Source organism: Leptidea sinapis, chromosome Z (assembly GCF_905404315.1).
Source record: "Leptidea sinapis chromosome Z, ilLepSina1.1, whole genome shotgun sequence".
Classification (NCBI taxonomy): Eukaryota; Metazoa; Arthropoda; class Insecta; order Lepidoptera; family Pieridae; genus Leptidea; species Leptidea sinapis.
In genome coordinates this window covers 30,235,132-30,379,310 of record NC_066312.1, presented here as the reverse complement: position 1 = coordinate 30,379,310, position 144,179 = coordinate 30,235,132, and the positions used below count along the sequence as shown (strand labels likewise).

The 144,179-nt window shown below is 35.6% G+C and overlaps 3 protein-coding genes and 4 long non-coding RNA genes across 12 annotated transcripts; 2 read left to right on the top strand and 5 right to left on the bottom strand.

Annotated features, from left to right (window-relative positions):
• Positions 1-34,620: 34,620 nt before the first annotated feature.
• Positions 34,621-36,796, top strand: LOC126978651 (uncharacterized). The gene is made up of 2 exons (XR_007732658.1): positions 34,621-34,756; positions 36,683-36,796. It is a non-coding gene; the product is annotated as an uncharacterized LOC126978651 (long non-coding RNA).
• A 27,200-nt stretch (positions 36,797-63,996) lies between these two features.
• Positions 63,997-65,626, bottom strand: LOC126978645 (uncharacterized). Its single transcript, XR_007732650.1, has 2 exons — positions 64,561-65,626; positions 63,997-64,217 (listed from the first exon to the last, which is right to left on the bottom strand). It is a non-coding gene; the product is annotated as an uncharacterized LOC126978645 (long non-coding RNA).
• A 2,353-nt stretch (positions 65,627-67,979) lies between these two features.
• Positions 67,980-69,788, bottom strand: LOC126978650 (uncharacterized). Its single transcript, XR_007732657.1, has 2 exons — positions 69,398-69,788; positions 67,980-68,885 (listed from the first exon to the last, which is right to left on the bottom strand). It is a non-coding gene; the product is annotated as an uncharacterized LOC126978650 (long non-coding RNA).
• A 4,495-nt stretch (positions 69,789-74,283) lies between these two features.
• On the bottom strand, positions 74,284-86,623 carry LOC126978632 (luc7-like protein 3). The gene is made up of 9 exons (XM_050827619.1): positions 86,346-86,623; positions 81,474-81,669; positions 81,283-81,380; positions 80,142-80,293; positions 79,005-79,142; positions 77,085-77,273; positions 76,279-76,619; positions 75,764-75,845; positions 74,284-74,625 (listed from the first exon to the last, which is right to left on the bottom strand). Exons 1-8 carry the CDS (start codon positions 86,448-86,450, stop codon positions 75,799-75,801), a joined length of 1,266 nt encoding a protein of 421 aa, XP_050683576.1. The 5' UTR covers positions 86,451-86,623; the 3' UTR covers positions 74,284-74,625; positions 75,764-75,798.
• Positions 86,624-89,769: 3,146 nt separating this feature from the next.
• Positions 89,770-91,219, top strand: LOC126978642 (charged multivesicular body protein 6-A). Its single transcript, XM_050827634.1, has 2 exons — positions 89,770-90,187; positions 90,259-91,219. The coding sequence occupies exons 1-2, from the start codon at positions 89,882-89,884 to the stop codon at positions 90,571-90,573; spliced, it is 621 nt and encodes a 206-aa protein (XP_050683591.1). The 5' UTR covers positions 89,770-89,881; the 3' UTR covers positions 90,574-91,219.
• Positions 91,220-92,738: 1,519 nt separating this feature from the next.
• Positions 92,739-94,137, bottom strand: LOC126978653 (uncharacterized). The gene is made up of 2 exons (XR_007732660.1): positions 94,057-94,137; positions 92,739-93,612 (listed from the first exon to the last, which is right to left on the bottom strand). It is a non-coding gene; the product is annotated as an uncharacterized LOC126978653 (long non-coding RNA).
• Positions 94,138-102,281: 8,144 nt separating this feature from the next.
• LOC126978627 (zinc finger protein 271-like) lies at positions 102,282-143,844 on the bottom strand. 6 transcript variants are annotated; one of them, XM_050827606.1, is made up of 22 exons: positions 143,463-143,844; positions 143,160-143,366; positions 142,743-142,896; positions 142,182-142,321; positions 141,027-141,101; positions 138,756-138,911; positions 136,874-137,077; positions 134,447-134,647; positions 133,903-134,045; positions 133,174-133,271; positions 128,858-128,996; positions 127,062-127,213; positions 124,359-124,526; positions 121,305-121,532; positions 120,086-120,266; positions 118,303-118,473; positions 115,326-115,493; positions 112,363-112,530; positions 110,373-110,527; positions 109,950-110,091; positions 108,972-109,050; positions 102,282-107,200 (listed from the first exon to the last, which is right to left on the bottom strand). In XM_050827606.1, exons 1-22 carry the CDS (start codon positions 143,520-143,522, stop codon positions 107,084-107,086), a joined length of 3,306 nt encoding a protein of 1,101 aa, XP_050683563.1. In that variant the 5' UTR covers positions 143,523-143,844; the 3' UTR covers positions 102,282-107,083. The 6 variants fall into 6 exon arrangements, with proteins under 6 accessions (XP_050683563.1, XP_050683564.1, XP_050683566.1 ...); XM_050827607.1 differs by having other exon boundaries at positions 133,903-134,042; XM_050827609.1 differs by lacking the exon at positions 115,326-115,493.
• Between the last annotated feature and the right edge of the window lie 335 nt (positions 143,845-144,179).

Here is a 144,179-nt window from a genome sequence, read left to right as displayed (position 1 = left end):
AAAAGGAAATACTGACCGACATTTTTGCGACGCCTGTTGTCATCGACAGCAGTAGTAGGACCCCCAAATTAACTGAATCGGACATGGGATCGAGTTTGATTATCGGCGCAGGTCGCGTCCCACACCAACACCATTTTCTGCATCCAAGGCACTAGAGTCATAACATCAGAACGCTTGCAATCGCGAAGGGCAACACCATTTGGCTCTTGCCTTATAAATTAAGTACCCCGTGCTTGCTCGTTGCATGAATTGTCACATGTAATGAAATGTCATAGAACGAATTATTTATATTGCAAACCAATTTGCAAACATATAGGCATTTTTAGGTCAACACATATAGGTTCCAGATAAAAAATCAGCTACACACATATACTAAAACCTTTTCCGATACACGCTGCATTATAGTATAAGAATTATTCCGATCGGAAAAAACTGGCTCTCAACTTATTACTATGAATATCATCCAAAAACCACATCCACAGTAAACTTTTTAAAACAAGTCGCTGAGTTTTATTTGACTGATGCCAAAACATTTGGACTTTTTTCACGAAAGCGTAAACACAACGAAAACAACGTAAAGTAATCGCGGGGCTTGTAAGAAACAATTAAATTATTTAGGTCAAAGGCCGGTCGCGACGGCTCCAGTCAGTCGCTGTAAAAATAACGCGAATTTAAATGATTTTACACGATTTGGATTGTACTGGAGCAAATCTACGTTTACTATGTTCTTCACGAAGCAATTCTTTCTTCAATAGTTTCTTTTATTTCACTAAGTTGGTCTATTAGTCAATAAAATGAGCTCTGGATTTGCTACAAAAATATGTCAGAAAACTGAATTTCTTAGTTAAGAGCCAGCACGCCTACTATTAAAAGTTCAATAAATATAGTCATGTATACTTTTTCAGAATTAAAAGTCATAAAAGGCATTTAATTTCTCAAAATTGATTCCTTTAGAATTCTTTTTGATGTCATTTCTAGTATACTAGACACTACTACCGCTTCGGAAACAAATGGCGCTCTGAGAGAGAAGAAGCAAGAAACTCTCCCAGCATTCTTTTTTTTGTGCTCTTTTCAATAAAAATATTCAATACTGTACAGTCATTTTTATCGCTATAAATAATCACAATCTAGTCCCAGGCTATCCGATCACTCAGATATTCAGCTGTGGAGTAATAGGATTTACAACAGAGCCATTTTTTAACAAAACATTTAAATTCATTTATAGATAATGCCTGAACAGTGGCTGGTACTTTATTATAAAAGTGTATTTACCTTTACCCTTACATTTACCCTTAAAACTACTTTACACTTTTTTGGTAACAGGATCATACTGCCACTACTACTACCCGTTCAGGCCCTCGCCTTCGCCTCACTCGACCATTTTTTAGGGGACGGATCATGGGAGGGGAATGACCCGTCTGACGTCGCCGCCACAAGCGCAAGAGTGACGAAGCCTGTCACGAGAGAATACAATATAATTTTGTTATGTTATACGAGTAATATATTACTTATTTTTGTTATTTTGCACCAATTACATTTCAATGTCGAGGGGCAGTTGAAATATAGTTTTCTTGACAAACCAACATCAAATCAAAATCATCAAATTTGTCATTGCGTGGCGTTGTATTCAAAGCACGGTACTTTATTATAAAAGTGTATTTACCTTTACCCTTAAAACTACTTTAAACTATGTATCTTATGAAGCCTACTAGAATTAGTTACAAGCAATCCCTTATTTCTAGTGTTATATTAGTCAATGTTTAGTTTGTTTTCAATACCAACGAAGAAATGATGGCTCAGATCAAATTAAATAATTTACGAAAAAATTAACGGGTCGTTTTATAATGTTATCAATTATTTATACAGTCACTACATATTATAAGACAAAGTCCTCTGCCGCGTCTGTCTGTCTGTCTGTTCGCGATAAACTCAAAAACTATTGCATGCGTGGTTCTTTTGTTCATTTGTTAAATTCAAATTCAAATATTTTTATTCAAAACAGCATGTGATATCACTTATTGAAAGTCAAAAAAAACATTCCACCCATTCCAAAATGTATGCCTCAGGCCTCAGAGGAACGGGCGCAACAAACTCAGCGAGCTTATTTTTTCATCAAAAAATATGTTTACAAAGTAACATGGTACAATTAAACTTATTATTTAATAGCCTGAGGGCGGTTGCTCCATTCCCAATTTGTGGTATCATTAAGAAAGTCATTTATGTTATAATAACCTTTACCACACAAACCTTTTTTAACAATTCAAAAGAAATTCAAAAGAATAACGTAATGCTTTTGTTTTGAACATTTTCTGGGATCTTGTTGTAAAGGATATACTCGTACATCGCCCCACAAAAGACTTACTAACTCGACTTAGCGGAGTAGTAGGCGTTAAGTTTTTGTATAGATTTTGTTTTGGAAAAAAGTTTGCCGTCTGGGAGCTTTCAACGAAAACGCTGTCTAAAGTCTCTAAACCCTTTGAGATGTTATAACAAATCAATGTATGGTGGAATAGTGTATCTTATATAGATCTACAGAATATTCCGCGATGACATATGTATGTCTTCATGGCATCTTAATACTTTAAAAAACGATAGTTTAAGGGTATGATCATTCAGATATCCGTTTTTGTTTCATTTTTAACTAATTAAATTTGATTATGTATTAGTAGTCTAATTTAATCGAAAACCGAAAGAGGAGGAAATATGTATCCCTCGTTGATGGATACATATTTGTTCCCTTTGGGGTGGAGACGATGGGTCCTTGGGGTTCATCGGCTCAAAAACTCATAAAAGAGTTATCCAGGCGTCTAAGCTATTTAACAGGACGACCCAAGATCTGGTACGTACCTCTGTACAGGAAAAGTTTGGCCATACAAAGAGGTAACGTTGCCAGCTTCATGGGCACCTTACCTGCCGACAGCGTTCTTAATGATATAAACTATTTGTAATTAATTAATTTTATTATAATCATATTTAAATAATTTGTCATATATAAATAATTTGAAATAAATATATGAATAAATTAATTAAATTATGCGGCATAAAAAAAATTAGATTACATATTTCCGATGGCTAGCTACATTATTTCTGAATACATATTTTTTTTCTTTTAACAGAACAGCGTCTGTCGGGTCAGAAAGTGATTTATAAAATTTACGATCATTTTTGTTAATAACAAAATCTCAATATTATATTTTCGATCATTTTCTTTACGTTTATAAGTACATTAACGGATTTGCTAGAAACTGCGACAATCATAATGTTATATAGATCAAAGATTGAGGATTGATCTCTGCTTCGCTCCAACTAGATACCGCACTATCTGAGAACAATAGCTTTTTTATTACGGCAACTATTAGATGCTTGTGTGCATGACATTTGGCACTCAATGGCATCTTTCAAATTTTGTAACACACGCTTCGTAATATTTTACATTGAAATTAATAAAATACAAAATGCTTACTGATGATATATGATTCCAGTGTCTCTCTTATTTGTTGTAGTATTATTTTTACAAAGTTTTACTACGAAACCCGGCATTTTAGTTTCAATTACTAACAAAGCTTAACAGAACTTGTTGCACGTCAACGTCACACATTGGTCGAGACTGGCACGAGTAAGCCCACTTGGGCATAGTATTAGTTGTCGCACTTTGCGACTACGCCTGCGGTATCTAGTTGGAGCGCAGCAATCCTTAGTATAAGTTTCCATACTAAAATTCTATTTAACTTCTATGTAACTTTTGACATTCATAACTATCTTTTCCTTGACCTACATGAACAATCTGATTTAATTTATAAACCAATTTTTAATACCAGTTTAACAAACTATAAAATATACACCAAACGATTCAAACATTAATATTCAATTAAAGTGACTATCGCTAAATGTTGGTAAAGCATATTAGGGAGAGATACCCAAGAGAAATCAAAGCCAAATCAATGTTTAATTAATGGATTCCCCTAACAGAATTTTACACATAGGCAGCGAAATGGTATTTTAGATAACTAAAAGAAAAGATCTTTTCATATTTATCACCACTTCGGAAAAGGGAGATTTTATGAGAAGAAGTAACAAGAAACTCATTGCCACTTTTTAAATCAACATTTACAATTTCATCGTTTTACAAATTATTTTAATTACAATGTAAATATAAAGTGATACAAAAAAATACTCAATTCCTTACACGATCATTTAAAAAAAAAACATTAAATGTAAATTACTAAGTAAAACAAGAAGAGTTATTGAATACAGTAGATGTATCAATCACACACCGTTAATAAAGAAAGCTGTATTTATTATGCGAACATTTTATAAGTGAAAAAAAAAAATAACTGAAATTTTCAAAATATGAACCAGAGTTTTTGGTAACCGTTCAGGCCCTCGCCTTCGCCTCACTCGACCATTTTTTAGGGGACGGATCATGGGAGGGGAATGACCCGTCTGACGTCGCCGCCACAAGCGCGAGAGTGACGAAGCCTGTCACGAGAGAATACAATATAATTTTGTTATGTTATACGAGTAATATATTACTTATTTTTGTTATTTTGCACCAATTACATTTCAATGTCGAGGGGCAGTTGAAATATAGTTTTCTTGACAAACCAACATCAAATCAAAATCATCAAATTTGTCATTGCGTGGCGTTGTATTCAAAGCACGGTCGAAACACAGTTGAACGAAAACTCTGCGTAAAAGACGCGTAGGCTTGCTTGCTTCGGACAATTTATGAGCGCGATTGTGAGCGTGAGTTATTTACTGTACGACATTGATAAAATACATCCTATGTAGAATGATTATTTAAAAAGAATTGGAACGAATGTCAGAGGAGAGTTAGTCATGTGGTAGATCTATGATTTGTAATAATTTTAAATCCAACATCACATCTTATTGGCTCCGAACAAGTATGTTCATAAAGATTAAATGTTAAGTCTATATTTTATATATTAGATATGATAACAACATTTCTTTCTTAAGAGATAGTACAGCATAAATCGACAATAATTTAGAAGGTGCTGCCAGGTTGATCAGTTATAGTTAATAAATCGTTGTATTTGTTGGATACAATTACTAATTGTGAGTTTATATTATTTAAACACGACTCATATATTGGATGCAGCACCTAACAAACTTATTTGTTATGTATATTACAGCCGTGTAAAATACTCTAATTGATTGAAAAGAGTGGCCGTTGAGTTTTTTATATATTCTTCTCGCGAGCTCAACTTTTTACGAACATATGTTAAACTCAGTAATTTAAATAAAATATTTCCAGTGACGATTCAAAAGCGCTTAGTTTGAGCACAATTGAATGAAGTTTTTTTGACTTTGAAAAGTTTAAAAAAAAGCAAAGATGTGACATAGTCTAAAAGTAATTATCGTCTTGTAATTTATAACGAAGGAACGGGATATATTTCACTGCTTCACGATGTCAATCAGTCTCCTTACCGCTTACAAGCTGAGCTCAAGTTATAACTGGAAAATGTTCCTCGGGAGGTAATGCTGATGTTTACGAACACACACTGAGGAAACATTACGTTGTTTAACAAGGTACTAATTTGTATTTCGTGTAGCTTGGGAGTAATATTGTTTTGCAGGCGGATATACTCCTCAAGTTTACTTTAGGGATGCGTATGTTTACTTTGTTTTATATTTATTATAATAATTAATTTGTTTTCGTAAGACAAAGTTACGTATTATACAAAATAAACAGCAAATACATTTAGAAAAAGGAAAGTGGGCTCAACTTATGCCGATTGAAATATTATTTTGAGCTGTTCTTCAGCCAGCACCATGTCCCTAAGGGAAAGGCAAAGAGAGGGCAAACTTATGGCTATTACATAAATAAAAATACCGTTCCAACCTCTGTATTATTATTATAAGAATGTAAGTTCTTTTAATTCCCTTTAAAGGTAGCTAATTATCGAAAGAAGGTGTCTTACCCTACGCCGGCCGTCACCGCTGCCACGTCAAATAGATTACGTTGCATGGCGAACTGGCAACGCCGCTTTTGGATGTTCAAATATTCAAATGTTCAAGTGACCCAATTCTGTAGCGCGTAAATAATTGCTCAAAAAGTAAAATCTACTTTTTGATAAAATTAAGCCACTGATTTCATTAATTTTTTTTTCGAGAGGAGTAATATACATTTACGTATTTAGGCCCCGAAACGGGGCGTAATGTGTCGGACTCGAGTGTCTGCCCAGGCGGACACCCCGTACCGACTTAAAACCTCCTCTATGCTGTGAGCCCTGAAGGCTTTTACAGCGACAAAGGACGTGGGCCGTGGAGGCCGCAAAGACGACGCAACAATAGTCGCGGGGCGTCTCCTAAGGAAACTCGAACCTCGGACCGGCTGTGAGAGAATCAAAATGGAGATATAATAATAATAATAATAATAATAATATAATAATATTGACACACATTTACACAAATTATCTTGCCCCAAGTTAAGCATATATAGCCTGTGTTATGGGTTACAAGACAATGATATATTTAATACAATATACTTACTTAAACATACATAAATTCATATAAACATACATAAAAAGAAGAAAGAAGAGAAATGAAGATGAAAGATGAAAAACACTCGCCGGCGAGTGTGGTGATATGTATATAAGTGTGTATGTATGTGTTTATGAATGTATTTTTGTATGTATTTAAGTAGTGTAAATGTTCGTGTGCATGTATGTTTGTGTTGGTGTCTGTTTGTGGAGTGTGTTTGTGATTGTGTAAATGGTGTATGTCAGTCCGTCAGTCAGTCGGTGTGTGAGTGTGAGTAGAGTGAAAAGATTACAGGACGAGGACTCACGTCTCGTCGGGTATCAAAACAATGTGTATAGTTGCGGATCCCAGGCCATCGTCAGAGTGACGAGTGCCAGCGGTTTGCGGCGGTTGACCGCGCCTACGCCTGCAATGGTGGTGTGTGCGCGTCTGTGTCGGTGTTTGTGTGGGTGTCGCGTTCGCGATGGTGATGTCGTCATCAGGGTCTACCGTCACGTGCCGGGGACGTCTTAATGGGTTGAGACTATAGTAAAGCGGGGTGTACACACATGCCTTCCTAACCAAGATGTTGGGATTGTTAGGCGCCTTGTCAAAGAAGCGTCACGATATCTCTTTAAAGTGTTTAGCTATCGTCGGAAGCTCAAGAGCGCGGTGAAGGTGCACGTTTCGGATGAACCACGGGGCTCCGGTTGCCGTCATTCATTATTATTCATTAGTTGCATGTATATATGAAGTATGTAATGTATACTGTATTCTTTAAAGCATTGGTGTGTGCATTAACAAATACTAGTCTAATAAATATGTATTACAACTCAAACTAATCTGAAATCAGAAATAATCTTCAGTATTGAGAAGTGGCACAAGATATCGGAGCTCATATCTCGGTTCGGCTTGTATTGATCGGGTTATGGGCCGGATGGGAAGTAACGGCGATAAAACTCATATAGTCATAACTACAATATCATTATATGTAGGAATTTTAAAAGCTATTCAGTTTTACTTTGCTGTAGAGAATTAGAGTAAAAAATAGGGGTGAGGTTACAAAAATTCCCACTTAATAGAAAATTGGTAGCGAGTTGAATACACCATTATAAAGGAAATGTGAAAAGTCCTCATCGATCCGGCACGTGCATAAAAAAATTACTCGGGGTCAAAGGTCACAAAAACGGGCGATTTTCAGCGAAACGCTAAGTTTTATCATCAGATTAGTTCTGATAAAAATTGTAGATTAGATAATTATCTATAAAAGTGTTAACATACTTTTTTCCTAAGACCGTTTTTGAGTAAAAACGATTCAAAAAGTTGAAAGTGTTGTAATCGTCATAATATAATGTATTTGGTATTTGATAATAAAAATGTATATAAATCTGTTGGTTTTCTTTATCCGCGACGTGTTTTTATAAAAATTCAATGTAACTTACTCTGAATTCTTAAATAAACGCCATTTAATACCAAAGTACTGACAAGCCGATATGATCATCCATTTAACAATCTATGGTTTCGATTTCAATATAAGAATTAGGTGTCGTCCGTTTTTTTTTTTGTTGAAGAGGAGGCAAACCTATAACCTAATGTTTAGTCAGTATCCATGCCATATTGTTCAGGAAACACTGCTCAAAACAATTGAAAGCAGTGCTGCGGAGTATCACCACACAGAAGGGATATTGAAATCCAATTATTATGTTCAGAAATTTTTAAAGAACGTTTACGTGTTAAAGGTTACTATAACGTAAATGACTTTCTTAATGATACCACAGATGGGGAAAGAAGCAAACATCCTCAGGCTATTTTAATTTATTTAAAAAAAAAAGCGCACTGAGTTTTTCGTGCCCGTTCTTCTCAGGTCTGCGGCGTATATTTTCGAATGGGAGGTACGTTTGATACTCATTAATAATAATCATAATAAGTTTTTATTAAAGGCAAAATACCCAGTATACATATGAAACAAAAACTATCTGGAAAGGTAAAAAAATCTAAAGTCTTGGTCAAGGCACCTTCTTTTATTTCCTATTATTGTTTTGATGCACACATAGCAAATATGAAAAAATATTGCTAGGCATCCCGTCATAAGCCGTTTAGGAGAATGCTGTTCTGAGATTTGCGAAGTCTATCCCAGAAGGAAGCAACTCTTTGCACCCTCGATTCAACATACCCGATAGTTGTTTTAAAACATTTTCAGAATTGGATTTGTGGCGTGTCATAACAAGGTCATTTCAGGTATCAGCTCAATGAGCTCTTAGCTTGATTGTACTGTCAGCACTCAACAGATTACTGTTTCAGTTTGAGAGAACTAATACACTGTGATCGATCTTAATATTCCTCCTGTTTCTTACTATCATAATGTATTGTTCCATTGCACAAATTGTACAGTGCTTTTGTTAACTTTAATGATAAAACTGAACACGTAAAAGACAAATTCAAATATTATTAAATAATATGATATCAATCTAAATAGAATATGATATCACTTATTGAAAGTCAAAAACTATCACCCATTCTAAAAAATAAGCCTCAGACCGGAGAAGAAGGGGCGCAATAAACTCAGCGAGATTCTTTTTTTTTTAAACTTATTATTAGCCTAAGGGCGGTCGCTCTATTCCCAATCTGTGGTTTCATTAAGAAAGTTATTTATGAAAAAGACTAAACTAAAAGACAGTAAGTTTAATGGAGGAAGAAAATTGTTTCTTCAAGTTCAGCTAACCTGTTGAGCAAACAATTTTCCTACTACGTGTGTTGTATCAACAAATATACGGTTATGTGTAACTTGAGCTCACAATAAAATGCTTTGTAATAACAGCTTTTACGATAAGCTATGTTCATTGATAATTCATACGATTATCCCTATGATGTAATGATCCCTACGATGTGAGTATATAGCCCAGTGGTTAGCGACCCTGTCTACTGAGCTAGAGGTCCCGCGTTCGAATCCGGGTAGGTGCAATCATTTATATGATGACTATAGATGTTTGTTTCCGAGTCATGGATGTTTATTTGTATTTATGTATATTTAAATAAGTATATTGTATTAAATATATCATTGTCTTGCACCCAGAGTACAGGCTATGCCTAGTTTGAGGCAAGACAATTTGAGTAAAGGTGTGTCAATATTATTATTACTTTTATTAATTCAAGTATTCATATACATTAAATGATACCTCTAAACTATTAAATTAAACATTTAAAAGTAGATTATTAAGTTGTATCTCATTTGGAAGAACAAGACAAATGTACGGGTCACCTCAGAGGAATCATAAAAGCATTGCTGGGCGGAGATATCCTGTTAAAAAATATTTTCACATTATTCTATGTCTGCGTCTGAATTTTAATAGGCGCTCAAATTACCTGAATGTGTCGAACCCCAAAAACATAAATATGCTTTCACAAGTATTACCTTAAATTAGAGTCCATGTATGTATTGTTATTTCGTTCATGCACAAATCGTTTAGTAAATAGGTTCAAAGTGGTAAAAATAATGAATGAAAATATTTTATTTACAAAATCCTAACTACATCATATCATTAGACCCTGATTCATTTAAATAAATTAATTAATAGGGACTTGAGTCATCGAGCTCTACGAATGTGAAGACTTCCACTGCTGGACAAAGGCCTCCCCCAAAGATCTCCACGACGGTCGGTCCTGCGCTGCCCTCATCCAACGTATTCCCGTGATCTTGACACGACTTGAACACTGCGTCTTCTGATACGTGATTGCCGTTCGAGGATTTTTCTGCCCCACCCGCCATCTGTCATATCAAACTAAATTCGTGTTTTCCGGAGTTGAGGCATATCTAAATCGATTTTGCCACCTAGCAGACCCATAAACTATAAACTTTGTATATTAAATTTCATACAAATCGTTAATACTTAAAATTATAATACCTGTTGATACAATAATTACTCTAACATAATATAGATTCATACATTTATAGCGTTACTAAGATTATCCAAAAACATTTACGGCCTTACAAATAAACTTGGTATAAAGTTATGACAAATAAAATGCAAAATGCGACCAAGATCGCTGGAATATGTTGGATTTATATTAGAGCATTGCAGGACCAATCGTCGTGGACATCGTTGGGGGAGACATTTGTCCAGCAGTGGACGTTTTCCGGCTGAAATGATGATACGATATACACATATTAAGATATTATGTAACTCATAGTGGCTGTTGACAATAATAAATAATTAGAAAGTCAACGTAAAACGTTACAAAAGAGCATGGGACTGCGGAGATAACATACCATCAGTTGACGCCAATGGAACGCTCATTGAAAGAAGCCTTCTATGAAAAATACACTTAAACTGCTGTATATATGTCCATGTCTCAGTTATCACTTAAAGCTCAACTAGATATTATCCATAATCCCGAAAGCTTTTATAAGTTTCAAAAGTAAGAAATCCACTTATCCGACTTGTGGAGCCACTTTTCGCGGATTACGTGCCACAGAGCATTTATCAAATCGCACTTCTCAAAATTTATAGCTGGAAAATGTGTCTGAAAGTTATACTCTTCGAAGCATTATTAAATTTACTTCTATATCCTGAAAGTTTGAGGTTGTCCAAAATATTAAAATTAACTGATAATGTAACCGTAGTAAATAGTTATTTATAAATTATTAATAAGTACAAATGTAATCTATATATATATAGGAGATTTTCACGTATATAGTCACTCATCACGATATATCTGGAACCATAAGGCGTAGAGACTTGAAATTTGGTAGGAATACTCCCTTCGTCGAGTAGAGGTCAGCTAAGAACGGATTTTACGATAATCCACTCACAGGATTTTTTTTTATTATGAACAGAACAACGTCTGTCGGGTCAGCTAAGTAGCTAATAAAAATAGCATTATTAAATCATACATTTTAAACTTGTTAGTGCATACCCGATTTTTCAATTGTGCTTATTTTTTAACATGTATAAGCTTCTAAATGTAATGAGTAACCTAAAGCCTTAATTCTGCAAAGATTAGTTAGTCTACATAGACAACGAAGAAGTCTGTTTCAGCCAATTCAACACGTGTTTCGCCTCTATACGAGGCATGTATGTGTGCATTGTGGAATGAGAGTTCTGGAACACTTTCGCGTCGGGCAGAGTTCAGCCGGAACATAGGACGAATATAACCCCTAAGTATAAGCCATGCGGTTAGGCTTTAGGTTTTTTTTTAATGAAAATAAGGAAGCAGGACGTTCAGTTGATGGTAATTTATACGCCCTACCCATTAGAATGCAGTGCCACTCAGGATTCTTAAAAAACCAAAAATTCTGAGCGGCACTACAATTGCGCTCGTCACCTTGAGACATACGATGTTAACTCTCATTTGCCCAGTAATTTCACTAGCTACGGTGCCCTTCAGACTAAAACACAGTAATATTTACACATTACTGCTTCACAGCAGAAAAATGCGCCGTTGTGATACCCATAATCTAGCCGGCTTCCTGTGCAAAGAAGCCTGGTAGGTGGTAGGTGCATTGTACATTAAGAATAACCTTAACGGAATCAATACTTAAAATAACTCATATCTCTTTCCGCAAAATAACACCTTCTTCAATAAATTTTCATGTACTTATATAAGCTTTCCTGGTTTTCAATATTTTGTAAGAAATCTATTATGTAGCTGTGCGGAACCGAAAATCAATGTTGGTATGCTGGAACGTACGTTTGTTTTGAATATGATATACAGTGTTTATATCTTTATTACATTTTTATCCTGAAAATTGAAGATTGTTCAATATTTACTTATATAAATAAATAAATCTAAACGAATCAAACCTAACTTACAGGTGTCCCTTATTATGCTTTTTTATAGAAATCTCTCGTAAATTCAATTGTACTACATGGCCCGTTATCTCTTTACCTCAATGGAACGCGAAGCCCCCTCCCGTTCACCTTTCACCCCCTCGCGCTCGTCCTGATACGTCACTACGGTTTGCAGTTTCATTCATGTTTGGTACATGTCGTGATATTTTCGTGCTATTGTTTTTGAAATTTTCAATGTTGCGTTTTGACTTTTGTTGTTCTTTAGTATCTGTTGTTCAGTGTTGTTTTAATAGTTCTAACAGAAAAAATGCTCTTTTTTTACTTAACCCAGATTATTTTATTGATCTTTCATCAGTTTAATAGTAATAATAATAATAACTAGTATCACAACACAACACCTTTATATCAATCTATAATAAAAGAACAACAACAACGAACATAATATCGCGCACTCGGTTGTTTATCGTCATCGTCATAACTCAAACATACGTACACACATACATTTACACTACTAACATATATACACACTTACATATATACACACTTACATAAATTACACAATACATCACCGCACTCGCCGGCGAGTGTGTTCTTCTCATTATTTCACATTTCATCATAATTTCATGATTCACTACATCCTCATCCTCTCTCCTTCCAACAACCACACAGCAGGTCCGAGGTTAGAGTCTCCCTAGGAGACGCCTCGCGACTGTTGTTGCGTAGTCTTTGCGGCCTCCACGGCCCACGTCCTATGTCGCTGTTAAATCGTTCAGGGCTGACAGCATAGAGGAGGTTTTTAGTCGGTAGGGGGTGTCACCCGAGTCTGAGATATGGGCTACGCTTCGGGGTCTTCAATACATTAATATATTTTCCTCATCTCAAAAAAAAATCGTCATAACTATCAATGATGTTATGATGTCGTGTCAAAGACAAAAATTATCTATTTTAAATACCAGATTCGATAAAACCAATTGTTTGATATAAGGATCAATTTCTTACCACCAAATGTGCGTAAGAATGAAATAAATAATTTTTATTGTATTAATGGTTCACTATTTTTGCAAAAATGGCTTTCACATATAAGATAGATAATATATGCGGTAGCGGGCTTTTTTGGAGGACTTTTTTAGATAAACATTTTCATTATACCTTATATTATGTATATTTGTAACTCCTGCGGTTTTTAAAAGCTCGCAGATGGCAGATTGTTTTCCTACTTACTTAACACATATCATAATATTTTGGATAATTCATACTACTTATATCTTTATAAATTCTAGCCTATATTACTGTAAAGTTTCATTAAAATCCATTCAGTAGTTTTTGCGTAAAGAGTACCTAGCAAACATACGTCCATACTTTTTAAAAACTTTCGCGTTTATAATATAATAAGATTTTTACGCAGAGCTTTTACGCATTGCTACACGTCACAGGCAGATATACCACACAAACAGTAGTTAGTAAGTTTCTTTCTTAGATAATTTATACATCTAGATATATCCTCTTGCTGCCAGACAACCGATGAAAACAGGCCTGGTTTAATACTTTAGTGTGCATTACCAAGCTACGTTTAAGCTTACACTCGCGATTTTTAAGTGACTTTGTGCTAGTGTGCGTGCATTTCTCAAAATAGTGGTTATCCGTCAGCCTCAATTTTTTTTGTCGTTTACAGAGCTGTCACAGTCTATTTAGAAGGACAATTGATCTAAGGTTTCATTATCATTAATTGCTCTGTGCAGTCAATCTAGTTGCATCAATACTCTTCAAACATGACCACTTCAATTCCAACAATAATTTAAAACGTTCAATGATAAATAAATAGGACGGCAATATAAATATTGATATTTAAGCCGATAGAAAGCTGTCTGCATTTCCTGCAGGTAATTGGCGGTATTACGCCCGCAGCTCTGGATTTGTGAAAATTGAAAATGTCTATTTGCAGCACCGATAAAATATTATTTCTGCTATAATTTCCTTTGTTTGTATATTTTGTGACAATTCGACAGTGATTGTTTATCAAAACAAATTAATTAATATACCAAGATTTAAGAACCATACGTCACTTGAACGGTTGGTTCAGTTAAAAGAGCGCTCATATGGAACCGAAGAGGTTGTTCGAGACGTCATACATCTTTCATAAATTTTGGTTACAGATTTAATTAAAAAAAAACCTCAAGGGAACAATACAAATATAAAACTATGATTTAATTAATTCTATTAAAATGACAAATAAGTTATAATCTAGAATCTAGCAATGTGCTGTGGACCCACAAATTATTTATAATTATAACAAAATATTTTATTACAAACAAATTATGTATAAAACCTTGTTCAGATAAGCGCAGCTTAAACACGATGTGATAAAATCACATAGCGACATCGCGACAATCAATGGAATAATGAGAAATCATGCTTACGCTAACATCGTGCTAGCAGTATACTATCATCATCGTCGCGTAACCGTTCCGTCATCTTCTCGTTAACGTTCCACCATCGTCCCGTTGCTGTTCCGTCTTCGTCGCGTTGCCGCCTATCATCGCCCCGTTGCCGTCCCGTCATCGTCTAGTTGCCGTCCCGTCATCGTCTCGTTGCCATCCCACCATCGTCCAGATGCCGTCCCGTCATCGTCCCGTTATCATCTCATCATCGTCGTGTTGCCGTCGCGTCATCGTGGCATTGCCGTCCCGTCGTCATCACGTTGCCGTTCAGTCATCGTCGCGTTGCCGTAGCAGTTGACCTGTAGGTATGTGATGAACCTTCAGTTGGAGACTAGCAATAGGGAATAAGTCCGGTCATCGACCCGTTGCCGTCCTGTCTTCATCCCGTCATTGTCCCGTTGCCGTCCCATCATCGTCGCATTGCCGTCCCATCATCGTCGCATTGCCGTCCCATCATCGTCGCATTGCCATCCCGTCGTCGTCGCGTTGCCGTCCCATCATCGTCCCGTTGCCGTTCAGTCATAGTCGCGTTGCTGTAGCAGTTGACCTATGACGATATGATGAACCTTCAGTTTGGATGATTTTCCTACACAAATATCTATTTAATTCTGTTTTTACTGCAAAATATGACTATATAGTCAATAGTTTGATCTCATTTCCAGAGTCGAATACCTAAATTGTTTTGCGTACAAAATTTAATTATTTTCGTTCGAAATAATAAGCCGATTAGCATTTAACTAATAGATGAGGTATTAAGCATTATATTTATGTAAATAAAGTTGTGGAAAACACATTTTGATATTACGTTCTGTTTAATTATTTACCTGCTGATTTTGTTTAACAAAATATTTGGTTTTAAATTATTAATGAACAATTTCATTGATAATAAATCTATCACTTCGAAAAATTTGTTATTTTTTTTTTTCAAAATTCATTTAGGTACAATTATCAATCTCTTTAAAAAAGATTCAGTTTCATTATCAATAGTAAAACGCAAATCATGGTTTATGAGGTTTCCTGGTAGGTATAAATTTCAACCCAGCTAAGTAACGATACTGTTATAGTTGTATTTTGCTCTCTATTTCTAAACACACTTTACGTATTATAGAATGTAACCAGAAATTCGAATATGATTTTCACCCACTTTAAAATTATGGATTCAATTGAAACTTCGCACATTCATCAAGGACTGATGACAAAACAGGTGCTTATGTAATGGATACTGTGAACCTGATTTTCGTACGCACAGAAAACATTAGAATAGTTTTGATACTTTGATTGGCCAATTTAATGATTTTGTAATTTTTAAATATTTATTTGATGTCTGATACCTGGTAATGTCTTTGTGCCAGACTATGGTGGGTGCTAATTTGTTACTACGACATAATCATCGTTTTAAGAAGAATAAAATATAGTAGTTAAAAAACTAAAAAACACGCTTTTCACAGAAAACCGAACTAAAAACAGGAAAATTTATTTTGAAATTTAAAATTACCGTCTTTTCCTGCCTATTACTAACTAACAAACAAAAATCTTATTTTGCAAATTAAAAAATGGAATATTTACATGAAATTAATGAAACGAAATTAATTCATCGGTCCTCGATCGGTCGTCAAAATCGCGCTCAAATAAATCAATTGCAAACAAACATACATACATGTGAGGCTAATAAAAAGCGTATATAAAAGCAAAAACAAATAATAGTATATCGCGTGCGCGGTGCTATCGTGTATTATCGTTAGCTGATTATACGATATACATCGGACTGAATACATTGGAAATAATAACAGAAATAATACTTTATCGATACACAATATTTTCAATTTTCACAAAGCCAGCGCTGTAGGCGTAATACCGCCAATTACCTACAGGAGACACAGACCGCTTGCCACCGCATCGGCTTAAATATCAATATTTAACTTGTCTCTCAATTTATTTACGATTGAACATTTTAAATTATTGCTGCCATATTTACAATCTATTTTTAAATTTTGTAGTGCAGGGCCCTTTATCGATAGAAGTATTTAACAAAAAGTGAGTTTATTTCAATTGTTAACTTCGTTTTGAACTGTTTCCAACCTTATGAATATAGTTGTTAATATTATTATTTTGCATTATATTATTTATTTTACTATTATTGTTCTTAATATACCAGCTATATTTGAGCCAGATAGTAACCCACCGCGATGACAAGCGTCCTGATGGAATGACCCTGGTGGCTTGGGCACGGGAGAGGGTGCTTGGTGTGATACGCGACTTGCGTCGACACCCGGACTCCTTTTCATGTCCAAGTTACTTCAGTTGGTGCTGAGGCTGCTACTTCGAGTGTCCAAGGCATTTAACGTCGCAAATATGTCGGTGTCAGTGAGTGTGCCTTTTGGTGTCGAGACAATTGGCCCGTAGCGCCCAGAGGTGCGGAGAATGTGCAAATATTACTTGTATACGGGCTTCAATAGGGCTACTGGAAACCGAAACTCTGGGTCAGTAAATCGATCAGCCTAGCGTACACTTTCTCTCAATGATAGTTTTAATTAAATGTACTCATAGTATTGTAAATACAATTATAAGCATTGTTTTTTTTTGAACAGAGAGACATTATTGAGTTCCTTGCTTACTATTCTCAACATAACCAGTCAGTAGTGTAAAAAATACTATTCTATTGTCAAGTCTGAATAAGTATAAACTAAGCATTTTTGGAACGTCATTATAAATATTTAATTAAAATTATTTATCATATGTTCGGAAAAAGTAGAGCTGGTGAGAAGAAGCTGCAAGACACTCAACCGCCACCCGTTCAAGTCATTGAATATTTTTCAATAACACTAATATTTTTAACTTATAAACTAATTTGCTATATTAGTGCTGCATCCATTATATCAATGATGTTCAAAGTTATAAAGCGTTGTAAATAGCAAATATATTTATTTTATTTTATGGAATAGGAGAACAAACGAGCGTACGGGTCACCTGGTGTTAAGTGATCACCGCCGCCCACAATCTCTTGCAACACCAGAGGAATCACAGTAGCGTTGCCGGCCTTCAAGGAACGAGTAGGCGGTTTTTTTTGAAGGTACTCATGTCGTATCGTCCCGGAAACATCGCACAAGGAAGCTCATTCCACAGCTTTGTAGTACGTGGAAGAAAGCTCCTTGAAAACCGCACTGTGGAGGACCGCCACACACCCAGATGGTGGGGATGATATCCTAACTTGTGGCGTGACGTGCGAAGGTGGAATCAGGAATCAGGCTAAACAATAAGTATTAAATGCGTATATATGGCCAGGGTGCATAATATAGCCTCATCATCAGCCGGAAGACGTCCGCTGATGGACAAAGGCCTACCCCAAAGATCTCCACGACGATGGGTCGTAGGAAATTACCCGCGGAATTAGTGACAATCGGGGGTGGAAATGTCCTTCTTATCTCCCGTGGTGCGTATACGATTTTTTTCTATGAAAAGCTCTCTTTTAGTCCCCGGTATGAGGGACAAAAAGTCGTCTAACCAGGAGAGATTCGGCGACTTTTGTCCCTCATACCAGGGACACAAAGACAGCTTTTCATCGAGGTCTGAAAAAAATATTTATTTACTGTTTGCATTCACAACTCATCTACGTTACAACATAAGTATCACTAGTTTTACCACTGGACCTATTTTCTAAAATGCAAAGCTCAATATTAGGTTCCGGGTAGGATATTAAAAACCGGGAAAGCTTATAACATATTCATTGCTTGAACTGCACAATTTTGGTTACAGTAACTAAGAAACTAAATTAAAATTTCATATGGATTTATGAGGACTATACATTCAAATACTGCTTATAAAGAAGAATTAATAAGAGTTGGCTTTCAATGAATAATAAATACAGTGGACTTCATTTCTTACGACCTTGTAATGACCATTAAGCTATCATCATCATCATCATCCGGAAGACGTCGTCCACTGCTGGACAAAGGCCTCCCCCAAAGGTCTCCACGACGATCAGTCCTGCGCTGCGATCTTGACCAGATCGTCGGTATATCTTGTCTCATCGGCCTACCAACACTTCGTCTTCCGGTACTTGGTCGCCATTGGAGGATTTTACTGCCCCACCAGCCATCTGTTGGTTTAACTAAGTGCCTGCCCATTGCCATTTTAGTTTCCGGATCATTTGGGCTATGTCAGTGACTTTATCACATTTCTCATACGATCTCGCAGGGAAACTCCGAGCATAGCACTCTCCATTGCCCTCTGAGTGACCATCTGTCCGTAAAGCTATGTGCCCTTCCCACTGCCACTTCAGTTTCGCAATCATTTGAGCTATGTCGGTGACATTGATTCTGATACAAATTTCCTCATTTCTGATTCGATATATTATTATATATATATATTCCTAGCTATGTTAAATCTAAGTCCCTTGGATTTAAAGCATACTTTAGTACAAAATTCATAAGGCTATAGCAATTTTGAATGTAACGCCGAGTTAGGGTATAAGAACAATTTTTAATGAATCATTATTCGACCGACAAATCAATATTTCGACCGGAGTCGGCCGTCAAAAACACAAAGAGTTTTCTTAACTTTTGTTTACAATCACAATGATGGTCGGCAAATGTTTAATCAAAAGATCTTTAAGGAGAACGACCAATAGAAGCTTGATAATATGGAGCTTGAGCGCCATACAAATATATTTGTGTCTCGATGAATCTTAGCTTAAAATAAAGCTTGTTAATTCAATTTTCATTTGCAAAAGTATTTTTCTTGTTGGAAACCCAGATTCAGAGAAAAATAATTATAAAGAATGCTAGGTTATTTTGGCCAGAAGTTAGCGCTCGTTTGCATCAACATATCTGCCTATTGCCTATGGCAAGTACATACCTACATAGTTATTTTGAACCATCATGTCCAATCGTGATTTAAAGAATGGTGTTTTTTTTTCGTTGGAGAGGAGGAAAATACTTTTACGTTTGAACACATAGTCGGTATACTAAAAACCTCCTCTATATTGTCAGCCTTGAAGGCTTTTATAGCGACATAGTACGGGGGCCGTGGTGGCCGCAAAGACTACGCAATAACAGTCGCGGCCACGTCTCTTAAGGAGACTCGATCCTCGGACCGGCTGTGTGGTTGTGGAAAGGAGAAAAGGTGATGATGAAGATGAAATGAAATGATGATGAAATGGAAGAAGAACCGGCGAGTGCGGTGATAATTTGTGTAATATCTGTCAGTGTGTATGTGTGTGTGTATGAATGTATGTAGGTCTGCGACCTGTTAAAAGTTTCATAAAAATATTCGATATTAACTTGTTAGCCTAAGATGCCACTGCTCCATTCTGAGGTTTGTGTTTTTAAACTTAGTTTATTTACACTAACTAACACCATTTCGCCATTTTTTTACTGGCAACCATGATTAATCGTAATTACAAATCTTCAATTTTGTATTAAAATAAAAAAAAAACAAGTGACAGTAAATAATCAACAATAATAGGTATACCTGGCATCTGGCAATGGTTGCCAGATGCACAGAGGTGCGGCTGTAAAATTAATTAAAAAAAAAAACATATAGTTTCAATTTATATCTGAAAATTTATTATACTTACTAATTTCTGGCAACCCATAGCTAATTAATACATTGCATAATCCCTAAATGTTCATTTAATATTAGTTTTATCAAAAAAACATAGACCTGCAGTATCGAGCAGTGGGAGCTCGTAAAATCACTTTTAAACTTTAACTATGTCAAGTAATACGATTGTGCAACACATTCCTCAGTCTATGTTAACGTCAACATCACTTTTAACGTTATATATCACTTAAACCTTAACTATAACAACTAATATTATATAACCGAGCTTTAATATATATCGCTAAACAATATTTGCAGGCAGCAGTTATTAAGTAAATAAAATTGAATAAATATAAGGATAACTCTAGTCTCTCAGTCTAGTTAAAAAAGTGGGTGTGTCAGCTCCGACGCACGACTGGAGTTTATTCCTCAAGAACAATTTACTTTGAACAGGTACTAAACAAAATCAAGTCCAATGGAGTCGGTTACAAACAGACATACAGCAGAAGCGCATTAATTAAATAAGATCGACATCATATTATGTAAGGGTAAATAAACGCATTAATGAAAATTCTTAAAGTATATATATATATGTGTTTATATATATATATGTTTTATTTACGATTTTTACGACTATTCGGCGAAATATTTTATATTTCAATAGATCTTACATGATTACATCATTATATTTATATTATCGAATCATTTTAATTATCATTACTGAAACTACAAAAATAAATAATAGAAAATAAATCATAATAACTTTTAAAAAATTATAGATATTAAAAAAATTAAATAATAGATGAGGTTAAAAATTGTCTATTTGGCGTGAAATGCGCTATATATATATATATATACTCTCCATATTAAATTAAACATTTAATTATGTGCATAGCTCATATAAATTTGTATGAACTGTATGTATAATCAATATTTTATAAATACATTGCACACATGTTTATATATACTATACATATCATATTAATGTATGAATGGTAACTTTCTTAGTACCCGCGTGCTTATCAGATTTCCCGGCACTATTATTTACACCACTTTCTTCCATAATTTATAGAATTTTCACTTAACTTTATGAAAGAATAATAATAAATCAATTTCAATATTATAATAAAGCTCCAAAATCCATAAAAGTGAAAGCTGCGCGAAATGATGCGCACCAAAAACGTTACTATGCCATTTGATAAGTAGGTTTTACTCTCCATATTTTTCTCATACCGGGCGCCTTATATGAAAATCGATTCTTAAGGAATAAACTCCAAAAACATTGAGTTTAAAAGGTTGAGCAAAAATACAAATGTAAGATTATGAATGATTTACATAAATATGTATTAACCAAATAATCTATCGGTTTTCTTTTATCTGGTTTACTCAGCACTCGATTGAAAACAGACCTCACGGGACGTGCTGGCGGTACAGTTAATACAAATATTCACTAACCCCCTCATTCATAATAGTCTGCTAACTTAAAGCATTGCTAATTCTCACTCTGTCTTCTTCTATTGACCTAAGTCAGAATGAGAAAAAACACTCCTTAGCGGCTGTAAATCTGTAGAAATTGCGATTTAGTACATGGATCAGTAAAATATCAAAGCTGTGTGATGTTTTTAGTTTTACGCGGTCTGTCTAAACAAGAATCTGGTGATCTCATGAATGGAGTTTTTGGATTGGTTGTTGGTAGGTTGTGAATTGTTAATTAACTCAACTGTGTACCTTCTCATTTATTTATTAGAAATAAAACTGTTTACTTCAAAATTTACTCTGAATAATATTCTATAAACCTGTATAACCTGACGACCTGTATAGCCGAGTGGTTAGCGATCCTACCTACTAAGCTAGAGGTCCCGGGTTCCAATCCCGGCAGGTGCAAGCATTTATATGATGAATGTTTGTTTCCGAGTCATGGATGTTTAAATGTATTTATGTATGTTTAAGTAAGTATATTGTATTAAATATATCATTGTCTTGTAACCCATAACACAAGCTATATATGCTTAACTTGGGGCAAGATAATTTGTGTGAAAAGTGTGTCAATATTATTATTATTATTATTGTAAAAAAGTTAATTTGTAATATGCATAAGCATGCAGTGTTTATTTGTAAGTAATCACTAGTAAATTATGTTCCTTGTTCTTAGTTCCACTTTTATATTATATATATCAGATCATTGAACAATCAAGTCAATACTCGATAATCAAACATCAAATACGAGCGTCAAGAATCACAATTGAATTGTTCTTAACAATAAATACGTGACTCCACGACAATATTACATCTTTTCACTTTTGTATCACACTTCAACAAGCGTCCAATTTGAAGACAATGCCCGCAATGAGGCTTGCTTCGAGTACTCTCTGAAATCTACAGCAATCAGCTTCAACTATAGCTGACGTGAATGAACATTGTTCGACAAAAATGTTTAAAGGTTTTGTATTTTCTTTTTTTTTAATATCAATATGGGACGAGACGAACTGGACGTTCAGCTGATGGTATAGAAATTACAAGTAAAGCGAATATGAAAATCTTATTTTAATACCTTTATATTCAAGTAAACCACTTTATTTTTTCAGATATATTTATTACTTCATGAAGCTATATCGGTTCGTAAAGGAGCTTTGACATGGGGATAAGAACCGACAAGGAACTTCCAGCTCATCTTTTAAATATTACAAAATATACAGTATAATCTTTGTACAATATACAGTATCGAACAAGTTAAAATACTATACACACCGGCACAATTAGCGGAACACAAAAAAAGCAGGATTTTAAAATCTTTTACTTGAGGAACTGGCCAGTTATGAATTTTTTTTAATTTATTGTCAAATTTGAAAATAGAAAATTAGATGACATACACTTTTTTCATTCATTTGTTTTATTTTCCCGAACAATACGTTTTGTCAACTTGTTCGAGTAATAACTACGTAATTGTAATTTTTTTGAAAAATTGCACTTAATGGTTTTTTATAAATTTGTTATTCTATAGGCAATTTTGTTTATTAAAAGCTCTTTATTAGGCCTGACTTAACATCACTGGAAATCATTCATCACTGGAAATCATTAGGGCTGATGAAATGAGAAGAAATGGCCATACCTACAGATCGATTGCCTCAAGGCTTCGTCGACCAGTATCAACGATTCATCGCAGCATCCACCAGTACAGATCGTCTAATTCTCTTGTGAGGAGGAGGGGTCAAGGTAGAAAAAGATGTACATCGAGGCGAGATGACTTGGAGTTCGTAGGAATACGCGATTAACGGCTGTACAAGCTCGAAATGAACTGGAAGACGTTCGAGGAGTACGAGTAAGTGAGCGTACAGTTCACAGGAGATTTGAAGAAGTTGGTTTCGGGTCGTATATACCTGCCAAAGGCCCAAAACTTGAGAGACGTCACCGCGTAAACCGATTTAGCTATGCGCGAGAACATCGTCATTGGGATTTGAACGAATGGCAGCAGGTTCTCTTTACTGATGAGTGCAGAGTTCTTTTAAAACAGATCGATGGGAGACAGCGAATATGGAGACGCAAAGGAGAACGCCACATACAGTCTAATTTTGAACACACAGTGGCTTATGGTGGCGGCTCGATTATGGTTTGGGGAGGGATATGTTTGGGAGCTCGCACGGAGTTAGTGATAGTCACAGGAGGGACCATGACAGCAGATCGATACATCAGAGACATTTTAGAAGAACATGTTGTACCATTTGCCCCATTTATTGGTGACGACTTTATTCTAATGCAAGATAATGCTCGTGCTCATAGTGCACAATCGGTGCAGGCATATCTGAGCCACGTAGGTATACCGGTGATGCATTGGCCAGCAAATTCCCCCGATATGAATCGGATAGAGCATGTCTGGGACTTGCTAAAAAGAAGGGTTAAATCGAGAATGCCACCCCCCAAGAATCTGAATGAACTTGGAAACGCATTACTTGAGGAGTGGGAGCGGTTGCCTCAAGAAATCATCGATAACATAATCTGTAGCATGCCCAGACGAATGGAAACCGTAATCAGAGCAAGAGGGGGACACACTCGTTATTAATTTTGCTTTAATTTGATTGTTAAATCATTTAATGCTTACTTTTTTTTTTGTTGGAAAATAAATCCCCAAACGTATTCTGGAGGAATTTCCTCATACAGCACAATTTAGCAGAGCATGTTTTTTATACTGGTGGCGATGAATCTGACGCTGATAGAATACTTATTTCATCCTGTGCTTAGCCGGGGCGTAAAAACAAAAGAGGAGTCCCTGGCCCTAGAGTGCCGTAAGAGGCGACTAAGGGAGAAGAAGAAGAACTCTTAGAAGTGGGGGAGCCACGCTGCTGTCTTATGACGTCAGCACAATCGGGCCAGACTCGTCCGAGTTAATTACCACACTCGCACGGAACACTGGCTTGATGCCGCTATAGGACTGGAATACCCCTCCTCCATCAGAAAAAGTTCAAAAAAAATTTATTAGACTTGTTTAAACTTACTTATTATAACATATTATTTGTGTCAATTACAATTTATTGAAAGAGCTTGAGAGGTGAAACTTAAAAGTTTCTACATAGCTTAACGTCATTGTGAAAGTGTCCTAAGCAACTCTTGGAAGATAATTAATAATTATCTAAGCGACGCCGCCTATCCAATTCAGGCTCGTGAAACTTTTTAAATTAAAAGTCTTGCAGCGCTTTTTATATTCAAAATAACTAACAAAAGTGGACTATATCTACTAAACATAATCGTTATCTTATACTATAAAATTATTTTCAATACATATATATCATAAAAAGCTGGTTTTTTTATGGAAAAGGAGCACAAATGAGCGTGCGGGTCACCTGGTGTTAAGTGATCACCGCCGCATACATTATCTTGCAACACCAGAGGTATCACAGGAGCGTTGCAGTCATTTAAGGAAGGTGTACGCGCTTTTTTTGATGCCATTTACTAAACGTGGTTTTTTAAGGGCGTTAAACCGATATAACCACCTCTGGGAATATACAATATACATGATACGTTTTAGTTTTTACTCCCGTCGTCTTCCGCAAATATCTCTTTCCCTTCAATGGGAAGGGGGAAGCTTCAAATATTTCAAACAAACAGTAAATCTTTATGCAATCAAATAATCGAACTTTATGTTTCACTGAAAACAGCGCAAGACGAGACCACTTAATTTAAATACACCACCAGTTTTAAATAATAAATAGTTCGGTGAATAGTCCGTAGATAATAGAGGTCAATACTTTATATTCATTATTTTGTCTATCGTCCTTAGATAATAGAGACCGGTACTTTGTGTTCAGTACTTCGGTCTAGAATCCAAAGTCTTTACTTCAGTCTGTCATCAGAAGATACTATAGGTCGGTAGATTGTGATCAGTACTTCAGTCAATGACCAAACCAATGCACGCCATTGGTTTACCAGCGCGGTAGGCACTGTAAGCCTAACTAGTCGTAGTTACGATTAATATTTAAAAATTTAGTTCCTGTTATAAGGATAAATATAAGTTCACTTACCAACATTTTTCTGCCGTTCTGTCAGATTGATCGTGTTTTTAGCAAGATTTGTCAAATTATTCAAGTCACCGTAACCAATATCATCACACAGTGTTCGTTGTAGAAAATAAATAGCAGGTCAAGTAGAACGATAAATTGGAATGGCGGCATCCAGCTAGCCAAGTGTATTTTTCGTAATACTTGGTATTGAAATATCTCATAGTTTAACCTTTTTGTAGAGTTAAAATAATATTTGGTCCATTAAGATAAACAATTTTTATTTTATCTACGAACGAAAATTATGCAAAAGGTACCTAATTTCTGTAACCAAATAGTATTTTCGCCACAATCGCGACACTGGAATTTATTTTAATGCCTTTCTTGTTACCAATTTTAAACACAAAACACACAGCAACTTCTCTTTTTCCCAATAGAAACATTAAATATAATTAACAATAAACAAATCAACACAAAACAATAAACTAATGTAATTAGCTTGACAATTCACGACCCTGACATAAAGTACACGAATATACAACAACTAAAAAAATGGCGCTGTTATTGTTGATTACTAAACAATATATTTTTATTTCCGGAAATGTCATATTTTATATCTCACAATCATGAATCACGTCACGTGCGATGTCTAAACTCTTATGGGAGCGCAATAAGGTTGAAACTCGGACACTAAGCGAACGAGGTACGTCATAATAATTACTCATAAATCATAATGTCGGTATAATGTCTTTCGTTGGTTTAATCCGTGACAGCTATAGTTGTTAGTTTTAACTGTCATAAGCTTGCTACCCGAGAAGTGCCAAAGAAGTCAAATTGCGTTGATCATATTTAAGAACGATTTACATAGTCATTGTGTATTTTTTGCTGTGGTCGTATAACATTGGCAAATAAATTTTGTTATAGAAATTGAACGTATTACTAGGCTTGTGTAAGCATTATCGGAACTGCCTACATCTTATCGGAACGTATTTAGTATATCGTGTAGCGAAAAACTTACTGGTTACGTGTTCAATAGAAGTTTGATTATAGAATAAAAGAACTAAATTTATATGAATTAACTTGGAATCTAGTGTAGGTATATTATTTAGAATCTAAATATGGTAGGTAGGCTATGCCTATTGACATTTATGGAATGCATGCCGCTGAGTCTATCGTCCAAATACTTCGAATGCTATTTTGAACAAAAAAATTCATAAGATAAAAGTATAGTTTCAAAATACAACTGCCTTTATTCTATATGCATATATTGTATGGTAATGTAAAGGTGCTCCTGTTTCCGCAATTAAACCACTAGTCTATCTCGCTTCTTGAGCCAAGCTACATCTGGCTCCGGTATCCCGAGGACTATGCGCACCCTGCCACTTTCATCCGATTCTGGGAAGTGGTACAAACTTCAGGTTGTACCACCGATTCTGCCCGGTGAATTTGGTTTGCAGCATGTTGATATTTTCGTCCTTGGAAAACCTTGGGATGATCATGGTTGCCTTGACCTTTCTTGGAATATCAGCTTGGCGTCTGACCACTCGTCTGGTGTGAGGTAGTGGCGAAGTGATCTCGGAGACAGTCCGTTTAAGCCATTCCACGGTGTAGGTGTACTCGCACCAAAGCTTGTGGGTACCCTCGCCATGGTTGGCTCTGCGTCTAAAGCTGGGCAGCCTGAAAGGGCGTCTATCGCACCCTCTATTGCCGACTGTATCGCCTCGGCTTGCTCAGCTTTTATGTTCTTAAAGGGCTCTTTCATTATCGCGACTAGCAAATCGTTGGATTTGCAGATGTCTGCGTAATTAATGGAGCCCTTTTTGGGAGTAGACCGTGGGTTCGTTCGCGTACACTTGACGTCCTCGCGGGGTGACAAAGCGTCATCAGGACGAGCTATTTTGTTGCCCTTGGGTGGGTGTGAGCCTTGCCCAGAAACAGCACGGCCTTCCGCTCTCTCCTGAACACTTTTGCCGGCATGTTTCCCACGTGACCTTTTTTGGGCTTAGTACTGCCTTCTACTGGTGCGATTGGGGGCTGTCCTTAAGCTTTTATCGACAGTAGCGCTGCCTCCCTGTACCTCTTCAGTTTTAGGGGGGTTACTTTTGGCGACTTTTATCCTCGTTTTCTAGCCTCGGCTCGCACGCGATTTCGTGTGGTTCTGCTAGGTGCAGGTAGTAGGCTTGGCATCTCCCTTCCGGATAGGTAGCGTCCAGGCATCGTCATGGAAGCCATTCCATCAGGATGGAAAGATCCAGCGAGGATGACTCTTTCGGCGCTGTAGGCGCAGCCGTAGTCTGATTGGAGCGCTAAGCTCCCGAGGGAGCACCTGAATTTTTGTGGTCAATTTTTCTCTTATTGTCCATTGATTATTATTCATTTTCTTCAGTGCCCCACCCGCCTCAGAGCCTCAGTAGGCGACGCCATGCACCCTGATGTACATGCTCGCCAGGACTACTGCGAGGACCCCTCACCGTGAATACCTCATGACTGACGGCCGAGAAATGTAGAAGCCGCATACGGGAGGAAGAGAGCCTCCCGCGCTCACCTCAACATCCACGACCGGGCCATAGGCACCCACATGGATTTGGGTCACTCGCCAGCAGCCCCTGACGGGAAGCCACAGCCGATTAATCGAGAATAGCTAGTCCCCAACCGCCCGTTTGAGAGGAAGATCAGGGCCGAAGAGGTATGTTGCGTCAAGCAACTGATCGACCGCTATCCGGTCAACTACCATGATTCCTCACTCCCTCTTTACGGGTATCCACGCACGGCACAAACACATGGGTGATCGTATGTTTCTTACTCATTGATGTTAGTGAGCCCTCGAGCTCTCAACCACATGAGGTGAGGTGAAGGAGGAAGGGAGGGATTATGTGGGTAGGTTGGGCGAGAGCGGCCAGAGGTTTCTTTTCTGCCAATTGCCTTAATACTAATTATTTAATGACTCTACGAAGGCACTTGGCTTAAAAACGGGCGGCAACCTTGAGAAGGATAGTTGATTAGCCTTGTTTAGGGGGTAGATGTTTAGATGCTGGGATGTAGGGGTTGCGTCAATAAAAACCCGTAAGGGAAAATTTATGGACGATACCCCGCCCCATCTATATGCATATACTGATATAATAATGTTTACGTCGTGCAAATCTTTGGGGGCAGCATCCAGCAGTGGACGTCTTCCAGCTGATGGCCACTGCCCCAGAACAACATTGTACTTATATAGTAGCTATGCACTGTATCTAAAATTATACAATCATCTATGAACTAAAAAACTTATCCCAGAAACGATTTTCTAGATTTCGGTTAAAATCGTTGCTAAAATAAAAATTGCGGATTTTTTAAATTTTAGGTAAACTTTTTTGCATGGCGATTCTAACTAACCGAATACCACTATAAATTTAAGAACTAGAAATACTATATTCGACGCTAAATTCAGTTTCTAAATAGACTGTGACAGCTTCGAAAGCGTCGAAATAAATTTAGGTTGTCAGTTAACCTCTATTTTAAGCAATGCACGTACACTAACACGAAGTGACATATAAATCGCGAGTGTAAGACGTAGCTTGTCACGCAAGTCTAGCAGCAGGAAGCTCTATCTAGATGTAGGTATAAATAAATTATATAAGCGAATTTCATTCCCACAATAGACATGCCTGTCGAACGAAATAACAATTAATCCCATCTATTCTTAAATATAAATTATTAAATGAAGTATCGTTATCTCTAATGAATATCTAATAATATATTACTTATTATGATGAATTTCATTATTAATGTACATCTATACGTACGTTTCAACAACACGTTGAAACGTGACAATATTTCAGACGAAGCTAACATAAGCTTCATAGCATTATGTTATCCCCTGAGTAAAGCGCCGTCTATCTTCACAATTACGTCTAAATAATTTATAAGGCTTACAGTAATTAATGCGGTCGTATTTATATTGTACTTAAATGTTTACAATTATATTCCTAGCATGAAACTCAACAAACTGTTCAGATAATAATATTATTTATTATTTGACTATTCATACACACAATAAGCACACACAATGAGCTTCCTTGTGCGGTGTTTCCGGGACGATACGACATGGGTACCTTCAAAAAAGCGCGTACACCTTCCTAAAAGGCCGGCAACGCTCCTGTGATTCCTCTGGTGTTGCAAGAGATTGTGGGCGGCGGTGATCACTTAACAACAAGTGACCCGTACGCTCGTTTGTCCTCCTATTCCATAAAAAAAATATAAATTACATTGTAAATACTTAAGTGAAATTGTATTTACTCCTCAACAGATGATCATGAAATATTTTACAAACAGATAGATTTCAACAATATGGATATCGTATCCGAGGTTCTCGATGGTCAGAGAACGAATTTGGGATCATTTTTTTAAATCCATTATCATCAATCCATGATGCAAATGAGAAGAAAATAAAAGCCTTATAGCTTATATTATAGATAAATTAGAAGAAAAACTAGATATTGGACTCGACAATTGACATTACTTAGTCTGGCCATAAATACTGTTACAATTAAAAATAAACAAAATATTACGTTTGAATTTGGAATCTGTCAGTTTATATGATTGTTCACAGAGTTTTATCATTTTGGCGCGAATACATTGTACAATATTTTGCAATATTAAAACGGAGTGGGGTGATAAAGAGAACCGAATCGCTGTGATTACATTACACGAAGTAGGTATGGAACCAAATACAATTTTAATAATTCTCCATATGCTTGGTATTAGTAAAATGTTTGGGTACCTGGTATTAATAGGTACAATGAAACCTCCTCTGTTTGTGTCAGAAAAAGATTTGGCCGTCGACGTAGTGTTCGTACGGAAAAGGTGGTCAAAGCAGTAAGGGAAAGAATTCGAAGAAATCCTGTCAAGTGTCCCGAAAGATAGCACCTATAGCCGTCTCACGTATTTTAAAAGATGACTTAGGACTTGCAGCCTATAAGAGACGTACTGGTCATTTTTAACTGATTAATTAAAGAATAGGGTGGTAAAGCCGTACGCAATGGGAGGTCACAGAATAATTTTATTTACGGATGAAATTTTTTTTACAATTGAGCAACATTTTAACAAAGAAAATGACCTTATTTATGCTCAAATCTCTAAGGAAGTTTCCCAATTAGTTGACAGAGTGCAACGTGGGCACTATCCGACTTCAGTGACGGTTTGGTGGGGTATTAGCTATGAAGGAATGGCTGAGCCAAACCTTTGTGAAAAAGGTATCAAAACATCGGCACAAGTGTATCAAGCCCCTTAACATCACCATGTTCAATAACCAAAAATGGTCCTTCCACCATGACTCGGCGCCGGGTCATAAAGCTCGGCCTACACAGTCTTGGTTGGAAACGAACGTTTCGGAATTCATCAGAGCTGAAGACTAGCCGTCGTCTAGTCCCGATCTTAATCTACCCGATCCTATCTTAATTTATGGTCAGTTTTAGAGAGTATGGCTTGCTCTAAGCGACATGTTAATTTGGAGAAACAATCCGTGCGAATGGCAGTGAAGAATTTTCCCATGGAAAGAGTGCGTGCTTCTATTGATAACTGGACTCAACGTATAAAGATGGATAAAGTGGATAGAAAATTTTTTCTTCATGTGTCATCCTTGCAACAGGTACCGGGACTTCATATACAGTTTAGAGGTTCATGCACAATGCAGGTTTCACTTCTAACATGTGTACTTTGTCCGCACGCATTTTTTATTCTTTTCGGATATTATGCTGATATCAGACAATATGTCATTTTATGAAACAAAGTTTCACTTTCATAGTGGTTTCATAAAAACACATAATTGCTTTTTTAATTAAACATGCATTGGTTTGCGGATATTAAGTAAATATAGTAAATGAATGAACAAAAACATAATAGTGTTCCAGACAGGATATTAAAAACGAGTAGAGCGAATCATTTATTCAATAGCATCGTACTGCACCCTACATGTTGATCGAACTTAAAAGCACTAAATTAAAACTTCAATCGGATTTATGAGATTTATATTTCTATGGTAAGAGGTTTTAACATTCTTGAAGAATTAATGTGTGTCATTCGATAAAATAGGCAGAAAATAAAATGAAAATTGCTTTTTTAAGCGCTTCTATACTCGTTGTATCAAATTTGTTAACTACATAATCTGACCGGAAATTTCACCAATGGGAAGCTCTTTTCTGCCGTGAAGCAGTAATGTCTAAACATTAGTGTTTCGGTCTGAAGTGTGTTTTTTTTATATATCTACCGGTTTGAATCGGTCCGAATTGTATTCAAATTCTAAATTAGGTCAAGCCCTTTTGAATGGCGCCAACCGCGATGAAATCGGTCGAGCCATTCAAAAGCTATAAGAGCTTTACATATACGTTTACATATTCAAATTCAAATATTCCAAATTCAAATTTACTCCGCCCGATCGATGCCAATAACAACGTCTGAAAGCATTTTTAATAATAGAAATTTTATCTAATACTATCTGTCCCAGCAAACGTTGTATTGCCGATATTAAAATTGCGATACAAAAGATAGGTGAAAATTTAAAGTTGTGTATTTTTTAATGCTGACTCATAATCAAACAAATTTAAAAAAAAATAAACCCTTAACATTTAGGGGGATGAAAAATAGATGTCCGATTCTAATTCTCGTGTCATGGTGTTAAACATTGAACTCCTCCGAAACGACTTGACCGATTCTCATGAAATTTTGAATGCATATTACCCAATATTAAATTAAAAATTATTAAGTTCTGAGAATCGGACGATATCTATTTTACATCATCCTAAATGTTAAGGGTGGTCCACGCCAAAAATTTTTTTTTAATTTTTTTGACATCTTTTTTTTAATTTGTTTGATTATGAGTCAGCATTAAAAAATACATACAACCTCATATAACAATGGAAATTGCCGGCAATACCTACCTCGCATCAGTAACAATATCTGAAAGCATTTTTAATAATAGAATTTTTTTCTAATAATATATAAAATTCGCGTGTCCCGGTGTTTGTTACCAAACTCCTCCGAAACGGCTGAACCGATTTGTATAAAATTTTGTGTCCATATCGGGTAGGACTGAGAATTGGCCAACATCTATTTTTCATCCCCCTAAATGTTAAGGGTGGTCCACACCATTTTTTTTTTTAAATTTGTTTGATTGTGAGTCAGCATTAAAAATGTCAATGACAATGTCAAATGACAACTTCAAATTTTCACCCATCTACGATCAACAGTTACTTTTGTATCGCGATTTTAATATCGGCAATACAACGTTTGCTGGGTCAGCTAGTCTAATATAAAAAAAATTGTTTTTCACGAGAGTTTCGGAGGAGTTTGGTAACAAACAGCTGAACCGATTTGTATGAAATTTTGTGTGCATACCGGGTAGGTCTGAGAATTGGCCAACATCTATTTTTCATACCCCTAACATTGTGTTCACCCTTAACATTTTTTTTTTTAATTTTTGAACAACATTTTAATTTTAATTGTTTTATGATTGAGCATTGAAAAATACATACAACTTCAAATTTTCGCCCTTCTACGATATACAATTATTTTTGTATCGCGATTTTACATAATTCTGTTCCATCCACAAAACCGCTATAGGGTTGCAAGATGGCAATCGAATGAAATAATTGATGTACGATTTATTTGGTTAAGGTCTAAGAATCAGTTAAATCTATTTTTATACCCCATTTTTTTTTTACCTTATATGGCATAACAACGTTTTTTAGGTCAGCTAGTATAATTAATTAATAAGTGGAATGCTTATAATTTAATGACAGCCAATGCCTCAAGTCCATTTCGGTATCTGTTAAATGCTTACTACTTATATTAAGAATTAGCAATGCCCTGTGGTTTCACTCGTTTAGATACCGATTCTTACATTTTATTCTTGCAGCTGAACATAACATTAATTACTAGTACATATTTTAGTTGTACGGAATATAATAATATATAAAAAAGTTTGTTACTATTTAAGGTAAGGATATCTAGTTGATTTTCTATTTACTACTAATTTAGATATATTAAACAAAGGTAACGAGCCCACATTTGTGGGTAGGCGGTGCAAAACAATAATTGACTTGACACTGGCAACCCCCAGAGCCGCTGATCTAATAGCGGGCTGGCATGTCTCATCAGAGGCATCATGCTCCGATCACAGGTGGATTCGCTACGATTTAAAAATTACCAGTATCCCCGAACAACCTACAAGGTACCCGAGGAAGACTGACCAGAGGCTCTATAGATCTCTAATAGAACTAGAGCTGGGAAAACAGCCGCCTACCACTAGGTTAGACAGCATAGAAACAATTGATCAACAGGTAAGTAACTTAAACAGCACCTTAATAAACTGCTTCCATAAAGCCTGTCTGTCCTCTAGTAACACCGGTTACTGGGGTCATATCCAAGGGCTGGTGGGGCACAGAACTTAAAAAGCTACGAACAAAAGTAAGGAAAGCCTTCAACAGAGCAATGAATACAGGCGGTGATGTAGACTGGGATGCCTACAAGGAGAACAAATGTCTATATAAAAAACGCATTAGATTTTGGAAGTCTCACTCATGGAGAAAATTCTGTGAAGACATTAATTCCACTCCACAAGCAAACCGCATTAGGAAGGTACTGGCCAAACAGGGTCCTTGCGTTGTCGGAAATCTGAGGAAAGCCGATGGCACAATGACCCTGAGCCAGGAGGAGACTAATACGGTACTGCTAGAAACACACTTTCCAGACTGTAAAATAATACAATAACCAATTTGGACGATACCTAACAGCTTGGTTACAGAAAACTGCTGGCAAACCGCCTATGAGATTGTCACCTACAACAAGCTGAAATGGGCGGTGGACAGCTTCCAGCCTTTCAAGTCAGCGGGCACAGATGGCGTCTTTCCTGCACTGCTACAGTGGGAAGGAGGAAAGTTGATGTACATACTGACTTATGTCTATCAGGCCTGTCTGGCCTTTAAATACACTCCCCTTGCCTGGCGGGAAGTTAGGGTCATCTTCATACCCAAGCAAGGTAAGAGTAATTACACTAATCCTAAATCGTTTAGACCTATCAGTCTGTCGTCTTTTCTCCTCAAGACTTTAGAAAGAATATGCGACAGGCACCTGAGAGATAATGCGTAACGTAACACACCCATACACAGGCATCAGCATGCCTACTGCCAAGGCAGATCAACGGAATCCGCTCTTCACCAGGTAGTAGGAAAAATTGAACATGCCTTACAAAATAAACTAGTCTGTCTAGGTTGCTTCATACATATAGAGGGAGCCTTTGACAAGACCAACTTCACCAGTATCAACATAGCACTTCGCAGACACGGAGTACAGACCCTGCTTATTGACTGGATAATTAATATGTTAAGCAATAGAATTATAAGGGTAACAGGGGAAGACACGAAAGGCGCCCTTGTAGCCCGCGGTTGTCCGCAGGGAGGTGTTCTCTCTCCGCTTCTGTGGAACCTAGTAGTGAACGACCTGATCTCCAAACTGAACAACCAATACTTTTACACAATAGGGTATGCCGATGACATCACCATTTTAAACACAGGCAATAATGCCAGCACGGTATGTGATAGGTTACAAGCAGCTCTTCGACTCGAGGAATGGTGTAAAGACCATGAGGTCTCTGTAAACCCACAGAAAACACAGGTAGTACTCTTCTCTAACAAAAGATTGGTAGGGAACTACAAACCGCCCACTATCTTCAATACAAGACTTCAGTTATCAAAAGAGGTCAAATACCTAGGTGTGATTCTAGACAGCAAACTGAACTGGAGCAGCCACCTTGAATACAAAATCAACTCCGCGAGTATCACCTTATGGCAATGCCGCAAGATGATTGGCAAGAGATGGGGTCTCCAACCAAAGCTCACCTTATGGCTTTACACAGCAGTGGTGAGACCAATGCTCACTTATGGCTGTGTAGTGTGGTGGACCAGGACCAGACTTACAACTTGCATCGCCAAATTACAAAAATTTCAAAGGCAAGCATGCTGTGCGGTGACGGGATGCATGAGGACAACCCCTACTGCCGCCTTAGAAATAGCCCTGAGCATCCCTCCGCTACACTTATTCATATATCAAGAAGCGGCAATGGCTGCGCTAAGATTAAAACATCTGAAAACACAGAGAATTGGCAAAGTAAGCCATTTTAGCATACTTTCAGAAGCATGGTCAGCTATGCCACTTGTGGAAGCAGCTAGTGATAAAATAGAGCGGACTTTCATTTTTGACAAAAAATACAGAATAGAGCTCGAGGAAAGGAACGACAGTGTCCTTACACATTATGAGCTCGACCTCTACACAGATGGTTCGAAGACGTATTCAGGCACAGGTACGGGAGTCTTCTCGGAAGATCTAAATATCAGCATATCCGAGCCCTTGGGTAAGCTTAACACTGTATACCAGGCTGAATGCATGGGGATTTTGCTAGCTGCCAATGCTATCTTGGCCAGAGAGGTTCAAGATCACTCCATTAGAATACTCTCTGATAGCAAATCGGTATTACAATCCCTTCAAGGTAAGATAATCAATTCCAGCCTATTACTTGAATGCCACTCAGTATTAAATAAGGTGGCTGGTAAAAACAACAACCTAACACTTCAGTGGATCAAAGGTCACAGTGGGATCAGGGGCAACGAGGCGGCAGACCAACTAGCTAGAAGGGGTTCTGAGACCCAACCGGTTGGACCAGAGCCTTTCCTGCCACCACCACCACCACCACCACCACACCACATAGTTGGTTCAGGAACCACTTAAATTAAAAGATAAAAGCACTATATCAACAATACTGGGATAGCCTTGAGGAGTGCAGGCAAGCCAAAGCAGCCCGACTTGCGTTTTACCAGGGAAATCTTACAACTTAATCGGTGTCGACTAAGATTAATATTATGTGCGGCCACAGGTCACGGCAATTTTAACAGGCATATCTTTAATATAGGTGTCACGGACAGCCCTCTATGCAGAGGTTGCCTGGGGGCAGAGGAAACAGCCGCTCACGTTCTGCTGGAATGCAGTGAGGTGGCAAACTACAGGGCGAAGCACCTGGGGTCACCAGGCGCTCTTCGGGAAGTCTTCCGCGACGTTAAGAGGTTGGGTGACTTCTTGGAGGAGCTTGGCTGGTTGGAGTAGCCTCTACCACCCTCGCACGCAAAATAGGCGCATATGACGTCGAGTTGCGGAATTGCCCGTATGAAGAAGAAGAAGAAGAAGATGAAGAAGAAGGTAAGGAAATGAAAATATAAATGTATTTATTTGTTAAGGACATAGACAATTGGAATATTTTTTTTTATTGAATTTGGAACATTATATCATAGGCGTTCCAAAAAGTATGAATATTAGAAAAATAAGTTTTAACACAAGTTGTAGAGAATAAACTGATGTATTCATTGGATGGATTTTATTACTTCAATATTTTGAGAGTTATCGGCCGAGAAAGAAATAGTAGTCCATTAAATGGGCCATAAATCTTAAACGGTAAGTTTTGCAAAAAAATGACACGAAAATAAAGATGCAAAATTTTATTTTCTACAATAATGGTTTTTAAAAACTTTTGCCCTAAATTGCATAGTTTCCTAAATATCGGCATTTTTTTCAAGAGCTCTACTTGGATCTGGCAGCATTTTGTGATTTTATGCTCAGTAAGTGACCCTAAGAGTTACAAAAAAACAATAAACAAAATTTTTCTGTGACCTCCCTTTGCGTACCGCTGTAGTTGTTTCGATTTTACCACTCTATTCTTTTTTAAATTATCAGTTAAGAAATGAACAGTAGGTACGTCTCTTATAGGCTGCAAGTCCTAAGTCATCTTTTAAAATGCGTGACATGGTTCTACGTTGCTATCTTCATCTCCCGAGATAAAATCTTTTGCTCTCGGACCTTCAACACTACGTGGACGGCCAGATCTCTTTCTGTCACAAACAGAGGAGGTCTCATTGTACCTATTAATAGCCCGGTACACAAACATTTTACAAATACCAAGCGTATGGAGAGTTTTAAAAATTGCATTTGACTCCATACCTACTTTGTGTAATGCAATCACAACGATTCAGTTCTCTTTGTCACCCCACTGCATGACAATGACAGATTCCAAATTCAAATGTAAGATTGGGAGTCTAGTTGTATTCAGTTAAGTTTTGTTAAGTCAATCATTTTGTAAGATAAATTGAATATTCTATGTCTGTTTATCTCATAATACTATGTCTTCGTATAAGTGCTACAAACAAGCCATTTTATTGTGAGCTCAAGTTACACAGAAGATGTGTATATTTATTGAAACAACGCACGTAATAGGCAAATTGTTTGTTCAATAGGTAAGCAGATCCTCAACAAACAATATTCTTTAACAAGTACTCTGGTCTTTACACGTGTCATATTATTTTATTAGTCATGGAGCCATTAGATATTTTTTTTTATAATTGATATTTGATATTGACTTTGTATTATTTTAAGAAGACACTGTATATTTAAAATAAATAAATAAAATCTCATTTAACAATTACATTTATATAACTGCTGTTATTTATTACTGTGTTATGTTATTTACATATTTAATATAATTATCACTTCAGTTTAAAAATGGTTATAAATAGCTATAATAGCATATAATATTCAGATCTTTACTAAATTAACTTTAAGGCGACACTAAATGCCAGCGACCTTGAGCGATATGAGTTCACGGCTTCCGGCCCGCCATGTATGTAACAAAGCCAATATTTTCAAAATTCTTGTGTGGAAAACAGTTTATATGCTTACAATCCTCGTTATTCATTACTAATTTGAATAAATATACCTACACAAAAAAGTAAAGCTATAAGAATAACTTTTCTGAGAGTTATACTAAAATAATGCGTCATGCCATGCCAAAAAACTTGTTTAACTGCACGGAAAAGTGCTAGTTCAAAAAGGCTCTAGAGGGAAAACTATAACCAACAGCAAGCATTAGAAACCTACAAATAAGACTTTAGTATATGTGTAACAGGATTAAGTAGTGTTCATAGCTCGAAATGATATATTTTCACTAAAAAACTTGTCTAAAAACACCTTGTTTGCATGTTTTCTGCTTACTCTTCGCCTTAATTGGATGCAAGTAAGTTAGTTGGCACTTCTAACATTTGTAAGCATATTAACGCAGTTGTGCCCTATATAAGCTGGAGAGCAAAGTCGAGTATTCATTACTTATTTTTAGTTCTAAGTGGAACTGCGGGCTAAATACAGTGATTACAAGAATTGTGTAAATAAAAACACCTCATACATATCATCGTTCATTTTTAATCGACCTTAAAAAGGGGGAGGTTCTCAATTCGTCGGTATGTTTTTTTTATGTTTGTTTCCTCAGAACTTTCGACTGATTGAACTGATTTTGATGATTCTTGATATTTATTATTTAAAAGCTAATGCTTCCCATTGTAATTTGGTCCAGATCTGACAATGCTGTCCATGAGAAAACCATAAAAGTCTTAAATTTGCTTTGAGTATGTGCGCGAAACATTTACGAATAACTCAATATCGCGATAACCGAATTCGATGATACTTTTTTAATTGGAAAGGATATATTGCAAAGATAGTTCGGTGAGAGTTTGGTTAGGTTCTGATTATGGGATCCATGACAAAGTATCGGAACTCTTCAATTCTTAGGACAAAATTGACGACACTCGGCCGAATCTTGTTTATGCTATACGGATATGGTGGATCTGGTCAAGTAATTGTCGTTGTCAAATATGATGTCAATGGAAATTTTAACGGCTCACAGTAAGGGTGTGATCCGTGGCAGAAATTCTAACTGTCTATAATAAAATTGCAATGCATTACTACATTGCAAAATTTAGCAGATCCACACATATTTATATAAATTATAAGTAAGTGAAATTCAGATTCACTAAAAATAAAAGAATTAAAAATTTTAACAAAAAAATAACCGACTTCAAAAACACTATTCCAAAGCAATAGATATAATATGCACTAAAAAGTATAAAAATAATTGCGTATTGTTATACAATCTAATTAATTAATCTAGTTCTAGTTATTGTTATTTTTGAAGTCGGTCTCAACCGACTTCAAAAATAACAATAATAGTTAGGTTTGTAACTACATACATAGTTATACGTGAGATGTGCTTGAGTCGCACGCGCGTCGTGCGATGAGGAGGCGAGAGACGAAAGCGAAGCCGAGCCGGGAGGATACCGATTTCAAAAATAACAATAATCGTAACTAGTTAAAGATTAATTAATTAGATTGTAAAAAAATACTCAATTATTTTTATACTTTTTAGTGCATATTATATGTATTGTTTTGGAATAGTGTTTTTGAAGTCGGAAGACCATCAGCTGAAGCTCGTATCGTTCCTTATTGTCATAAAAAAATTGCACAAAGCGCTTATAGCGAAACTGCCATCCTATAGGCTTTCCGAGAGGTTATGCAAAAGGATTGCTAGCTTTGTGGCTGATCAGATCTTCAAGGATGTTATCGACGGTGCATGCTTGGACTTAGAACCTTTAATGCTGGTGTGCCCCAAGGCTGCGTGTTATACCCTACACTGTTCATCTGCATATCATATCATGACTTGCTCCAAATCAGCGGTATTCACTGCTATGCAGACGACACAGGGTATGCTTATTACACTAACAGTGCCAACATCTTTTGGGATAGAGTCGACGAGAACCGAAACAAACTTTTCTCCGAAATCTATCTATCTATCAGTCCCAGAAATATAACATTTTCAACAATGTTATTTTTCATTTAGCCTTACGTAGGTAAGTGCTAAGGGACCAACGTTAAGTTAAAGTTACACTTTATTCATAGCTAAGTTAGTGACTCGTAAATCAATTCCAAACAACTGTCATCCAATTCTACCTTCATTAAGGTAACGATAATTTACGAGGGAACTTAAGTGATTGGGAGTAAATCTAGTAAAATACATATTTTGAGCAAAGTTGAATTATGTAGTGTGCTTAAAGGCGAAAAATTGATTATAACAAATGGATAACTGAAAATTAATAAAAAATTTATTTAAACATAATATGATATCATCCTACGCTGCCTTTATCCAACGTATTCCGGCGACCTAGACCAGATCGTCGGTCCATGGCCTACCAAAACTGCGTCTTTCGGTACGTGGTTGCCAATCAAAGACTTTACTGCCCCACCAGCCTTCTGTCCGTCCAACTATGTGCCCTGCCCACTGCCACTTCAGTTTCGCAATTATTTGTGCATAGCCCAGTGACGTTGTTTTTTATAAATAATAGGATAGGATAGGGGTTCGGGTGGTCCGCACGCGGAGGTAATTCTGCGTGATAGGAAAACCACCCTTAATGTGTCGATTTTGGCACGTTGCTACTCCATTCTTATATTGGGTGGTCTTAAACAAATTCATACAGATGGTATCGCAAAATTATTTGATGCTAATTTCAACTTGATACGTTCAATGTATTTCTAACAAAAGCCTCTTAAAAAAGATATCACTAACGCGAAGTTGCATCATATTACCTGTTATAGTTAAGGTTGCAGTTAAATTAAACGTTAACAGTAACTTTAACATAGACTGCGGTATGTATTGCACCATCGTATTCCTTTGCATGTTAAAATTAAAAAGTGAAGCATCAAGTCGATATCCAATATTTATTTGAAACTTTTGACAAGTCGCTGTTAAGCTATTTAATATTGGGAGCACTTTCGCACTATAACCGATCAGAGGCCGATCAGCATCCTTGAAAACACACGGTCCGTAGTCATTGAACTATTTCTACGATTGAAGGGAATAATTTGGATGACGGAATCTGGATCTAGTGCGTAAACTGCTCTAACAATAGCTTTAACCGGCGAAGTGCAGACGGACGATAACTGCAGGTAACAGTTAAGGTTATGACGTCATCAAAAATTGGTGCAACACATTTTTTGCTTAAATGTTTGTTAATGCTAAAGTTAGTTGCTGCAACCTAGTCTATTTCTTTTAGAGCAAAAAAGTGGCAATACCAATTAATATTTTAATTAATTTGGCTTAAATAAGAATAAGAAGATATTATCAAATTAGATTTCCGGAAAATTTTCATGAAAATATATCCTCTTGCTTCGTCTCTAATGAAAATGGAATATACTGATACGAGTAGCATTAGCGTTAATAATTTATGTGAGTGTCATCTTTCAGATTATGTATTTCTGTGATGAAATCCAATGTTTAATTTTGTGATTGAAAACAATGACGTACATACAAAAGAACGTCATTGATTGAAAACAACAATAATGAATGATGCATGTTCACACTTCAAAAACTCTAATCCAAAACAATATATATAAAAAAAGCCTTTATTTCTACTACTCAAATTTTTTTTTACAAAAATTTCTTAAAATTAACTAAGATGTTAAGTTAACTATAAATTAAAAAATTAATTACAACTAAATTAACTATAATAAATAAATTTGATAGTAGTTGCCTGTACGGCTAAGGCCTCCCCTAGAACTTTCCAATACACTTTATCTCTGGCTCTTCTCATGCAGTCCGGTCCAACTCCTAGTAAAAATATCATCTTTGTCTCGAGCCCTCCCATGGTATCCATTCCGTAACTCTTGTCGTCCATGGGTTTTCAACGATGGCAAGACCACGTTTGATATTGATGATGTTGAAGTATTGAATAAAATGTAAATAAAACCACTATGATATAAATATAAATAATAAATATATTTGAACAGGAAGCCGGCTAGATTATGGGTACCACAACGGCGCCTATTTCTGAAGTGGAAGCAGTAATGTCTAAACATTACTGCGTTTTGGTATGAAGGGCGCCGTAGCTAGTGAAATTACTGGGCAAATGAAACTTAACATCTTATGTCTCAAGGTGACGAGCGCAATTGTAGCGCCGCTCAGAATTTTTGGGTTTTTCAAGAATCCTGAGCGGCACTGCATTGTAATAGGCATGGCGTATCAATTACCATCAGCTGAACGTCCAGCTCGTCTCGTCCCTTATTTTTATATAAAAAAAAGCCAGTTTGTACACATAATTACTAGAAACTTTTAGCCGGACCTTATTTGCTATCTATCCAGTAAATTTAATTTGATATACGCTTAAGGCTGAAGCTAATATATCTTTGAAGAGTAAACAAACTCCAGAGAGGGTCGGATTAAAAAGGACACAAACAAATATTGATTCGTAATTCCTATTCGTAAGTTGGAAAGCCTTTGTCAACTTTACTGAGGGTTCCATCTTCGAACACATACATACTATGATACTACGTGTTTTCGATATAATATCAGGGCTTAGAACATAATAATGTCTTATATAGAAGCAAACGTTGGTTTATTATTTACTGTTTATTTTCGAGTACTCTTAGAATAATTATGCAAAATTTCAATTATGCTACAATTAACTTTACTTACGTTGAGCTAAGATGAAAAATACTCGTTTTTGTAAACACCACGTGTTAAAAAGTTTTTCTAAAAAAGTCATTAATTATTTTCGGAAAAATCCAATGTATGTCATGGGTGAAGTAACAGCTGGGGATTTGTAATTAAAGTAGTATTCTGAAAAAACTTTATATTAACCGTCTTTTACAATTATTCTGCAATGATTAAATTGAGGAACAACCACCAAAGGGTTTCCTAGACTCCTAGCTCTTGACTCCATATTTTTTTCGCCCAGTTGGAAATTGCGCAGTTTAGCACAACATACGAACCAGTAAAAGCAACGCAAGGTAGATGAACTCGATTTTAGTATTACATTCATAATGAGTAACCAATTTTTTTATTTTTTATTTCTATTAAAAACATGGTTTACAGTAGATAGTGGCCGGAGTCACGTTTTATGCAAATAATGCCTGTACCATGTGTCTCAGCTCTTCCATTTCAGCAATGTGTTATGTTTAAATGTATTATTGACATGGTAGTGAAATAATAATAAAGTTATGAAATGAATAAAAATTTACAATTTAAATATTTGGAAAGTTATTTTTGAACACCTTAACAATACAGCGACATAGATTTACAATAATAATGAAAAAAGCGTTTTTTTAATTTACACTAATGATTGTAGAATTCATTAGTAAGCATCTGCTTTACTTAATTAATGAGAATATAACATTAAATCACATAACGACGTGCTTACATTGTCTTTAAGCACACTTTTGCCGTTCCATTATCAGAATGATATGTCCATATGTATAAAACATCATTGAGTTTACTACAAATTTCGTGCAATGAAATTCTTCCCACAAATTGTTTGTAAAATGTGGACGTAAGTGATCATTAAGCGGATAGGCATCAAAACCAGTGGAATCTATCACATAATATCTGGACAATGCTTATATTATGTGTATAAAATATTTGTTGTTTCAATTTTTTTTTTTTATGAAAATAAGGGACGAAATGAGCAGGACGTTCAGTTGATAAATACAGTGTCGCTCAGGATTCTTGAAAAACACAAAATTTCTGAGCGTAATTTCACTAGATATAAAAACTTATAAGATACTCAATGTAGTCGCTGTAAAAAGGCGCTTAAACTGAACTACAAATCTGAGTCTAATAGTTAGTTTAGAATTGGTTGCTTGATCTACTTTTCACTAGAAAAAGGCCAAGACAACCTGGACTAGGATTGTCCCGAAAGTCTCTGATTAGGGAACCATGGGTCAAAGGTCTTAATCGCACCATCCAACTAATTGTATCTATTCAGTTAAAAAATACATCATAAACTCATTGTTATTAGGTATTCTGGCAGTTGGATTATTATTTATCATTTTATGAAAATAAGGAACGAGACGAGCAGGAGGTTCAACTGGTGGTAATTGATACGCCATGCCCATTACAATGCAGTGCCGCTCAGGATTCTTGAAAACCCCAAAAATTCTGAGCGGCACTACAATTGCGCTCGTCACCTTGAGACATGAGATGTTAAGAGGAATTAGAGGAAACATTAACCTTTTTGTTATTTGAGAATTCTAAAAAACATAAAGTCGTGCTAACGAGGGTGAGATAATCATCAGTACTATAAGGACTAATGCAGCTAAAAAAACTCAAAAAAGAGTGTTTCGTTCTCGGTAATTTCCTCCTTCAAAAATTTTCAAAACTGCATGGAAAGGACATATTATTCTGTATTGAACTGTTTTAATTTACTTGCTGATTGTTGTGATTGATGATTAAGTCGGTTAAAGCACTTTTTGATGTACTACTCCTTACTTAAGAACTTACAAAAACAAATAAATAAAAAAAGAAAAACAGAAAAAAATAATGATGATTTATTGATATGATCTATACATATAAATAAAATTGGATTGTCTCTTTGAAATAATGAAATAACCGTTTTTTACAATTTTTGTCTGACTGTCTGTTTGTTCTCTCTTTGGCTAGTCTCTGAAATGGCTGGACCGATTTTGACGGGACTTTTATTGGCAGGTAGCTGATGTAATAAGAAGTAACTTAGGCTACGTTTATTTTAGAAAAACAAAGTAATGTTGCAATATCCAAGAAACGGTCTAACGCTAAAAATAATTTATATGGCAAAACAACGTTTGGCGGGTCAGCTAGTTTGAAAATAAATTTGTTCCAAGGTTAAAACCAAAGCGAAAATAGTTGAAAACGTTTGAATGGAAAAAAAGACCTCAAATCTTTCCTCTTACCAGTCAATACTATAATATCATTGTTACTATTAGTTTAAATGTGGATATGACCTATCCACCATTACATTACTTGATTCTTGCAAAATTATATTTAACTATACTACAGAAAATAGTAAGTACTAAAAATAATAACACCAATTTATTATATCCAGTAACAGCAGTCGTAAACTCAACAACTTTATAATTGACTTCACAATATTTCTTCCAACTTTCTCCTTGTAAATTTTTCATGTCTCTTTCAACATCACAAAATAAAAATTATATTGTAATATACTTGATCAATAACTGCTTTCGTGTGAAACGCTGAACGTATTACTTCCATTTTCTTTCCTAGTTACTTTAAAATTTTCAATTGGTTTGATGGGAATTGAAGTCACATGGTGCTATATATGACAATGACGGATTGCTCATAGACTATACCACAGACTTGTTAAACCTCATCTAAACGTAAATTCTGCTACAAATAAAATACTTTTACTGATTACATTTACGAGCTGACTCGACAGACACTGTCGTTGAATTAATTTGTACTGTAGCTAAGGATCGGAAATATCTAAAAAAAGTTATTGAGTTCAAAATGAAACAAAAACGTATTTATGAATGATTTTATAATATTTAAGTAGGAAATATAGTAATAAAACGATAAGGATTAATTAATATTATTTATATAGTATTTGTGTACATACAGCTTTTAGATGACCGCCTTATAATTGCCAATTATTTTGAAGTATTAAAATGGGTATAGTATGTTATCCTTAAGAGATAGACATATGTCACCACAGAATTTTTTGTAGAACTTTATAACCTATAAGAGGATGAAAATCGGTGCAGTAGTTTTTGAGTTTATCTCGAACAGACAGAGAGACGCGACGAAGACTTTGTTATCATGAAACTTATATGTACTGTACATGTATTTGTTTTGTTGAAGGATCAGCAATAAGTAGATTCGGAATTTTATTCGAATTAAGTGGCTTTAATGCAGGTCACTGTGTGTATACCTGTATATATACCACCGTTCAGGCTGTTCAATAAGTTTGACAGCAAATATCTGTGCCTATTTGAAGCGCCACTCGCGAGCGTCCAATTTTGACGTATAATACAAATGGCTGCGAAGGACTGTAAAATTATCTGAAGTATTTTTACATTTTGAATTAATTTCGTTTGCCGTGTTATTTATACTTCAAGGATCAACGTAATAAACTACACAAATTTGTTTGCTGAGGTTGACCACTAGTTTTAGTGCCGCAGACTCTCGCTACATGGCCAACAGCGCCAAAATGGCGAATTTCAAACAGGCACAAAAGCACTTTGACAGCCGCCAGTTCAGTGGTATATAGTAGAGGTTAGTGGGCTCAGTGCATAAGCAAGAGATTTTCAAACGACTAGATGTTGTCATGTAGTTAAGAGTACGTCATATCTTCTAAAACTGACTAACACTTCTAGTTCGAGCGGCTTAAATATCGCCTAGACGTGGGCAAGTATTTAGCTGTCAAGTGGGGAACGTATACTCCAGCCAGCTTAGGTAGTTCGTGCCTTGTAACTAGGTGTAGTCTTGCTGTAAGCCCCAAAATATATTTTATATAAGTGTATTACTAAGAACTTATACAACATATTTGAGACAATCTCTTGATGTATTTGGCTGTAGTTTTCGCTCATGTTTAAATTTCCATATACTTGAATGGATTTAATGAAAAGTTCAATGTGTTTATACTTTGCAAAGTTGAAATAGTGTTTTTATTTAATAAATATATTATTGAAAATAAGTTTTTGTTATAACTGCCATCATCCGGTAACGACTCGTAACAGTTCCATAGAGTTTAGTTAAATGGTTTGGGTTTTGGAGGCCATCGCCTCGACCAGCCCTTATTCTTGACTTGCTTTCTTTTTAGTCTTCTAATGGCTTGAGAGGACTCAAGCAGTTTAGTAGGCAAGGGATTTGGGTGAGACGCTAGGCGTTCGGCATAGCGTTTGGATTGTTTTTTTATTTCCTCCTCTATAGTAGGCATGTACAGATATTTATGTATCTCGTCACTACGAGCAAACCAGGGTGCATTTACTATTGTCCGCAAGATACTGTCACTGGCAGTTCCCCATAGTTGAATGCCATAGGTCCAAATAGGCTTGACGACTGCAAGTGATTTGTTTTCTAGGAAGAGAATTAAATTCGCCATTCCAATTAGCCACTACATATTCTTGAATTTAAGGTTTACTTCCTTTCGTTTATGTATTATATGGGACTTCCAAGTGAAGTAACAACTTGAAACGCATTTATAATGTTAAATCTTCGTTTTATTTTTATCTAACTTCGTTTATTTTCGCCATTACACATATTTTTGAAATGAAAACTTCTTTAGCGGCGTTGAGCAATTTTTTTGGTATGTGTATAAAATGTTAAACTCGCGTCATGGCACGTGACCTGATCGAAAATTTGTAAAACAGTCGCTGAAATTATGGATGAAACTTTATTTTTCTGAGTGATAAACTTGTTATTTTTAAAGTAATGAAGCGATTTGGCTCAGTTAGTAAGAGTGCTCGGCCGGATCTCTAGAGGTCGCGGGTTTGAGTACCGCATCGTTCATAAATTTAGGTACAAATTAAGTTTGTATCTTATCAAGGAGTTACAAAGCTTAATTTTTTGTGAAACATGAACGAAACGAAGACTACAGCCAAATACATATGGTGATTGTCTCAAATATGTTGTATAAGTTCTTAGTAATACACTTATATAAAATATATCCTGGGGCTTACAGCAAGACTATACCTAGTTTCAAGGCACGAACTACCTAAGCTGGCTGGAATATACGTTCCCCACTTGACAGCTAAATACTTGCCCTCGTCTAGGCGATATTTAAGCCGCTCGAACTAGAAGTGTTAGTCAGTTTTAGAAGATATGACGTGCTCTTAACTACATGACAACATCTAGTCGTTTGAAAATCTCTTGCTTATGCACTGAGCCCACTGACCTCTACTATATACCACTGAACTGGCGGCTGTCAAAGTGCTATTGTGCCTGTTTGATATTCGCCAGTTTGGCGCTGTTGGCCATGTAGCGAGAGTCTGCGGCACTAAAACTAATGGTCAACCTCAGCAAACATCGATAGATGGTAGGAAACTATTTACAAAAATTTGTGTACTTTATTACGTTGATTCTTGAAGTATAAATAACACGGCGAACGAAATTAATTCAAAATGTAAAAATACTTCAGATAATTTCACATTCCTTTGCAGTCATTTGTATTATACGGCTAAATTAGTTCTCTGGACGCTCGCGAGGGGCGATTCAAATAGGCACATCTATTTGCTGTCAAACTTATTGAACAGCCTGAACGGTGGTATTTATACAGGTATACACACAGTGACCTGTATTAAAGCCACTTAATTCGAATAAAATTCCGAATCTACTTATTGCTGATCCTTCAACAAAACAAATACATGTACAGTACATATAAGTTCATGATAACAAAGTCTTCCGTCGCGTCTCTCTGTCTGTTCGCGATAAACTCAAAAACTACTGCACCGATTTTCATCCTCTTATAGGTTATAAAGTTCTACAAAAAATTCTGTGGTGGCATATGTCTTAAGGATAACATACTATACCCATTTTAATACTTCAAAATAATTGGCAATTATAAGGCGGTCGTGTAAAAGCTGTATGTACACAAATACTATATAAATAATATTAATTAATCCTTATCATTTTATTACTATATTTCCTACTTACATATTATAAAATCATTCAGCAATACGTTTTTGTTTCATTTTGAACTCAATAACTTTTTTTAGATATTTCCGATCCTTAGCTACAGTACAAATTAATTCAACGACAGTTTCTGTAGGGTCAGCTAGTAAATGTAATCAGTAAATGTATTTTATTTGTAGCAGAATTTACGTTTACATGAGGTATAACAAGTCTGTGGTATAGTCTATGAGCAATCCGTCATTGTCATATATAGCACCATGGCTGTTAAACTAAGTTTAACCTCTTTTAATGGTAGAATCCGCGCTAAGTACTTCGCGTTTGAGATGATAACTCACAATATAAAAGGCTTGGTCCTTTATTATTACATTAGGGTTAACGCTTAACACTCTGTAAAAATATTTGACTTGAATTGTATCTATATGTAATGATAACGAAATCTTTCGGTCTCTTTAGAATTCTTTAGGGACTTTCAGGGCCAATAAAAGAGAGCCACAACTACAGCAACGGGATCATACCCCAGCCTACAAGATGGTAAAAAGTCATTGACCAAAATTCACATGTAAACTATTACTAAAGGTAAATCAACTGTGAAAAAAGGAGGCAGTTTTCAGAAATTTGACAACACATTTTCCCCAATTGTTACTTACCTACCTACCCTTAATAAGATTGTAAGTACTGACTACTAATTATTTTCAATTATTACTATCCGAAAACTGCAGGACCGCGCGATGCGCTTAGTAATTCTTTTTTGCAAGTTTATTCATGCCAAGGCACTAGGTACGTACTCTACTAAAAAAAAAACTTAAACTTCATGTATGAAAAATGTACATACAGTATGTAAAGAATGCATGTTAATTTTGAATAGAAAATTAAGTTTACATTTTGTTAGTTTTCGTAATTTAAATTAATCATACTATTCTAAACGTTAGTAGGAATGCCAGCGGTTAAGGCAAATGTCAAGAGCTGAAAAGGGTAAAACAGTAAAATCGTGGAGCAAAATTTCGTTCATCAACTTATGTACTTATAGAGCTATTCAAAGTGCCGTGGTCTCGAAACCTATTGTTTACACGAGGCTAATTAATTCGCAGCTTCTACAATGTTTGTTGGCACGAAGTTTACCGTCTGTATCTACACCTGTACAATTTTGGCATAGCTATCATTTAATCATTAAATTAAATATTATGTTTCTGATTTTTATGCTCTCATTGAAGTGAAAAGTTCTTTAGCCGTGTTGGGCTCTTTTTTAACCAACTTCGAAAAGGAGGAGGTTCTCAATTCTCAATTTTCGTCATTCTTCTTTAGTTCGATGCGGAATAATTGCCATTTGGTCCCATAAAGTCGATGCCAAGCCAAATGTAATAGTAGCTACCTACACTCGCCACTCGTGACTTTGAGCGGGATAGCTTCGTACAAATTGATAGGTTTTAAGTCGGTGCCAAGCAAAATGTAATACGACTTCAAAGCTATCAATATGTAGCACATATAAATAATAGTATTTTATTAATATTAAAGGTAAAGGTTTGCATAAGGCGTTGTATTAAATTAAATATTTAGTTATTTTATGCTATTCAGTTTTTTTAAACGTTGTTTTTTTTTGGTAGAGTAAAATCTTAGTTTGCGTCACCGACGTATTTTGCAACATTTAATGGATGGATCCATTTCAAGTCAAATATTTTTACAGAGTGTTAAGCGTTAACCCGAATTTAATAATAAAGGACCAAGCCTTTTATATTGTGAGTTATCATCTCAAACGCGAAGTACTTAGGGCGGATTCTACCATTAAAAGAGGCTAAACTTAGATTAACAGCTGCCAGAGCAGAGATGTCACTTGTCACATAGTAGACGAATAAAAGTAAACAATACCGAGATAACGTAAAGCAAGTACGCTGGAAAAAAAATATCCGCGTATAGCTATCGTGTTTGGTCGAATCCGTCCTTTGGTAAGAACCAAAGATGAAAATATTACGTATTTTTCAAGTTCGTTAACGAGACCAACGAAATGTTTATATAAGTTCTCGTCACATTCAGAACTTCTGATTTAAAATAATACACTACCGCACTTTAAATGTTAATGAGACTTTTTAATTGACTTATGCATTATTTATCTATACATTATGCGGCACACATAATTACTAAAACCCGAATGTTATAAAAGTAAAGAATGCACAATACTTTTAATCAAACGTAATCATCAATTACATCATTAAGATATTTTCGTTAGTGCTTTTTTACTTGTCACATCTGCCGGGTCCCCATCACGTGCCCATTGCCCAGCCACAATACAGTTCTTTAACTTCATACTAGAGCCCCCGAATCGACGCACGCACACACACGATTTACACGACTGCTAAGCAGTCTTGGGGAGACAAAACTATTTAGTGCCACGCCGTACGCCACCGAGACTAGTCGCTATCAGCGTCTTTTTATACGTACGTAGATAAATATGAATAATTGATATTACATCATACAGTTTCATCTGTGGCACATTTTCAATTTATTTTATAAGAATTCCTAAAATATTTTAGACACACACGGCTTAGAAATGTGATTGAACACCCTGCTGATTTGTTCTGTATTCAGAAATTTTGACATAATGCTTAATATCGCAAAATACCATTATTAATAAATATCAAAAAAATAGGTAGTTCATCAGTAAGGGAGGCAGTATTTTTACATAATGCTGGAAATCGAATCTGTACATGACAGGCGAATGCTCCTGGTGGGGGATAATCTTAGATATTACTACTATACGATATTGGATTGTACGATTAACAACTTTTTATATAGATATATTGTTCATGCATATATTTTTTGTTTTAGTTGCATAATTTCCTAGAAACTTATTTATTCTTTACCAAAACCGTAGTTTTTGCGAAATCCCTACATGTGATGCAATTTTGTCTTGGTTTCATACATTATAGGAATATTTAAAATACGAAATGTACCTTCTTAGGCTATACAATTTTACATAGAAACTGAAAAAACTACTAAATAAATACAACATAAATTAATAATCAGTTTTTATTGTCTCCTGAAAAGTTAGGTCTGTGTCAGATGTGGGGTTTTAGAAATCACCGATTCACTTGTCGACCAATAAATAAGTCGAATTAGAAAAATATCACACAAGTATATTTACTATTTGGGCGAATATAATAGAATATATTTATTTACCATAGGGAGTGACAATAAGATAACATATTGCAATGACGCTTGGTTGTCGATACATCAGTTCGTAAAGGGGCTATATCATGGGGAAAAGAACATATAAGAACCTCCCAGCTCATCATTGAAATCATATATCTCTTTTAATACTTATAATATTATACACATTTAGGTAACCTGCGTAGAACCAGACAAGTACCATACATCATTATCCTCTATGTAATATACCTAATATGGAACGCCTACTTTATTAAAGAAATTTTAATATATTTCTTGAATTTGTGCTCAGTAAGTCCTGTCTATTATACTGTCTAATACTTAATGTAAAATTATACCAAGATCTTTGAAGGAGCTCTTAACTCTAGGTAACTTATTTATGTTACTAGTAAAGTACATGGTTAAATCTACAAACAACGTCAGTAAAGCTCAAGAAACAAACAATAACATGTATAATTTATAAAACTTCAAGCCATCTTAACGAGCGCCCATTACGCAGATGAAGTCAAAGATATGGAAACGACAGTATTATAACGTCCTATTTCTCTCGAAGTTTTCCACATTTATACAGTTATTTATGTACTTTTATGTTTCAATCTTGCAATGCTAAATGAACTTGTATGTTATAGATTAAGACATATCTATCTTCTATATATTAGTACTTCTTAGATAGTGTTGGATTTGGCGTATATACGAGCTTGAGCAGCTTGCACCGAGTGGTATTAACATTTGACAGTAGACCATCATACACCAAATTATATAGGCAATTTATATTTTGCTATAATAGTTTTCCCGGATCGCCTCCAGCTATTGAGGCCTATTTAAAGAAGGCTAAATATTAAACAATGTAAATCTATACTTATAAATAAAGAGCCGTTTTTATCCTTCGGTTATACTGGGAAAACTAGTAAACCCATTGGAATAATATTTATACCAATTGATGCACCAAGTTTTGGAGGTTTTAGTATATATATATCTATTCCGGTGATTACTTATCCGAACGCATATTTTTGACTTAGAAATATCTATACATTCGCAATACAAATAATTCAGTCAGACATAATATGACAATTCACACAATGAGCGAATGCAAGGTAGGTACTTAATTTATTTGGCAAAACAACGTTTGGCGGGTCAGCACTTATAACTTATAATCGGCCACTTATGCCATTTCCTAGTTTCTCGTGTGTGCCGAAAAAAGAAACGACAATAATAAAATGCATGGACTTTACTGATTTGGCGTCCACATGAGTACCTACCTCTAAAGTCAGCAACACATGTCCCCAAGGACGTTGATGTTGTATATTATCCTGTTTTTTATGATTTAATTCCCGAATTTTTCAATGTGATAAACAATACCTTCTCTTTTGTTAAATTTCCCGATATATTTTCTTCAAAGCGCTGTGATACAAAAGGAATAAAATACCTAGCCTTATGCAGGACTCCAAAGAAAAAGAAAATCGCAAACATCGCCTCCGCCTTGGGATTCCAAGACATCCATTATTGTTCTAATTGCCTTTTTGTAATCTCCGCTACTGAATGCTTATATTGTTGAGTTTTTGTTAAAGCTATTTCATTTTAATGAATTCAGTACAGGCTACGGTATTGTGGAGATACGATGAACATGGTTGGTAATTATAGCAATTTTTTTTTATTTCATAAAATCTGCAGCACATGACATCACTTATTTGCCAAAGTATTGTTTAACAAAACATGGGCCAACAGATATTATTTAGGCAAGACAAAATTCTTAAGTAGCTTCCTAAAGATAAACTGAAACAAGAAAAAAAAAGTGAGTAAGTATAACATTCAGTTTACTTCCGTGTGTGTCTGGGGTATGTGTATATCTTATGTGGGGTTTTTGGGTATTACGATGAGGGTTTTATAGACGGAATGTAATCACAACATTAGTTATTTTGACAGTCGTAATTGTTTGATATTATATATTTCATTTTGGATGAATTTATTTTTGGTTAGATAGAAAATATCTACTTAATCCTGGAAATGATGAATTATAAAGTTATGGAACGCGGCACGTTGGACGATTTTGAGAATATGTCGAGTGTGGTATGAAAAACATGGGAGTATGGTTGGTGCGACGGGTTGGTGGTTGTAGCTTAAGAGTAACATTTATTAGTTCTGGGCTATCTAAGTTGCTGTTTCAGATGTCGTACAGTAAGGACATATCTGATAACATTCTCCTATCTTTAAGAGTAACTAATTTGTAATGCTTGCACGAATTTAGGTAGTCTATGGATTTGTACTTTGTGCGATATTCGGAGATATTATACTAGGTGATGTACAAGATTTTTATAAGCCTTGATTATTGAAGCATTGGTGTTGTACGTATGACTTATAAAGTATTAAAATTATGAGAGGCATTTAATGATTTTGAGAGCGAGATGACTTCTGCTGAGCAATGGGTTGTTGCGCATACGATTGCTGCGATCGATTCGTTCGATTTTATAATTTATTTACTTAATAACAAACCCTCATACTAACACCGGAACAATTATTAAATAGAACACCTACAGTTTCCTATATTTTAAACACTGTGTCATAAATTATTTTTCTACTGCTCTAGCATAGAATTTTACCGGTATTCTAAGTCATCTAGGTACTCTTATTGGTCATTTATACAGCCACGATATTAATGGTTCATAGAAATATTAGTCTGGCCAGCGAGTCGGCATAGTGGCCGTCGAAATAGCGGGAAAAAAATACTGTAATTTTTATATTTCCCGCGTTGGCTGTATGGGTGTATCCATGGCTATTACTTGGACTGAAACTCTCACCACAGATAAGTATTTATACAATACATTTCCCGTCCATTCAAGCGGCAAATCGAAAACATGTAGTTTTTGTTTTTTTACTTTTTTTTTTAATTAAAATTATTAAGACGTAGAAAAAGTATTGTATGCAACGTTAGAGGTATAACTAGTCAAATAACGCTCGTGGGCCGTGGCGTCTTCATTACAATGTTCACTCTCACACTTACGTTTTCTGACCCTTCTTATATAAATGTTGCACAAAATACTATTATTAAATAGCAACATGCCTATAGGCACTTACTATTCAATAAAAAAATTACTCGCATTAAAACTAGCAAACCGGTGACGGCTGCGAATGTTACTAGGGCCTTCCTACATGAAGTTTGAAAAATAATTGTTTAAAACCTTTATTTTTTTCCCAAAATAAATGATGTGCTTAAGTGACATTGGAGTCGAATAATACAAAAACCTAGGGTTCCGAACAAATTGTAGGTACATATTAAAAAAAATAGTAGGTCCATAATATTATCAAAAATAGTGTTTTAATTTAATTAATTAACCGTGACATAGTAATGTATAATAATATAAGCATTATTGTGTTCCGATCTGAAGGGCGTCGCGTCTTAGCTAGTGAAATTACTTGGCAAATGAGACTTAACATCTTATGTTAAGCCCGTGAACGCTGGAGTTCCCCAAGGCTGTGTGCTATCTCCCACGCTGTTTCTTCTGCATATCAATGATATGTTGGACACCGCCAACATGCATTGCTATGCAGACGACAGCACTGGTGATGCCGTATACACGGGCCATGCAGGTCTCTCTCGGGAAAACGTCGACCAGTGCCGGGAGAAACTTGTGTCTTCTATCGAGTCCTCTCTCGAGAAGGTCGCGGAATGGGGTAAGTTGAACCTTGTCCAATTTAACCCCCAGAAGACTCAAGTTTGCGCGTTTACCACTAAAAAAACCCCATTTGCCATATCACCGCTCTTCGAGAACACTTCCCTTAAAGCCTCGCCTAGTATCGGAATACTGGGTCTCGAAATCTCGAGCAATTGCCAATTCCGTGGCCATCTGGAGGGCAAAGCCAAACTGGCTTCAAAGAAACTGGGCGTCATAAATAGAGCACGGCAATACTTCAAGCCGGCCCACATTCTAGCGCTCTACAAAGCGCAGGTCCGGCCTCACATGGAGTATTGCTGTCATCTCTGGTCTGGCGCACCCCAGTATCAGCTCGATCCATTTGACCGCGTGCAACGCAGAGCAGCTCGAATTGTCGGGAACCCAGTACTCTGTGAACGGCTGGATCATTTGGCGTTACGTAGAGACGTCGCTTCATTGTGTGTTTTCTACCGCATCTATCACGGGGAGTGTTCCGAAGAGCTGTTCAACCTGATTCCTGCCGCCGAATTCCACCTTCGCACGACACGCCACAAGTTAGGATTTCATCCCCACCATCTGGATGTGTGGCGGTCCTCCACAGTGCGGTTTTCAAGGAGCTTTCTTCCTCGTACCACGAAGCTGTGGAATGAGCTTCCGTGTGCGGTGTTTCCGGGACGATACGACATGGGTACCTTCAAGAAAAGCGCGTACACCTTCCTTAAAGGCCGGCAACGCTCTTGTGATTCCTCTGGTGTTGCAGGAGAGTGTGGGCGGCGGTGATCACTTAACACCAGGTGACCCGTACGCTCGTTTGTCCTCCTATTCCATAAAAAAAAAAAAAAATGTCTCAAGAGACGAGCGCAATTGTAGTGCCGCTGAGAATTTTTGAGGTTTTTCTAGAATCCTGAGCGGCACTGTACTCTAATGGCCAGAGCGTATCAATGACCATCAGTTGAACGTCCTGCTCATCTATTATTTTCATAAAAAAAAATCAAGATCGCCAGAATAGGTTATATGAGGGCAGCGCAGGACCGATCGTCATGGAGATCTTTGAAGGCCTTTGTCCAGCAGTGGACGTCTTCCGGCTGAAATGATGATGATGAACATGAAATATCAAATTATTTCGAAATTTGTGAGTGGTGACTAAAAAAGGAATGAATAGTTAAGAGATTATTATAGTTAAGTTAGAATAGTATACCTAATAGTATTAATTCGAGACTAGGTCCATCAAAGTTGGAAGAAACATTCTCTACAATAGTGTTCGTTTTTGTAGTACCTACTAGTAGGATCATTAACAAAACTTTAATTTCAATAAGCAGGTATGCATAAAAGTGCAAACTATTGAGTAACCAAAATTATTTGATAGGTCATAAACCGAAAACAATGCATCATAAACATAATAAAATAGTTGTTTGATCTTGTGCAATGAAGCCTTTTCATACGATACCCCACATGAAATGATAATCTCAATTCAAAACTTGAACGGCCGTTCCTTGCATAAAGAGCCTGCTTTTTTATGATTTAATTTTATTATTTATGCCTGACAACAAAAGAGAGCTCTACAAGAAAAAACAAAAAAATATATTTTATTCACGATATACTTTTTCTTACATAATTGTCTCCTTCAATTCTGATCTTCTTGATCTCCGTGAATTCTGGCAGCTGTTGCGTTGCATGCAAAATCGCACGGTGAACGTAGTGTTTAACTTCTCTTTGGTAGCTAGTTCTGGTTTACAACAGACCACAGATGAGAGCAATATTGTATGAGTGGCTGGAAATACACCTTGTAGAGCGCTAGAATGCTATGTCTATACATTTCTGCCTTGACTTCAGTTTTTTAAAATTTTATTGGTCCATAGGCAGCAATGTAAATACTTTTTCAGTTTCAGCTGTGTATTTTGAATTTAAAACCCGTATTGGACAGTGACATCAGTGGAGTAGCAGTTACGTATTTTTTAAAGCCAGACGAAAAAGAGGGTTGCTATAAGTTTTACGTTCGTCAGTCTATCCCTTTCCGATCAAGTTCAGTCGAAGGTTTTTTACGTTTTTAATCAAAAGTCACAGAGAAAGTTTGTATGTTTAATTATTGGCTTGTATTTATATTTGTTACTTCTTTGCGTTCTTAAGGGATTTGGATTTAATATGTAAAGGTAACCTTTAATGAGAGAAACTAATACTCTAATATAAAACTTTAATTTACATAAAATAATTAGTTAATCTGGTTATTAAAGTGAAACTTTTATTACATCGTCTCAAACTTTTTCGTCTGTGTGTTGCATGTCGCGTGACGGATGGGCGGCGCCTATAGTTCGCAGCAGCTGACAGTGTAGTGTAGGTATAGACTATTGAATGAAACCCTTATAAAATATTGTTTTCAGTTTTTTAATATGTGAATATAATCTAAATAATTGTTAAGTATTATGTATGTCGTACTCTCCCTGATTGAAAAGTATAGGGAATCAATCACGCCATGTAAACTGTATACCTTTATATACATGAGAAAGAATTGAAAGTATTCAAATTTCATCATTTTTAATCCTTTTCAATAAATATTTTTAACCAGGGCTAAGACAAGTTCAATAAAAATATTAGCTCTCGTTAATAAAAAAGATTATCTCCCGTTATCATTCCAATTTTCCAAGTATAAAATTAAGGTTGATAAAGCGATTTTTACACCCTTAATGGAATATTATTCCAAAAAATTTTAGTTCTATGTCTATAATGTGAAAATAGTTTCACTTTTACCGTGGTTTCATAAAACCACACAATCTTGTTTTTTTTTTAAATGTTAAGTTCCTTGAATTAAATAAAATTTGTTTTTTAGAGTTAGATAGCTTTTCCAGGGTATCTTTTTGATATATGTAGTGTAAGCGGATATCACATTATATTTTGCCAAATTTAAAAATGTGGTTAAACCCAAAACACTTAAATCCTTAAGTGGTGAAATATAAATATGGTTGTTTTGTAAATTTCTTCAGATCTCTCTCTTGCTACCAACTCGCGCTAATTCTCTTCCATTATTTCTTTTTTGTTAAATTTATTTTAATTATTAGATTTTCATTGAATCTGAACTACGCTTACTAATAATTTGTCTAAATTTGTGCAGGTCTACTAAATTTTGCAATGCAGCAATTAACGTAAGCGCATTGCAATTTTATTAGAGACAGTTAGAAATTCTGCCACAGATCTTATCCTTACTGTAAGTCGATAAGGAGTTGCATTGATCATCATCATATTTGATTACGACAATTACATGACCATAATGACGTGACGGACTCAAATTCGACGGGTAAGACATAAGCAGAACCTAACCAAACTATCAACAAACTATATTTCAAATATATCCTTTTCAATAAAAAAGAATTATCGAAATCGGCTGGCGCGATATTGAGTTTTTCGTAAATTTGTTGCGCACATACTTATAGCAAATTTAAGACTTTTATGGTTTTCTCGGTTGCCATTGTCAGACCCGGACTAAATGGCTATGGGACCTAACGGGAAGTACCAGCTTTCAAATTAAAAAAGAATTATCAAAATCGGTTCACCCAGTCTAAAGTTCTGAGGTAACAAACATACCAACGAATAGAGAGCCTCCTCCTTTTTTGAAGTCGGTTAAAAAAAATTAACAAAATCGGTTCACCCAGTTAACAATTCTGAAGTAACAAACATAAAAACATACAGACGAATTGAGAGCCTCCTCCTTTTTTGAAGTCGGTTAAAAAGAGCTACTCTATTGTTTTCATTACTGACTGTGTCCTTTCATCTGTCCCATTCTGACAAGCGGGTCTTGTCCGGGGCTTGTCAATAATATTTTTTTTATTTATTTATTTGTATAAAGAAACTTATAGCTATTACATAAAAGTAAATATTACATAAAAGTATGATAATCTATAAATATTATACTAGCCAAAATAGTTCCTAACGATGCTTATTATATAGGGTCTGTCGTAAATAATGGATAATCCGATAAGTGGAGGTAACCCCGATGTCAGGCTACAATAAAATCTAGTTTTTACGTCAGTTTTACCAACAGTGTAAAAATGATGCATACTTTTAGTTTTTTTCTAAATTTTTGCTCCTTTGATCATTTTTGTGTATTTTTTTTGGCATCGTACTCCTAAAGACTTGTTTTATTAAATTTAATTACATTTATAGCCGTTGTTATCGTAAAATATTATTAAAACTAACATTTTAAGTAATTTATTTCCGTTTTTTTGTAATTACTTGTAGTTTTGACCCTTGATTGTGAAAAAAAAAGTATGGTGCTATAGCTGCCCATTATCTTAAAAACATGGCTAGTATGTGTAGATTCTAAAAAGGTATGATAGTGGGTACCTTAGCAAATAATATTAGCTCCAGCAGCAAAAGAACTAAGCTAGGTCGGGATTTCAATTTCTCAAGTAATGCAAACATGCATTTCATTTACGGTGAATGCAACGGCAACGCTACTAGAGCAGCTGCAGTTTATCGTGAAAGATACCCAAATGCTCGGCATCCCGACTAGTGTTCATTAGGGTGCACAATGCATTCTCAAAAGGAAGATTTCCTGGCAGCGGTATTGGCGGAGCCAGAGAAGGACGACCTCAACGACACAATCCAGATGAAGGAGGTTTGGAATTAGTGGAGGAAGACCCTGGTACGTCCATAAGTGCCATTTCGCGTCGTACTGGTATACCTAAAAAAACAGGTCCACCGAATTTTAAAAAGGCACGAACTCTACCCTTATCATTACCAAAGGGTTCAAACATTATTGCTAAGGGACTCGGAATTAAGAGTTACATTTTGTCGTTCAATGCTACGAAAAATTAGAGAAAATCCAAATTTCTTTAACAAAATTTTATGGAGTGACGAGTCAACGTGCCGAAAAGATGGATTTTTGAATCTCCACAACTTACACAGCTGGCAGCTACGAAACCCCAGACTGATACGCGCCGAGAGATCGCAGTATCAATTTAAAATTAATTTATGGACTGGTATTTTGGTGGGCAAATCATAGGTCCTTAGGAGTTGCCAGCGACAATAAACGCGGAAATCTACTTAAATTTTCTAGAAAGTACGTTACCCGGGTTACTGCAAGATGTGCCACTATCGAATCATGATGTGGTTACAGAATGATGGATGTCCTGCGCATTACGCTGTTTCTGTGCGGAACCATTTAAACAATGAGTACCACGGTCGGCGGATAGGGCGTTTGGGTCCAATTTTATGGTCACCACGATCACCAGACCTAAACCCATTGGACTTCTTTTACTGGGGTTGTATGAAAGAGAAAGTATACAGCCGAGAAATAAATACAATAGAAGAGTTGCGAGCGCGTATTCAAGTAGCGGCTCGTAAAATTGAAGAAGCTGACCATGGACGCCGGATTAAAAGATCCTTCATTAGGAGATGTAGAGCGTGCATTGCTGCACGCGGAGGACATTTTGAACATTTAGTGTAATCGAAGCAATAAATGTTTTGACCAGAAATAACCTTGTTTTTTTTATAGGCCTTTGTACAACCGTCTTTGTTGTTTTTTTTACCTGAAGATCCCTTTGAATTTGGAATAAACTTGTAGTAACTGGTTACACAGAAAAATACATGCGACTATCGCATGTATTTTTTTACGAATGCAAATTAACAGACGATTAGAAACTATTTAGATTAAAATTGCATTCTTAATGGAATAAAATCATGTATTGGTGTGTTATAGCTTAAATCACGAAAATTATGACATTACTTGAGAAATTGAAATCCCGACCTAGCTTAGTTCTTTTGCTCCTGGAGCTAATATTATTTGCTAAGGTACCCACTATCTAGCCATGGCTAGTATGTGTAGATTTTATGTAGGTATGTGTATATAAAAACATGTTTTTAAGATAATGGGCAGCTATAGCACCATACTTTTTTTTTCACAATCAAGGGTCAAAACTACAAGTAATTACAAAAAAACGGAAATAAATTACTTAAAATGTTAGTTTTAATAATATTTTACGATAACGACGGCTATAAATGTAATTAAATTTAATTAAATAAGTCTTTAGGAGTACGATGCCAAAAAAAATACACAAAAATGATCAAAGGAGCAAAAATTTAGAAAAAAACTAAAAGTATGCATCATGTTTACACTGTTGGTAAAACTGACGTAAAAACTAGATTTTTATTGTAGCCTGACATCGGGGTTACCTCCACTTATCGGATTATCCATTATTTACGACAGACCCTGTATGTGGTAGGTACCATAGTTATTGAAAAAATATTCGTTTTATTAAATTACTTCCGCTTTTTGCATATCAATCTTATATAAATAAAATAACCTTATCGATGATAAGTCACACCATCTTTTTTGAGTCTTTAATGTATTATTTAAGCACCTTTATAGCACACTTAGGCTTGTTGATTGACACACAGTTGACACACGACTAAGGAGAAATGTGTGCTTACATTGTCTTCAAGCACACTTTTGCGGTTCCATTATCAGACTGCGAATGATTCACTTAGTTAACATTTTAGAGTACCTAATTGCTACTTTAGATACTTTTAGATAAGTACCTACTCGCTAATAAGATTCATTTTAAATCGTAGGTATTCAGTACACAGGTACGCTGTGTTGGATTCATAACACACTATTACATTAGCTTGCTCACACTTCAATTACCACGCCTACTCAGGGAATAAAGAAAGGAAAATATGACTGGAATAAAAATTGGCACTCGCTTTGCGGTAGGCGCCTGACAGCCGACTGCTTATGTGCCTCGAAGATTCCGCACGTCTGTAGGTATGTTTACCTAATGTGCACAATTATATACGCCTGGTATGACTTCATCCACGTTCACTATGACAACCGGCAAACAACTATACACCGGACACAGATTAACAAAACATACTTATTAATCTAAGACACCGGGTTATTCAAATTTACTGAAAACGGACTAATGGCCTTAATAATAATAAAACGCTTATCGAAGTAAGTATATTCCTTAAGTTAAAAACGTGTTTTAAGCCAATCGAACGTTTGATAAGTTCTTTATTCATAATCGTTTGTAAAACCTCCAATAAGTAAGATGCCTGTATTTTTTTTAAATATTTCATTACCATGGATGCTAGAAGATGCCTCTATACTAGTGTTTCTCAATGTGGGGCCTACGCCCCACAAGGGGGCAATTTAAAATGTACTCGACACAATTATAACCCGATTGCTTTGGGTTATTTAAATGCATGCTAGATAGCGGTGACAGATTTAACAAACAAGGCAAATTACAAGAATGTTCAAGAAGTTTTTTACTACCGTTTCAATATTCATAATTAGCTGAATGTGGATTTAGGGCTGTCAATGATTCACTGATAAAAAAAATCGACTTCATATAACATAACACGGAGACTTGAGGTTAAAGATAAGTAAATTGGAACCTAATATAAAATATCTGTGAAGCCAGCATCAAGCGCAAGAATCACACATGTTCAGCTGATGGTAATTGATATGCCCTGCCGATTACATTGCAGGGTCGTTTAGGATTCTTGAAAAACCCCAACAAATTCTGAATGTATGGTGGGCACAAAAATTTTGGAAATGTTAAGGTGGGGCATGGTCTAAAAAAGGTTGGCAAACACTGCTCTATCCTTACACAATGTTATCATTTCTTAGAAAAGGAAAGGTGATTTTAATCTATTTATGTAGGACCTACACCCTGTGACTTTGAGCAGTTCTCTTGCTCTTATCATTTTATGTGTATAACACCTATTATTCCTTATTAGCTCATTAAAACACGGAAAACTAACATGATTTATAAAAGACTTCTTAGTCTAGTGATAATTGAGTGACCTTACTAGATAAGGCTTAGGTAGGCTTGAGTACTTAACTAGATCCACACATTATAAAATATTATATCCACTGTGGTTCATACCACACAGGGTATGGCTAGTATGGGGATAGATTGTATTGTATACAAGTTATTTGTATACAAGATTTTAAATGAATTTCTTAATTCTTGTGTTGGAGTTCCACCTCTGTTACTTCCATCATACATAAATCAAATTCCAGAAATCCCCAATTCCTTAATTGTCTCCCTGTACTATAGATGATCTCCAATAGTAGTAGAAAGAGCTAATTGTATGTTTAGATACAAACATAGTTGAGAGTATCCCCATGCTTGATCTAAAAAAAAATTGTTGCAATATTTACAAATTTTAATATCAACTTCCTGTCTATCATTTAAAATCAAATGTGATTTCCACTATATCACAAGCTCTTACTATCGCTGCTGACATTATCTGATTAGCAGGAGTTATTACATCACTCAGCACAACTCTAGTACCCCTTGGTTTCAAAGCTTCAAATGTTCCCTGTAATTTTGAATCCTCACATGTGAGAACATTGCACTGTTTTCCTAAAACAATAAGACATCACATTAAATTATAACGGTGAATAATATAATTATGCATTGCATTCTTTTGTTTGAAGTGAAAAAGAGGTGATAGACCATAAAATTAAAAGTACATATGTGGTGTTAGCACAGTTTAATTTCATTTTGATTGTAAATACCTAGTTATTTAGTCAGTGGCTATAAGTTTGTGTTGGTATATCTCTGTGAGTTGGATGTATGTGTAAAATACTGAACGTATTATGACGAAATTTCATGTGTGCCAGCTACTCATAAAAATCAAATTGAAATAAACACGAATATTATTTGAAACATATGGTGTTAAGTAATATTCAAAATAATTACGTACCTTTTAGCGCAATTACAGTTTTCAGAAAGTTTGCTCTTAGTTGACCTCGCGCATTTTGCTTTTGAACTCGTTTCTTAACCTTTGCCATTATATTATTTTTTCGAGTAGAACTGAATGTTTAATTGACTCTGTGAATATTATGGTTGTTTATTTATCAAATTTTTGTCTTAGATAGTTTAGAACACAGTTCACACAGTTTCAGATTCAAAATAATTTAAATTTTTAATTTTCTATGTAATCGTAAATAGTAACAAAAACAATAGGAGTCTTTGTCAAAACTCAAAAGACACAAGTCAAATAACTCAATAATTGCAATTTAATTATTAAAATAGACACATAGTTGATATTTCATCTATCGTCGTCTTGTCGTCTGGTTCTTGTTAAGGGACTGCCGCATGCGCATTCAGCCAACAAGAAAAATGACTTGGATTGGCGTCACATAATATTTTATTGCAATATTTGTAGCTCTGTGTTCTTTTATAGACCAAATTTTTAAATTTGTTTAAAATCCGGATGATATTGCCTATAGTCTGGCCCTATTCTTCCAACTGCGATCAATAGCAAACTGTGAGTTATCGTTCTTTATAATTTTCTATAATGACATTCATCGAAATCGATCTTCAATGAGTTTGGGACATGAGGAAAAATGTTGTATTGCTGCAACTCTAATCTATTTGTGATTTAGTAGTGTTAATATTCTGTGACAAACCAGAATGATTTTTTTGCGTTACTGCCACTTACGCCATTCAATTGCTGCGGCTGACGATTGCGATTTCAGTTGACGAAAAATAGTGTTAACTTTTTTTTTTTTTATATATATATTTATTAATAAAAAAACAAATTTTACATTGCGGTTTCAAAGCAATAAAAACCACTGAGGTTTGTACAATTGCTAAATTAAGTCTACACCAACAGAGTTAAATTAATAAAAGAAAAAATAGTTCACAATCACTTAGCTATACATTATAATTATACAAATAAAAGTAAAAGTACTTGATACAATTAATAGTTAAGCACGATAAGTTGATCGGTGGTCAGTCAAGTCTTAAAAAGTATTTTTTTAAATTCTGTTTTAAATTAGTCTCAGTCAAGGAGTCGGTCAAGTCACGTGGCAGTTTATTAATCAGTCTAGGTACTATGTAAGCTGTTGTTCTTTCACCGAACGCATTGGATGCCCGAGGCATGTGCAGCCGGTTTAGACTAACAGCGCGCGTATACACGTTTTTTTCAACACAACAACTGGTTTGAGTTGTTGTGTTGGTTGTTAAGTTTGAAAGGTTTTATTTTGACAGTTACATCACGGTAATGTCGCCGATATGTCACGATAATGTGTACACGGCTGGAATATAGAACAAAGTAGGTACTAGAAGGAGTTAAACCACAACCACAGCAAATATGACTTTTGTTAATTTGTTCCTGTATTTGCTACGCTTTCAGATTGTATTAAGCCATTCATCATGAGTTTGTAGTAGGTAGGGGTACAGAAAATAACACAGGTCATAAGAATAGACACGACATAATATAGTGAATGACAGCGAAGGAAAGCTATTTAATAAAAGAATCATATTACAATGAATGAACGAATAATTATACTAATTCTATATTAATTATTGTTACAATATAGGTATCGTCTCTAAGATCTATAAGGCGTACTTCTTAGGCGTAAGTCTTTGCTCACGTAAAACTCAGCTGAGTTCAAGCTTTTTTTTAGTTTCGAAAATCAGCACTATACTTCTGTGCCACGCTTGCGGCGTTTTGCCCTGAGCAGAGCAGAGGAGCACCAGCTCTCAGAAATGCTTTAATTCTATCATCACCCCTCGCCTTGTTGTTTTTAAACTATTTTAGGGCCATACTGATCTCGTATAGGCTGACGTCTAATGATATCTTCGGTGTAGTGTCGGGTTAATTTAGCCCTTGGGTCTTCAGCCTTGTTGGTAACAGGTGTTCGTGCGGCCATCTTTAACTGTCCGCAGAACTTCTCGACTTGCCTCGTCTCTCGACAAGTCTCGTACGCATACTTTAGAGCCACCTTCCCACAATCTGTGTTATGGCGGCGTATATCGTGAATCAACGACTTGGGAGAATTGTCTATTTAGCTGCCTATACTGGGAAGCACCGTCTGGGGACTGAAGAGCCATTACATACATCCATCAAGTTGAGAATACATCTATCCACGGCTGGACCTAAGAGGAAGTAAATACTATGTTCTAAGAGGTGGGACTACGTAACGGCCGTTTTCATTAACGTATCTCTATACGTACGGCACGCTACGATGGCCGTTTTGACGTTTGTTCACTCATGAAGTTTCTTATTAATTAATAATTACATTGAAGGAGCAATTTACTCTTCTTTATTGTCAATAGTGACGTGCAGTTAAGTCATAAAAATTTATCGAATGTATAATTTTAGAACACAAAATTTATTTATCACATTGATTTCTAAACTATATTTGGGTCCCGCGAACATTTATTTTTTATTTTTATAAGATTATAATTATTGGTACTTATTTGCCACAAAACACGCCAATTATTTTTCGAAAATCATAATTTTTAAAAATAAAATCTGATACGATCCTCACATAGGATCGCTGGCCAACACATCTATAACCTCCGGCAAACTCGCGTCAATGCTCAATGCAAAACAAAGCAGTTTCGACTTGACATTGCTAGGAAAAGTACAAATTGTGAGTGCACTGCGATTGTGATATAGTTTTGACCAGGCTTTGGATTTCGGATATTGATACTGCATTACTGTTGACCCTTGCCCGTTAATTTAGACTCTGTTTACGCCTTTTGTTGTGTATTTCGTCGATATGGCCAAACGTATGCAAAGAACTGTTCTAAACAGTCAGACGCGTGAGTTCGTTATACGTCTTTCTAACTATTTCGATCGTGAATCTCAAAATGGAGGGTCAATTTTACCTATTACGTCAGTGGTTGAACGCGTAGGTGATGCGCTATATATTGGACAACGAACTGATAGACGAATAACTAAAGAAAAATATGGCGAGACGCCTGTCACGGGACGCCTGGCAGATGTGAAAGATCGAAATTATTTTGTACAAGTACAGGCACAAAAGTACAGATTATGACAGGAACTAAATATGGCATACCTAAAAAATAAAATATTACGAATTATCTCCAGAAAATGATGACAGTTTATATAATATACATTTATTTTCTTCATATACAAAATTTTTTAATTTGAAAATTCCTTATAAATCGTGACAACTCAATATTCTCATTATTTACTTCGGTAATACTTACATTGGATGTTGCCTCTGACGGTACTACTGCGACACTCTACTTACACTACTTACACTTAACTTTGTATTGCAATGCAATTGTTCTATGTTAAATAATATTGGTCTCCTAAAACTTAATTTTTATTCTCTCATGTATAAAAAATAAAACGATTGCTGGATGTAATATTTTATTTTTTTTATACACTCTAACATATATAATACAGTTAAAAAACAAATGGCATATGTTCTATACATTTTTTTTTCAGTACACTTGTTTTTAAACTTGGGACCAAAAAAGCACCTCTTCAAAAGTCACTTTAGTGGGTCTTATATCTCGCTAGTTAATAATACATTGCTGGCGTCAGGGACAAAGCATTTTTTGTTTACAATAATTTTAACTTATTGTCAAGCTAGTTTAAATAATGACACGTTGCAATATTCAACAAATCCTGATTATGAAAGTATCAAAAATGAGACAAATTTGGTACAAAAAACATTGTCTCATAAAGACTAAGATCTTGCAGAATTATGTTGATGGAAGAGTTATCATTATTAATTATTCAAGATTTACATAGAACTAGGACTTAAATAGAACAACAAAAAAGCTAACATGTTTGGAAGAGAAATATCAAAAACCATGTAATTAAACATAGTGAAAAATTTAACATATCTGCTCTATGAAGGCTATATAGTATGGATACAACTTATACATGTATGTTAACGGATCCCAGTACATGACACTGTAATTTGGTCGTGTCAGTAGAAGGTTTTCGGACTATTATTATTATTATTAACAGCCTGTACTGTCTCACTGCTGGCAAAAGGCCTCCCTCAACACCTTCCAATTATCCCTGTATTTTTTTTCGGACTAAAATTAAATTAAAAATTAATGTGGTATGACTCGTAGCAAGTGAATACACACATTGCCACATTGCAAGCTTTACAAAATGTATTGGTCCTCTTCTTGCAGACGGCGCATTGGCACTTAAGTCGGTCTGGCTTTACGGGCTTAATAAAATCATATTGTGCAGGAGTGTGTACTTCTGCTCGGATGGGTGCAAGGGTGAAGGCGTTCTGCATGCTGCAAACAAATCAGTAATTAACGTCTTCCGGAATTAATTAATTCGTCATAATAACTGCCTTAGACACAGCATCAAATCACTTTTTAAAATATAGCTATATGAAAAAAAAAAACAAATAATTTTTAATTAAAATAACAAAAGAAAATCGATAAAAAAATTCGAATTTCAATAGTCTGTTCCATATTATCCAACCGGCGGCCATTTTGTGATTTAAAATTCCTATCTGTGGCAAGTCCCAGAACAGGATTTTTGAGTGTCTTCATGTCTTTGAGCTCGGAATTTACACATTTTCGACTAAATTACACGTATTTTGTAATTACTATATTGAAGTTCAATATAATTGTGACCTAACTACACAGATGCGTTAAGGTTTTAATAATTTTTCAACCAAACATGACAAAACGGAATCCACGTACAAATTTGTAAAGTTGTACGTTGGTTCTAAGGCTGTTTTTGACTTTAAAAGTAAAGAATATGTCAATAAGAGTAAATAAAATGAAATATTACTTACTATTCCATGATTATTCCAGTTTAAATCACTAAAACTTACTAAGTTCAGCATAAACACAATCGTGAAATCGCGACATTCGCTGATTGAACTTGTCACAGATTAAAACAAGAAATTTAAACTTTTTTGTAACATAGACGTGCTAAATTATATATGAGAGCGAGAGTCAGTTCATTCTAACACAATTTTTCATGTGGGCAAAAGAGTAAGAACTATAAGAACGTCAAAATATGCTCGAAACTGAACAAGGTGACCGCACCTGTGGCGGGTCCTGTGACAGGACCTTCCACAGTCTGTGTCCTGTAATGGGCGCGATAACATACAAGAGGATATTTTTATTAAAAATGAAATTAAAATCAATTTTTAATTAATATTCATATATTATATACAATAAAAATTGTGTAAATTTTAATCTACCAAGAGAGTAGATTATACAATTAATATAGTTTTACAAAATATATACGTTCTTAATACAGGCAAATGCACACTTGAAACATAAAATGCACCTTACTTACTGATGACGTGGTCTTGTATCATAGTGCGACTGCTTTCTTTGCAGGAGGCTGCACACTTTCACTTTCTGAATTATCGCTATCAGATATATTTGATCGTTATAAATAATAAATATAGGAAACTAACAATGAATCTATTGTGTAACAGTATCTAAGTGAAATAATTATATAATTAATACTTATATAATTGTTAAAATAATTATGTAAGTTCTGTTTTACCACAATAAACAAAACTTTTGAAATTCGAGTTATAATAATGTAGGTACTTACTAGGTAATAATCACTGTTTAAGCATTTACTCAACAAATGGAAGTATACTAATTAGGAGTATAACATTGTTAAAATAATTATGTAAGATCTGTTTTACCACAATAAACAGAACTTTTGAAATTCGAAGTAACCACAAGAGAAAAAACTACGTTAATACGTATAGATGGCGGTAACAATAATATAGCGTGGCGAAGCGTCGCCACGGCCGCTATTGCCACGCCAACGTTTTATCAATAATGGCATCGATAGCTTTGGTGCCGATGCCATCCGAAGACATGTGTACGGCTACTATTTACGGAAGGAGTATCCAACAAGAAAAAAGTTAGTGCAAACACTGAAGGAAGCTGGATTATTCTTCGGTGGGGAAAGTTCTTTAAGGAAGATTTTGAAGACCGTTGGAGTAGATACAAAAATTGATGGAAAGATTTGATATGGTGATGGCAAGATATAATTTATTTCAGCAGGTGAAAGAAATTGAAAATTGGCAAAATGTTGTGTTTTTAGATGAAATTCAAAAAACACAGAGTTCGGCAGTGCCCCAAGGCACTCTTTTACCTCACCCAGTTTTCACCCTTATTAGGTATACAAGATGGTTTATTTGCCTACGCAATTATGAACGAGTGAAGTCCGATACACATTTCGATCCGTTACGATTCAAGGCCACCAATATTCGACGTCATAGCTTTACAGACATAGCATTTTTGTGTTCACTCTTTCCCGGGCGGCGCAGCGAGCGGTCGTTATCAAGACTGCACGAAGATTGTTCCTTGTGAAGATTTTGGTTTTATTTTATAATGAACATATAATGTTCATTACATAAACATAAAAGGAAATAAATAAAACAAGTAATTAACATTGAAAATCAACATTTATTTTAAAATATACCTATTTTTACACTTATTGTCGAATGAAAAGTCTGTGTGAAATAAAATAAAATAATTCATACATGGTCTTATAGCTTGTTTCAATAGCTTGCAGTGACAGTCACTCAAATCACCCTAGTTATTAGCATTTTATTAGGGTAGGGCGGGGCTAGTTGAGCAATTTTTCACTTGAGCTACTATAGCTCCTGAACGATAACTCTGATGTCTGGTTCTGCATACTGATTAAGTACTAATAAATCCCTTAGCAAAAGTGGCCATAGTAATTGTATCTAGCTAGTTGAGTTTAAGAGCTACAGCTGTTTAAATACAGAAAGTCATGTTTCCTCAACATACCCCATGGGTGAGGTAAGTTGAGCAAGGATATATAGGATTTGCCCCATAGGGCAAATTGATCACTCAGATGGATTCAATGTTAACTAGACACGAAATCAAATTTGTTTGTGACAATCATCTTTTATTTATAATTTTTATAGGAAAAACGACAAAACTAAATTATTTGAATAATGAACTCTCATGTCACTGTTGCAATTGACACAAACGAAAGTAAGACCAGCACCAGGCATACATTTTGTATGAGCCCATTTTCTCCAAACTTGACATTGTATGCATGTTTCTCTCCTGGTAAACTTTAAACTTACTACCTACAATCTTATTTGGCTTCAGCACAGTGGACACTCCTGTCTAATCCACATTCCAAATATCTGATACACTGAATCCATGTTTGTTGAGCAACTATAACACAATTAGCCCCACCCCGAAAGTTTAAGACAAAGGTGAGAATGTGAATAAACAGACGAAATACTACTGTTTACAACTATTTTACTCTTTGTTGTCAAAATAAATAATGCGGTCATGTACTTTACTCGATCGACGTGTCGCCACCTGCGGTCGTGCGATAAGTTCTTCTGTATCGACGCTTTATTTTCGCTATTTGATGTTTCTGCGTGCGGTGTATAGTTTCCGAGATATTTCGATTGCCCAACTTGCCCCTATGCTCAACTAGCCCCGCCCTACCCTACTACACGTAATATAATACGAACGGGAATAACGCTTCGCGAGCGCCGAACGCTTGCCGAACTAAGGCGTACATTTTGCGGCGGAGAGCGCCGATGCGGAAAGGTGAAACATGGCTTAATGCTAACCATACTGTAAACCGTTCTTGGACCGATGACACTGCAGCATCCAGCAATCCAAAGTTCCTGTTGGAAAAGGATCGCGACTTATAATTTGTCACGCCGGAACCATCAACGGGTTTGTCGAAGGTTCTCTCATGGCTTTTGCGTCAAAAACCACTGGAGACTATCATGAAGAAATGAATGGAGAAAAGAAGTTACTGAATGGTTTACCTCAATGTTGTGTAGCCTCCCTGACCCATCTATTATATTTATGGACAACGCCCCATACCACTCGATGCAAATTGACAAGCCACCTGCCCAATCCCAAAAGAAAGCTGACATCGTCGCATGGCATTGGATAGTACGTCTTTTAAAATAAAACAAACCAACCAAGATCCGATACGTCATTGACGAAATAGCGTTAGAACATGGGCACAGAGTTATACGGTTACCGCCTTACCATTGTTAATAAAATGCAATTGAGTTGATGTGGGCTCAAATTAAGGGATATGCTGCAAGACGCAATACAGAACCCCCATTTACCACAACAATGCTAAAAATATTTGAAGAAGCTGTGACTAAAGGAAACTGGGAAAAGGTTGTGAATAGAAGTGTTAAATTAATAAGGGAATATTATGAAAGAGATGTGAAAATAGATAATATTTTAGAAAACGAACTTAATGCAGGTGATAATAGCAGTGACGACAGTGAAAATAGCAGTATGCACGAATCTGATTAAATCTGGCATTTTGTTACACCTTTTTTTGGTATCTTTTTGTATTCATATGTGCATATAAAGTATGTATACTTATTCATTTTCATTCCAATATTCGGTTCGTTCAAATATATTAAGTAAACATTTATACTTTTGTTTTATTAAACCTTTTAAATCAGATACTACTTGCAACCAAAACAAATAGATATGATTAAATTTTTTTCGAGAATAAATTGACATTTCACATCACTGTTATAATATTATGTCAAAACGGCCTTCATAGCGTGCCGCTATTATAGTTACGGATACATTGCTATCACTCTATAATGACAAGATCTTGTCTATTTATAGTTATGTCCAATAAAGTTATAGTCCAATGCTTTATGTCGATAGGTTATTGGAATGTAATTAAGTGTAAAGGGATAGATTTTTCTACCTCTAGTAAGTTAACTAAGGTTGTTGAAAACGGCCGTAAGTAAACATTGACATTTAATTTTGGTATGAAACGTGCAGTGATTTGACACAAAATTGTAATTACAATATTATGGCGACGAAGTATAATCCAGCTAAGTTTGAAAGCTAATAGTTGCTTAACGGCCGTCTCAATAAACCATCTTTCCTTATACTAGAGGTAGAAAAATCTATCCTTTTACGCTTACTTAAAATTCAATAACCTATCGACATATCTGTCGTTGCGTTGGACTATAACTAACGGCCGTTTTCAATAACCTATCTATCCTTAGTTTAACTTACCTGATTTATCGTTTATCCTTAGGGTACTTACATTTCAATAACCTACCGATATAAAGCATTGAACTATAACTATGGATAGATAAGATCTTATCATTAAACGGTGACAGCAGTTTATCCTTAACTAGAGATACGTTATTGAAAACGGCCGTAATGATATAACTATATTGGAAATAAATATGGATAGATAAGATCTTGTGAGTAAACGGTGATAGCAATATATCCGTAACTGGAGATATCTACGTTATTGGAAACGGTCGTTAAATGTATTACATTTCAGACTTCATTGAATATGTCTTTTGGTCCACATAATTCCTTAGTCGCTGTTGGCGATGGTTCCACCTGGCATAACAACTATAGATAGAAAAAAATTGTATTCACAATTAGAATTTTTAATATGAAGCCACCCCGCAACAACTTTGTGTTTTGTTCTTTGTATTTAATATTATAGTCAGTGCTGTGTGTGTGTGTGTGTTCTTCACAATTAACATTAACATCAAGCTCATAATTGTTTTAATCTCTTCGCCCTATCACCAACAATCGCCTATTACGACTCCCACGGGATGATATAGGGGTGGTGATATTCTGGTGCGACACCACACGCACATGTAAAAATAAATATGCTTTGCAAATAAAACAATACTTATGAAACTTCCACATATTATTTAATCACTTAATAACAGGAAAATGTTAATTGTTCAACTGTATAATACACTTCAGCCACATAGAAAAAAATAGATAAATACCTGATTCACTCCTCAGGGGTAAAAGCTCTCTATGGACAACACAATGAAGAGTAAGCTACCTTAACATCTAAATTCGTTAACATATAATATTGTTGATAATTCATAGCTAGTGTGACTAAATTGTCACCTTGAAGTGCTCGGCAAATTGTTACATCAGGACACGACAATCTTCATTGGTGGCTATTTCAAAAGTACCTCTTAGATGATATCGCGACGCTCGACGTCCATTTGTTTGCAAACTGAAAATCCCATTGAGAAGCTAGTAGATAGGATTTTATTATGTTATTGAGAAGAAACTGACAATTAATGTTATTTATGACAAATAATTTCAACTTCAAGGTGAGCTCAAGTAATCGGGATGACGATTATTTTAAATTTATTGACATAGTTTTCTAAAATAATAATTTCACTTTCACATTTTATAGGATAAATATCGAATGATTGATTGGTTGTTCGACTCAATATTGTCAATTTCTTCATAATGGGAAAGAATTATAATTATATGGCAACAAAATCACAATACTAGATAACAATTTCATGACTAGCCATAGATAAATTACTTATCAATTAGTGTTTGCTCCATAGTCGAAAAAAATTACTGCACATTTACTACTCCAAAAGCTTATTTTACAATAGTATGTCAGTAAATGAATTATCATATCGAAAATGAGTTAACACTGACTGAAAAGTAAATGGTGTCTGTTTATAATTTAATATTTGTTGCCATAAATTGGGTACCTGGAAATGCATAGATGTGAAAACAGCCTTTCACCAAACAACATGTATCTCGTTCTGTGGCATCCCCGTAAAGATATCATATTAATTTAAATATAGAGTATGGATTCCTATAAAATTTTAATAGCAGTCGTAAGTTACTGCAGTAAACAGTTATGAAAGATCCTAAGCCTGTAATCCTAACAAATACCTGGAATTGCATTTAAGCGAGAGAAGGCTGACGAGTCTGGACATAACAAAGGTAAATAATTCTAAGTACCTCGATAAGCATGTTGAGGCCTCATGCTAACCAACAGTATTATTGTATTGCCCCTGTCAACAGGCAAATTCAATAATAGCACCACATTAATCCAGCGATCAGGAGCTGTTCAAAATCCAATTAAATACCTGTACAATCCGACGGTGTGACGACAACTATCGAATCAAGTGGGGTCAACAAGACTCCCCATATCATTGCCATTAACCGATGGTTAATTTGGTATTTTACTTTAGCTGTAAAATAACAGTGTTCAATTTATTACTTATTTGTTTTATTAACGGACCTTGGCTCAATATTGTGTTAGTGTTATTCCAATTTTATTGGTATAGTGCAATGTTTTGTATAAGTATTTTGAATAAATTATTAATAAATTTAACTCTCACCGATTCAAGGCGCTTTGTGATACCTCAGTGATTCACTAACGACGATCGCGTGAACGACGACGTGACCGCTCGTGAGGTGATCCTGAAATATTATGTTGCATGTCAGATTTTATATAAAAACTTTAAACCGACATTTTGTCACATTTGCCAAGTGCTCCTAAAAACTTAGCGCAACACATCAACAAAAACTGCATTTACCAAAATTTGTTTAGCCATTTCTGAGATAAATGTGCACAAAAAGCACAAACAGGAGGGTCCCTAGCTACTACGTAAGTCGGTACTGGCTAGGAGCCGATCTAATTCCTAGCCAACAGATATGTTTGAAGTGTTTAAGCAAAAAGCAATCATATATAGTGAACTTATAATGTCAAATAATAATAATGTCAAACAAACAAAGATTTAAAAAAACATTTAGTCATGGTAGCAAACTCTACATGTATATTTTTTTTAGTAAATAACCCAAAAGACACTCCTAGTATTATATTATATTTTTACATAATTAACAAAAAAGTTACTTCTCTCCCTCCGGTGCCTCCGTTCGCGGTCACGTTCCCGATCACGATCCTTGTCCTTGTCACGATCTTTATCGCGGTCGCGTTCCCTCTCCTTCTCCTTGTCACGATCCTTTTCACGGTCACGCTCCCTCTCCCTCTCCTTGTCCTTTTCACGGTCACGCTCCCTCTCCTTGTCTTTTTCACGGTCACGCTCCCTCTCCTTGTCCTTTTCACGGTCACGCTCCCTCTCCTTGTCCTTTTCGCGGTCACGCTCCCTCTCCTTGTCCTTTTCTTTGTCACGGTCACGTTCGCGCTCCTTGTCGCGGTCCTCGTGACGTATTTTATCGCCTTCGCGACTTGGCCTGTGAATTCAATTACATTTAGACTGTCTATATTAACAACAGGATAATTTTAACTATTTTTATGCACAGACTTCCAATATACTAGTAAATAGCGTATAGACGCATACAGCGTGCAAGAGTGAAGAACATCACTAAAGCAGATACACCAAGATAGAAAAGGTAGGCGAATCTATTGTTAATGTAACCGATTTTGATTGAGAAGTCGTACACAGTCAGCCATGCATCGAATTCACTCCTTAGTATTTTGAATATTAAACCAAGAGTGCAAGAGTGAATAGCATCACTAATGGAGATACACCAAGATAGAAATGGCAAGCGAATCTATTGTTAATGTAACCGATTTTGATTGAGAAGTCGTAAACAATCAGCCACGCATGGAATTAAAGCACTAGCAAAAGCACACATCGATAAATATAAACTGTTTAAAATAGTGTTAGTCATATATTATATATATATATATAATACCTTCGCCTATCCTTGTCACGTTCTCTGTCCCGCTCCATCCGCTCGCGGTCACGTCTATCGGATCCGAGCCCGCCGCTGCGCACGTTGCGTTCTCTTTCTCTATCGTCTTTGCGTCGCTTCTCTCTCTCTTGCTGCTCTTTCTCCCTAGAAGCGACCATCTCTTCGAAAGCTTGTCTTAATTTAAAATACCTAAAAAAAGATATTAATAAACAAAAATTCCGTCCGTTAGTTAATTTACGCGCGTCACGGTTAATTCGAAGTTCTGGGCTCCGCAATCGAGTATTTAACACTTTAACACATATTATCTTGGTCCAAACTACGCATAGACTGTACTATTGGTACAAGACAAAAGTATGTATATTTAATACTTAAACATTCATAAATACTTATAAACATCCACGACTTATCATAAATAGTTCAAATTAAAAAAAAAAATGTGTTTCTCAAACTATTACAATTACAATTAATGTGTAAAGAAAATACTGAAAGCACTGACAATGAAGCAGAATATATTTTTCAATAAAAAAAAACTATGGCTACATATAAAAACAATAATTTAAATAAAAATTGTAGTTTTGTAAAAATTCCGAACACAGGTTGAATTTCAAAAACAATTTTTTGGATGATACATATAATAATTTACTATAAAACATTTACTAACTAGGTATTAAAGTTTACATATAGGCAGGGCAAAACACTAACAGCCGTTCACAATATACTATCTACAGATAGAGATAAATTACTACCTTCTACTGTCACTAATTAGCTGTCAATAATATGAAACTGTCCCAATATACCCGAAAAGTGATTCTTATCGCCTTATATTGGGACGCGTCAATTGCAATTTCCATACAAACTTTTATCGCTGGTAAGCTAAACGTCGTTCCATTGACAGACAGCGTGTACGGATAAGGCGAGTTACCGTCGATAAGTTTATTGGGACAGAAATTTCAACGATAGTTACGTTTTTTATCTCAAGTAAGAAATAGACTGAATATTGGGGAATGGCTACGGCCATTGCCTTAGGTTAAATTGATGTAGGTACCTTACGAGGTACCTACATCAATTTAACTCAAGTAATGCAATTATAATCGATAGACTAACATCAATTTCATTGACGACCCCTATAAGCCCAGTGGTTAGTGACCCTGCCTACTGAGCTAGAGTTCCCAGGTCTGAATCCCGCTAGGTGTAGACATTTATATGATGAATATGAATGTTTGTTTCCGAGTCATGGATGTTTATTTGTATAATATAGTATAGTACGTAATATATGTATAGTACAGGCTATGCCTAGTATGGGGCAAGATAATTTGTGTATGAGTGTGTCAATATTATATTATATTATTATATATTTAACACAATATGTTTGTTCTCTGAAAGGAACAGGCTCTGTTTGAAACTAAATCTTTTTTGAGTCAATACATAATATCAACTGTTAGAGTACTTACAAATACTCATTACTTGGTGGCCTACCTCAATCTATATATTATATATACTATAATATATTGGCTAAACTGTAGTGATACTTCTGCAAAAGCCATAATATAAAAAGTTGAACAAATACTGAAAACAGAATCAGTTTTTTCCCTCCCTAAAAGCACTTTATTATAGCAGAAGGTATCAAACAAGCATTCATAGTACAGTGGTATGTGATCATCACAACCAATATTCTCTTGTAACAGTGTCCATGTGTGATTAGGTCCGGTACTCGACACTAACCTATGCGAAAATAATGGCAATAGGCTGCTGCTACACAGTAGATACGGCCGGTATTCTGTTCGTCCCCAATCCTTTATTCGCCCCGGGAAAGCACAGGGCAAAAGTAAGGTAATTAATTAAGCTCATTTAAAAGGTACTAGTAAAATCAATACAGGTTGATATGTACTATTTAACTATTCAATGATTACACATATTTACCCGACATGTTGTTTCCCTGATAGATGGTCATCGATCCGTTGCTGAGCATCACCAACAATTAAGAAGGCACCACACACTGGACAGACTTCCATCTGCTTCTCTTGAGATGCTGCCAACTCCGCAGTTAGAGACCAGTGGCTGCAAGGTTTCATTCAGCCATTAAATTTAATATAGTATAGTGAAGATCAACATTTTTCAACTCAAAGTAATTGACACAGTCTAAATATATAAAATTAGGGATCTCCACCTTTATTGACTCATCACAATATCTCTGGAACCATAAGGGGTAGAGACTTGAAAATTGATACGAAAATTCCTTTCGCGGAGTAGAAATCACCTAAGAACATATTTTAGGAAATTTCCTGTATTAAGTTTTTTTTATTATGAAAAGAACAAGATCAGTTGGTTCAATAGAGCTAGTACTAATTATTTAAATAGAAAATTAATCACTTAAAGAAAAAGTTATTCCTTTTCGAGTATCATCTTTTATAGATCTGAACTCACATCACATGATTGTGAAACTAAAGTGGCAGTGGGCAGGGCACATTAGTTCGACAGGCAGATGGCCTGTAAGGAAGTAAGTCCTCGAGTGTTGCACATACCGGTAGACACAGTGTTGGTAGGCCCCCCACAAGTTCTGGTCAAGATCAAAGGAATACACTGAATGAGGGCATCACAGTACCGATCATAATGGAGATCTTTGGAGGCCTCCTTCTTGTCCAGCAGTGGATATCTTCCAACTTATGATGATGAGGAACTCACGTTATTTAATTATTGGTAGTATATGTGATGATAACTCATATAATATTTTCTTTAACAAAAGATATTGCATTGTGATAAATCCAAGCCCAGCTGTTTTGTTCTGGATTCTTGAAAAACACAAAATTTTGAGAGACACCACAGTTATTGTGCTTATCACTTTGAGACATAAGATGTTAAGTCTCAGTAGGCCAGTAATATCATTGATTAGCTAAAGCGCTTGTCAACCCGAAATTTAAACAGTAATTACATATTATAAACTTCCACTTCAAGAGGATAAAGGCTCCACTGTGATACCCACCGACCTGGCATCGAGTAAAATCATACATGTAATTATTGTATTATTGTGAGTGTAGTATAAATACAAAAGCCCCAAACCTGTTTTCTTGTTGCTTCAATAGTAGTTCTTTTTCTTCCTTTAAGCGGTCACACAACTTCATGAGCCCCTGGGCCTGTTCTACATTGCCACATGTTCCAGCTTCCTCTGCTTCTTGCAATAGAGTTGTTATTTTCTCAGTCAGTAGTTGTACCTATTAATAAATATATCTGTATGTCTGTGATTTGATATTTAATAGCAAATTACATAGTAATTACACATTATTAATGCAAGGAGAGCCGAGCATCTCAATTTATTACATTCATGATGACTGAAATAAATCCAACAGTTTGTACTGAAGTCAGTCCAGTCATAGTGGTCAAATGTCATGGATATTGACATACCATACCATAATCTTAGACTTACAATATACTAGTGCATAGTGCAGTTACAACAAGATAGAAAAGAAATTCTATTGTTACTGTAACTAATTTTGATTGACAAAATATAAGCAGTCAACCATCTCCAGAGTATTTTTAATGTAAGACTAGCTAACACATACATATACAAATCAAAACTGGTCACACATTGTTCGGCTGTCAGGTTATATCGATATTGGTGATGCTTTGCTTAAAAGGTAACATTTGCAAATGACTGTATTTCAACAATACACCCAAGAATATTTAAAATTCTATTATATAATCTACAGTTAGACTGCGAGTTGAATGCAGTTGGGGCCTAGGCTGTGGAGCGAGAGCATCTCCCCCTACTTTCTTCACGCCTCGCCTCGCGCGCCTTCAGGGTATTGCTGTGTCATAGTCATCATTTATCATTTTATCATATTGTTCCAATACCGTGTTAGTTTTTTTATGTTAATAATGAATGATCAGTTAATCAGGTTCCATTTCAACAAAACGCACATTCATTCATTACCAAGCACAAGAAATTTCGAATAATAGTGTTGAAGAAAGGCAGTACAAAAATTTGCGATTTAATTATTAGGTAAAAAAGATGAAAAAAATGTTTAAAATATTTTTTTCATTTTTTTAACCTGGTATAAAATGATAAGATTGAAGCACTTCTTAAATTTATCGACAAACTCATAATAATGTTCATCAATTATAATTAGGTCAAAGCACTATCAAATTCCTGAACTCTGTATTCAACTCACGCAATACATTTAGTATGTAGGACCTATTATACCTGTTCTTGATTCTTCTCAGTCTGCGCTTGAGTCATTGGTGGACCTTCAAGTTTAGAGTTCATTAGTTCCAACCTTTGCTTTCCCTTCTGAATTTTTCCTAAAATGCAAAAATTTATTACATATTGTATTATAGATTGAACATTCCATTGAGTTCAAAATTTAACAACTTTAGTTTGAGAAATATACTCACTTTCAACATCATTTATCATGTGACGACAGAACCGTAGAAACTCTTCAACATACTGAATCTTTCTGGATGAATAGTCTGCCTTTTCAAATAAAGACTTGACTTCATCATCATGAACCTTGGGACAGACACCAAGATCTGCTCTTGTGTTCACAAATAAGTCATGTGGACAAAACTTTACCATATAATATTTACAATACTGAAACAAATTTACTCATTTGTTTAAAACAATAATCCAAGAACATAGTTAATTTATGACCCAAAACCAAATTATTGATGGATTTCTTTATTATTAAAAATATTTTTAAACCACTCTTCCCAAATTCTATAGAATTTGTAAAAATAATGCCGACCTAAATGCACATACACCCCTTCACCCTTAAAGGCAACACTCCTGTGATTCCTCTGGTGGTGGGTGGAGGTGATCACTTAACACCGAGTGACTCATTCAGTCATTTGTCTTCCTCTTCCATAAAAAAGACTTATGTAATAATGAAAAAATACAGAATTTACATTCAACATTATTCCTATTAGATACAGAAATGTAGCAAGTTTATTAAATATTTATAGCATAGAGTAGCTAAGCTGTAGCTGTTTATTTGTTCAATATAATATAAATTTTCTCACATTGAATAAATTGTTCATTCACAATTCATCTTTCATTACTCCAAAATCCAAAAAAAGGTTATGACCAACCTATAATAAATCTCTTCTAAATGAGGCTAGACGAAGAGTGAAGGAGAAAGGCTTCATGTAGTATTTTAAGTAACATTAAACTTAACTGTCCAAATCATTATACATTATACAGGGGAATTCACTCCAACTTAAACGCCGTCCACCACCACCTTGAAACGGCGAAGCCGGCCTTGTGTTTCCTTACGGAGACGCAGATATCTCGACCTAGCGATACGGCATATTTAACGTACCCCGGGTACAAAATTGAGCACAAGTTTTTACCTCATGCCGGGGTATGTGTGTACGTTAGGGAGGATATCTGCTGTCGCCGTCTCGGCAATTTTGAGGGTAGGGACCTGTCCACTCTCTGGTTCCGCGTAGATTTAGAGGACCGCGTCCGCATCTATGCGTGTGTCTACAGGTCCCATAGTGGTAACGCAGAAACCGATCATCTCATGGGCTGCGTTCAAGCGGCAATTGACGACGTGCTTGCACAGATCCCCTCCGCTGAAATCGTAGTCTTGGGTGATTTCAACGGGCACAATGCCGAATGGCTTGGATCACGTACCACAGACTACGCAGGGCGATCTGTGCATAATTTTGCATTGGCGTACGGTCTGTCCCAATTGGTTGAGTCGCCAACGCGGCTCCCGGATGTGGATAGCCACATGCCGTCCTTATTAGATCTTCTGCTGACTACACATCCCGATGGTTACCAGGTCATTGTCGACGCCCCTCTCGGAACGTCCGACCATTGCCTGGTCAGGAGTGTAGTGCCTATCCGACGCCCACGTCGCAGACCACCAGCGACCCGCCGCGTTTGGCACTACAAGTCAGCAGATTGGGATAGGATGCGTTCCTTTTTTGCATCCTACCCTTGGAGCAGGGTTTGTTTCCCTTCGGATGATCCTAGTGCCTGCGCCGTTGCAGTAGCCGATGTGATACTACAGGGCATGGATATTTTTATACCGATCGGTGGCAGATCACAGCCCTGGTTCGATGCGTCAGTTAAAGCAGCATCTGACTGCAAAAAACAGGCGTATCGAACTTGGGTTGCGGCGCTGGGCACAAAGGATCCGAACTGCATAGTTCTTAAGAGGAAATACACCCGTGCTTCCAGATTTTTTAAGCGGCAAATCGCCCGTGCAAAGTCAAAACACGTCGTCAAAATCGGCGAGCAGCTTTCCAGTTACCCGACCGGAACACGCAAGTTCTGGTCATTGTCGAAAGCTGCTCTTGGTAACTTCAGCCAGCCGTCCATGCCGCCGTTGCACATGAGGAATGACACCCTGGCCCATACGGCAAAAGAGAAAGCCGATCTCCTGTGCGCTCTTTTCGCCTAAAACTCGACTCTTGACGACAACGGAAAAACACCGCCGACCATCCCGCGGTGTCAGAGCTCTATGCCTGAAGTACAGTTCAGACAGAAAACTGTTAGGCGAGCTCTGTTTTTGTTGGAAGTCAGGAAGTCGAGCGGGCCAGATGGCATTTCTCCAATCGTGCTTAGAACGTGTGCCCCTGAGTTGACGCCGGTGCTAACGCGTTTATTCCGGCACTCTTATTCCAAAGGCGTAGTCCCTGACTCATGGAAGTCAGCCCTTGTCCATCCGATCCAAAAAAAGGAGACAGTTCGGATCCGGCAAATTAAAGGCCTATTGCTATTACCTCCTTTCTCTCCAAAATCATGGAGAGCATAATTAGCCGTCAGCTCTTGGTATACCTAGAGGGTCACCAGTTGATCAACGACCGACAATACGGCTTTCGCCATGGTCGGTCGGCAGGTGATCTTCTAGTATACCTAACACGGCTATTGAAAGCAAGGGGGAAGGCCTGGCAGTTAGCCTGGATATAGCGAAGGCCTTTGATCGTGTATGGCACAAGGCGCTCCTCTCTAAACTTCCATCATTTGGGCTTCCCGAGAGCTTGTGCAAGTGGACCTCCAGCTTCCTCACTGGGCGCAGCATACAGGTCGTTGTCGACGGACATTGCTCGAACCCGAAGCCTGTGAATGCTGGAGTGCCCCAAGGCTGTGTGCTATCTCCTACGCTGTTTCTTCTGCATATCAATGATATGTTGGACACCTCCAACATTCAATGCTATGCAGATGACAGCACTGGTGATGCCGTATACACGGGCCATGCACGTCTCTCTCGGGAAATCGTCGACCAGTGCCGGGAGAAACTTGTGTCTTCTATCGAGTCCTCTCTTGAGAAGGTCGCGGAATGGGGTAAATTGAACCTTGTCCAATTTAACCCCCAGAAGACTCAAGTTTGCGCGTTTACCACTAAAAAAACCCCATTTGTAGCATCACCGCTCTTCGACAACATTTCCCTAAAAGCCTCGCCTAGTATCGGAATACTGGGTCTTGAAATCTCGAGCGATTGCCAATTCCGTGGCCATCTGGAGGGCAAAGCCAAATTGGCTTCAAAGAAACTGGGCGTCATTAATAGAGCACGGCAATACTTCAAGCCGGCCCAAATTCTAGCGCTGTACAAAGCGCAGGTCCGGCACATGGAATATTGCTGTCATCTCTGGTCTGGCGCACCCCAGTATCAGCTCGATTCATTTGACCGCGTGCAACGCAGAGCAGCTCGAATTGTCGGGGACCTAGTACTCTGTGAACGTCTGGATCACTTGGCGTTGCGTAAAGACGTCGCTTCATTGTGTGTCTTCTACCGCATTTATCACGGGGAGTGTTTTACCTTCCGAAGAGCTGTTTTACCTAATTCCTGCCGCCGAATTCCACCTTCGCACGACACGCCACAAGTTAGGATATCATCCACACCATCTGTATGTGTGGCGGTCCTCCATAGTGCGGTTTACAAGGAGCTTTCTTCCACGTACTACAAAGCTGTGGAATGAACTCTTTGTGCGGTGTTTCCGGGACGATATGACATGGGTACCTTCAAAAAAAGCGCGTACACCTTCCTTAAAGGCCGGCAACGCTCCTGTGATTCCTCTGGTGTTGCAATAATAATTATAGTCACTTAGACATTTTTCATAGCAGCTATCGAACACTTACTAAAAAAATTAAAGAATATCATAAGCATCCTTAAAATATGTCCAACCGATAAATTTTATAAATTTTGTTTCATTTGTATTTTTGTGTACTTTTTTTAGCCTTATGTTTAATTGTATATCAAATCTTTAAATTTTGTATTATATTCACTCCTACTCCTTTGTTTATCTTTAAGTGAAAACTTTATTGGCTTGAGTAATATAAATTATGTGTTACAATGTGTATATAACTTAGCTGTTTGTTTTCCATTAAATAAATAAATGAGTGACCAACTAGAACTTGAAATTAATAGTCTAAATAATTGTTGAACAAAAATTATGCTACTGCACATTCAATTATTGTCTATTTAGTAGTTCCTCAATATGATTATTTTAATATCAATGGTCAATAGGTTGAAAAAACTGTTAAATCGTCAACAGGTTTTGAAAAATCGGTTAATGCATTTATTAATAATCTACGTTTTTATTAGGTTCATACTTCATATAATATTAATAACATTGGTAAATTTAATTTATATGTAGTACCTATCTCATTAATATAATATCAAGTCAACATTTTCGTTTGCAAATTTGTCAACTGTTTTGAATTAAGCTGTTTTAGTGAGGCATTCAATTTCTTCATTTATTGCGAGTTATGGGCGAAGATGTTGATTGAATTTATTAGCTTATTATGTTCAACAGCCTTTTGGTTGAAGAAAAATAGTTAATTTGTTAACAAATATAAAACAGTTTATTGATAAAAACAGTTTATTGATTTAACAACCACCTCTAGTTCAGCATGTCAGTTGTTGTTACCTGCCTATTGCTCATTATCAACCAACTAACTGCAATTGTATTGATAAAACTAAACAATAGTGAAATTCGATTACTTTTTATAATAGCTAATCACAAGTCTGTACTCTATGCGCCAAGTCCTACCAATGTGATTGAGGGATTCTATAAATCAACAGTTAATACAATTACAGACTCTTAATTTTAAGAACTTTTTTTATTGATTTTAAGAAGACGCTATTTTTAAGTAGATTTGATAATATTAAAATTAAGCAAAATATAAATTTTATAGCATGAAATAATTTGAACAATGAATCTGCAGAGGTTATGGAATTCAAATTAAGGGGTGCCGCATAATATCTATATAGACCAAGGCTATGTTTATTACGTAACAAAATCGTCTCTACTCACCTCCGAGTCCTCCCAATTCGGTTTTTTAATCTTTTCATTTGGATTAATATTTCGATGTCTTCCCATCAACTCGTCTAGTAATTGAGCGGCCGCCAACACTGCCATTGTAATTGAAGTAGAGATCAATTACATTCCAAGTCAACAAAGTTATAGCTGCAATTATATTTGTATTTATTATTCCGATTATAAAATTATTAATATCCAATTTCCACAAGTGTTCTCAAGTAGCACACTCTAGATGAAACATGCATCAGCGGTCAGCCATTTTGTTTGAACATTCGTATTTCGCTACAGTATTTCGTTTTTTTTTTATATTAACTGGCTCCGTCGACTGAATATCGACGATTCGGCCAACGTCAAGGTGGAGAGATTTTTTATTTTAATTTAGCTGATGGAAGTATATATAGAGCTGATTTAAAAGGAAATGATCGGTTGCAATACCTGTGGTTTTTTTGTGAATTGAAGAATAGGCAACAAGAGTTAGTTCGGTTAGTAATAAACACCCATAATATTAACTACCTTGTTAGTATCTAACCTAAGTTTACGGGAGAAATGTGTGAATGTAAGTGGAAATATGTGTCTAATAGAAGCGTATAAAGTATGGAGGATAGAAATTACAATTTAATATTATTGCGGGAAATAAATTTGTAAAGAATCTTTATGAAAGAGGAATGGCATAAAGTAAGAAGAAAAGGGATGTTGATGGGGCGAGGGATATCCTTCGGTAGAAGGTCATATAAAGGAATTGACAATTTAGGACAATAGAAAAAAAATATGTTCAAGAGTACCTTCCTCAAGGCCACATTCACATAAATATAGAATGGTCCCTTACTCGGATCTTGGCTAAAAGTACTTGGGAACAGACAAATCCCAAGCGAAGTCGTATGATGACAGAAGTGAAAATTTTATTTTGTTTTTTTTTAGGAAAGAACCGGGGCTTAGAGGGGATAAAGGGTTGGATAGAACTTTAGAATTTACCTTTAGTTTGTTTTGTCGTTTGCCATAAAGCATTCCATGAATCTACCAGAAAGTTCCGGACTGAATCGCGTCTTTAGCGCACGAGTCTGCAATTTCATTGCCAATTATCCCTAGATGGCTAGGTATCCAAGCTAATGCAACTTCTATTCCCATTATGAGACATCTGTACAGTGATGCCCTTGTTTTTAAATTAATTGTCAAGTTGTTTGAAGGTTTGAAAGGATTTTTTGTTAGGTCCAACAAGCAGCTTAATGAGTCAGACAGGATTAAAGCCTTGTTGATCTTTTGTGATTCAACATATGACTCCGCCTCTGACAGGGCAATTGATTCGCCAGTAAAGATGGAATTCTGCGGGGGACTTTTGTAATTTAAAATATGGAACTTAGGGATCCAAACTGCAGACCCGACCCAGCTATTGTTGGATAATTTGGATGCGTCCGTGTACAACGTCACCCAATCAGACCAATCAGAAGATATAATGGAATTAAATTTTCTTTTGGCTTCAGGGCAGTGTTTAGTGATTCCAAAGTCAAAGAAAATTTTTGGTTGGAAAATGTGAGACTGATATTCTACTTATAAGGCTGATTGGAAAATTGGAACTGGAAAGGCTTTAAATTTAGTATAAGAATTTATTAACGGAGGCGGATCTTTATGAGACCAATATAAAGAAGTTTGAATAGTTAGAGACATAGAGTGCAGAATATCAAGAAGCGTTGACGGGAGAACATTTCATAGCACCAGTTATGATTCGTAAGCATTTGGACTGGATTTTCTCTAATTTGGACAGGGCTATTTTGCTAAACGGCTCAAGTAGTAAATTACCGTAATCAAAATGACTACGAACGATAGCATTGTATAAAAGTTTTTGACAAAATGGGTGGGCACCCCAGCCTACCCCCGAAAGGGCCATAACGTGGACACCCCACCCACATTTCTTAACAATGTACTTCAAGTGGTGAATACCGGAGAGCTTAGAGTCAAGAAAAAGACATAGGAATTTAACATTATCCTTAAACGGTACTGATTCATCACCTACTGAGAGATTCATGACCGGTATAGTGCGTTTTCGGGTAAAAATAACCGCAGTACATTTGGGAACAGAAAGAGAGAGGTTGTGGTCTAAGAGCCATTGATTCAGATAATTTATAGCAGAATTTAAGCAAGATGAAGAATAGTTGAAAGAAGATGAGATGGAGTATAGTCATCAGCATATTGAAGAATTTTGCAGAAAGGGCTAGCAGTAAGGCCTAGGTCAGAAGTATATATTATATATATATATATATATATATATATATATATATATATTATACAGGATAGGACTTAACACCGAACCCTGTGGGAGGCCCTTCCAGACAGTTCGGGGTGGGAGGAGGGTTCCTTGATGGCGGACGGTAATAGAGCGACTCATTAACATATTACAAATGATATTGATCAACCTAACAGGAATACTCAGCTGGTGCATTTTCTGCCTGAGTAGAGGAAGGTAAACGTTGTCATATGCCGCTGAGACATCTAGGAAGACCCCAACAACATGCTCGCTTCTAGAAAATGCTAAACGAATTTCAGAAGGAAGGATGCTTAGGCTTAGCGTACCCTTACCTTTCCTAAAGCCATATTGGCTATTAGAAAGGATATTTTTATTTTCTATTATCCATTCTAATCTGTTTTTTACCAAATTTTCCATAATTTAGGTACGATAGGAGGAAGCAATCAATGGATCCTTGCCAGGTTTAAGGGTGGGAATAATAATTTGTGTTCTCCAAGAATTCGGGATTACACAGGAGGAGTAGAACGAATTGCTATTGGTAGAGGATTTCACGAAGGTGATCAAGAACAGATGTTAGTTCGGAGAAGGAAAAAGGAGCGTTCATTTTGTCTGAGTCGGAAAGGGTAGAAATCGGATCGGGGGTAAATGGCAATCAGATTCAGGTAGAAGTAATTAATAAAAGAGTTTGGGTCATTGTTTGAAATGTCCAGCATGTCAAAACCTCTACGATACGTTTTTATATTTTTCCAAACGAGGGAAAGGGGGGAACGAGGAGATAAGGATTCACAGAATTGACGCTATCCAAGGGATTTCTTTTTGGAAAGAAATTTTGATGTGCGAGCAGAAATCTGTTTAAAGGAAATAAAACCTAGCCGATAGATTCCTAACTAATGTAATCCAATTTAGCGCACACCCCCTTTTTGATATTCTGCACTCTATGTCTCTAATTATTCAAACTTCTTTATAGTGGTCTTATAAAGATCCGCCTCCGTTAATTAATTACAAAAGATACAATAAACCATCATATGTATATATTTAAGAATACAATTCTAACAATATAAATTAAAGAGAATTAATAAGTGAACTGTATAAATATTTAGATAATAATAAAAGATATGACTTAAAGGTCTTAGTTACCACGTCATAAAATCCTAACATAAAAAAAAACTATCCATATGTCAGTCCATGAAATCCCAAAAAAAACTATCCTAACTTGATGAATAATAATTGAAGAATTATTTATATAAAAAATATGCAATAATTTGTTTATTGTAAATACAGTTAAAATTGAATGATGGGTGGACTCTTTAGTAAAACTAAAAAACCCGTCAGTAGAGTTACTGAGCAAGATAAAGCTATTTTACAGCTAAAGCAACAGAGAGATAAGATTAAACAGTATCAAAAGAAAATAGAGTTAAATCTAGAGAAGGACCGTTTATTTGCTAAGAAATTATTACAAGAAAATAAAAGAGATAGAGCAAAACTACTCTTGAGGAAAAAGAAATATCAAGAAAATCTCCTTCAAAGTACTGATGCACAACTTGAAAAATTAGAACAATTAACTCATGACTTAGAATTCACACAGATTGAATTACAGGCAAGATTTGTTATTAGGTTATTATTATTAGCAAGTTAACATGTAATTACACTTTTTAATGAATCTTTTAGGTACTGGATGGTCTGAAAAGTGGTAATGAAGCTTTAAAAAAAGTACATGAATCATTGGATATTGATGAAATTGAGAAGATAATGGAGGAGTCTAAGGAGGGCATTGAGAAGCAAAGAGAGCTAGATGAACTTATTTCTGGCCAACTAACTGAAGAAGATGATTTGGAAATTGAAGCAGAGCTTGAAGAAATGCTGGATATAAAAGTTGAACTTCCTGAAGTACCGCAAGAGGAGTTGCCAGATCAGAAAGAGAATTATATTCCTGAAAAGCCACAAAGGTCTAAAACTAAGCAGAAGCTTGCAGTTGAGGCATAAGAATCATCATAGTTAGTATAAAACTAAGAATAAATATATTTTGTCTATATTATATACATACTTCAGCTTGTTATATTAGAATTATATTGATACAATATTTTAACATAGGATGGTATCAAAATGTAATCATTTTGTGTTCTTGTATATTTATTTAACTTTCACTATATCCAAGTTACTACAAGAAGTTAAAAGAAATATTATTATTGCTCAAAGTTTATTAAAAATTTATGCCTGGAGATAAATAATTTGATATTAACAATAGGCTGCTACTTATCACTGGTATTCTGTATGACTGTGCTAAAAATCTTCGTACTCATGCCTTTGCTGCAATTCCTGCAATCCCAATTAGCCAGTCCTATACACCTGCTGCATGGTGTTTGTCCAGAATAGCACCACCCCAACCCCTTCCGTGATTATCATAAAAGGCAACTAAGGAATACAAAGAATCGAGGGCAGCAGCATATCCATCTCCTGTGATCTCCAACTCACCTGCCAGGTGTGGCTATTACAGAAAAATATGATCAGGTAAAATCCCAGGAATAGGTTGGGTGAGGCCATTGCTTGCTCTACCATAATAATCTTAACAAATCATTCTATAAAGTCAACTAATATATTTTTGTTTAAAAAAATAATAAGCACTTTAAAAGTAGAGTATCATTATAATATTTTTAATTCAAACACTCGGCAGTCTTTTGGTTTCGGGCCAATAACGGTAAATCCAGCTTTCGTCACCCGTACAAGTACCTATGTCGAACACAGCATTTGAGTCACCTCAGTTAAATATTAACCATTTGGTGGTACCTTTAAACACAAAAAAGTACTTAGACCTCGGTTTAAATATGAGGTTACCAACGAGCACAAAACTAAATGACTGCTAAATGTCTATGAACATATACCCATCTTATCATCGGCCGTTGCTGTTGAAGGCCATCCTTCACGCAGATCATCAGCAAGATTAGTGCTACTACGTTTTAAACTCATTAATCCAGTTGAAGTAACATAGACAATTTTTAATTGGTCGCCAAATTGAAAAAAAATGATGAATAAATAAAAAAACAAACAGTACATACTGTACCTACTTACAAAAATATATAAGTAGAGTTCCATTTAAAAAAAATTAAGCGTATTTGTTTATTATGTTGTTTAAAAGTAGCCAGTTCTTAATACTGTCAATTACTAATAATGTACCCTCGTAGGTCGTTCATTTTAACCTTTACTCACACCTTATACTTTTCCAGCAAATCAAGAGCAATCATAATAAAGTAAAATTTTATGAAATATCGAGTGGAGATCCATTGGTGTTCACAAATGCATTTCACCTGGAAGGCAAACCTTCGTAAAAACCGGTTGTTAATAGATCAAGACTGTATACTTACACAGTAGGATCGGCTAAAACAATAACTATCTATAACTAGCAAGTTGACTCATCACCTCAAATAATTAGACTGAGCTGCTCAAATTGTCAAGCATCCAGAACAGTAGGTACTGCATAAATATAGCTTTGTTTTTCGTAGAGACTTAATAATCGTAGGTCATGAGGAATATTCAAGAGCTCTTTGTATATTATATGCATCTTTGTTGTTTATTTTTCCTAATTCGAGCCGCCGAATTGCAGCATAGTATAACACGCAATAAGCTCATATTTAATTCCTTCATCTGGATGTGTTACATTTGACCACAGCTAGATACCGTCAAATACGCCAACTTTGCCGGTTTTTTTTTTATAAAGTCGAATAAAACATCCTGTTTCTCTATAGGAATGTATATACATTTTTATTTTTTTAGGTGTATTACGATCATACGAATGCATTACTTATAAAATTGTAAAAATATATTACAAGTTAAAACGATTCTTCTTCGATTTTGATGACGGGCAAAATAATGTGTTTCTTGCCAACATTGCCCACGCCTATTTTTTGACGAAATTTAAGTCTTATTAATACGAAATCAAAACTAGAAATATATGAAAACTAGGCCTAGGCTTGATAGTTTTATTTGTAGCTTAAGCAGTTTTATAATAAAATCAGTGGGCAATGTTACCTAGCGATTATTGTTCATTTCGATACAACTTCTAACAGACTGTTGTAATTCTTTAGGGTTGTCGCATGTTAGTTGTGGCTCTCGAGTTTTTGAGAGCATTAGAAATATTTTAAATAAAAAAAATATAGAATCAAAACATGTATTTAGAAAAAAATGTTATATCAAAGTTTGACAAACTTAAAATTAGAACGAATAAAGTATATTTTGTGAATTCAAACATGGCGCTGTCAAACCATACTGATTTAGTGAAATTGTACCTTGTACCCGGCCGTACTCCAGTAATCCATTCAGAATATAAGATTGTAGCTTTATACACTACATACAAGGGTAAGGAATGGCCATTCGCTATTGCTGTGAACATAACGGATATGTTTCCTTTAGTGGAATTGGCAACCCTTTCAGGATATCTTACCCCGCGTCGGAATATACACTTTGATGATCCTGGGTCATCCGAAAGATAAGTTTCGTCAAAATTGATAATGTTTGTTCCTTGGATGTCTTTCAAAGTTATGCTTAAATTTGCAAAATTATCAGCCATTTCTTTTGGCCCCTTTTCTACTCGTGTTGTTGATTTATTTTAATTTTTATTTTTGTGTCATTCTTACACTTAAGTTATCAGCATGTCTAGCTAAATAGCTTTGCACCCATGCATCTCCTGGAATATTGAACACATGTTCTCGAGAATTCTTTTTCAAATATTCATAAACTATTAGTTTAAGATCCAATTTAGTGAAGGCGTAGCCGAAATCGCTAGACGCTTGCAAGACTCGCTCAAGTTTGTTTTATTCCTCCTCTCTTAAATGCGTAGGATGCCCAACAGACTTCGAATGCAGTTTCTTAATTTTGTTAACAATAGTGCGTCTTGGGATGCCAAATTGAAGAAGAAACTGCTTGACAAGCTAGCTAGCGTAACATTTCTTCCGAGTAATTTTTGTATCCACGAGATCCTATTACGCGCTTTGATTTTCGCTGTCTAATTCTAGATTTGGGCTTGTTTTTCTGTAATGTTAAATAATTAAATTAATGGCACACTGATGTACATTATTTTGAAAAATCCATATAAGCTTACAACTAACAGTTTACATTATTTTAAACACACAATGTGAATAAAAAATTATCAAGAGAAAAATTTAATAGATATTATATTTATAAGGCAGGAAGAATGTTTCTTTATACAAAAAATATTTAAATCAGACATTATCATTGATTATACATAAAAAATTCGATAAATTGGGAATATCATTTTTTTATGTCGGTTAAAATGAAATTATTGGCAACCCTATCTGCTTTTTGATGACGGGCAAAGTTGACAAGAATGGGTCTGAACAGTTCAGGGTAACTTTGCCCTCCGTCATAACTTGTATTTCAAGGCATAGAACACTGAAACCACGTTTAAATGCTTTAAAAATTGTTATTCTGTAACATACAGGAAAATAAACTTACCTGCGTTTTTCCCATGACGTAAAATTCACCTAAAAATAACGGTAAAATTTGCCTGCAACAAAACACTACGTTCGACAAATCCTGACAGGTGACTGAACGAAGTTGGGAACGAAGGCAATGCATAGTGTTGCCAGACACATAATCTACTTTTCTCCTAATTATAAAATGTTTCTATAAACCTAATTTTTTTTTCGATTTTGACGTATTTGCTTAGAAACTGCTTTTTGGGCAATGTTTTGTTGGTTGGCAAATATGGCGTATCCGAAGGTAATCAATTTTTCACCCCATATATTCGAAAAGAACAACTTGATACACCTTTAAATGCATCCAAAAGTGGTGTTTTCTTTGTGAAACTTTGAGCGGGCAGTAATGAGTTTTTAATCTTCTCTATAAATGTGCCGTAATTATATTTGCCGCGCACTTTTTAAATTTGTAACATCTTAGTTATCAGCGCCAAAGATATCAAACACAAATATTGTTTGAATAAAGACTGGCTGGTACGCCCATAGTTCTGCCGCTGGCTTTTTCGTAACGCCCCCTTTTTCGTAAATTTTCACTAATTGTTAGACATTCATGATTTCTTTTGAATATTGAGTTCTTCAAGTGACAATGAAAGTAACTATAGAATTAACTCCTGTAAGTATTTTAAGTGACGTAAGAAATGCGATGGATAATCTATTATCTGCAAAATTCCGGGAGAAATAGATTCCCTTTGGTCATTTAATTGCATGGAGAAATGCAAGAGGCGCCAAGAACTTTTCAGAATCTGAGTTTTTAGCCTACTTCCAGTACTTAGCCAAAACTAAACAATCTTCCACTCTGAAGTCTTCTAAAATTCTGTAGAGGATGTCTGATGGATTAAAAAAAAAGTGTGTGCGTGTAATATTTACGCGCTATTGAAGTAAAACTTAATAATAATTACCTTTAGGAATAATTAACAGATACATGAATATTTTACATTAAATAAAGCCTTGTTACCAAATAAGATTTGCCTTGCTAACAATGAAGATTTTTCTTCAATTAATTTAAATTAAGTTATTTGACAAGGGAGGACAACTCTTGCAATATCATACAAAATAGGCAACATTCACCAAATATAAATGTTACTGCTATAGATAATCATAATATAAAACTCATGAATATTGTTCACCAGAATATACAAGGTCTCATCTCAAGTAAGGAATTAGAAATTGAACTGATTTTGAGCTGCTGTATTATAGATATATAATGTATTACAGAACATTGGCGTAAGAGTCATCAGCTCCAGTTTAGTTTTAAAGAACATAAAGTAGGCAGTTCGTTTTGTAGAAGTAGGGCAATACATGGAGGTTCCCTAATTATTATTAATAATAGATTAAAATGTAAAAATAGAAGAGATATTGTTAATCTCTCTATAGAACAACTAATTGAGATAGCTTGTATAGAACTAGAGCTATTTATTATTGTAAGTGTTTACCGCCCCCCCACTGCAACATATGAACAATTCCAACAAAGAATGGAGGAGGTACTCTCAAAATTTAGCAAAACCAGCAAGTCAATAATAGTGTGTGGAGATTTTAATATAAACTTGCTTGAACCTTCGGCCTATTGTACTAGCCTTAAAAATTTATTTCAAAATTTTAATTTGTTCAATGTATTTTGGGAACTTACTAGAATCACTTCTACAACAGCAACCTGTTTAGATAACATTTTTACAGATGTTACTCATAATTAATAATCTTTCGTCCGACCATAGTGGGCAACTTATAAAAGTAAATATAAGATTGGACAATGTCAGACCAAAAAAGGTGACGATTATACCAGTTACGGGTAGCCGTCTTGAGAGGTTTAGAAATAATTTGGTAAATACGATACCATTTTTACACTTTGGTGAAACTGCTAATTTTCACTATAACTTAGTCTTCAATTCCTTCTGTGAGGAATTTGATAGGATTTTTACTCCAGTAACGGTGACAGTAAACAACAAACATTGTTTTAATGATTGGGCAACAATAGTGAAGAATTTAAAATATATGTAAAAAAATACTCCAAGCTCCTTAAAGTAGTTTGTCATGAAGCGAAAACACGTTTCTTTTGCTTCAACAGCTACAAATGCATTTTTGTAAATTAATGAACAAAAACCAGTTTGGTTTCACTAGGGGCTTATCAACAATTAATGCGGGTACTAGACTCATTGAGCACATCTTTGACGCCTGGGAAGAGTCACAGGATGCATTGGGCATTTTTTGTGATTTGTCAAAAGCATTTGACTGCATCCACCATGAAACTTTACTCCTAAAACTAAAACATTATGGAGTGAAAAATAGAGCACTAAATCTGTTAAAATCATATTTAAGCGAAAGAGTTCAGATAGTCGATGTAAATGGCAAACGGTCTTCGGGTAAACCTGTGGGAATAGGTGTTCCACAGGGTTCTATTCTCGATCCTTTCTTGTTTCTTATATATATTAACGATCTACCGTTTGTGGTAGATGATAGCCATGAGATTGTATTGTTTGCTGATGATACTTCACTTATTTTTAAAGTGAAGCGACGTGCGGATATTGATGACGTGGTAAGCAATGCACTCTCAAAGATAGTGCGTTGGTTTGCACTTATACAGGATAATCTGCACTTAAACAGTAAAAAAACAAAGTGTTTATGGTTAATTACACCAAACACAGCGGAGGTACAAACCAACGTACTTATAAATGACCAGAGATTGGAACTTGTGGATACTACGGTCTTCTTGGGTATCACGTTAGATAAAGAGCTTCAGTGGGGTCCACATATTACCCATCTAGCAGATAGACTCAGCTCTGCGGCATATGCAGTTAGAAAGATTAGAGAGTACACGAATGTTGCGACCGCTAGATTAGTGTACTTTAGTTATTTTCACAGCATCATGACGTACGGTATATTACTATGGGGTCATACTGCTGACATTGATATAGTATTTGCACTGCAAAAGAGAGCTGTTCGTGCTATATATTAGCTTGGTTATAGACAGTCTCTCAAAGAAAAATTTAAAGAAATAAATATTATGACTGTTCATTGTCAGTACATTTATGAAAAATTAATATATGTTCACAAAAATCGTCACCTTTTTGCTCTTAATAGTGATTTTCATTATTATAACACTAGAAATAAGGGATTGCTTGTAACTAATTCTAGTAGGCTTCATAAGATACATAATAGCTTTAAGGGTAAATGTATACACTTCTACAATAAAGTCCCAGCCACTGTTCAGGCATTATCTATAAATAAATTTGAAAGTTTTATAAAAAAATGGCCCTGTCGTAAATCCTATTACTCCACTGCTGAATATCTAAATGATCGGACAGCTTGGGACTAGATTGTGATTATTTTATAGCGATAGAAATGACTGTACAATATTGTATATTTTTATTGAAAAGAGTGCAAAAAAAAAAGAATGCTGGGAGAGTTTCTTGAGCCGCTTCTTCTCTCTCAGAGCGCCATTTGTTTTCGAAGCGGTAGTAACCGCTTATAATATATATAACCAAATATATTAAATTCACCGCGCCAAATGTCAAAAATGTAGATGCGAATATTTTATTAAATGGAGAGGTGGTAAAACCAGTGGAATCTGCTATATTTCTTGGCATTACTCTTGATTCCAAATTGCAGTGGGGCCCCCATATTGAAGGGTTGGCGAATAGGCTTAGTTCTGCAGCATATGCGGTTAAGAAAATTAGACGGTTAACTGACATAGATACGGCGAGATTAGTATACTTTAGTTATTTTCATAGTATTATGTCCTATGGTATATTGTTATGGGGCAGTGCGGCTGATATTAATACTATCTTTGTGCTGCAGAAGAGGGCTATTGGCGCGATTTATATCCTAGGTCCTAAAGTTTCATTAAGAGAAAAAATTAAAGAAATAAACATTTTGACTGTTACTTCTCAATACATTTTTGATAATGTTTTGTATGTTCATAAGCACATTGAGAAATTTTCTAATGTTAATGTTAACACGAGGAACAAACATAAACTTGTTATGCCTACTACTCGGTTGGGTCGAGTTACTAAGTCTTTTGTTGGGCGATGTATATGCTTCTACAATATGATCCCAGAAAATGTACAAAACAAATGTGTTACGAAATTTAAAAGAATTGTTAAAAACCTTTGTGTGGGAAAGGTTATGACACCACGGACTGGGAATAAAGCGAACACCCTCAGGCTCTTTAATTATAAATGTTTATTGTACGATATTCCATTGTAATCCATATTTTATATAAAAAAAAAGCCCGCCGAGTTTCTTGCGCCCATTCTTCTCAGGTCTGAGGCAGTCTCTTTTGAATGGGTCGTAGATTTTGACGTTCAATAAGTGATTTTAAATCCTATTTTGAATAAAAATATTTGAATTTGTACAATATTGCTTTGTAAACATATTTTTTCGCCCGTTATTCTCAGGTCTGAGGCTTTCATTTTGGAATGGGTGGTAGTTTTTGACTTTCAATAAGTGATGTCGCATCCTATTTTGAATAAAAATATTTGAATTTGATAAATGAACCATATGATGGTTAATTTTTAATTGTATGTTTTGCACAAAATATAAAAAATATTAATTGTAAATCAATGTAATAAATCCGATTTAAATAATCGGAAAATCATGATTACCGATTATAGGAAATTGCTTCGTTGAACATATTTTTATTGCGGCTATGATTACAGTCAAAAATGGTACAATAAGGCATATAATATGTATTTTTTTAAAAGATAATTATGCTTCACTTGACATCAAAAGACTGGTCTTACTTGAGCCTCGGTACATTTGTACACAATAGTGGCGACAGGACAATAGATTTTTCTGTTCCGTGCCACCAATCATATTATATTAAGCTTCGACATTATATTTATACATTTACTCGTTGTTTATAAAATTATTGATCAATAGGCAGCAATGTAAACATCTTTTCAGTTTTAGCTGCGTACTTATGTTGAATATAGAACCCGATTTGGACAACAGTTTTGTCGGTCTGTCCGTATTTTCTGATCAAGATCCGATCTTTTGAATAAATAGTTGGCGCTAATTAATACTTATTTTTTTAAGAATTGAGGGTTGAAGATATCAAGGCCTTGTTAGATAATTCGGATTTGTAAGATTTTGTACCTTCTTATGAAAACACTGTCCATCTACCTTTTGTAGATTGTACTTTTTAGAGTGTACTTTTTGTAGGAGTATGCTTTTTTCTTGAAGGTCCGTAAGTTGTATCGGTTCGGGAAAACCGCAGCCGGTAATTGATTCCACAAAGTGGCTGTGCGAGGCAAGATATTTGTAGCAAAACGCGCGGTTGTGGAATGCCAGACGTCAACGTGATGTGGCTGGTATTTAGCACGTAATGTCTGATTGTGGAATTCTACCGCTGGAATCAACCCGAACAGCTCCTCTGAGCACTCCCCGTGATAAAAGCGGTAGAAGATGCAGAGAGAATCCACGTCATCTCAACGCAATGCCAAAGATTCAAGACGATCGGAGATGACTTGATCGTCGATGATTCGAGCTGATTTGTTGTATGCGGTGAAATGTAAGAAGCTGGTACTGGGGAGCACTCACACAGAGAAGAGAACAGTACTCCATGTTAGGCCGAATTTGCCCCTTATAAAGTTGCAAGCGGTGGCTTTTAGTACTGTCTCGCCTTGCTGAGTACACCACGCTTTTTAGCCGGTGTAGGAGGCATACCCTGTGCTGTTGTCTGCATAGTAATGAATACTGCTGATTTGCAGCATATTATTGATATGCAGAAGAAAAAGTGTAGGGGATAGCACCCAGCGTTTATGGATTTTAAGTCGGAGCATGCACCGTTGATAACAACCTTGATGCTGAGATCGGCCAAAAAGCTAGTAACCCGTACGCCTTCGCTATGTTCAAACTCACCGCCAACGCCTCTCCCTTCGTCTCAATCGCTTCCGCCCATTTATGGGTGATGTATGCAAGAAGATCACCAGCTAAGCGACCCTGACGGAAACCGTACTGGCAGTGGCTGATCAGCTGGTTCTCCTCTAGGTATCAAGTATTCAAGAGCTGGCGGTTGATGTTCGAATCCATTACTTTGGAGAAAATTGAGGTAATGGCTATGGGGCGGTAGTTGGACGGATACGAGCGTTCACCTTTTTTAGGGATAGGGTGCACTACAGCAGCCTTCCAAAATTTCGGGACTACGCTTGGTGAGTAGGAGAGCCGGAAAAGACGGGTAAGGACCAGCGCCAATTCCGGAGAACATGTCCGCAGCATTATTGGCGGAATGCCAACGGGCCCGCTCGATTTTTACATTCACAATCCCTTCCAAGGTGAGAAGCACCTTAAGCACGGCGCCATGCCGTATTTTTACCTGCGGCATGTATGACTCGCACCAGATTGATCACCTAGCGAATGACAACAAATCTGCCTCCACCGGTAGGATGCAAAAAAATACCGCATCTCTTCCCCCTCTGCTGACCTATAATGCCTACACTATAGTGAGTACACGCGGCGACAGCCTAAGACAGTCAAGATGTGGGGCCATGTTAGGTGCATGATCGGCACGGTACTCAGGATCAGGCAATGGTCCGACGACCCCATAGGAGGGTCAACAGAAACTAGGTAGCCGTCCAGATGTGAGGACAACAGTGAAGGTGTACGATCTTCCACATCTGGGATTTGTGTTGGCGCAATAACCAGTTGCGTCAGACCATATGCTAAGACGAAGTCGTGAACATATCTCCCTGCATGATCGGTGGTACGTGAGCCTAGCCATTCGGAGTGGTGGGCGTTAAAATCGCCAAGAAACAAATCTCTGCAGTGGGGATCTGCTCCAAGACGGAATTAGTAGCCATTTGGATGTGTTCGAAGAGCCGGTCAGTCTCTGCGTTACCTCTATGGGACCTATACAGGCATGCGTAGATTCGCGGATGGTCGTCGCATTTCTCCGGGGGTGCCGGCCCAATTCGGTGGTGTCCGTGAGGACCCAACATAAAATATGAGGCGCCTTTTATTTCCTCAGGTTATGAAACGTGAATGTATCTATCACTCAGGTAAAATATCTTATCTCTTTTATCTTGTTCCTTTTTTTTCTTATCTTATATCTTTTTGGCTCGGGCGACTTTCTTTGAATCCCTCGATACGTTCAGGATTCTACTAAAAAATCCCTTGCTTTGCTCTGGATTTAAAAAAGCGCCATTTGCGTAAAATATTATTTTGCTCCCATATGATACAATCGATATATTTCAACACACTTGCTCGTAAAGTGAGCCTTATTACATAATTGTTAGGGCCATAAACTGCACTACATCACACACACGTGCATAATAAATTTATCTCTACAAAGTTAAGTAAGTACCTTACTGGAAATTATATAATACAGAATATTGTTGAAACAACAAAGAGGTAATATGCCGCTGAATATTCATTTACATTTTTGGAATAAATAAATGTGTCCGAAAAATAAGACGAAAAAACATTTATTAATCATCAAATTATTTTATAATTCACAATAATTTGTTATAAATTAATATATGCATTTTACCACAAAAATTATAAATTTTGAAGTAGGCCGTATGTCATAATATATCAACCTTACATTTGGCGCGTACAAAAAGAACTTGCGCCCCATTTTCCATAACTTTCATATTATTTTGTTGAACCGATTTATGCAATACGTGTTTGTTTTTTCCTCGCGTGTGTTGTAAAAGTGCGTATGAAACTCGAGAGCAACTTGCTCACTAGACACTCGGCTGATTTACACGAACACACTGCAACCCACAGGCTCGTGTATAATGAGGAAATTAACTCACTTGTATCATAATATACTATTATGAAACTAGCTGTATTCCATCGCATTGCCAGCTTGATACACCTCAAAGACCTGCCATATTTTATAATTTTATTGCAAGAGAAAGTTTAAGGAAATTATCACTAAAATAATATTATTGATGTCAGATGACCACACTATTTAGAAGTGAAAGTGATACACTAAAAAAGGCCTACTAAGAAACTTGGTATAAAGTCATACCTGAGAATAAAACAAGAATATGCAAAATGTTTTATTCGGACGTATAACGATTTTCGCGTTTATTTGCAAGGCTGCTTGGATCTAGGACATTCGGAACATCAGTATTATCATCATATTGACAGTGTTGTCAGTGATATAGTCAACATTTTGCATATTCTTCCTTAAGTCTCAGGTATAACTATATGCCAGATTTATTTGTAAGGCTGAAGTGTAATAATAAGTACAAAACATAATTAGTTCAATTTTTTAATCTCATATCAAAGTATTGAACATAATTTAATGATTTACACTAAAGTATCTAACAGTTAGAAATCTATATTAAAATACCAACGGTGTTTGCACCATTCGAGATAATTTTTCATTACATGGCAACGATAGAAAGTTATCTCTATGATCCGCACCTTATATATTAAAAGAACCAATGGAGTACATACGATTCTTAATCGTTTTTAATATTAACACGAAGGTTGTAAACAAATGAGCCAAATAACATAATGATATTATTATATTACTACCTTACAATAACTCTAAACTGATTCAGATTAAATTACAACTAGTTATTTACACGTTATATATTATACAAAATTAGAAAGTAATAAAAGCAATGAAGTGATTACAACACCGCTTCTTCTGTATGGTATGTTTCATATCTTACTGTTATTAGATTAGTGATTCAGGTTTTTTCTTTACCAATGCGAATTATTCCATTAGACACTGTACATATTTAATTAAACCAATATGAAGCTGCTTCGATATATTTCCTCACAGTTAAAATTAAATGAACTGTATACATTCTCTATTAAGTTGTAGTAGCTCCTATCTGGATGTGAATTAGGAATGTATTATCATTTTTTAATGTGGCAACTAAAACCCTCAATAATTTGATATAATATCCAGACCAGTCTGAAATTCTTAGCAAATAACCAAAAACCCTGGCAAGCCCTACCCTATAGATATAAATATTACTTGTTTAATGATTTATGATTTATTAGAAACAACATAATTTTTGAAATAAATTATAACTAGTTTACTATATTTAAATATACGGAAGTAGTAATACTATGATTGAATATGGATGAAAGATGTTATCACAACATATAATTTATTTACACAGTTTTCACAACTATCACAATAAAATAAAATGGCAAACAACTTAATTATTAAGACAAACAAGATATCAAACGTATAATCACTAAAATAATTTACTTTTACTCTCAATAATACAGCTATTTATTAATCAACACAAACTGTGTTGAACTTCACTTTAAAATAAAGTAATAACTACAATTACAACTAATTCATATCGCAGCTTATATAAAAATAATGTCAACATCAATATTTACTTTCGTGTAGTTTGTATATACGTAATGGACGTATGAGGCACATATATGTTTATGAAAGTTCTTTTATCTTTCGTCTTTTTTCTTAGTCTCATCTTGAATGGGCTTAAATTGATTAATTGAATTGTCTTCTGTGGTGTTTCAAAAGTGTTTATAAAAACGTTTGAAGTTGAATTGAATTAGACTCAATAGCCACCAATTCTGCTTACTGTTAACGATAGTATTATTTTTAATTTCGTAGAGTATCCCGTTATATAAAAAAAAGGAAAACACGATAATTTTTATATTGTATCATCCATCACCTAAACTGTAATGTAAGAACAGTAAATATTAAGAACTTTACATTTTAACCGTAATATCATGTGTGGCTAACACTTATATAAAATATTCGACTTAATTATAAAATACATCATATTTATCACTAAATTACACAGCATAACTTAAGTAGTTGCGTTAAATATAATGAAGAATCCATTACTAAGAAAAAGAATTTTTAAAATAATATCTTAATTAAGAACCCACACCTATATTATTCAGTAAAATTATACTTCATAATTTATTTGCAGTAGTGTAGATACTGACAAGGTTATGTAAATCATATTTTTGGCATATATGTAATACACTGGCCTTCAAAAGTAAGTATCACACTTTTAAAATTGGGATAACGTTTTAAGTTCACAAGATATACTTTCGAAATAAAAAGGACTCCAAAGAGAATTTAATTTTGTACAGAAAAACTTTACAGTCGGTAACCTTCTTTTAAGATTTGGCTGAAAAAAAACTTCAAGAACAAAACCATTCCTTTTTCAAAGTAGACGTTTCCGAATTACAATTTTACCATTTACATTTTTCTTTCTGTTTTAAATTTATTTCAAGAACGATGGGTCTTGTTTTATAAATGTATGCTAAAAAGCACATAACATTTATTTATCATGCCTCTTTCTGTTGAAGAATGTGCTAGGATCATGGCTTTTCTGGAACTAGGCATCAGTATGCGTCGCACTGCAAGAATGGTGGGTGTGACGGTACGAACGGTCCAGAAGGTAAAGCGAAGGTACGAAGAGACTGGTCACCATCTGAGGAGACCTTGTAATGGCAGACCCAGGTGTACCAGTGCCCGAGAAGATCGTTACATTATTTCCACTGTGTTAAGAAATCGCCACCAAAATGCAGTTGAAGTCCAGCAACAGCTTCTTCAGACCCGGAGGGACTACATTAGTGACAGTACAGTGAGAAGAAGACTTGCTGAAGCAAATTTGAAACCCCGAAGACCAGCGAGTGGCCCAAAACTCGAGAGACAGCATCGAGTAGCGAGACTGCGATACGCCCGTGAACACATGCAGTGGGATGAAGAAGAATGGTCAAGAATTTTGTTTGCAGATGAGTCTCGATTCTCCCTTTACACTTCTGATGGAAGGCGAAGTGTTTACAGGCGACCTGGTGAGCGATACCTTCACGCCTGCATCTTAGAAAGAGTCCAATACGGTGGAGGCAGTGTACATGTATGGGCTGGCATATCTTCAGAAGGTCGCACAGAGCTAGTAGCCATAGAAAATGGCACCCTCACTGGTGGGTCAAAGATATGCTCGAGAAATTCTCAATGAGTATGCAGGGCCGTATTTAGCAAATATGGGTGATAGATCGATGCTGATGCATGATAATGCCCGGCCACACACGGCTCATATCGTACAAGAGTATATTCAGGAGGTCGGTATCAGCGTGATGGCTTGGCCATCAAGAAGTCCTGATCTTAACCCGATTGAACACGGCTGGGATGAGCTTGGGAGGCTAGTCACAAATCGCAGACCACCACCTACTACCCTCAGGGCACTAAAACAGGCCCTGGTAGAAGAATGGGAGGATATTCCCCAACATCGGCTCCGAAACCTAGTGTTCAGTATGCCAAACCGGCTTGAAGCTGTAATCAGAGCGCGAGGAGGCAATACCAGTTATTAAAAATTAAATAACATGTAATACATTTTAGTTGAATTTTTTTACACTAAACTAAAAATGTCTATTTTAATTGTTTTATCTTTTTTAATTTAAAAATGTTACTAATGTATAATTTTAGTTTCTAACAATTAAAGCCTATAAAATTTGCAACAAAACGTTTTTAATCTTAAATCTCTACCTTCTATAGTTAAGAAAAAAATTTAATTTGAAAAGTGTGATACTTACTTTTGCAGGCCAGTGTATTTTAAAATGTACCACATACATACTCAAACTATAACAGTGTAAGATATCGAACATTTTGTAATTTCTTTTAACCTTCTTAACCACAGTATAGTATAAAATGGGGTTCTTTTTATTCATTTGAATATACGTTTTTCTTTTATTTTGAGTTGGTAGCACTGAATGTGTATAGCTGCATTTAAAACGAATCAATGATGGTCATTATCCATTAAAAAAACTGTATAAAGTTGCCGTTGGTTATAAAACCGATAGTAATAATAACCGACAATACTTTGCAAGTACAATATACCTAAAAGAACTGTTAAGAAATTCTTTTCATTTTAATGATATTATATTCATGCAAGTTTTTTATTTTCTTACATTTTCTGTACGAAATCTATATAATAACTGCTTGACTAAGAAGGCTTTCACTGCAAGTGCTTCATATTAGAGACTGATAATATAACCCAACAAGAAAATGTTTCTTTTGAAGATATTTTTGCTATGTAGTATCCATTTACTTAGCACGATTTACTAAAATAAATTCTTCTAAACACAGTTGGCTGTACAAACATATATTTTTTCAATTTTAGAAAAAAATAGCGTTTTTAATTTAGGAATTGATCAATAACACCTCAATTGAGGTCGTGACACTCATAATATTAATACTAGAAATAGGAATAAGCTTGCTAGTCATGTTGTCGACTTCATATAGTCACAAATACATTCAGAGGTTTATGTATACGTTTTGGAAATAAGTTCGCTGTTGACATACAGAACTTTCCTATATACGAATATAAATCAGTGCTGAAGAATACATTGTGTACAAAAAGGTTACTACAAAATATCTGTATATTTGGATCTAAATAACCCTTGGGACAGCTGCTGGGGTGTCTGTCATAGATTGATAAATGTAATAATAGTTACATAAGAACTTGTCATAATCAGTTTTGAAAAGAGTAACCTTAGAGTTTCTTGCTCGTTCATCTCAAAGGGAAATCTGCCTTCCGAATGGGCTGTAGTATAAAAAATTACATATTTCAAGTCTAATGTGATTTACCTACGAAATAAAATATATTTCACTTATTATGTGTATGACCTTAAATAACTAGGCTAAATTAGTAAAACCAGTTATGCTATAAATACTTCCTGGTAATCTTGATATTAGCTTCCCCCATCTTATCGCGTTGTCGCAGTAATTTTTTTTTTATAAAAATAAGGGACGAGACGAGCAGGACGTTCAGCTGATGGTAATTGATGCGCCGCGCCCAATGCAGCTCAGGATTCTTGAAAAACCCCTAAAATTCTGAGCGGTACTACAACTGCGCTAGTCAACTTGAGCCATAAGATGTTAAGTCTCATTTGGCCAGTTATTTAACTAGCTACGGCGCCCTTCAGACGAAACACAGTAATGCTTATACATTACTGCTTCACGACAGAAATAGGCGCCGTTGTGGTACCCATAATCTAGCCGGCATCTTGTGCAAAGGAGCCTCCCACTGGTGAAATATGTGCGGCACATGCTAATAGTTGACGCTGACGGGGTGGTGTGTGAGCGCCGCGCCGGAGTGATGCTGCGGGTTGGTGAACGAGCCGCTCGCTACGTTTGCGGCACTCGTCGGCACTGACGCGCGCACTTGCTGTGGATTTAAAGAGTAATTACTCTTGGATAATAGTCTCTTGCTGTTAGTCAACCGATAAAAAAGGTCAGAAACATGAGTTGTGTGCGTGACAAACTACGTCTTAAACTCGCGATTCTTATGACATCTTTTTGTGTGTGAATTGCTCAAAATATGAGTTAGTTCTAAACTCGATTTTTTTCGGCGATTTCACAGCTGTAATAGTCTATCTAGACGTATAAATGAAAAAAGCCATTACTATTAATAGCGTGAGTTTAACAATACATAAAAAAGTAATTTATTTAATGAAGCAATACAGTAATAGATCCCTACCTCACCGAGATGCCATGGCGAAGTCGCCGGCTATGTAGGCTTGGCTACCTTCGGTCGCCAAATGGAAGTAGCCTGTGGCTACCCTCTGAAGTTTTGTGTATCGAAACTCAAGTCTTTCCACAAATACGCATTCGTCAGTCTTGGCGTCTATATTATACTGGCGACGTCGCCAGCCCGGCAAGTCTCCAGACTCCACACAGGGCGCGCTGCCAGTCGTAGCTTCGGTTCTAAATTGGCGACTTTGGCACACTATCAACCAATATGAATTGTTTGGATAGGCAGCCGGAGACTACGCCATGGCGTCTCGGTGAGGTAGGGTACGGCACATAGGCTAGGCAATTATAACCCTTTCCTTTTACATTCACATCAAATCTCTCTTACAATCTTATTGAAGTATTAGCGCATTTAGTATTGCCGTTTCGCTCGGCTATAAAACGCTCGTTCAGGTGAAGTTGACTGAAGGAGACTCGCTCCGTGATAATTGTTGTATTTCATATAATATAATAAACCTCGCCTTTTTAGTTTTCACTTCTGTCGTGTAGCATGTACAATTTTTTTATTTATCAAGAATACTTGGAACTTCTAAAGTAGGTAATTTTTTTCATACATCCCACCTACACATAAAACTTATCCAACACTGTCAACCGCATTAGCTTTATAGATTCGTACAATCCGATTTTATGTATCCTCTCTACATAAACAAAGCACCTTACCCTAAAATACTTGTTACACAATCTTTTACTCATCAGTCACCATCATTATGTGATTGATGATATAAAAATAAGAAACTAACGCACGCTAAAACTCTTGATAATTAATGAAGTATAATTAAACATGAATTGCATTGACGTACCTACTATAAACAACTAGACTACCATTTGCCTATTAGAAGGCCGTCAAAAATGTCTCAGATACATATAAAATATGCATTCAAATTAACACCTTATTTCGTGGTAGTAATGCTCATAAGAAGCTCATTGATTATGGTCGGGTAGGGATTTCGTCGGCAATGTGTTATAATTAACTTATTTATTTTAGCAATTAAAATATAATTATATAGCGAAATGCTTGAAAACGTTAAGTTATTTACACAATTTTGTTAATTTAAAGGGGCACTTGCCTGAAATGTTACACTCCATCCTTTTTAAGTTTGAATATGCTGTTATTTGGACAGTTTTTCATTGAACACATTATGATTGAGTGGTGTTGTATTTAAAGCGCGGTCAAAACACAACTGAACGAAAACTCTGCCTAATAGACGCGTAGACAGAAGTTTGCTTCAGACGATTTTTGAGCCTGAATGTGAGTCTAGTAGTTTAAAGTACGTCAATGGTGAAATGTCAGTGATTCTTACGGCCCTTAAAATGACTGAATTATGAGCTCCCACCTGAGCAAAGAAAACTAGTACTACTATTAGATTTATATTTTATAAAAAATCTCAAACTGAAGTGATATGTACCTGCGTTGTAATCTGCATCACCGTATTCGTTTGCGTTTGGGCTATGGCATTGTCATTCACTCTTGTTTCCACTGTAGACCTACAAAGACATTGTGTTATCTATTATTAAAAAGTCGTAATATTATCTGCTTCTAATAAATCTTTTACACTACGTTTAAAAATAATGTAGTAATTTAAAATTATTTTTAAAGTTTTGATTGCAACTCCACGTTGGAAGTTCTATTCATACCACTTTTAATTATTAATACAAGACAATGCCGTTTGATACACAAAAGGACATATCAATCACAGTCCGAGAGCTTTTTGATTATTAATAAATTAAAAATTAAAATATTAATAATGTTTTACACACAAATTTTATATTTTCTAAAGAGAATACCAAAAGCTAAAAATCAAAATGAGTGAACATTCTTTATTATCACTTTAGTTAAAGAACACTTTAATCAGTAGTGACTTAAGAAACCATCGATTTCCACAACAGTACCAACTATATTTTTTTCTGTTTATTTTGGAAATGATATAATTGTAATAATAAAGAAATAATATAAATATAATTGTTTAAAGATAATTACAAATAACTATAATAGCATATAATATTCAGATCCTTACTAAATTAACTTTAATTCGATACATGTAAGTTAGTTGGCACTACAAACATTTGTGAACATAGTTGGGCCCTATATACACTTATTTTTAATTCTAAATGGAAACTCTGTCTAAATACAGCGATTATAAGAATTGTGTATATTTAAATTACCACCCGCTTCTACACACAGTAGCTAAAATTCTTCGCTATTTTTGGCAGTGTCTACAGTGTACTATTGCAATTACTTTGTGGAATATGCATATTCGCGAGGTCTTTTCACGCACATGAGTGGAAAATAACAAGGATTTGATTAGTTGTTCGTAATTGACTGGCTCAAGTCTCTTTTTAGCTACTAGCGGTTTAAATAACGGTTCCTTTTTACTGTAACATACATCACCACATCTGGTTTCCGCTCTCCGTCGAGTTGATCTTTGCATTCAGCGGTGCTCACATCACTGGCATCAATGAGCGGCTCCCCGGACTGGCTGTTCTCGGGTGCGTCGACGTGCGTCTGACGATGCGTCACAAGATGACCTGCGATATGTATTACAATAAATAAATATACTTACTATACAATTTGCTATTTTTAAAGTGATATCTGTCACTTCATACATTTATCTTTATTTCTACTCCTTTCATTGGTTTAGATTTATAAATTTAAATTAATAACAACAGCTTTGTATGTTGGGTCAGCTTCTTCTTGCCACTTCTCATTAAAACTCAACTTTTCCGAAGTGCTGACATGGATAGCTTTGATATAGGTGTCGTTTTTAGCCTATATGTATGCCAATGATTTTTGTTAATTGCCAACTCACCTTTACACATAAAATCTTTAGAACAGATGTCACATTTGAATACTTTGTTGTTGCCCTTGTTGTGTGACCGTTCGTGGAACAGCAGATTGCCCTTCAACGGGAATGACTTGCCGCATTCCCCGCAACTGTACGGCCGCTCGCCGCAACTGTGCGATCTACAAGCAATAATATGGATATGTTTATACATTTTTTTAATTATCGACATTCATTTCCCATTAAAATAATATGCTTCAACATGTATACTTATTATATATGACATATTAATTTACATTACATTAGTTCTGTGTATAACTTATAAGTGAAATTGAATGGATTTAGTGAAAAGTTCAATGTGTATATTATACTGTTCATTGTTGAAATAGTGAAAATATTATTACTAATAGCTCTAAGTTTTCACTTCTATCGGCAGTCTACAACTGTCAATTTTTTTTAATATGGGCATTACAAAGGGCGGATATACATGGTTTCGGTGATACTCTTATAATATGGATAATCCAAGGTAATTATCATGGCAGGTTCGTCTCCGCTCATTGCATCATAAAGCAGACCTATTTTAATTAATTTTAAATTAACTTCGAGTCCTGGAAAGATAAAATTAGCATAACAATTCTGAAATTTACAATGCATATTACACGGCCGACGAACAAAACAAGCAAAATAAGCGTGCAAGGGAGAAAAACATATCTAGAGGAGATACAGCAAAATTAGGAAAGGAAAGTAAATCTATTGTAAGTATAACATTGATTGATTAGTTTGATGATGGCAACCCTGGCACTGAGATGTAAAATTAACAAATGATTCTAAAATAATTATAAATATTAAAAACAATTAAATTTTGATTTTAAAATTCTTTTTTGTGAACATAAGCGACGAGCAGGACGTTGAGTTGATGGTAATTGATTCTGCCTGCAATTACAACGTAGTGCCGCTCAGGATTCTTGAAAAACCCAAAAATTCTGAGTGGCACTACAATTGCGCAAAGGAGCCTCCCACTGGTAGTATGATACAATTTTTAAATTATAAGTAATAAATGTGGAACGTCTCAAAAATCTCAATAAAATTAACAATTGGAATACTTCAACTTCTACCAGTCCAACTGTCATTTATAAACGATTTTAATTGACAAGTCATTAACGGTCACACACTTGGAATTAACTCCAATAGTATGTTGTGTTATATCAAATAAGTCACAGATTATTGGGCAGTAAGATCGTCTTTAGCTTAATTCTAACGACCTTACTAATAAACTTGGAATAAAATTATACCTGGTAATAAACCAAGAAAATGCAAAATATTTTCAAATAGACATTTTGCTTATTCGGAAGTATAATGTTTCCCGTGTTTATTTACAAGGCTGCTTGACAATCAGAAAACATCCAATTATAATTATTATTTGACATTGTAATACCAACTTTCACTTATGACATTATTAATAGAATAATTAGCAGCCATTTAATATTAAATGATATTAGGTATTCTATTTAGTATATTTTTAGTAATTCCCTTACTATATAATAATGTGCTAAAGTGTGTCGCCACCTTTTAATGAATTTGTGTCATTTGTTTGTGTTGTGTTTAAGAGTTGGTAGTTAAGATTTTATTTGTTATATAAAGTTGGTAGTTGATGGTAGTGACAGTCTCAAATTGCTGGCAGTTTAGAGGGTAGTTCTATGGGAGCAGTCGAAGGTGGTGGACGTGCTCGTCACCCGACTGCTCTAGTGAAATAAATCATTTAGTATTACTGTGTACATAGTTGTGATGAGAATAGAAGTATTGAACGTATTGTTCTATTGAATTAATCTAAAAGTTTCATTATACGATATGGACAATGTTGTCAGCAATATAGCCAAAAAAATTTTGCATATTCTTGGTTTATTCTCGGGTATAACTTTATTCCGAGTTTATTTTTTAGGCGTAAGTATGAGAACAACGTTGTTTAAGTTCGATTGGCACACGAAGCACCAGCCTTGCTAAAGTGAGTTGTAATTACCTCATGTGCGTGACGAGGAACTCCTTCCTGGTGAAGGACTTGGAGCACACCTTGCACGAGTGCGGCGCGTCACCCGTGTGCTGCTTCATGTGGTTGGTGAGGTGCTCCTTGCGCGTGAACGTCTTGTTGCAGAACTCGCAGCGGTGCGGCGACTCGCCCGTGTGTATCCTGCAAATCCACCACAGTGTTCATGTTTCTTTATATTATAGCAAGCAACTTGTCACTCATTGGTTGACTAGCACTTTCGCTTCAGATATCTCACATGATGATGACAACAATTGATGCGTCTGTGGTCCTATTGTCTAGGTTAGATCTTGTACTCCACACAAAAATATGATGACATAAGTATAGAAGCGTACAATATGTTTTGCTATTTCGATTATTTTTACTGATTTTTTTGTCTAGGAACTTGATCATATTAAAAGAAATAGCAAAACTCATTAATCACGTAAAATGGCGGCTACTTTTAACACAGATATTGTAATGATGCAAAACAACATTTTATCTTTTGATACTGGATTCTGGACTCGGGAAGGACTTTATGTGATATTTTACCGTAAGCATGAATTTTGTCGATTCCTTATCCATCAAGGATAACTAATAACGTCGTTTTCTTTATCTCTGAATTGGGAATTATTTTACTAATAGGTTGCCTTGACCTCTAATCATAATCATAACATAAAATGGCGTCAGAGAATAGAAGAGAACCTTTAAGAATTTGAAAATTCCTTTATGTATCACACATATATACATAACCACTTAACTATTCGTGAAATATTTTTTTTGTACTTTTACGGTATTCATTGTATTTTTTTGAAGAGGTGTACAAGACCTAGCCGACTCTGGAACTTCTTCTTTGACCACACAGATTTTTGCGGAAAATAATAATCGACAACCTATGAAATGTCGCCAGTCAACAAAAAAAACAATCGCACTGCATCACGAATATTATCGTGGTAGTTAGCAGCAAACATAAAAGCTTAAAACAGTTGCAGGCAAAAAAATCAAGAGATCACTGAGAGAAGAGCAATACTATAAAACTAATACTAATAATCAAGATTGAGTAGTAGTACATAGTATATCAAACTGTATAACATGCAGTGTCGGTCATAGGCACTACTGCCAGCACATCACTTTCGCTATCTGAAATATATATAAAGCCTTTTATTTCTCGCATAATAAAAAGCCAAATAATGTATAATAGTATAAGTATAGAAGTCTCACTCTGCAAAATCTATTAAAGTAAAGAAATAGCGACTCTTGCAGTCATACAATAAGGTGTAATTCAGATCGCACAGCGTTTATAAAACTACTTTTTTATTAACCTAGAAATTGCCTATCTTTCTGTCGCGTGACTCTTACCTATTCTGACGAAAATAGGGTTGTCCTCTTTACCTAAAACTGTGCCTAGTATAAGGTCGTCTTATTAATATAGCTCAGTTTTTTCTATACTATAAATAGGTATGTAATCGGTATTTTAAAACAACATCGTTTGCAACTAATGTAGGTTTGACAACTAAAACCTACATTAGTTGCAGATAGTAATAATGCAAGTATACGTTGGAAGACAACTCTATATACCTACTTAGCATAGGATAAATAGCTACCTAGCTATCATGAATGGTAATTTTATTATAATAATAATCACTATAAATTAGATTGTTGCAGGATCTTTAGAAAGCCTAATAAATTTATATTTAGATCGCAATGACCCTTATTAACATGGTTTGCTTTTTTATGTTTCCCCATTTTTAAAAGATCGGTCGGACCGGTGAATTCGGTGAACAAATCACGCGCGTGTGTCACCGCTCGCTTTTGAGTCCTTACCGATTACTGCCTGGGAGTGTAAAACTACGGTAAAACTACATTATTTTTTAATTATTTAAATTTTAAATAGTTTACTCATGCGTATTAATATAATAAATTTTATGAAATGATACAATACAAAATTTAAAAAAGTTACCTATAATTTAACGTGCAGGCATGCAATAACCCCTTTTACGTGGGTGAAGGCTTTCTCCAGACTTTACTATTTATATCTATCTTTGGCAACTGTCTTCCAGCTTTTACCAGCTATTTTTATTATTTCGTCCCAACGAGCTACTGGTTCTAGTACCAGTGTGAATGTTAATACCCATCGAAAAAATATCGGCCTACACATTAAAAGAAACAATATTTATTTTTGTTCGAATGAAAACTGTGTACCACAACTGGCAAAACCTAATTTCTCTATTATATTTGAATAACCTAATACCTATTTTTAACACACAACAGCTTCACTTATTTTATTTAATTGTACAAACAGTAAACACAAAATCAAAACATTGAGCAAATAAAGTAAAAAACAAAATAACCTTGCACTTTGCAGCAGAGCGAAACAGGTTATAATGGGAACAAGTGCAACAGATATGGGATCGTGGGCTTAAGTATTTACCTCGCGAGTCGCGACATAATTCGTTAAGATTTAGGCGGTGGGCCAATAACAGGCCCGTAAGCTAGTTTACCTTACACTGTTAAATTGCGAAGACATGTTTTTGAACATTCGATGTGTAAACAGCGCACCTTCTCCTATAGTCGTATAACTTTTGACGAACACTTTTTCTAAATAATTTCTATGTAGTAGAGCTGCTTCTAATATGCGTTTGTAGAACTGCCTACCAGTTAAAGGTTTAGCGTAAGGTAAAACTTACTGTTTGGGTATTTATTGGAAGTTTGGTTATAGAATAATAGAACCAAATTAAACAAAATTTCATTATTTCCAAATACGGCGGCACGAGTATCAAAGATACGAGACGGCAAAGTAGAAATTCGGAAAAAGCACATCGAAATCTATAAAATGAGTCACTGTCAAATGTCCCAGTAAACTTTCGAGGTGACTCCTCTTTTGCTTTGACTATCAAATTGATCCTTTCCTTCTCATGCTTGTATAAAGTATTTTAAACACATTGAAGCAACAGCCTCACCGAACATGGTTGGTCAGATGTTCCTTCCTGGAGAACACCTTGGTGCAGAAAGGACACTTGTAGGGCGTCTCTCCTGTGTGAAGGTGCATGTGGTTGGTCAGGTGTTCCTTGCGGGAGAACGCCTTGGTGCAGAAAGTGCACTTGAACGGGGTCTCGCCTGTATGTTGTCTGGAACAAATATATTTCTATAAGCGATTTATAGTCGGTACGAAACTCGCTCGCGTCCTTCTAAATCTAATCCCACACTAGGCGTTAGGGACCAGTACAGGCGTCCTCCCGCAAGGGTGTTCTCTACTATAAACAATTTGATCAATTTCATAACTTAAACAAAAATGAATATGGCTCAAAGACACGGTTTGCAATGAGGGGGAGCTACAAAGTTGAAGATAATGGACAAACTGAGCAAGCCCAGGCTGCGATGCTACGGTCACGTAATGCGTAGAACCGAGGATCGTGTGTGAGGAAGTCCCATTCCATGGCTACCATAAAAAGGGGAGGAGGAAAACGTCAGACTTCCTGGTTAACAAATGTCCAGAGGGATATGAAGGAATTGGGTCTGAGGGAAGAGGACCCACAGCGACTGACCAAGTGGATTGGAAAGCCGACCCCGTGTAGCGGGAAAAAACGAGGCCAAAGAATAATTTCATATCTTAAAAAGTGTGTCTGTGTATGTACAAAACAAATTAAGCTACAATAATTTTACTGTACTTACTGACGATAAAAGAAAGGTATTGTATTTAGGGGCTGTTTCACAATGTTCACGTAAGGTAGCAGATTGTCATTGGCTGGATAAAAATTCCAAATGTAACAGATTCCATTTCACAATTACTATGTCTAATTTCTAGAGGACTTATCTGGCAGATCGGTCTGGCAACCTCGCACTCAATAGTTCCGTTCGACGTTTGAAATGAAAATATAAAAAAACATGTTTCTTATACGAAATAACGTAACACAAGCTAAATGGCTTTTAATGAAAATTTTATTTCATATTTTACAGTTTTCTATTTGTATGTATTTCTAAATAGTATTTCTTCTACTATTTTTACAAAAAAAGAATCACCACATAATTCTATTCCGCATCCGTGTAACGAAATTTGAGAATGTCAACTAATCAATTGTCATTAGCCTTTTATAATTATCAATAAGTCATAACATAAACAAAATGTGCCAAACATTATAGTAGAGAAGCCCAAGCGGCAAGTTTGGGATTTATTCGAGTGCGTCAGAATAACATAAGAGGAACAAACTTGCACCTTGTGAAGTACTCCCAACATCAGATTATGCCCTGTATGTAACATCTAGAGCAGCCGATGCGTTCAGTAAAAAAAATCAATCCTGAGAACAACTGAAGCGCGTCAGATTGAGGTAAGGTAAGTTAATTATATGTTAATTAAATTATATATTAATCTTATAATTTGAGCGGTACATAAGGAAATCGGGAAGTCACAAAGTTTCAAACCAAAAATTTTAAACTGACGCGCTTAAGGACCTCAGGATCACGATTTTCTTTGCATGTTTAAAAATTGTTCATAAGTTCTGGTCACGTCCAAATCGTCAGTCTTTTGACCAGGCGCTAGAATAGGGTTCACTTAACATCTCTCAATGACAATTTTTTTCCTTTTTCTACCCCTTCGTTTGGCCATCCCCACCATGCAAACCGGTCGATTAATATTTTTCCGTTATCAGTAACACGTAGGGTGCATACACTATTACTATCTAAAGCGTTTTTTTTTGTTATATCAAAATAAAGAGCGAGACGCCTGCCCATAACAATGCAGTTCCGCTCAGGATTCATGAAAAACATAATAATTCTGAGTTGCGCTCATCACCTTGAGACATAAAGATGTTAAGTCTCATTTTCCCAGTAATTTCACTAGCTACGGCGCCCTTCAGACCGAAACACAATAATGCTTACATATTACTGCTTCACGGCAGAAATAGGCGCCGTTGTGGTACCCATAATCTAGCCGGCATCCTGTGCAAAGAAGTAGTTAGTATTTCTTTGTGACTGCATTTTTACATTGTTGTACACGCTCCCCCCACCAGTGACAGGTAACACATCATATAAACTTTTTTTTATCGCATCTAGCCTACACAATCGAATAGGTGCCCACGACGCTCGAGTAAATCCCTATTTAGTCTCTTGGGCTCCCTTACCATTATATAAATTGACATTATTTTGTTAAGTGCTTGCCACTCTATTGGTCAAATAACTATGATATCTGCCACTACATACATACTATAATTTAAATGTTTCTTACCTGCTAGATAACACTGTCTATACATTGAAACGCAAAATATCTTTATTCGATAGGTAAGTAGCAAATAGCCTATCAGGAACTTTACTTGGACATTGTGAAACAGCCACTTAATACAATAAAATGTTAAAGGTTTAATTAGAAGTAACACATACCTAAGATAACCTTATTATAAAAAAAACGTTTGAAATAACTATAGTACCAACTTTTAACATTGTTTGTAGTTATTTTTTTTCCTTTATCTTGTCTCCTTGTTTATTATGTAAGTACCTAATTATTTTTTTATCAGCCATTTGTTCCAAGCCTGAAATTCAGTATATCTTCATACTTCCAATATTTCTTCATTAGTCTAGGATATTTTCGCTTCATACAGTAACAACTCAAGTTGTTTTTTGAATTTTGTTTGAGTACCCTTTCTTGAATTTCTACTCTTTGGAACCGAGGCCGAGGTATCGACATGAACAAAAATATTACAACAATAGGTGTGGTGGACCTTACTAATTTGTTATGTTTATTACAGCCATTGTACAATACTCTATTTGATCGTTGAGTTTCTTTTTTGTTCTTCTCACGAACTCTACTTTTTCCGAACATATGGCAGATTCAGTACTAAGAAATATTTAAAGTGACAATTCACAAGCGCTTGGTTAGGCCTAATTGAATAAAGTTTATTTGACTACTATGTAGTACTATTGTATATAGTTAGCACAAAACCTCACCTCTCATGGTTCTTAAGATGCTCTTTCCTCGTGAAATTCTTGTTACAGTAGGAGCAAACGTGCGGCGATTCGCCCGTATGCACGCGCACGTGCACGTTGAGTTGCTCCTTGCGCACGAACGCGCGCGGGCACAGCGAGCACTTGTGTGGAGGACTCTCGCCCGTATGCTGTCTGCACAGAGCACATTCCGATTGTATTATCGACGCGTAAACCCCATACACACAACAGTAATACCACAGCGATGTGAAATTCGTACAAATCGGAATGCACAATGCTGTGCTACTAGCATAACACCATTCGTAGACTCGAGTCGATTTTGAATCATTTACATCAACTTTTAATTGATAACTTTAAATAAAATTAAAAAAGTAATGCACACAACTGGTTCTAATGACTAGATCTGTCTACGAATGGTTTCAAAGAGTCTTCACACATGAGCTCAAATGTTTTGTTTAAATAAAACACAATAAAAGATGCACTATTAATTTTTAATAATAAAAAATGAAAAGTTGTAGCACAGCATTCATTACTTTATTCTAAATCCAACACTGACATACACGCTATTTAAACAAACACCTCCCAAACAAGTTTGAAAGCAAATTGTTAACATAAAGACTATTAAATCCCAAATAACGTCATAAAACAGTAATAAGCCATCTAAGTAGGGATGCATAGATAATTTATACGTCTAGATGACTGTGATCGTTGTGAAAGTGACGAAAAAAGTGGCGGCGAACTGTTAGTCTCTATTTTCAGTAACGCACGCACAGTCGCTATTTCAGACGTACCTGTCATGCACACAAAAGTTATTAAAGCTGCCCTGTTGTCATACGTTGTCTATCAGGAAAAAGCTCTATCTTGACGTAAAAATTATCTAAGTAGAGATGTGTTCTACAGTTTTTTTGAGAAAAGTATCGCAACAAGCACGACGTTAACCAGAAGGTAAATGAACGAAGGTGAATAAACGCCCTGCCCATTACAATGCGGTGCCTCTCAAGAGTCTCGTCAAGACTCCTTGAGATAAGATTTGAATTGAAAGCCTCATATAAAGCCTAATTTTTAAATAAACAAATTTAGTGCACATTCTCTGCCTTAGTTTTCGAGGAAGTGGTTAAAAGTTAAACCCTCTTAGGAACAGATGATAAGCTGCAATCAAAGTATGTGCTATGGGCACTTGAGTCAGCAGAATAGATGTACACATAAACCAGTGGAAGGCTCCTCTACACAAGATGCCGGCTAGGTTATGGATAACACAACGTCGCGTTTTTCTGCTGTGAAGCAGAAAAGTGTAAAGCGTTATTGCGTTTCAGTCTGAAGTGTGTCGTAGCTAGTGAAACTACTGGGCAAATGAGACTTAACATCTTATGTCTTGAGGTAACGAGCGCCACTAAGAATTTTATGGTTTTTCAAGAATCCTGAGCAGCACTGCATTATAATGGGAAGGGCTAACTATAGCAAGAGAAACATGTAAAAGGTACTGGTTCAGCAAAAAATGTGATGCAGCATCTGACAATTTTAAGATGACATCATAACTTTCATTGTTAACTGTAATTGTCCAATCTTCTCCGGTTAAAGCTATTGTTAATATTGAATAGTTAATGGCGACCTGTCAAAAGTGTCAAATACATATTCGATATTGACTTTATATCTCACTTTTATCTCACGGAATACGATGTTGCAAGACATTCCACAGTCTAAAAGCCAGTGACTTAAAAACCTTAACTACAATGGCTAACTATAACAACCTAGCAATGTATAAAAATGAGGCAAGCCGCCTGTTTACCTTATGTGGTTGGTGAGATGCTCCTTCCTGGTGAAGGACTTGCCGCAGTAGGTGCAGCGGTGCGGAGACTCTCCCGTGTGCTGCCGCACGTGGTTAGTGAGGTGCTCCTTGCGCGTGAACGACTTGGTGCAGAACGTGCACTTATGTGGCGACTCGCCTGTGTGCTGCCGGACGTGGTTCACTGGAATTAATATAATCCTTTGAATAAAGTATCATATTTTATCAAGGAGTTCTTATCTGTTCTTATCCGCATATACTCATTGTTCTATGGTTGGCCATTAAAGCTGAATCTGAATCTAATAAGACAGAATAGAGAATGAAGTAAAGTAAGAACGGTCGGCCTTCAGCCCAATATATAATAGAAAGTGAAAGGATGTATAAATAAGAATATACATATTTAAAAGAAGAAGATTGTTTTATTCTGCAACGAGTGAGGGAGGACACTCGTTACAGTATACAGTTATCGCCCAAGTTTAATGAAGACTTCAGGAATACGATAATGCTATGACCTAATTATAATTGATGACCATTATCATGAGTGTATCGATACATTTAAATAATGCTTCAAGTTTACTATTTAACACTAGGTTAAAATGATAATTAAATAATTTTATATTTTCATCATTTCAACTATAGAATTAAATCTCAAATTTTTAGTCTGTCTTTCTTCAACACACATGTCTAGGACATTAAAACCTCGTTTCTTTGAATCGGAGCCTGATGGATTCAGATTAGTCCTTATTAAAATCAAAAAAATAAGACGGAAGTTTAGCATTGACGCGAGAATACGGTAAGCGACGACTACGGCACACCTCTGGGGGTAAAATTGAACAAAGTTTATTAAACCCCATTAGTGAACTGCTCATGAAAAGGCTCAATAGAAGATACAAGTTTCTACTGGTTGTGGTCGTTGATTTCTTGAGCGACCTGCATGGCCGAATATATCGTATATGTGTTTATAAGTACATATTGTATATAAGTACATATAGATTTTTCGTCAGTAACATTGTATGATACAAGAATTAACACTTAACCTTTTGAAACAATAATAATTATTAAAACTTCAATATGCCAGAAGTGAACTATGAACTTCCATACATATACTTTTGTTATTTGTTCATAAAAAATATAGTTATCTAAGACTTTCCATCGTGCATGCCAACATAGCATAACAAGAACTAGGTGACTCATGCAATAATTGTAAGCACTGAGCACTTACCCAGATGGTCCTTCCTAGTAAATGCCTTAGGACAGTAGCCACACTGGAAGGGCGTCTCGCCGGTGTGTTGGCGCACGTGGTTGACGAGATGTTCCCTCCGCGTGAACGACTTGGCGCAGTAGTCGCAGCGGTGAGGCGACTCGCCTGTGTGTTGCCGCACGTGGTTCAGGAGGTGCTCCTTGCGGGTGAACGTCTTCGAGCAGAAGTCGCAACGGTGCGGTGTCTCGCCTGAAACAAATCAAACAGCACTGTTTATTATCGCGCTTTAGCTTGTATCTGATTCTGTAACAGTTTTATCTTCACCCATGCTTTAAATCCTCTATTAAAGATTCTGAAACAGGTAGCTTATTACCAACATTAAAACATCAAATAACCATTAATCATCCAAACGAGTGTTGTAATGTTGTACTGAATTTCATAACAACACTCCTATGTTTTTTTTCGATCCCTTCATGCGCAAAGAGTTGCAACAAACAGCCACATTCTTATTGCTCGATGCGTGGTATCTGTATATATTTCAAAAAAAGAACATTTGCGTTTAGGCGCGATCCACACTACCAGAACGTGGCGAGCCGTAAAAAAAAGTAGGTTATTCGAAACCCCGCCAATTTTCTTGAAAACATGAGGGATTCAAGTTTTGACAGAACATCGCTGGATATTTTAAAGGCTGCAAAAGAACATAATATTCAAGTGAATTTTAATAATTACACTACACAAAATATAAATTGCTACTAAAATAAATAATTCTTTAATTAATACTTAGTTTATTTTGTATATATAATCAGTAATAGATGATATTAGGTTACTACTAGGACTGGCTGTTTTAATGTTAGCAGTAAGCTAACTGTTTCAGAATCTTTTAGAGGATACATATTCTGGGTGTAGATAAAGTCTTGTATGCAACTATTGATAATTAGGTATTAAAACACTCGTGTGATACTATTATCATCCACATTCGTGTTTTAATACCTAATTATCAAGAATTGCATACAAGAATTTATCTACACCCATAATATGAAACATCTATTAAAGATTCTGAAACAGTTAGCTTACTGTTAACATTAAAAAAGCCAGTCCTAGTAACCATAATATCTACAACGGAGTGTTTTTATAAAAACGGATGATATAATGCTGTCCTGAATTTCATTACAACACTCGTTTGGATGATGTAATAGTTATTAGGTCATTGGGTGTTTGGAGGTTGGCAATAAGCTAACTGTTCCAGAACCTTTAATAGAGGATATAAAGCATGGGTGTAGGTAAATTTATTTTTCAACACACTTGCTCGTATAGTTATTACATCGTTCTTAGGTTTATAAAACGAACTATAACACACACGTATATAAAATATAATACACTAGTGCATAATAGAATTATCCCTACAAAGTTAAGAAAGTACCTAACTGAAAATTATATGTGAGAAAACACAACATTTACAATTTAACCGGATAGTACAGTTTTGTTTTGTAACAACAAAGAGGTTTTATGCCGCTGAAAATTCATTTACATTTTTGGAATCAATAAATGTGTCCCTAAATAAGACGAAAAAACATTTATTAATTATCAAATTATTTATAATTCACAATAATTTGTTATAAATGCATTTTATAACTAAAATTATAATTATGAAGTAGGCTGTATGTCATAATATATGTGATCAACCTTACATTTGGCGCGTACAAAAAGAAATTGCGCCCCATTTTCCATAACTTTCATATTATTTTGCTGAAACGATTTATGCAATACGTGTTTGTTTTTTCCTCGCGAGTGTGTTGTAAAAGTGCTTATGAAACTCGAGAGCAAGTTTCTCTCGAGTTTCATCATCATTTCATCTCACTAGACACTCGGCTGATTTCACACGAACACACTGCAACCCAGAGCCTCGTGTATAATGAGAAAATTAACTCACTTGTATCATAATATACTATTCCATCACACTCGCCCGTATCGTCCATTTTATTCACTATTTGGCTCACAATACAAGATATCTAAACACGAGTGCTATTTACATTACTGCAAACGGTAATACAAGCCTTGCTTGATGTTATGCCGATTATCTTGTCTTTGTGCCTGATAGCAAGTATTTTTGAATGTGGATGAAACGTTATTGTTTACCCGGGTAATACTCATATTTTTTAATACTTAAAAATAAGTTTTTATTTAATTATATTCAACATATGCATCTTATTATAATAATGGGAATTATTTTAGGGCGTTATTATGGGAATGGAAAATGTTGAATTGAATCTGTTGTAATATTTGCTATATGACACAGACGTATATATTGATAAAGGCTTACATACGCCGTATACTTATTTTTCATGCAAGCATGTTGAAAAACGTCGCATGAATCGCGTGTGCCGGTGATAACAACATTCTCGAATACCTTATCGCATAATAAATGCCACTTCGAGCGTAATGATCAGCATGCCTCACATTGTACAAAATGGTTCAAAAGACAAAGTAAGCACTTAAAACATTCTAGCTCAGTGTCAGGAGGTGATGAGGGGTGCACTACAAAGAAATTAAACGGAATTCGCGGTACTCAAGATCGTTTTATGATGTGTTACAGAAAGACAGGCAAAGTAGATAGCAAACGTCCCAGAGGACGTAGTCCCACGAGATGGGCGGACCAAATACGATTTTCTCTGAACATCATCTTCCACAATGCCCTTCATGAAGCTAAGCGACCGCAGCAGATGGAAATCATACGGGAGAAACTGATGCAGCGAGGGAGTCACGACCCTTAGTAATGAGGAAAACGACGCGAGGAGGACAAAAAGATATTGGTACTGTTAGGCAACTCTATCAGGTAGGTGAGTATATTAGGTGAGCCATAGGCTCGTAATGTCACTTACACACTTAACACACACATAAGTTATATTCAAATTATTATTAGTAATAGTTTAATAGAGATTATTAGGTTTATATACATATTAAATTTATAAAGAATAATACAAAAATCAAAAACTGCTACATATATTAATATCTACTAAAACTTGTAAATCCAAGCCTGACACCAAGCATACAAAGATACTCAAAATGGATACTGACCCGAGTGCCACAATATGTGGTTGGTGAAATGTTCCTTTCTGGTGAAGGCCTTGCTGCACAGTTCGCATCTGAACGGCGTGTCGTTCGTATGCGATCGCATATGGTTCACTAAATGCTCCTTCCTAGTATACTTCTTGCCGCAAATTTGACATTGGTGCGGCGTTTCACCTTTACCGGGCAGAAAATAAAATGTCTCATAAATGATGCAACTACGTTACAGCGTGCAAACTTGTTAGTTACGTCGGGTTAAAGGACAAAGTGGTTCTCGCTCACATTCAATGTTAAATAGTTGAATCATTCAATAAACTTCTACTTTCTGCACCACTTTTACCCCTTAATCTGGTGCAGGCTTGGTTTCACATTTTGTTTTGTTAATGTATACTTACTTCATTAACATTTTAAGCAACATAGTATACGAGTTTAGATAATTTATACGTCTAGATAGAGCCAAAGCTTGAGTGGTTTATATCTTTAGTGTGTATAAGATATAAAATCTTTAGTGTGCGTGACAAGCTACGTCTTACACTCGCGATTTGTATGTACTTTGTGTTAGTCGTGCATTGCTCAAAAAAAGGTTAACAGTCAACCTCAATTTTTTTCTACGTTTTCACAGCTGTTGCAGTCTATCTAGACATATCAATGATCTAAGTATATAAATAAATAGAAAAATACATGCATAAAGATATAATAGAAGAATTAGCAAAAGTGACTATTAAATTGTTAAACCAAACATACCTCAAATTATGATACTTTTAATATAGATATTCGTACCCATTGTATAAGTCAAGGTATATTGAGTGTACTAATCAATTTTTCTATTACTGTTCATACAGAAAAGGAGGACATCCATAAATCAAGTGATGGTTTTAGTAAGAAATACCCCCAACCACAATGATACCATTAAACTTACCTGTGAGGTGTACTTTCTTGAACGAAATTTTTAATTATTTTTAGAGTCTTTATTTAATACACGTACATAGGGTATAATATGAGGTATTCAGGAAGATTAGGCACCGTTATAAAAATGTCCAGGCTGACATGAAAACCAGCTGTTTCTAACCAGCATAAAAATAACATAAGGTCCTTAAATGCGAAATTGGAGTTTTGTATGGTCGGAACATTAATGATTTTTTTTATACATAATATATGTAATTAATCAAAGTATGTACCATTGCTATCTATGCACTTTTGCTATTTTATAAGTAGTTCATTGATACCTTTACTAAAAATAACTATTCGGATGGGAATCAACACAATGTTTGAAGGCGGTTTCGACTGCCCCATCGGAGTTGAATTGCAAGAAGTTACCCAAATTTCGAAAAAAATGGTAATCTGTTGAAGCAAGGTCCGGGGAGTTCGGTGGATGTCTTAGGCATTGCAATTGAAGATCCTTTAATTTGGTAGCGTCTGTTGTGCGGTGTGTGGTCTTCCGTAGTCCTGAAGCAGCAGTGGCCTGGAGCGATTGACTAGCCTCGTTTGTTTAGCAGATAGCTTTTCCATCATGGTTTACAGTTGTTGACAATAGACATCTGCCGTAATCGTCGGGCCAGATTTAAGAAAGCTGTAGTGAACGACACCGGCACTAGTCCAGCAAACGCTCACAAGTAACTTTTTTCGAGTAAATTTTCCCTTGAGGCAGGATTTGCTCACTAAGGTTAGCCGTTGCGATGAACGCTTTCGATTATCGTACGTGATCCACTTTTCACCACATGTGATTTGATTTAAAATTTTTCATTATTGTACAGGTTGAGTAATGTAACGCAGTATTCTAAGCGGGTTCGCCAGTTTGCTTTTTTACCTTCAAGTGGATTAAAACCACAGAATAGGTAAAAGACATTAGAATGGCCATCACGCGTAATTTGTATGGGAACCACTGCCGCCACTCAATGTGATACTACACGCCCTAGTTAAATAAACACAAGCATTCGCACACATACGTAACCACGAACGCAGCCCTATAATTGGTCAACACATAGATTATTGGCATCTCACGCCTATGAAGTTTCATATTTTTTTAGTTAAACTGTTATACTTCATGTATGGGTACATGAGTAAATTGATGTGCCACGCATAAAGAACAACCCGACTTTCAAAAATCGGTTTTGACATTTAAATCGAATATATTCAAATCATGTAAATAATAATCGAAAGGCACGGGCGATCAAGCCGTTCAAAGAGCACTTGATCTCCGACATCTCGAGCAGCTTTGCGTGCAGCGTTCAAATTGTTTGAGCTGATACTGGGGTGCAGGAGTTAATAGCTGTTTAAGACCAAAGAGAAAATATTTGAGATCAAAGTACGACAAGATGCCAATTTCATATGTAAGGACAATTCACTTGTGTTACGGATAAGTTGCTAAATTCAATTATTTATGACGAATATAGGTAGTGCGCCTGTTGACATTTTAGACTTGCGCTCAACCAAAATATATATTATGTTTAATGATATCTTAATAACGTTTATTTGAATGCAAACACACACACACCAGAGACACTTCTAATGTTCTAGTTTTGTAGTGATCTATATTGGTAAACACATTTATTGTTTTTTTTTTATTCGTTTATTCATGTAAGCAAACGTATTGATATAGATTCTCTTAGGCATTACAATAGAGAAAGAGTGGTGTTCTCACAAGCATTAATAGTTCACCCGAAGTTACATTTGTCTGTTTAAGATATAGAAAATAAAATAACAATGTTATACCTGTGTGCCACATGACGTGGTTCAAGAAGTGCTCCTTCCTAGTGAAACTCTTCTTACAGATATCGCAGCGATGCGGAGTCTCGCCCGTATGTTTCCGCACGTGGTTCACCATGTGTTCCTTGCGCGTGAACGTTTTGGAGCAGAACTGACATCTGTGATATAACATTGTTATGAAGTATACAAATAAAATATGTAACCAAAATTTATGAACGATGCGAGACTCAAACCCGAGAAACTTTCGGGTTCCGTTCGAGCGCTGTTACCAACTGAGCCAACCGGTCGAGTACACATGAGTCGTAAATTTTGGTATAAAAAGGCATAAAAGGCATTTATTTTCTCAAAATTGATTCCTTTAGAATTCTTTTTGATGTCATTTCTTATACTACTAGATACTACTACCGCTTCGGAAACAAATGGCGCTCTGAGAGAGAAGAAGCGGCGCAAGAAACTCTCCCAGCATTCTTTTTTTTGCGCTCTTTTCAATAAAAATATACAATATTGTACAGTCATTTCTATCGCTATAAAATAATCACAATCTAGTCCCCGGCTGTCCGATCATTTAGATATTCAGCAGTGGAGTAATAGGATTTACGAGAGCCATTTTTTTATAAAACATTTAAATTTATTTATAGATAATGCCTGAACAGTGGTTGGGACTTTATTGTAGAAGTGTATACACACATATATATATATATATATATATATATATATATATATATATATATATATATATATATGTTGTTCAACTCCCAGGTTGTGGCTCCATCTACAGGATCTACTTTACAGTGGATAATCTGCTCAACTCCGACAATTGCACATTAGGAAATTGTGTTGAACAAGTTATACCAAAATTACAGACGGTACCTGAGAGCAAATTGTTTATTGTTATGAAGTATATTGTGCAGTTATCGATTAGTAGTAAACTTACATCATTACTATAATTTAAAAATGACTATGAGCTGCTACTCCAGGAGTCAATAGTGTTGGGTCTACTGAAAACCTGTGCTACATTGGCCTTACGTCAGATTTATTCTTCTCTCTACCTCCCTTCGTTATTGTATTGACTGAAGGGTACTTGTTGGCCTTTATAACTAGCACTTTCTATTCTCGTATTAGGGACCATCCATAAATTACGTCAAGACCTTATAGTGTGTCACTTATTTTGACACCATATTTTTCAAATTTTATTTTTATCTAAGTATTAAAACATCCAATTTAAAGTTTAAACTACATTCCTAGTAAACTTGCAATGGGCATTATCTTTTTTTTTAATGTTTTGTTCATTTTTATATGTTTAATTTGATTGAAAACAAAAAAATATATAAGGCGAGTGTGTGTGGGCAAGTCGGTCACAGGAGACTTCGTTGAACATTCGTCCGTCGCTCATAGAAAGGTCCGAAACACCCGGAACCGGCGAACATGTATGAAAAGAATAATAAATGCAGAAGCGCGTGAGGTCTGTAAGGACAGAAGCAATGGCATTATATTGTCTCTGCTTAACCCGACGGGAACAAGGCGTGAGTGTGTGTGTATATGTTATTTGATTGAAAATTTTTATTGAAAAGTATTTAAATGTAAATAACAATAATTTCGGAACATTGCTGTTTTGATAATTTCATAATTTTCTAAATGTAAAATTGCGAAATATGTGACATCACATTAGGTAGGGAGGGTCTCACAGATGTGACTAGCTGTGACAAGGACGAGGGAGGGATAATAAAATCATGAAATTCATGTGATGCAATTTTTGGATGGCCCCTTATATTATTAGTATTAGTAGAAGTAAATATAATAACCTGTATGGAGTTTCCCCGGTGTGTGTGCGCACGTGATTGTCCAGGTGCTCCTTCCTCCAGAACGTCTTGTGGCACGTGGAGCACGCGTAAGGCTTGTCTTGAGCCAATCGCTTTGCTTGACGTTCCGCTGATTCGCCAGCTGTCAAATAGCTTTTATGTAAGACATTATTATCTTCACGTAACAAAACAATGACGTTCTATACACATGCAATGATATTTCATTCGCAGTTTGATAGCGGAACGGCAAAAGTGTGCTTAAAGACAATGTAAACACACTTTTCTTCTTAATCGTGTGTCAACAAGGACATATCATTCGCAGTCTGATAGCGGAACGGCAAAAGTGTGCTTAAAGACAATGTAAGCACACTTTTCTCCTTAAATGTGTGTCAACAAGGACATATCATTCGCAGTCTGATAGCGGAACGGAAAAAGTGTGCTTAGAGACAATGTAACCACACTTTTCTCCTTAATCGTGTGTCAACAAGGACATATCATTCGCAGTCTGATAGCGGAACGGAAAAAGTGTGCTTAAAGAAGATGTAAGCACACTTTCTCCTTAATCGTGTGTCAACAAGGACATATCATTCGCAGTCTGATAGTGGAACGGCAAAAGTGTGCTTAAAGACAATGTAAGCACACTTTTCTCCTTAATCGTGTGTCAACAAGGACATATCATTCGCAGTCTGATAGCGGAATGGTAAAAGTGTGCTTAAAAATAATGTAAGCACACTTTTTTCCTTAATAGTGTGTCAACAAGGACATCATTCGCAGTCTGATAGCGGAACGGCAAAAGTCTGCTTAAAAACAATGTTAGTCGTGTGTCAAACAACCAGCCTAAGTCTGCTATAAAAAGTGCTTAAACAATACGTTAACTACGCAAAAAAAATGGTGACTTATCAGCGGTAAGTTAATTTTATTTATACCTATAAATACACCTATAAACCGAGGAGAACACCCTATCGTAAGCAAGTTTGCACATAGACCCTCTCTCTCTCTCTCTCACATACACACACACTCACACATACACACACATTTACCTCTATCCTTTGGAATTTCAAGCTTTTTAGTCACTGTGTAAAAGTGGAATCCTGGTGACCAGTAATACAGGTATTTTATTACCTACCACAGGCACCAGCGATCCACGACCAAAACTTATGTATCCCCTGTATTTTTAAGTTTTCGCTATATTGTAATTTTGGTTGTTGGTGAGAAATAAAAGTCATTATTTTTATAATTATTATTATTATATAAGATTGGTTTGCCGGAAGCGTAAACAATTTCGTAAAACGAATATTCTTTCATGAAATATGGTACAATTATTGACAAGTATTCACATCCCTTTCTCTCCTGCTTGTCAGAATAAGACAGACGAAATGACGCGACAAGCATACAGTCTGTAATGAAAATTATAGTCGCTCTTTTTTTAAAGGCCCAATGAACAAGGAACAATGATAATCAATATTGTATTTTGTGTACAGAGTTTGTGTAGAGATAGCCGGTGAATGCGAACGGCTTACAAGAATGTGTATAACAAACTAGTGTTATTGACACGGTATTACAGACGTATCGTTAAACTAATGATAATTGATACTTATTTACACCGCAAATCTGTAAAAGCTAATCTTTTTCAGCTTTCCCGTACACGAGATATTGAATCAAGCTAGCTAGCAAGAGAAAGATGTGAAGAATTTAGTCAAATTGATGCACATACAAAAGTCCAAATTGGCCATATTTAGAATTTTACACAAGCTGTCATACAAAGATATGCAAAAAAAACCCTGGAAAAGATATCTACGTCTAAAAGACTTATTTTAACAAAATATTGAACATCATACATTGACATATCTGTCTGATAGCGGAACGGCAAAAGTGTGCTTAAAGACAATCTAAGCACACTTTTCTCCTTAGTCGTTTGAGTGTTTGTTCCTCTCATTATAATATATACTATAATCTTAACTTATTAGATCCAAATCCATTTGGAGCGTTAAAGAGTAATAAATATACACTCAAACAAATAAATCAACATACAAACTTTTGCCTTTCTAATGTGAGTGTGATTTTTGATTAAAAACGTTAAGAACTTCCGACTGAACAGATCTTGATCAGAAAATAGGGACAGAATGACAAATGTAAAACTTATAGTAACCCTAGTGTTAGTAAACCCTAGTATAAAACTAAATGCTACTTCACCGATGTCACTGTCCAAATCGGGTTCTAAATTCAAAATACGCAGCTTAAACTGAAAAAACGCTTTACATTGCTGCCTATTCACCAATAATATTTTATACAATTGGAGTAAACGCAGAAATGTATAAATGTGACATTCGCAGATTATTATGATGTAATTTGTGGCATGTGCCATATTTCGGCTTAGGTTTTGTATGACATGAATTAATTATAGAACGTCATAGCGTTCTATACACATACAAGGACATATCATTCGCAATCTGTTAGAGGAAAGGCGAAGGTGTGCTTAAAGACAATGTAAGTACACTTTTCTCCTTAGTCGTGTATCAACTGTCACTGTCCGAAACAAATCTGAACTGAATAAATGATTTACATTGCTGCTTATTGACCAAGAATAATTTGACAATCTATCAAAGCTTGTTATGGTGTAATTTGTAGCATGTTCCATATTTCGCGTTTTTATACGACGTGAATTGTCTATATGTATCTAACGCAGTGAACGCATATAAAACATGGAAGCATTTGTGACGTTTTAAAATAGCGCGATTTATACTATGGCTGGACTTACAAACTATGCCGGCACGCGGATCAGTATGGTTAGGCGAGTGAGAACGATTGAATCCCTGTCAGACGAGATTTTAAAAATAAAAAAAGATCATGATAACACCTATCAAGACATCTCAAACGTGATCAATCCAATTAAAAAATTAAGATTTCCTATTTTTCCAAGAAATTCACGATGCTATCTAAAGGCGCTGTACCAATATGTATCAGGAGTATTTATGAGGTTCAATGGCAATACGATTTGTTCTATGACATATCTAATGAAATCATTAGAAAAAAATACAGCTACAGTTTTTTTTACTTTATATGCACCCATACATTTCAAAGGGAAACTGCTTGATATACTCATCTCGCCAAAAACTAAATTTACATACGATTTTTCACGGTATATAAATTATATGCTTGTAATAAAGTGAGTCATTTAAATATTTCAAATATCAAATTGTATTCAGTGTTGTAACAATAACTTTCTCTACATTTTTATTTTTAAACATATCTATTTTGTTTGTAATTTTATAGTGCATTCGTTTTGTGTTTTAATTGATATTCTGGTGACAGTTAATTTATTATTGACAATTCATTTAGTATTAAAAAAAAAAGACTCAAAATAATTATATGAAGCCATCGCCGGCCATATTCTCCTGTAGCACCAGAGGAATCACAGAAGCGTTGCCGGCCGGCGAAGTATACGCATTTTTTGTAGGCATATACTAATCTAGTTCAAAATTCCATTTTTTTTATCATGATTGATCCCCTCACACATACATCGTCCACATATCTGACAAACATTGACAATTTTACTTTTCGTTACCGTTATCATGTCATGCCGAGAGCCAGAAACGTAAATCACGGTGTGCGCATTACAAAATAACTGACAAAACACATCCTAATATCGGCCTAGATTCTCTCTTCCAATAACACTCTCTTTATTATGCAGTGATAGTTTGTTTACTGTATTGTGACTTGATTGTGTGAATTTTTGGCGCTAATATACGGTAAATAGTATGACAAGACTGCTTCCATGTTTTATATGCGTTCACTGATACAATGACATTGTAAAATACATTAAAAAACACTAGACGCAAAAAGGAAGTGCGTGTAAAAAATAAAAATGATCACTTCGCCAGGTAACTAACGAAGTGATAACTACCATTTTATTTATGGTAAAGGAGGACAAACGAGCATACGGGTCACCCTGGTGTTAAGTGATCACCGCCGCCCACATTCTCTTGCAACACCAGAGGAATCACAGGGCCGTTACCGGGCTTTAAGGTGTACGCGCTTTTTTTGGAGGTATTTCGTATCGTCCCGGAAATAATGCACATGGAAGCTCATTCCACAGCTTGGTGGTATGTCGAAGAATGTTCCTCAAAAGCCGCACTGTGGAGGAACACCACATATCCAGGTGTTGAGGATGATATTCATACTTACTACTTAGACGTACGTTTTACTATATTAGACTAAAAGGAATGCAATATTTTCTTATTTTTATAATTTACGTTGACATAAATCAGACAGACGGATTATGGTAGTTTATGCTGTTAACTAAAATAGTGGGTCCTTACCAAGGTGACATTTTCCATGTTTAGACAGTTCCGTCGGATTGGCGAATGCCTGGCCGCAAACTTGACAGGTGTAAGGTTTATTTTCACCATGATAGCGCCTGCAAAGAGAAATTAACAAAATTAAGATGACACATATAAGAAATAAAAAATGCTGTGCATACAAAACGTAAAAAAAATTCTTCTTTGACGGAATAAAATCAAAAATCCTTCAAAATGTTTATACAATTGGAGAGACTTTTATATATTGAAATTTATGATACAATTGGTGTAGTTGACCAACTATTTGCAATTTCTTTAATTAATGTATAGGTAAATTAGTAATTACGCCTAAACTGCCCTAATAACCATTTGTTTAACCAGTTTGATGAGGACAATAAAATATGCCCAAGCTAATTACTGCTTTGAACAAGCATTTTATTTTCAACCTATAGGATTAACTTATTGCCTAGGATTAAAATAATGATTCCTTAATACTAAGCTAAACATTTGTGAATATTCTACTAAACAAGTGTTACAAATTAAAATGTCAACTATATTATTCATGTTAAGTTATTATTTTAAAAATCTCTGATGTTAAAACATAATCATTAACCACATAATTTCTATTTTAAGGCAATGTCACTGTTGGATTGTACTAAATTTAAGATTCTTATTTCTTTGACTGCATCAAGTAATGTACTACCTATATATTTTACTTTGATAAAGAACTTTTAAAATTAAATAAATTACCTATGTACAATAAGCTGATAGCGGTAGGCGAATATCTTATTGCAGAGGTCACATGGGTGTGGCCCGGAAGATGACTCCGTGTCGGGGAGCGTCGCAGATGCGCTCGTACTGGCTTCTACGTCCACTTGGTACATCACTGGCTGCTAAACACAAAATGCATATTATAAGTCTTAAATTACAGGCTTTAAAATGGCTTTTCTTTTAATAATAAGCTAATAAATATTATGTTATGTATGTACGTACATAGGCACATACATGAATTTGCTAGAAACTATCATAACCATTGTATCACTGACACCTCACATACAAGTTTTTTTTTATATCATCGAACAATGAACATATTCATTATATATTATATTATATATATGGGTTATAGGTGAAGTCTTCAATCCCCACTTCACTTCACAAAGCTACCAAAAGCTGCTTAGTTGAATACATCAAATTCAACTGGTGTGTTCAAAAAGCTTGTCCATCAAGATTATTTTTGATTTCCTTTCGAGTCATCATCACCCTCATTCAGCAAAGCATAAAATGTAGAAGTTACCTTAGCTTGTGGCTGTTGTGGTGGTGTCTGCGCCTGCTGTGTTTGCTGGGAATCTGTATTGAGTTTTCCAAACACCTCATGGTAGGCTAGGAGTTGTGATAGGTCCTCCACATTCACCTTGTACATGGCATGCATATCATTGTCTGTGCCACCTCCTGATATCTTCACTACAGCCCCTTCCATACCCATTGCACCAACACTCTACAAAGAAATACAAATTTGAATTACGACAGTCTTGAGTTAGATAGTTTTTTTGATGACTGAGTCTGCCCAGATGGTACAGGGTGGTTAAATGCCAGCTGGTTATTTGTGATGTTGAGCGGTTAACGGGTGATACTTTACGTAAAAATATCTTCTGCCTGTGAAGTCGTATGCGTGGATTAGCATCTAGCGTGACAATATGTAGTCCTAAGCTCTTGTTAATATTTGTGCAGAATTGGACAAAAATACTTTCTTTGGATTCGGTATTGTTTTAGAACAAACAGCAAATATTGTTTTAAAAAATTATCTATAAAAATATTTTTGTTATATATTTAGATACTGACGAAAACTTAAATGAATATGCATTATACTAGCAACGAAATGGAGCGCAGAATTTGATTCACCTTCTTTGATTCAGTCTCTATAAGCTACGTTCTATGACATGACGTATTGAACGTTATGAAAAGTATTACAACCACGCATAGAGTCCGACAACTTCGGTGCGTGGCCATCCCACGCGGTGACAGACGGTTGCGGGGAAAGGCAACGTGTGAGACTACCGTGCAAATTCTTCTCAGGATTGTTGATTCTCATGATTGTTTTACGGTAAGTAAAGGCGCCGCTACGGTACTCACTTAGCCATCCTGTGAAAACAAGCCTACCACTGAGAGACTGTCTTAGATCGTGCAGTGAAACCTCTTATTAATACGCTTCCTAAAAATGTACCTACAACTTTCCATCAACACTGCACCTGGTCGCAAGACAGGAACTAACCAAGCTTGACTGGAACTCAAAGTTCTAGACTGCCCTGAACGACACGCTAACATCATCGCTTATGAGATCTCTAAAAGAAATAATACCTAAATATCCCATGGAAACAATGCGTAAATCCATACATACGTTTCTAGATAGATTAAAGAACAGCATTAAAGCCAGAGATAGTCATTTCGAATAGAATTGTTTTTTGAAGTTATACTTTTATTGGCATGTTAAGAAAAATTATCAGAGTGAATTTTAACGATGCACACGCACACCGTTACGCAAAATCAACACCTTAGCTGGTCTATTTGTATCCTACTTCAGCTACCAAGACTCTTGTAACCCATCTACTAAATTATATGTCTACGAGAATTACATAAATTTCAATTTATATAGAAGTTTTAAAATAGAATAATTTCTCTCCAATTGTATAAAAATAATTATTTAATGATATTTAATTAAACTTTATTTAACTAAATTATGTGGTATAATAATATTTTCATTTGTTGTAGTTATATATTCTTTATTGTTCAATATTGTTTTTTCTAGAAACGTAAAATAGCATGAGGAATATTTTTTTAAGGATTTTTATTTTATCACGTCTAAGAAGAATTATAGATGCTGCTGGTGTTAGATGCAAATAAGATACTGCTCAAGAAAGTGGCAACAGTTGCATACGGAAATAACGTCATTACTAAAGCTTTTACAGGGCTAATTATAGGAATTCGGTAACAGGATTCTCTAGCATTGAGTAGCAGAAATTCATGCTGAAGTAATAGATGGAAAAATATCCTCAATGGTAATTGTCATTTAAGTAATGGCATACATTCATAAGTTGTAATAAGTTGTAAATCATGTCATCTGTGTATTGATTTTAAGCGATTTAATTTGCAAATTCGTGGGGTTGGGCACACAGTCTGCTATAGCAAGGAAGTTTAAGGACACTTTTAGTTACTGGCTTCAACAAGATTGTGGGAATATCTAAAAAAGCGTTCTGTACACATCATGGACATATCATTCGCAGTCTGATAGGGCAACAACAAAAGTGTGCTTAAAGACACACGACTTAGGAGAAAGTAGATAAATGTAAGCACACTTTTCTCCTAAGTAGTGTGTCAACTGTCACTGTCCAAATCAAATCTGCACCGAATAAATGTTTAACATTGTGCTTTATCACCAAGAATATTTGAAACAAGTTGAAATTGCGCTTGCTGCCCGGTTTTCATTGATACTCTTTATTCCCCAAACATACCAACTACCATACCCTGTACCACACGGGATTGTGTTTCCCAATAGTTTGTAACATAACATAATGTAACAGTGAAAACATTGGGATAACAAAAAAGACAACTGAATTCTATAAATATTCAATGAAAAATTATAAGCTAAAAGGAGATAAAGTATCTTCTATTATTAAAAATATCAGGTTAAGTAACATCACCAACTCAACGTGGTTGGAACACACACCTTCAAATCAATTCCTTTAATTTCCTTAATATCCGAAGCCGCAGCATACTGTGCAGATTCAATTTTAACATTCTTCTCATCTTTTACAATGAGGGAGTCAGCGGCGCTCGTCTCTATCGACGTGGTGCCATCTGGGTTCTGAGTCACTAGTATGTTGGCAGGTTCTCCGGTAGCCTGCTCTATACGGACCACACTGTCTATGACCTACGGATACAAGTTTAATATTAGAGCGGAAAAACTAGACTGGACATTTTTTTATTAAAGAGAGGACAGACGAGCGTACGGGTCACCTGATGCTAAGTGATCACAGCCACCCACATCATTTGCAACACCAGACCGTCGCTGGGCCATAATAAAGTGAACGCGCTTTTTTGAAGGTGCCCATGCGGTATCGTCCTGGAAACACCGCACAAGGAAGCTCATTCCACAGATTAGTCGTACGTGGAAGAAAGTTCCTTGAAAACCGCACTGTGAAGGAACGCCACACATCCAGATGGTGGTGATGATATGCTAATTTATGGCGTGTCTTGCGAAGGTGGAATTCGGCGGCAGGATTCAGGTCAAACAGCTCTTCGGAACGCTATTGATAAATGCGGTACACACAATGAAGCGACGTCTCTACGAACGCCAAGTGATCTAGCCGTGCACAGAGCACTGGGTCGTCCCCGACAATTCGAGCAGCTCTGTTTGGTTTCAAAATTGGACTGTGTTTTATAAATGTTAGCAATGTGTTCAATCCTGACTACACTTAGTGTTACTACACAGTCCAAGTTAAATCCAAAATTGAAATATTTTTAAGTCCCTGGACCAATTCAAACCTATTTGACATAATGGCACTCCCGTGATATACGCGGTAGACGATGCAGACAGAACGCCAAACGACTTTGATTCGAGTCGATCTTCGTTTTATACGGTCAAATGGAAGCTAGTACTGGGGAGCGCCCGCCCAGAAAAAAGTTAATACTCTATGTGAGTAAAATTAGTGGTCATTAAATATAGGTTTGCTTGTAACTTAAGTAGTAGTTATTATTTAGAGCATTGGTAACAATACCATCAAATCAAAACAAAATACAATCAAAGATGAATATTTAAATAATTTCTCAATAAAGTCAATTACAAGAAAAACCCCCATTAGGTATAAAAAAATTCTTGATGTAGGTTAGATGGTAGACCTTGGTTGGACCTCCATTTTTTAAACATAATGAGAGTACTTCAACAACAAGTAGTGGTAATCCACATAAGGTAGTCTAATTAATTTTGATAACTGCAGAGAAGCCGGGTGGATCAATAAGTTATGAGTTCAGAGCAGCAAACTGCAATTCTCAAATCTTTGCAAGTAAATATGGTCAACTTCACATGCAGATTAAAATAGCAATCTATACAAACATTATATAGATTTTTCTTTCGAGAATATCAAACAAACAAAGTTATGTTGTTACAAAAAAAGATTTATCATTTGGAATTTCTCTATAATTAGTTTTGGAGGTCTAATATATTGTTGTTCAAGCTAGAATAGATAATTAAACAACAAGTTGGGTTCAGTACTATTGTCTTTGCATTTAAAATGACAATTTTTATTTATTAAAGAGGACTGCAATGCTTAGGGTCACTTGATGGTGTGTGATCACCATGGCCAATACACTGTTGTAACACCAGAGTAATCAAAAGAGTTTAGACAGCCTTATAAGTGTGACCTAAACATACATATAAATTAAGAAATATCATATTTTCCCCTTAAATACTTTTCGATAGTAAATTAGTAAGTTTGTAATTAGTTAGTTTCCTCAGTGCTAAAATTTACAATTAACTTCTGTCACATAAGGATTCAAAGAGCCACTTAACCATTGGCAATCTTTTGATAGCTGAAAAAGAAAGTACAAACCTGGTGGTGTCCCACAATCTGTTGCAACTGATGCACAGTGAGGGTGTGGTCCGAAGGCATTTTGATGGAATCATGGAGATCGTCCTTTTCCATCAACTTGCTGCTGCCAGGTTCCACAACTGTTACGATGCCATCCTCACTCACAGTAAGTTGAATCTAATGGGCAATTCATAAGCTATTTACAACAAAAGTTTGATGAATGTGATATAATTGGGTTGTTATTCTTCTAGTTGACTGGTTTAAGTGAAGTATTTTTTACACATGGAACAATCAAGGAACTGTAGTTGATGTGATGGTAAATCAAACGGAATTTTAAAATTTGCTTTAATATTAAGTCCAAATAAAAATGCTTTGGTAATTAAGTATATTGTTTTGGCCATATCTTATAAACGAGTTTCATACACATTTCACAATTGTCTAAGAACATGGCATCCAGCTGCATCTAATTTAATTAGTACAGTTGGATGAACTCACTTTCGACTAACTAGGCACCCAGGGTCTAATTGAATTATTATTTAGTACAAGTTCTGCATGTTGCAGTAAATGGATAAGCAGGGGATAGATGTTTTGGAACCAAGGTCTTGGAGAATAATTATATATAGGGGATTGTGAAAGAGGTTCGCACTTACATCATTGACTTGGCCTTGGCTCCATGTATTTGGCAACAACCAGCTTGGTGTTCTGCATTAGTACAGTCCCATTAGATACATTTTAGGTTTCGACTGCCAGTATACAGACTATTTTGTAGTCTAGGAAGTGAGAAGACACTTACATTTGACATTAAAATCTATACACAGATGTCAGACAATACAGGAGCAGGATATTTAAAGGTAGAAAAGAGTGAAAGAAGTTGGAAGAGGCATCTGTCAATAGACAAACAGATAGAGATAGATATTTAGTTAAGGATAGTATGTGTATTATATGTAATTTCTACTAACTGAATAAGGGCTTATATTATTATTATAAGGTCAGGCAAAGACATGGGGACATGTCTAGTGATTGTGATATGGTGTGATAATATTGGTGTAACAATAATCATTACTTGAACTGGATAAATTATTTAGATTGTATAAATCTACACAATTATTTTTATACTTTTTAGTGCATATTATACCCATTGTTAATATTTTTCATTTTCAGTGTATCTGAAGTACACCAACTAATAATTTATCTAAATATGAGTAGATCTACTAAACTTTGCATTGCAATTATATTACAGAGAAAATAAAGAATTATCTATAATGTATCTGTTCACCCAGTCGAAAGTTCATTGGTAACAAACAAAAAAATACTGAGAAATTGAGAACCTACTCCTTTTTGAAGTCGGTTAAAAAATAAGGTAGCACTGTAACATCTTTAAAGAAACAATACTTCCACAGCACAAAAAGTGGCTAAAATATTACAGTAACAGATACATACCTCACTGACCTGATGTTTTATGATTAGCATGAAATGATAACAGTACATAATATATTATACATTACCTTCATGTGATTTGTCAAATAAGTAGCGGTTTACTTTCAAGTGTTGTACTTGTCAATCATAAAATAGCTGTTATTATTTAATATAAATTATTGTATTTATTAATTATTTTCTCTATAGTTATGTAAAACAACATGAGCACTCATTCAATAATACATTAAACCCATGAGAGCTTGATATTAAAGTTATAATTATTAAACATGTATATTTTTTAGGTTTTGAAACAACCCTCATTTAAGATTGAGAAAACTTACAATAATTTGTGAACATATCTTCAATCACATGTCAACAGTATTACTTTCATTAATAACATTAACCTACATTTAGTTGAATTCTCAATACAGATAAAATATTTGAATAAACCAAAAAGTTTAAACATGTTTTTAAACAGACCCTAAGAATGTTTCCTACAGTAATTTTAAAGATGAAACAATCAAAAACGACCAAACCGAACAAAGCTGATTAGCACATTACATGAGCGAACAGGCATCTTTCAGTACTCTGTAGCAGCAAATACAGCAAAAACCTTTATGCAGAAGCTATCCTTGTACATGAAGAAAAGCATAACTGTTTATTGTAGTTTCACAATTTTTTTGTTAAACTACAGGTTAAATACTCATTAATTATATACTATCCTAAACTCCTTCATTATATGGTCTGGTAAAAAAAATAATATGACTTCCGGTCAAATAGTTACTGAAAATCTGTTTTAAACCTAACTGGTTCAATATTAAAATAGGCACCTTGAGAGGAATGTGATAAAGTATAAGATAATATATATTTACAAACCTGTTGGTTGGAATGTTCAGGTCTTGTTGCTGCTAGAAGTTGTTGTTGCAACAAATGATTTTGTGTATGATGACCCTAATAAAAAAAATAATAATTTTTATTACAAGGTAGTTCAACAAATAACGGTAGATAAATAACTTCTAACTACTAAGCCTCGACTGGGAATGGAGGCAAATTAAGAAATGGAAAGGGTCCACACAATTTCCTACACACCTCTTCTCAAACCAGAGGCATTTCTCTTTCAATGTGTGGTGAATTCTAACTTTCAATGAGTGATTTTTAAAATCCATTTTGAAAACAAAGTATTTGGCAATATTGTAGCACTAGGCTTCATTTAAAGTTGGTTAGAAGTTATAACAAGAGCTGCAAACATTTTTTTTTGTGAAATGACAAATTTGCCTCTATTAATACTCTCATTGCATAATTTTGGTTATAGAGCTGTGCTAATTATTATTATGGAAAATGTACATTCCTCACAAGAAAATTTTATTTTTCAAATTAAAAGTTGTTTTGATGTCGTAACCCAGTCTCTCACATTGTATGAATACTTATCCTACTAATATCTTCCCTTTCTTGGTCCATGCAGAATGGGATATCTATGCCAACTTAATGGCTGACAGGCTTACCCTGCATGTTTTAATATGACAACTCTCTCTGTTATCCCTACTAAAACATTTTATTGAGATAAAACCTTTAGTATTACATAATATGTAAGTTTCCTGTCAATTATATATGGATATGTAAAGTATGTTTCCAATTACACTATTGTTCAAATAAATACAGTTTAAATAACTGTTGTAATGACCATTCATGTAATATACAATAGTGAACAGAGTCATTATGTCATCAAGGTCAAATCTGGATCATATTGAAAATTGATGAGTTTAAACAATATGCATCTTAAGTAAGAGCTCATTGGCCTACTAGAAACATGTCCAAGCAGTGTCATATATTTTACATATTATACATTAACTTACACAGATAACATTAAAACATTCATTCAAATGAACACCTTATTTGAGACAGTCTATTGTATAAAACACTGCCTAATCATGTAGGTAGTTTTGTTTCAGGCAATTTCGGAGCATGATTATTAGTTTAGTTATTTATTATATGTCATTTTTGACATTGCTTTATCAAATAATTTTTATCTACCATATCTAAGCCATGATGTTGCACAAACTCCAGGCGATTACTGGGCTGTTGATGGGCTGACTGAGAGTTAACAGTCACTTGAGAACTACTTGAGTTCTGTTGTGAGGACATTTCTTGTTGACTATGGGACACCAGAGAATCTGCAACAATATTAAACATTAAAGAAGTAAATCTTCAAATAATAGTTATAATTTGTCTTATACATAGTGTTGAGTTACTCCAAGTTGAAAATTACTTCTCCCTGTCATGTAATTCTGTAGTGACCAAGTTTAGATTAAGATAAAAAGTTTTAAACTAAGAATAACTTTAATTTGTGTTTTTTAAAAACACAGATTAAGTCAAAATGCAAATGCCTATCATGCCTAAAGGATAAATAAATTAGGAAGTGAAGCTATGTGTATATGGGTTAACTCATACACACAAGTCATTATGTTAATAAATGTATTGGTATGCTATATGATATGTTAATAAATCTGAGATTCTTGCACCTGATTTGAGGCATATCTTTTCAGATGGGTTAGTATAAGTGTTTAAGCAAACGAAAAGGTAGAAATAAATTACCATGTCCTTGTCCAGACTGAGTAGTAATTAATTGAGATATAGGTATTTGTTGACCCCCAGCGGCTGACACTGTAACTTGTGGTTGAGCACTATGATGTCCCAGAATAATATTAGGATCACCATTAAGTAAGCTAGCATGTGATTGGCCAAGATCCTGAAAATATAATGTTTTTAAATCATCTTAATATTTTCTTCTTGTTAAAATGATTCTTTTGGAATGGATGGATGGATTGGATGGATTATTTTTACAATAGAATGTAATTGCATCCATCAAACAAATAACCACTGTTTCCAGAGAAATAAACAGAATAATGAAACTGAATTATACCTAATTACCACATTAAGCAGATTTTATACTCCATAAATGTTTTTTTTGGAAATTTATGTATTTTTATGAATATCAATTTCTTTGTTTACCTGTACAGGTTTCCCATTTTCAATTCTAGTGCTTGCAGGTAGCCCATACAGAGAGACTTGTGGTATTGGACCGGGAAACAAATTTGTAAACACCCAGTACTTGGCAACGCTCGATAACGCAACATTTACTGCCGAGTTAACTCTTAGGTCTGTTGCAGAAGTGGTTGGGGCTTGCTGTTGTTGCTGGCCAGATTGTACTCTTTGGCCCTGGGAAAGAAAAAAATAAATAAATAAGCAACAACTAATTGTGTATGTACTTAATTATTGTTCTCAACTTATTATGAGAAAACATTTTTTCCGAACCTCTGAATTGGTTGAAGTCTGTCCACTACCTCCACTGATACTGTGGTGGTCCTGATTCATCGTAATGTTAAGTACTAACTTATTAGACTCGTTACAATAAAATCTCACAGTTCTTGATTTATATGATTCGGCATTGTCAAAGTATGACTGTCACTGAAATGGAGGCGCGGGGGACGCGACGGACCGCCATTGTGAAACTTAGCACACAAAAACATTTTGTAAACTATTGCGGTAAAGTCTTAATTAAGCTTGCAAAATTTTGCATTTAGTCAATAATCTTCGAATATACTACACGATACTTTAATTGCACTATAAAAATACACTTAATACGAGTAAAATGGCTTTAATTTACTGATAATCTCCATTTTTACACAACCGCGGATGCGACGAATAATTTTGCCATACCCATGTTTGCCAACATGAACATTACTTATCAAGCGCCCTTCTGATTGTTGAAAATTTTATAATATCTGATAACATTTACATTATATTTACAAAATAGTATAACGTTATTTTTAATTTTAAAATTCCGATATTTTCAATGCATTATTTTGCATTAATTTAATATACAAAATGAACCTATGGGAGAGTCAAATTCACTTCGTGTATGTTATGTTGGCAGCCCAAACATTGAAGTTGCGTTCCGAAAATTATAAAATGTGGACTTTTCTTGGTGTTATTTTATAATTGAATAAAAAAATAATTTAACTTTAACGA

Excerpts from the sequence above, each read along its gene's own strand:
- LOC126978632 (XM_050827619.1), bottom strand. The coding sequence starts at position 86,450 with ATGGCAGTGTTGGCGGCCGCTCAATTACTAGACGAGTTGATGGGAAGA. Across the intron at positions 81,381-81,473 it reads CATGATAAATGATGTTGAAA|GAAAAATTCAGAAGGGAAAG; the intron begins GTGAGTATATTT and ends TTTGCATTTTAG. Across the intron at positions 77,274-79,004 it reads TCAGGGAAACAACATGTCGG|GTATTTTAAATTAAGACAAG; the intron begins GTAAATATGTGT and ends ATCTTTTTTTAG.
- LOC126978642 (XM_050827634.1), top strand. The coding sequence starts at position 89,882 with ATGATGGGTGGACTCTTTAGTAAAACTAAAAAACCCGTCAGTAGAGTT. Across the intron at positions 90,188-90,258 it reads TCACACAGATTGAATTACAG|GTACTGGATGGTCTGAAAAG; the intron begins GCAAGATTTGTT and ends TGAATCTTTTAG.
- LOC126978627 (XM_050827606.1), bottom strand. The coding sequence starts at position 143,522 with ATGAATCAGGACCACCACAGTATCAGTGGAGGTAGTGGACAGACTTCA. Across the intron at positions 134,648-136,873 it reads TTAAAGGAATTGATTTGAAG|AGTGTTGGTGCAATGGGTAT; the intron begins GTGTGTGTTCCA and ends ATTTCTTTGTAG. Across the intron at positions 133,272-133,902 it reads TATCAGCTTATTGTACATAG|GCGCTATCATGGTGAAAATA; the intron begins GTAATTTATTTA and ends TTCTCTTTGCAG.